The sequence below is a fragment of the Pan troglodytes genome, chromosome X (assembly GCF_028858775.2).
Source record: "Pan troglodytes isolate AG18354 chromosome X, NHGRI_mPanTro3-v2.0_pri, whole genome shotgun sequence".
NCBI classification, from domain to species: domain Eukaryota; kingdom Metazoa; phylum Chordata; class Mammalia; order Primates; family Hominidae; genus Pan; species Pan troglodytes.
The window spans coordinates 151,326,252-151,449,232 of record NC_072421.2 but is presented as its reverse complement, the minus strand read 5'-3'; the positions used below and the strand labels follow the sequence as shown (position 1 = coordinate 151,449,232).

Here is a 122,981-nt window from a genome sequence, read left to right as displayed (position 1 = left end):
GGTCCTCGCACTGCTGGATGAAGAGCCTGCCCCCACCCTGTCTCTGAGCCTGCATGGAAGCCCGCCTTCTTTTCGCCCTCCCTCCAGCCTCTGTGAAGTAAGGGTGGCCTCTCTGGTGATGTGTGCAGCCTCTTCCCTCTTCTAGGGCACATGGTGCTTTCGAGACGACCTCAAATGGAACCAGGCTGTTTCCCAAGCAGGTGCTGTCCTTGCTCTCCCCTGCCAACCACGTGCCCCACCCCCAGGCCCCAAGCCCTGGGTCAGGTCCTGCCATTTGCCCCAGGTCCTTACCTGGTGGCAATGTGCTCAGCCAGCCAGGACAGAACATCCAGCCCAGGTGCCCAGTTCCAGAAACATCTCAGTCATCACAGTCGTGGGCCGAATGCCAACCTCGAGGGCACTGAGCAGGTGCACATGGGTGGCCCATGCTGAGATGCCATTTGGCAGGGACAGGGCATCCTCTCTCCTCTGCCCTCACCTTTGGAGCTGATCACTTCTCCATTTAATTTGTGGGCTTAAAGCAGACCCTCCTTAGTACTTAAGGCTCCAGGGACAAGACTATGGAGTCTGGGATGAAGAGCCCCTGAGTTAAATGACATTACCTGTCTTCAGGAGTCCCCTTTACAGGCCGGGCGCGGGAGCTCATGCCTGTAATCCCAGCACTGGGAGGCCGAAGCGGGCGGATCACCTGAGGTCAGGAGTTAGAGACTAGCCCGGCCAACATGATGAAACCCCGTCTCTACTAAAAATACAAAAATTAGCCGGGCGTGGTGGTGGGTGCCTGTAATCCCAGCTACTCAGGCAGCTGAGGCAGGAGAATCGCTTGAACCCGGGAGGCAGAGGTTGCAGTGAGCCAAGATCACACCATTGCACTCCAGCCTGGGCAACAGAGCAAGACTCTGTCTCGAAAAAAGGAAGTCCCCTTTACAGACCAGATGCCTTCAGATGAAAGGAGGTGAGGCAGGCCTCTAAGTAACATAGTGACCGGCAGGAAGGACTGTCCCGGGAGTAGAGAGGGTGGCACGGAGTCCTCAGTGCCTCTCTGGCTGCGGCTAAGAATGACCCAGCATCCTGACCACAAACTAGAGAGTCTGGGCCTTGGGCTCGAGGGCTCAAAAACTGTTGCCTGCATGAGAAGCACGTGCCGCCTCCAGCACAGTGCCTGATGATACTGTCGGCAGATTGGTTCGCAAGGACCTGGGTGACGGGCAGGTGGGGACTGCTCAGACTGTAGCCACTAAGGGCATCTAAGCCACACCCTGGGTCTGAGGGGAGACCCACAAAGCAACTTTCTGTTGAGAGTTCAACTTTTGACATTTGTGTGTTTCCTCATCTGGATGCACACTGCCTGGTTCCACAGACGATCTGAGGTGATGTGGCTCTCACGTGACCTGCCTACAGTTAACAGTCACAGATGTCATGGGGATAATTGAGTGATTTCCCTATCAGTCTGCTGGGCACGTATTTAGTGTGACTCAGTCTCCCTGAATCCAGCCGCCTCTAAGGACACTCACTGGTACCCCACTGACTGGCCTGCCTCACTGCTGCCAGTCCACACCCACAGCTGACACCCCAAAGATACTCCAGACGATCGCTCTCTGTCCAACCATGAGCATGAGGGGCTTCTTGGTGTCATTTCCACTCCCCTTGCCAATATTTATTTGGAAACATTTCAAACTACAGAAAAGTTATGCAAATTACATCAGGAACACACACATCCCCTGTGCGGAGATCTCAGCACTCCACCCCTCCACACCGAAGCCCGCAGCTTCTCAGGAAAGGGCAGTCTTGTGTGATCAGTGCATATCATCACACGCAGGATGTCTGACACTGGCACCACGCTGCCATCTCAGAGTCCATTTCAATGCTGGGGGTCATCGGTTTTCAGCAGGTTCTTCCCTGGGTTCAACGCGTCTTCCCACCAGAGGGATGGAATCTTGGGTGAGTGTTGAAATGCGTCAGAAACAAAAACGCAAAGTGGAACTGGAGCACGTCACAGACCTTGGACCAGAAGTGGCCTGTGAGGCACTGGAAGAGACGCCACCGTGCGAGCTGATGGTCACACAGCTTGAGGACCACAAAGCCCAGGCAAGAGAGCACCCCCAAAGCTAAGTAGGTAGCCGAGGTGGTGCTGCCATAGTGCCTGTGGGTGCGCAGCGCCTGCCCCACAGCGGCCACCACGTGAGCACCCAGTGCGACCTCGAAGCCCTGGGGATGCAGCAGAGCGAGGCCATAACTGGCCAGGGAGACGCACTCAAGAGAGAGGAACAGCCAGGGCCGCCAGCCGCGGTCTAGGTAGAGGCACCAGGCCACGGGCCATGCAAAGATGGGCAGTGTGAGCCACTGGTCCAGCACCGCGGCACGGCGCCACTGCGTCCACAGGCGCAGCCACTGCACGGGGCCATAGAGCAGGGCCATGGCTGCGAACACGTCCTTCAGGTAGCGGGGACCCAGCCCCACTGCGCCGCCCCTGTGCAGCCACGACAGCCCCAGCAGCGTGTAGGCGATGTTCACGAGTGAGTTGAACGGCATGGCCAGGAAGGCAGGGAGGCCGGCCACTGGCGCCTCGGCATAGTGCTCATAGCCCACTTGCACGGAAACGCTGTCAAAAATGCCCGTGAACACAGCCACGGCACAGAGGCCACCGGCCACGGCCACGTGCACAAAGGCCTGCCTCCACTCTGGATTCATCTGGAACCGGCGGCGTGACCTGGGGCAGGGAGCTTCAGAGAGCAGCCTTCAATACGCAGCCTCTGTAGAACACTCTGGGCCTCCCGGCTGAGCCAGCAGAAAGAAGCCCCGTGATTTCCGAGGCAGATGCTGCGACCTTGCCCCGAAGGAAGGCAGGAGTCCTGCTGATTGGCTGGCGCCAGCGGAGGAACGTTCTGCCTTTTTCCTTTGTGGTTACAAAAGGAGTGTGGTTAGAAAACAAACCGTCCCCAGCACCGCCTCCATGTTCCTGACCCCCGGCCTCAGGAGCTACCAACCATCTTCACTGGAGAAGCAAATCAGAGTGAAACCGCTGCACACTGACTCTCTCAAGCCTCTAGAATCCTCTATCACCCCTTTCTCCTGGCACCTAGGAAAATCCTGCCCATCGTCCTAGTTTCCTTAAAGCCACTGCATCTACAGACAAGACCTGCCTAGCTCTGTCATTACAACTCAGAATGCGCCTTCCCATGTCAGTGTGTTATAAAAGTGGACGTCTCCAGCCCCAAAGCCCTTTTCACCAAATACCCAGCTGAACTAGAGACCATTAGATGGAGTCCGAGCTCTGGCCTCTGACACAAGGTGGGGGATGGAGGAGGAGGAGGATTCACCGTCTGCCACTCAAGCACCAGGCCGGGAGGCAAGGGGGTGACCCGCACGCTTCCCAGGCCAGCTTCCCTGGCTCACTCGCCTGCCCTCTCCTGAAGTGCCAAGCCCCAAATCACCTTCTTTCCTCAGGCCACCATAAAGCCTTCTGTCTCCTTCAGTCACAGAACCAGAGAGACAATTTAATTACCACTGACTGTCAACTGCTTTGGGGCCAGTGGTGCTGTAAGTGAGCCCTAGTAGCTGAGAAATACATTAATATGGAAGGGAGAAAAGCTTTAATGCTCTGAAAATGACTCCCATCATTAAAGCTCTTCTCCCTTCCATATTAATAAATTTCGCACTCAAGAGGGTGGGCGGGTAGGCGGGCTCAGGGAGAGAGAAGGGTGGGCTCCAGTTCCTGGTCAGCTGATGCCAGACTGTTCAAACCTTGGCTCTCCCACTTACTAACCATGTGATCTTGCACCTTAACTGTCTTGGGCCTCGGTTTGTGCACCTTTTTTTTTTTTTTTTTCTTTTTGAGACGGAGTCTCACTCTGTTGCCCAGGCTAGAGTGCAGTGGCACAATCTTGGCTCACTGCAACCTCCGCCTCCCATGTTCAAGCGATTCTCCTGCCTCAGCCTCCTGAGTAGCTGGGATGACAGGCATGAGCCACCACGCCTGCCCTATTTTATTGTTACCATGCCTGGCAAATTTTTAAATTTTTTTTGAAAGACAGGGTCTTGCTATGTTGCCCAGACTGGTCTCAAACTCCTAGGCTCAAGCGACCCTCTCACCTTGGCCTCCCAAAGTGCTGGGATTACAGGCGTGAGTTACTGCACCCAGCCAATATTTTTTTTTGTTGTTGTTTGTTTTTTTTTTTTTTGGTTTTCGTTTTTTTTGAGACAGGGTCTCGCTCTGTCACCCAGGCTGGAGTGCAGTGGCACAATCTCGGCTCACCACAGCCTACGTCTCCCAGGTTCAAGCAATTCTCCTGCCTCAGCCTCCCAAGTAGCTGGGATTATAGGCGCCTGCCACCACACCTGGCTAATTCTTGTATTTTTGGTAGAGATGGAGTTTCGCCATGTTGGCCAGGCTGGTCTCGAACTCCTGATCTCAGGTGATCTGGCCGTCTTGGCCTCCCAAAGTACTGGGATTACAGGCTTGAAACACCGCACCCGCCAACAGTTTATTTTTAAATGGCTCAATAATATTCCATCATGTATCTATACCACATTTTCTTTACATATCAATCCACTGATGGACACTTAGATTGCTTCCATATCTTAGCTATTATAAGTAGTACAAAGGCACGAAGAACCTACATTGGGGAAAGGATGGTCTCTTCAATAAATGGCACTGGGAAAATTGGATAAGTATGTGAAGAAGAATGAAAACTAGGCCCCTATCTCTCACCACACACAGTAATCAACTCAACATGGATTAAAGACTTAAAAGTAAGACCTGAAACTATAAAGCTACTAGAAGAGGCCAGCGCGGTGGCTCACACCTGTAATCCCAGCACACTGGGAGGTTGAGGCGGGCAGATCACTTAAGGTCAGGAGTTCTAGACCAGCCTGGCCAACACAGTGCAACCCCATCTCTACTAAAAATACAAAAAGTAGCCGGGCGTGGTGGCGCACGTCTGTAATCCCAGTTACTCAGGGGGCTGGGGCAGGAGAAATGCTTGAACCCAAGAGGAGGAGGTTGCAGTGAGCCAAGATCACACCACTGCACTCCAGCCTGGGCGACAGAGCAAGACTCTGTCTTTAAAAAAAAAAAAGGCTGGGTGTGGTGGCTCACACCTGTAATCCCAGCACACTGGGAGGCTGAGGCGGGCAGATCACCTGAGGTCAGGAGTTCCAGCCCAGCCTGTCCAACATGGTGAAACCCCATCTCTACTAAAAGTATAAAAATTAGCCAGGGTGGTGGCATGCGCCTGTAATCCCAGCTACTTGTGAGGGTGTGGCAGGAGAATCACTTGATCCCAGGAGGCTAAGGTTGCAGTGAGCCGAGATTGTGCCACTGCACTCCAGCCTGGGTTTCAGAGTGAGACTGTGTCTCAAAAAAAAAATAAATAAATAAATACAAATAATAAAATAAATAAAATAAAACTACTAGAAGAAAATGGGGAAATGCTCCAGGAAAGATTTTATGGCTAAGACCCCAAAATCACAGGCAACAAAAACAAAAACAGACAAATGGGAGTATATTAAAGTAAAAAGCTTTTGCACAGCACAGAAGCAATCAACAATGAAGAGACAATATAGGAGAAAATATTTGCAAATGATTCATGTGACAAGCACTGTTTATTTTTGAGGTGCAATGTCCATCTGCCCTACTGCAATTTAGGCCCCAAATGGGTGGGACAGGGTCTGATTCCTTGCTCTTCCTCAGATGCCCAGTGAAGCCCTGCTCCATTTCAATTCAATTATATTAAAGAACAAAGCCAGCACCTCTGCTCCCTTTTACCAGTCCTGTTTGCTATTTCACTTCTCAGGCAGGTCCTGGGGCCCACCGCATCCTCCTGGGCCTGATTCTCAGCCTTCTTGCCTTGGAGTTCCGTTGCTGAGGAGGGCCACCAGGCTTGGCATGTGGGTGCCCCATTGCCCTCTGAAGCATGGTGTTGCCACACAGGAACCACAGTCCTCACTATCACTCCATACGTCCTTGCTTCACACAAGCCTGCCATCTCAGCATGGGGCACCCGAACTCCTCCTGCCCCCTCCTCCCAGTCAAAAAAGCCTCTGGGTCCAGGGGTGTGCACACCGCAGCCCCAGCATCTTTGAGCAGCCCTGGATGGGATCATGTCTGCCCTGGCTTTCCACCCTTCCATGACCAGCTTCCCATTCCATGTCCTGGATCATGTCCCAAAGTCTTGGCCAGATTTAAGGTGCCATCCCCATCCAGCCCTGTGAGCTCCTCAGGCCCAGCTCTGTCCTGGAAGCCCTTTGCCCACTTCGCCTGGCCATTGCCCTTGACTCAGCTGTCATTTCCCCTCAGGCACTTCCCCGTTCAGCTCCTGACTCCAGCTGAGACACCAGCTGAGGCCCCGCCTGGCGTCTACAGGTCCTTCCCTGCACCCACCTAGGGCCCCATGGCACCCATGCTAGTCTGACCCTCCTGCCTGCCAGCAAGCAGGGCGGAGAGCTGGAACAAGAGTCAAACACTGTCAACTTGATCGAGGAAGAACTCCAGGAAGGGCATGGAAAGCAACTCCTCTTTCTGGCTGCAGGGGTTCAGTCTATCTGACCCGGGGTACGGGCTGACAGTGACAATGTAATCAAAGCACCTGTCCAAGACCCCCAGGAAAACCGAGCTGGTTACCTTATAGCCTAGCTTCCCTGTACCTTTGAATTGCCATGATCCTTATTATGTGACACTCAAATCTCGTCACAGCTTCCCCCAGCGCCTGGCATGAGAAGGCCAACACCTCAACAGCACTGGCCCCTGGGTCTGGGGTCTTTCAGGGAAGCCCTGGGAAGCCTGACAATCTCCTGGCTAAAGGCCCCAGACTCTCCCGCACGCGTTTAAACAGCAGGCACTGTCACCTCCAGGCCTTTAGCATTTATGGTTAGTTATGTCCCCCGCTCCGCATGACCTTTCTTGCTGTCTTTCTGTGGATAAAGGAATATCAATTAACATTAATTTAGCTTCTGGACTGATTCCAGGCAAGGCCCTTGGAAACCAGCAGCTGCTTTTGTGTGTGTGTGTGTGTGTGTGTGTGTGTTTGAGACAGGGTCTTGCTCTGTCGCCCAGGCTGGAGCAGTGGCGCGATCTCAGCTCACTGCAGCCCTGAACTCCCTGGCTCAAGCCATCCTCCCACCTCAGCGTCCCAAGTACCTGGGACCACAGGCGTGTGCCACCATGCCTCCGGGTCTCGCTATGTTGCCCCGGCTAGGCTCAAGCAATCCTCCCACCTCAGCCTTCCAAAGTGTTGGGATTACAGGCATGAGCCAACGCATCAGGCCTTAGTTTTCTCATTTACCATGGGTGGGGGACTTGGGGACATATGTGAGGTAACTAGCCAAGGTCACAAAGAGCAGGTGGTGGCACAGACAGGGAAGAATTCTTCTCTTTGTCCCTTCTCAAATGGATACTTCCAACTGCATGAACTAAAACACAGACGATTACAAAATACATGTAATATGTTGAGAGGCGACTTTAAAAATATTGTTGAAAATGTGTGAGAGGGTGACGTGTGCTTCTTTACTAACGCATTAAATTACAAGGTCTTCCAGCAGGACGCATAACTTCAGTAACTTCAAAGTAATAATTCTGCCCGCCGGTAGATCTGGTAGATCTTGTAATTTAACTGAACTTCTAGACGTTTACAACAAAAGCCATAGGCTCTGACAGGACCTGTCTGTCCGTTTCTACTGGCGACTGCCGCTCCCGGGCAGCAGCTTGGGTCCCCGCGCTGCGGCCTGCGCGTGGCAGGGCGGATGCCGCCGCCGCCGCGCCCGGGCGGCCTCCTAGAGGAGGCGAAACGTGGGGGCGAGGCCGGGACCCACCTCCCAGGGCTGCGGTGAGCACTTACAGTATTGGCGCGAAAAGGCCAGCGATCACCATACGGGTATTTCGCCTCACTCGCCTCGCTGGGGGAAATTCAAATCTCCGAAAAGGGAGGACCCGAGCAGCGCCGGTGCGCCTGCGCGCAGGGCGGGACTCGAAGCCTGGGAAGCGGGCGGGGCGAGGTGACGCGAGATGACGCGGACGCCTCCCGCGGTCGCCCGCCCGGCTCCTGCGCCACCGGCCCGACTGCGGGCCTCTCGGCAGTGGGGGCGGCCGAGCGCACGGCGGTCTGGGGCGCTCGGCCCGGCTCATTTTGCTGCGGCGCGGGCGGAGGCGGTGGCGCCCGAGGGCGGGACCCGCAGCCTGTGAGCCTGGGAGCGGGCGGAGGCTCCACCCCCGGGCGCCGGCGCTCGGCTGCGTCGCCTCCCACTCTCGCCCCGCCCCCGGCTCCCCCGCGGCGCGCCTCGGGCCGCCTCCTGCGGCTGCTGGGTGTGCAGGGCGCGAAAATGCTCGCTTCCCGGCCGCAGGCGCGGCTGCAGTGGCTGTTCGCCAACCCCGGCCACCCGCGTGCCGCTGTCCCCACTGCTGGTTAAAGGCAGTTCCTCGGGTGTGCGTCCCTTCAGCAACCCGAGAGACCGTTCCCAAGGGGGGCGGGGCCGAGCGCGTCGGAGGGGTTAGCAGTCTCATCCGGGCATTTCCGAGATGCCGCCGCCGCCATCTTTGTTTTGTGCTGAAAGTCGCTATTGACGCCCGCGGACGGCCGGGCGAGGGGAAGTGGCAAGATGGCGGCTCCCAGGGCGGAGGCGTGGAGGCTCGCCCGGTGGGGGGGCCGTGGGGCGGGGCGCGCCTGCGCCTGCGCCTGCGCCTGCACCTGACCTGAGCGCGGCTCGAGCTTTAGCCCAGCGCGCGGCCGCGCCGACCCCCACCCCCGCCGCGAGGCAGCGCAGGGGTCCTTTAAGAGGCTTGGGCCCAGGGGCGAAGCGGTGCGAGGGCGAGTGGGGGGAAGCGGTGACGTCACCCGGCTCCGCCTCCTCGCCCGACCGCCGGCGCCGCTGCCGCCATGTTTAGTTGTTACTTCTTCACACAAGATGGCGGCTCCCAGGGAGGAGGCATGAGCGCCCTGCCGTTACTGCTTCTTCTGCCGTACAGTTGCCGCTTCGGGGCCTAACTCTAGCTCTTTGAAGCGGCTCCTGTGGGAAGGAGTCATAAGGCGGGAAGTGAGGATCGGACACCGCCTTGAGTTTGGTGTGCAGTGGAAGAACTGACCCAGGACGAAGAGAATAGGGGGGAACGGGGAGCTAGTCTCAAGATGGCGGCTCCCACGGCGGCAGGCGCAGCCTGAGCAGCAGAGGCGGACTAAGGGGAGAGGCGCAAGACTTCACAAGCCGTACGGCGCGAGCCCCCAAACGGCCCTCGAGAGCTCGAGCTGGTTCCACCGGCCTCCGGCCTGCCTCCATTCGTTAGGTGTGTCGAGGCTGTTTCGGGAGCGGCGGCTGCACTAAGGCGCTGGGCGGGGAAGCGGGACGGTCTCAAGATGGCGGCTCCCACAATTGTGGTCTGAGCGCCGGCGGGGCTGCGACGACCGCGGCGCTTGTGGCTCCTTTCCACCCGCCCCGGAAGCCGGCCAGTGCTGGGGACTTGGGGGTGTGGGAACCGGGCCGGGGCTCCGCCATTTCCGGCGGGGGAGGGCTACGACTGAGGAAGGGAGGAGAGAGAGGCGGCTCAAGATGGCGGCTCCCAGGGCCTCCCGCCCGAGCTTGTAAGCGGGAGCGCCCGGACAAGTAGTCGGGGCGACGGGACTCAGCGGCCTCCAGCTTCTTGAGCCTAGGCGCTCGACAGTTTCGGGCGGCTCTTGCGGAGACGGGGTGAGCGAGAAGAAAGGGAAAAGCCAAAGGGAAGGAGGGCAGTTAAGATGGCGGCCTCCATGGAGTCGTCTACCGCTGTGTGAGAAACCGCTTCTCCGTGAGAGCTGCCTTAGACGAAAGGGGGTGTGTGAAAGGAATTGAGGGGCTCCCTTCCCGCTTGTTGACTTCTCCCCACCGTACCCTTTCCCGGAACTATGGCTTCGGCCGTGTCGCCCGCCAACTTGCCAGCGGTGCTTCTGCAGCCCCGCTGGAAGCGAGTGGTGGGCTGGTCGGGTCCGGTGCCACGGCCCCGCCACGGCCACCGCGCCGTGGCCATCAAGGAGCTCATCGTGGTGTTTGGCGGCGGCAACGAGGGAATAGTGGACGAACTGCACGTGTACAACACGGGTGAGTGCAAAGCCCGCTGGGTCTTCGGCTCTTTCCCTCCCTCCATCTCCTCCCTCTCCCTCCTCTTTCCTCCCTCCCTCCATCTGCTCCCTCCCTCTCCTCCCTCCCTCCATCTCCTCCCTCACCCTCTACCCTTCCCTCTCTCTCTCCCCTCCTCCCTTACCCGTCCTTCTCCCCTCTCCCCGTCCCCCTCCCCCTTCCCCCCTCCTCCCCCTCCCTCCCCACTGATCGGCTTGCCCCTCCCCTTTGCTGTGCGGGGCTTCAGTGCTTTTCTCTGATCTTCTCCCCGTTCCCTTGTCTCTCCCGTGTTTGAGGATTGGTTTTCGTTAGTTAAAAGAAAGCCCCTAGTCCGACTGGTGAGGGAGAGGGGCTGTCGCCAGCGGTGGTGACTTCAGACCCACACCGTTACCCAGCGGGCTGGGGCTGGGGCTGGGGCGGGCGGATGTGTCCCCTTGGCGCAGGCAGAACTCCCCTCCCTCCCTCCCTCCCTCCCTCCCTTCCTTCCTTCTCCTGCGCCTGCTCAGCTCTCCCTCATCTCGAGTGCCCATTCTGGAGAAATGACCATTTCTAGATTACAGATTCGTTCTCTGTCTCTCGAAAAAGGGAGGGAAGGGAAGCGCTCTTAGGACGCAGAGTTTAACATCCGCCGACCCGGGTAATGCCGGAGCCTTGGGGACCCCTAGGACGGGCCGGCGGCAGGGGTGCCTCTCCCTTTCCACATTTACTTCTGCAGCATTTCTTTCCAAGTCGCCCCTTCTCCTAATCTGGTGCCTTCTGGTTTACAAGCTGAATTCCAGTTACCCCTCAGCGGCCTGCGTAGTCGTGTGTCTCCCCGCTTCTGCGGATCCAGGGGGTTACCCCACCCGCTCTTCTGCCTCCCTGCAAAACCCAAAGCCCGTTAGTTGGGAAGGGGAGGAACCTCTCTCTTCAGGTATGGCTGATGCACCACGGCCTTCGTGGGGGCCGTTTGTTGTTGCTTCTGCCTAGTAGCCTTGCCTAGTCTCTAGGGCAGAAAGCCTGCTGCTGTCCACGACAGCTTTGTGACATCCTTTTTCTTGGTGGCTACTTGGCCCGTTTTGTGCCCCTAGCACAAGGGTCAGTTCCCAAGTTGCCTACTGACTGCCCGTTGGCCCACAGGACCCCGGCCTTGCCCAGAAGGCAGGGTCAGGGTGAGTTCGGTCCCATGCAAGAGCTGAAAGAGTCTGGGTGAGGGAAAAGCCCCCTGCAGGCGGCTGGGGGAGGGCCTTGGGATGCCCTAGTCCTGAGTGGCAGGCACGGCTCCCAGCACTAACCCCTTGCTCCGCGGCCGTTCTCTCCTGGGGGCTCTGGCGATCCCCTGGCCTCGGTGGTGGCCCTGCAGACAAACCCTCGCTGAGTGGGCTTTGTGTCCTGAGCGGTGAGAGGCTGCTGTTCTTTGACTGAGCTCCAGTGCCTCGATGCTCTGGGGGTGGGAAGGTGGAGCTGCCTGGAGGGAGAAAGTTGGTTTAGGGAGTTGGGAAGGCTGGAGCTGGGCTCTTGGGTGCCGCTTCCTTCCCCACCCCCCAAGGCAGAAAGTGCTGGTTTCTCCACATCTCGGAGATTATCGCCACCTACCACGTTGACTTTGAAAGGCTGGTGGGTTGTCTGTGACCGTTTTTCGTTCCAGGTCTCTCAGCACCTGTTGCCTCCAGGGAGCAGGGCCTTTCTCAGCAGCCCCCGGGCGGGGGCGCTTGGTGGTTGGTGGTGCCCTGCGCCAGCCCAGGCAGCTGCAGTAGCAGGAATTAGCTCAGTAAGCTAAGGCTTCTCCAGTGGTGGGGCTGTTTATAGAGGCACCGTCACCATGAGCAGCACCTTCTCCACTCTGTGGACCGACTTTCTTCTCATAAGGCCTGGAGCAGGCTCCCTGGCAGGGAAATGCAATTTTAGAAAGTAGGGCAGGGGCCTAATTACAGTCGGCTCCAGAGTCCACCACCACTGCTGCCTTGGCTTCCTGGGGCCTCTGCATATTCATTAGTTTATTAAAATGAATTGACCACTTTGGCATGAATTCATTACCAGTCTGCAAAGACAGGTTGTGCATTAGAGGGGTAGCCTGCCTTCCAAAGGGCTGCTTAAAATGAAGCTCTGGGATCCTCCAGGGTAGCAGTTTGGAAACTGTCATCGGCAATTCCTCAGACAAGAGAGCAGCTGGCAGACCTGACGCCCTCTTCCTCACCGGGGTTTCTGCCCCCTCCCGCCAGCCCGGCCTCGTCACCTTTGTCTTGTCTTCTTTTGTTGTGTTTGGGATGAGATCAGCGCATATTCTCACGCCTGTGCCCCTTGCACTTCTGCGGGATCAGTCCTCAAAAAGCCTTGTACCTTTGGAGAGAGCTGATCTGGAAGGGGTTCCCGTTGCTAGGATAAGAAAGCTTCAGGGGGTGTGTGCTTTGAGAGCTCTTAGGGTAGCTACTGTGCTTGTCCTTAGGGAATTTTAGTTCCATGTGGCAAGCCAAAGGATTCAGAGTGCTGCCAGGTGTGGGGGGTGGGGGAGCGAGAGCTTTGGCTACGGTGGCTCTGTAATGTCCATAGGTTCTTGGAGCTGGAGGGAGCCTTGGAAAATACCTAGTGGAACTACTTCCTTGTTTCTGCAGATGAGGAAATTGGGGTCCAAGAGGGGAAGTGACAGGTCCAGGGTCGCCCTCCCAGCTGGTGGCGGAGTTGGGCGGGAGTGCAAACCTTCATAGAGGCCGTTCTGCCACCTGTCTTTGGGGCCCATCACCTTTGAAATGCCTCCATTCTCTCCTCTGTCCCTGTATCTAATTGTTCATTGCGTTGGGCAGGCATCAAATGTGTCCCCTTCCACACCAAGCCCTCCTCTCCTCTTACTAGACTCTTGCAGTCACTTCCTGATTGGCCCTGCTAGTTTCATTTGTCGGGAAATCCTGTTCACCCTTCAAGGCCCGGCTGAAACGTCACCTCTTCTGAGAAGCCCTTTCCACTCCTGTCCTCCCCTCTCCAGCAGTCGCACTGCTCTGTGCTCCCAAGGGCCCGGCTTGGTCAGAGCTCTTCTAGGGTGTTTGTCTCATCGTGGGAGGGGGGCATGCAGCCTTCCTACCCCATTGGGAGTATGAGCACAAGATCGGCGTCCTCTGTGCCTCCCAGCACGTCGTATGCCACACAGGAAATGCTCTAATGTGACAGGTAGAACAGAGAGGAAGGCAGCTCGTTGAACTTGACCGGCCACCTCACTGCATGGGCACCAGTCTCTAGGTGGTGATGGGACAGTGGCAATCAGGGATGGAGCTTGCAGAGCATGAAGTGGTTGGGGGAGCTGATGAAACACAGAGAGGCCGGGGCACAGCCTTGCTCAGGAGAGGGGAGCTGGAGTGGTCTTCATCTAGTGCAGGGTCCTTTCCCCACCTTCCCCTCCCAGCTGAGAGCCAGCATTTCCAGGATGAGGGGCCCAAGGATTGGGTTACATGACACCCCCCAGATGATTCAGGGGTGACTGAGAGCAGCTGTCACATTGAAAAGCTGGGAGAAGGGAGGAGAGCTTGCTCGTGTGCTTTCAGGGGGCGGAACCAGGACTCGTGGGTGAGATGAGGAGCCGCAGGTTTGTCGTCACACCAGGAGCTGTGCTCCCTGACAGACCTCTCTTGATGGGGGTGGGGAGGGCCCCTGCCCTGCCTGGAGTGTTCTAGAATGAGATCAGCACCTCTTGGGTCCTGTAGAAGGATCTGGTGAGCGGGATCCCCAAAGATATCACAGGGCGCTTCTGGCCTGGCCCACCGGCTCACTGATCAGCGTGTGATAGGAAAGCTGCCCACTGACCCCATGTGCCATTTAGCTTTGTCCCAAACTCTGACCCGCAGCCCCATAGCTGTGGGCTTTGACCACGAGGGTGCTCAGGGGAGTGAGGGTGGCTGCCTGGACATGGGACCCTAGGGAAGGCACAGATCGGTTGCTTCAAGTCAGTGATGGGGCTCTTGTCTCTGTCTCTGTTTTACGCTGTGACCTCAGGTGTCGCTTGCCCTCCTGGGCTCTGCCCCTTTACCTACCGAGAGCAGTTGGCCCAGGCAGCCTTAGGTCTCGTTATGCGTTCACCCTGGTAGCTTGCATGGAGCTCCCTCCAGGGATTGGTCAAGACGGCTCTCCAGTGCGCAAGGCTGTTGGCCTTGGCAGCTCTTGCTTTTCTGGGGTGGTTTTTGCACTGGGAATGAGAAAGAGGCAGAGGGCCAGGATCCGAGCTTGCACATGCGGGCGGCACAGGTGTTGTCCCTCTGCTTTAGGGAAATGGCAGGGGAGCTCTAGTGCTCGGCATGTCCGAGGCCCAGTGACTCAGCTGAATGGCTGCAGAGACTGTCAGCCTGCTTGAAGCCTACCCGCAGAGTGGGTGCTGGAGAGCGGGGTGGGGGTGCTCTCGCCTCAGGAGGAGCGGTGGTGGTACAGTTGTGCTGTGGGGGGTTTTCTGGTTTTTTTGTTTGTTTGTTTGTTTTGAGGTTAGGTCTTGCTCTGTTGCCCAGGCCGGGATGCAGTGGTGCGGTCTCAGCTCACTGCAGCCTCAAACTCTGAGGGTCAGGCAGTCCTCCTGCCTCAGCCTCCTGAGTAGCTAGGACCACAAGTGTATGCCACCACACTGAGCCGGTGTTTTAAAATTATTTGTAGAGACGGGGTCTCCCTGTGCTACCCAGGCTGGGAGTTGTGCTTTGGATAAGGGCTAGCCTTGCACACGGTTCCGCATTGAGCCCTGGGGGTGACAGCGTGAGACTGGGTGGGACCAGAGTGCAGTGGGGCATGCATTCCCGACCATGGTCAGCCGCCTGGCCCTGGGTGCACACCTGAATATGGAAAAAAAACACTGTTTTTCCTCTTCTATGGTCTCACAACACTTTTGGCCATCAAACTGAATAGTCTGTATTATATCACAATATCACAGCATCCCTGTGTGGAAGCCTTCCCACCCCACAGGAATCCCCCCATGCCCTGTCACGTCCTGGGGGACCCATCTTGCGTCTTGAGTCATGTGGAGGGGCCTCAGTTCCTTCTGCCATCTGCTTGCCGAGATCTCACCCAGGCCAGCTCAGAGGCACGGAGTCGGGGTTGCACCTGGCCCCCAGTTTGGGGTTTCTGGAAAGAGTGTGGCGAATCCTCTGAGGGACCCCTCATAGGAGGAGTTTTTCGGGGAAGCCCTGGCCTGCCAGGTGTGAGGGGAGTCGAGTTTGAGGACATGAGGGAGGGGCCTGGTCCCAGCTGAAGGCTGGCTGTGCCATCCTGTGGAAGCAAAGCAGTGCCTAAGGTCTGATTTCCCTCTTTCTTGGTGGTCGCCTCACCCTCATGAGCTTTTGAGAAGCTTCTGTCACAGCTCTGCTGAGACTGCTGCCTCTGGCTTGCAAGAATGTTCTGGAGTACTATAGGTGTGGCAGCAGGGGCAGGGAGGGATGCTGGTGGACCATCACCTAGGAGACCAGAGGAAGTCCGGGAGGTCAGAGCAGAGGCCGGGTCTCATCCCCGTGGCTCTTCGTAGCCTGCAGCAGTCACTGTTTTGGCCACTTGAAAGTGCTGCTCTGGGCTCTGGCTGTCCTGACCCTGTGATGAAGGGACAAAAATGTGGGCTCCAGGGAGGAGGAGCACAGGCCCACCAAGAGGGTATTTCGGGGAGAAATTCATGTCTGATCACTGAGTGCTAGGGAAGGAAGGCAGTGGCTAGATTCCCAGTAGCTGATGAGGGATCTTGCACAGTAACTTCCCGCTCATTAAGATGACCTTGGCGAGAAGCAGGGTGGTCACAGGCTCTTTTGCACTGGCCTGAAGTCGAGGGGTTTGGAAGATGGCCCAGGTAGCGCAGCTGGAGTTGCTAGAGCGCCCGCAGGGATGGTGCTGGCTCAGCCCCTCTCACCAAGCTTGACGGCTGGCACATTTGGGGAATGAGAGGAATGGGGGCTCCCGGGTGTTCTGACTTCTGCCTCCTTCTGTTCCCCAGCAACCAACCAGTGGTTCATCCCAGCCGTGAGGGGGGACATTCCCCCTGGGTGTGCAGCCTATGGCTTCGTGTGTGACGGGACTCGCCTCCTGGTGTTTGGTGGGATGGTGGAGTATGGGAAATACAGCAATGACCTCTATGAACTCCAGGTAAAGCAGCCCCAGGTTCTCACTCTGCCTCCTTGGCCCCATGTGACCTGACGGTAGTGGCTTCAGGGTTGAGGCAAGCGGGAGGTGGAAGGGACGCTTGAGAGTCTGCCAAGGCCGCTCTGAACTTGGCCCACCTCAGAAGAAGGCAGCAAGGACCAACACCCAGGACCTTCTTGCTCCAGCAAGGCACCTCGCTCACCCCCGGCCATTTCCTCCTCCACCACAAGTTGCCCTGGGCCCCTAGTGGTGGCCTTCTCATCCCACGGTTCAGTCTCCAGGTCTTGATTTTGCAGGCGAGCCGGTGGGAGTGGAAGAGACTCAAAGCAAAGACGCCCAAAAACGGGCCCCCTCCGTGTCCTCGACTCGGGCACAGCTTCTCCCTTGTGGGCAACAAATGCTACCTGTTTGGGGGTCTGGCCAATGATAGCGAGGACCCAAAGAACAACATTCCAAGGTGAGGCTTGGTCCTTCTCTCTGGAACCCCCCGGGTGGGTGTGCTCTCACATGCACAGGGCTCCATGGTGTCCTAAAGAATGTGCGCAGCAGAGCCCCGTGGCCGGGTCCCTTTCTCGTGCTGGGTTGTAAATGAGAGAGCGGCACCGGATGCCCTCTCAGGAGCTTTCGGGCTCCAAAATCGCTACTGACCCTGAGCAGGCCTCGTGGGTGGAGGGCCAAGCTGGAGGTGGAAGCCACTTTGCCTTGGGCTGGCCCAGCTCTCGGAGTCGGCTTAGAGCTGCTCGCGTTCCTTCTTGGCCTCCGCTGCCTACAAGTTTCCTGATGGGTATTTTCCAAGGCCCGTGGCCAAGGACTCTCTGTCTGGAGGTAGTCCCAAGCCAGCGCCCCCTCTTGCTCTGCGGAGCCCTCATATAATACCCAGCTTTGTGTGCATGGCGGGGGCCTGCTGCTGGGTCTGGACTCGGGGCTGCTGTGCAGCCTCACCCACCCTGTGTCCCCTGTTCTAGTTGGACTCATCCTAGGGAGCTTCTGGCAGCCCCTTCCTCAAGAGCTAGGGCAGAAGAACTTCAGAGCTCCCACAGCCCTAGCCCCTTTGTGTTCTGGGGAGGCTGCCACTCACTGATAGCCATCCAGCGAAGCCTCTGGCGTGAGGAGTCAAGACTTGCCGTAACTGATCTTTCCTCGTCAGGTACCTGAATGACTTATATATCCTGGAATTACGGCCAGGCTCCGGAGTGGTAGCCTGGGACATTCCCATCACTTACGGGGTCCTACCACCACCCCGGGAGTCACATACTGCCGTGGTCTACACCGAAAAAGACAATAAGAAGTCCAAGCTGGTGATCTACGGCGGGATGAGTGGCTGCAGGCTGGGGGACCTGTGGACCCTAGATATTGGTGAGCAGGGTGGTAGCACCCCAGCAGCCATGGGACAAAGCGGGTCTGCCTCTTGGCTGGCCCTGTGGGTGGCGCTGTTGTATGGTGAGGTGGGGCTCTTAGGGAGCTGGAGCATACCACTTCGTGCTTTCCTCTTGTCATGGTGGGCCAGGGTGGGGAACCCTGGATCGTCCCTAGGTTTGGGGCTGTTATCTCTGCCCTGTGCTGGCTGAGTGGGCTGAATTGGTCTGCGGGCTTATAAGAGAATAAGACATTAAGGCTTTCTAGAATGGAATTCTCTGGATCCGGGTAGCATTAGTCCCTCTTGACTCGTCAGTGGTCAGACTGTGTGGAGTGCTGCATCCTGGTCTGACTGCTGTGGTACCACTGGATGCCGGTAAACCGTGAGGCCTTCGGGGACTGCTTGGGCCGGTCACCAGGTGGTGGTATCAGGAGTGGTTGGGAAAGATTACTAACTGTGGATCTCCGGAGGCCTCTTCAGCTGGGAGAGAGGAGATGGCGATGTTGTCCGATAGATCAGAGTCGGCACTCCAAAGAAGCAGTTTCCCGTGAGAGAATTTTCCAACAGTTTGCCAAAATGTCTGTAGCCTAAGGTGGTTATGGCGGTGAACGTATTTCATGGAGAGTTCGGGGTGTGCCCACCACTCCTCCCCCAGCACAGAGTGCAGTCCTGGCTCAGGGCAGGTGCTCAGGATGTACCTGAAGGAGTGCTATTGCTAGCCTGGTCAAAACCGCCTGGGTAACACAGGAATCTAGCTACCATGACAACAGTCAGAGGGCCTGCCGTAGGCTATAGGGAAGCCAGGGATGGAATTCTCTCACTGAGACAGATCCTACCTTCCTGAGCTAGCTTGAATCCAGGGAACGACCTGTGTGCAGTCTAGCTTGTGTAACCCTTTCCCCTCCGTCTCTCTGCAGACACCCTGACGTGGAATAAGCCCAGTCTCAGCGGAGTGGCGCCTCTTCCTCGCAGTCTCCACTCGGCAACCACCATCGGAAATAAGTAAGTGGCTGCTCACCTGCGTCTCTCTTCTCTAGACTGGCGTGGCCCCTCCCCCGAAGGGCTCTCACTCAGTTTTGTCCTGTCAGACCCTAAGGCCTGAGGATGCCTCTTTCTGGCTGGGCTGGCATTTGGCAGCCCTGTTTTTCCATTACGACCCTGGGGGACCAAGGAAAGACAGATTCAGGGGGGAGAGGGCCACACACAAGCTGAGTCTGAGACCCTCCCCGGGCCTGTGAGGCTCCGCCCCATCAGGTGCAGAGTGTTCTAGGTCCTCTGTGCAAGCACCTGGGTGTCTTTGTGGATGTCCAGGTCCTAAAGGGAACCTAGAAACTGCGGGCATGAAGGTGAGCTTTAGATGAGCTGAACGGCACTTTTATGTGGTAGAGGTGACACAGTTCTCCTGAGGGCTGAGCCACCAGGCAGGAGAGGGCCACGTCAGGAGGCTTCACGCATCCTTGGGGACTCTCCTGGGGAGAGCCAGAGGACTGAGCTCTAGAACTGGGGTAGCAGAGGTGGCCTCTAGCTTGGCACCAACTCTACAATCCTTTCCCACTCTTCCCTCCTCACTCCCAGAATGTACGTGTTTGGTGGCTGGGTGCCTCTCGTCATGGATGACGTCAAAGTGGCCACACACGAGAAGGAGTGGAAGTGTACCAACACGCTGGCTTGTCTCAACCTGGGTATGGCCTCCTCGGGCTCCGAGTGGCCTGTGGGAGGCTGCAGGAGGCTGGCCCTTCTCAGCCTAAGAGCTGTGTGGGGTGTGCGGGGAGCAAGCTGGGCCCCCGGCTCCCTTTGGAATCCACTGGAAGGATCCAGTGGGCAGAGCTCTCTGAAGCAATGTTCCGCCTCTGAGTTTTTTGAATGAGCTCTCCATCCAAATGGCCCAACATCCAAAAGTGCAAAAGCCTCTACGGTGCAGGGCCTCCTTCCCTCCTCCCGGTTCTGCTTCTCAGAGGCAGCCATGTGGGTGGTTTCCTGTCCACCCTGCAGGGGCTCTTCATATCTGAGCATTAGCCATAGGTCCCTTTAAAAACAAACAGTGGCAGCCTGGCGCATGCAGTGCCACACCTGGCCTTTCTCATCCGCCGTATCTTGGAGATCACTCCACGTCCCTGCCCCGCAGCAGCCTCCTTCGAGTTGCGGTTGTGCTGCTGTAACTTGTACAGGCGCCGCTCCGTGAGTATCCTTGCACCGTCTCCACCCGTGTGCAAGTGTATCCTAGGGGTGAAAACCTAGAAGTAGGGTTGCTGTCCAATGCGGCTGAACTGCCCTGCACAGAGGCTGTGCCCACGTAGGCGCCTCCGGTGGTGCCCTCACGGAATGGTCAGGCCACTCTTTGCCAAGCCTGATGGGTGGCCGAAGCTCCCCCTCCGGCTCACCTTGAGCCCCAGCTGCTGCGGGCCCGAAAATAAAAATGCCAGGCGCCGATGGTTGAAGTTTAGATTTCTTTTGCGTGAGAGTGTGTGTTTTTTCTTAAGATCGTTCTATCACGTTTTCCCTAAACCGCTTTCCCATTGCCGTCTCTTTCTGTGAGTTGTAGTGTTCTTTAACGGGCAAGGAGGTAAACCTCTGACTCTGTTTCTCATGGTTTTCTTAGTTGGCCGTTGGTGGTTTGTAATTTTATTTTTTGTGTTGCTTTTTGCCACAAAGGGTTTCTTTGTTTTGTTGTTTTTAATGTAATAATCCAATAACTTCTTGATTTTAATTCCCATCCTTGACAACAAAAGAACCAAGGGCAACCAGGGGTGGCGGGTTTCCTCCATCCTCCTTGCTGACCTCCCTTGTCTGCCCTCCCCCAGATACCATGGCCTGGGAGACCATCCTGATGGATACACTGGAGGACAACATCCCCCGTGCTCGGGCTGGCCACTGCGCAGTCGCCATCAACACCCGCCTGTACATTTGGAGTGGGCGTGACGGCTACCGCAAGGCCTGGAACAACCAGGTCTGCTGCAAGGACCTCTGGTACCTAGAGACAGGTAGGCCCGGCCCAGCCGACTCCCCTCCTCCCATAGCCTCCCGCCCCTTCTCACCAACTGCGTTCTCCCACAGAAAAGCCACCACCCCCAGCCCGAGTACAACTGGTACGCGCCAACACCAACTCCCTGGAGGTGAGCTGGGGGGCAGTGGCAACAGCCGACAGCTACCTTCTCCAGCTCCAGAAATATGACATTCCTGCCACGGCTGCTACTGCCACCTCCCCTACACCCAATCCGGTCCCATCTGTGCCTGCCAACCCTCCCAAGAGCCCTGCCCCAGCAGCAGCCGCACCTGCTGTGCAGCCGCTGACCCAAGTAGGCATCACGCTCCTGCCCCAGGCTGCCCCCGCACCCCCGACCACCACCACCATCCAGGTCTTGCCAACGGTGCCTGGCAGCTCCATTTCTGTGCCCACCGCAGCCAGGACTCAAGGTGAGCCAGGGGACCAGGGACGTTTGAAAGTAGGGGGCTAGTCTCCGGGGAGAGGCAGTGGCCAAGTAGGGGCTGCGAGACGGCAGCCTAGACAGCAGGCCAGCAGCCGGGAGCTTTGGGCTTGTCTCCAAGGGTTGTAGGGGGATGCTAAAGCCTGGCCCCACCTGTGGAAATGGTCACCCTCAGGGCACAGAGAAGAGCCAGACTCCCACACAAGCAGGCCAACAGAAGTGGCTCAGGGCTGCCTGCAAAGGGGCTGGGGACATCGTGCAGAAGGTGATGGCTGACGGCTGGCCCCTTCTCTCATCAGGTGTCCCTGCTGTTCTCAAAGTGACCGGTCCTCAGGCTACAACAGGAACTCCATTGGTCACCATGCGACCTGCCAGCCAGGCTGGGAAAGCCCCTGTCACCGTGACCTCCCTTCCCGCCGGAGTGCGGATGGTTGTGCCAACACAGAGTGCCCAGGGAACGGTGAGGAATGGTCACTGGGGCGGGTGGGATTTCCTGTTGATCCAGTGGATTAAGTTGCAAGTGTACTGAGGGGTTCACGTCCCTCTCGGGCTCTGGTACCACGCACCCCACACCTTTCCCTCCTGGAACGTGCAGATGGGGAGAAGGCTCCTGCGAGGTCATGGTGGGAATTAATAGGTTAATGCCTAGAAGGCCTAACCTGCTGCCTGATCCTAAGAGCATTTGCCACGTGGACTTTCTTGTCCTGCAGCCTGAGAGGAGGATCTAGCCAGCTGGGCTTGCCACAGGCCCATGAGAATCAACTGGACCTGACTCTGGTCTTTAGAAAGGATCCAGAGCTCCCAGCTGCCTCTTGCCACGGGGGTTGCCGTGCATGGTGGGTGGTGGGAGCCCTCTGTGTCTGGGGCCAGGAGAGCGGGGTCTGGCAGTAGAGAAAGCTGAGCCATGCTGGCGGGATGAGGCTCCCAAGAGCAGGGCAGCCCCTGGGCAGGTTCCGGTGAGGTCCACCAAGCAGGGAGGTGGGTGGCACCCGTGACCTGGCCTCACATGCCCGTGCCTGCTGCAGGTGATTGGCAGTAGCCCACAGATGAGTGGGATGGCCGCGCTGGCCGCTGCGGCCGCTGCCACCCAGAAGATCCCCCCTTCCTCGGCACCCACGGTGCTGAGTGTCCCAGCGGGTACCACCATCGTGAAGACCATGGCTGTGACACCTGGCACTACCACCCTCCCAGCCACTGTGAAGGTGGCCTCCTCGCCAGTCATGGTGAGCGTCTTCCGGGGCTTGTCACTGTGGTCAAACAAGCATAGTCATTCCCTCCGGGCTTTAGAGTTAGCCGTTGGACCGTGGGCTGCAGAATAAGCTGTCTCCATTAAGGGCGTCATGGCCTCAGGTGAGAGCTGCAGGCTTAGCCTCCTCCCTTGCCTGTTAAAGGAAGGGGGAACCAAGCTGTTCTTGGGCTTGGGAGCAGGAGGAGGAGGAAGGTGAGTGTTGAGGCAGGAGCTATGGGCCCACCGTGGACATCTTGGGTGGTTTCCCCATCTCTTTCTTTGCCTGGCCTGTCACTCGTCTCTGCCTCCTCCAGGTGAGCAACCCTGCCACTCGCATGCTGAAGACTGCAGCCGCCCAGGTGGGGACATCGGTTTCCTCCGCCACCAACACGTCTACCCGCCCTATCATCACAGTGCACAAGTCAGGCACTGTGACAGTGGCCCAGCAAGCCCAGGTGGTGACCACAGTTGTGGGCGGGGTCACCAAGACCATCACCCTGGTGAAGAGCCCCATCTCTGTCCCAGGAGGCAGTGCTCTGGTGAGTGATGGGTGCTGCCAGGCTACAGCCACTGCCAGTGGTGAATGGCCGCCCTGGGCCAGCTCCAGGAGAGTCTCAGCCAGGCCATGCCCTTGTTTGGTTTCCAGATCACTCCTTGCTCCATCCCTTCCTTTTTAGATTTCCAATCTGGGCAAAGTGATGTCGGTGGTCCAGACCAAACCAGTTCAGACTTCAGCAGTCACAGGCCAGGCGTCCACGGGTCCTGTGACTCAGATCATCCAGGTGAGCTCTCAGTCTTTGCACATACGCAAGAGTGGGGGCCTGGGTGCCAGGCCACAGGAAGAACTCATGTCCCTGCCCATGGAAGATCCCATGAGCACACATGGCTCAGCAAGTTCTGCTGCTCACTCCCCTCGCCCACAGCCTCCAGAACATTCCCTGAGCCGCCAAGGCTGCCGGCGGAGAGTAGCCAGACCACACTTCCCTTCCTGGCAGTGATGCCGGCTCATGCACCTGCTTCCCCCTTTCAGACCAAAGGGCCCCTGCCAGCGGGAACAATCCTGAAGCTGGTGACCTCAGCAGATGGCAAGCCCACCACCATCATCACTACCACGCAGGCCAGTGGGGCGGGGACCAAGCCCACCATCCTGGGCATCAGCAGCGTCTCCCCCAGTACCACCAAGCCCGGCACGACCACCATCATCAAAACCATCCCCATGTCGGCCATCATCACCCAGGCGGGCGCCACGGGTAGGGGCCTCCCCCGACATATGAGTGTCTGCAAGTCCTCACTGGAGGGGAAATGGAGTCCGGGTTATAAGGCGTGCTGTGTTTCTGTTTAGTTTACCCTTTTGTATCTTCTCCTTGCTGCCTTTTGTGTCTAAGGGTAGTGAGGAGATGGGCAGGGCTATGGCTGTGACTTGTGGATGTTCATTATAGTCTAGGGGCAGCAGGGGCAGCCCTCACAGAGCCTGTCTCCCCTGGGCCCCACTCTCCCATCCAGGTGTGACCAGCAGTCCTGGCATCAAGTCCCCCATCACCATCATCACCACCAAGGTGATGACTTCAGGAACTGGAGCACCTGCGAAAATCATCACTGCTGTCCCCAAAATTGCCACTGGCCACGGGCAGCAGGGAGTGACCCAGGTGAGGCACTCCCAGCCGTCTCTCAGCCCAGTGTCCTAGTGCAGTCCACCCCAGCACACCACGCAGGTCCTCCCGACGGGCCTGGGAGGGGCAGCATCGGTGGCATCTACCAGCCTGGTGGTGACGTTGGTGGCACTTTCCTCTGGTGTTCCAGGTGGTGCTTAAGGGGGCCCCGGGACAGCCAGGCACCATCCTCCGCACTGTGCCCATGGGGGGTGTTCGCCTGGTCACACCCGTCACCGTCTCCGCCGTCAAGCCAGCCGTCACCACGTTGGTTGTGAAAGGCACCACAGGTGTGTACCCGTAGGCCAGGTCCCCTGCCACCCCTAGATTATAATGAAGCAGGGCTGGCCTTCAATCCCCATGGCACAGCTGGGGGGCACAGCAGCTCCTCTCTCCCGAGCCTTCTATGCAAGCAGCTCCAGAGTGCCCCAGCCTGTGCAGGAGGAGCTGCTGGGAAGGAGACAGCAGCAGCCTTGGCCCAACTCTTGCCTCCTTTCCTTCAGGTGTCACGACCCTAGGCACAGTGACAGGCACCGTCTCCACCAGCCTTGCCGGGGCGGGGGGCCACAGCACTAGTGCTTCCCTGGCCACGCCCATCACCACCTTGGGCACCATTGCCACCCTCTCAAGCCAGGTGATCAACCCCACTGCCATCACTGTGTCGGCCGCACAGACCACGCTGACAGCGGCAGGCGGGCTCACAACCCCGACCATCACCATGCAGGTAGGGCAGGGCCTGAGGCCACGTGTGGGCGAGGGACCCCACACAAGTGGAAGCACGTGAGGCTCACGCCGTCCGTCCACAGGCCTTTCCTTCCTGGTGTCGCGCTGCTGCCGGGTGCAGCCATGGCAGGCCTTTCCTCACCTGGGGCATTTTCCCTGGTGTCACATGGTCCCTGTGTCATAGTCCGTGGTTTGGCTGTCATGGTTTGGCCATGCCTGGTGTTTGAACACCGGGTTCTTCCTCTCGCAGTGTTCTAGAGGACGCCGCAGCTCGTCTGCATGTGTGTGCAGTGTTCTGTTCATACATACTAAGGAAAACGGTGAAACGTTTGTTGTTGGCCTTTGAGCATTGAGGGGGATTTCCATTCTCTGACAAAGGACTTGACTTCAGCCAGCCTCCTGCCTTCCCCTTGCCCTGTCCTCACAGCCTCTTCCTCATCCCATTTGCCTTTGAGGCAAAGTGGTGCCTCTTCCCTGGCCTCTGAGCAAGTCGGTGTCTTGGGGGCAGGGGTGAGTGGGTCTTACGTCTGCCAGGGCCGTTGAGAAGTGGTCAGTGGTCCCAGCCTGTGTGGTGACAGTGCAGGACAGTGGGAGGGACAGGCAGACAGCCAGCTGCGGCACTAACTCTCTTCCTCGTGTGTCTCCCCAGCCCGTGTCCCAGCCCACCCAGGTAACTCTGATCACGGCACCTAGTGGGGTGGAGGCCCAGCCTGTGCATGACCTCCCTGTGTCCATTCTGGCCTCCCCGACTACGGAACAGCCCACCGCCACAGTTACCATCGCCGACTCGGGCCAGGGTGATGTGCAGCCTGGCACTGTCACCTTGGTGTGCTCCAACCCACCCTGTGAGACCCACGAGACTGGCACCACCAACACGGCCACCACCACTGTTGTGGCTAACCTTGGGGGACACCCCCAGCCCACCCAAGTGCAGTTCGTCTGTGACAGACAGGAGGCAGCTGCTTCTCTTGTGACCTCGACTGTGGGCCAGCAGAATGGTAGCGTGGTCCGAGTCTGTTCGAACCCGCCGTGCGAGACCCACGAGACGGGCACCACCAACACCGCCACCACCGCCACCTCCAACATGGCCGGGCAGCATGGCTGCTCAAACCCACCCTGCGAGACCCACGAGACGGGCACCACCAACACTGCCACTACAGCCATGTCGAGCGTCGGCGCCAACCACCAGCGAGATGCCCGTCGGGCCTGTGCAGCTGGCACCCCTGCCGTGATCCGGATCAGTGTGGCCACTGGGGCGCTGGAGGCAGCCCAGGGCTCTAAGCCCCAGTGCCAAACCCGCCAGACCAGCGCGACCAGCACCACCATGACTGTGATGGCCACCGGGGCCCCGTGCTCGGCCGGCCCACTCCTTGGGCCGAGCATGGCACGGGAGCCCGGGGGCCGCAGCCCTGCTTTTGTGCAGTTGGCCCCTCTGAGCAGCAAAGTCAGGCTGAGCAGCCCAAGCAGCAAGGACCTGCCCGCGGGGCGCCACAGCCATGCGGTCAACACCGCTGCCATGACCCGTTCCAGCGTGGGTGCTGGGGAGCCCCGCATGGCACCTGTGTGCGAGAGCCTCCAGGGTGGCTCGCCCAGCACCACAGTGACTGTGACAGCCCTGGAGGCACTGCTGTGCCCCTCGGCCACCGTGACCCAAGTCTGCTCCAACCCACCATGTGAGACCCACGAGACAGGCACCACCAACACCGCCACTACCTCGAATGCAGGCAGCGCCCAGAGGGTGTGCTCCAACCCGCCATGCGAGACCCACGAGACGGGCACCACCCACACGGCCACCACCGCCACTTCAAACGGGGGCACGGGCCAGCCCGAGGGTGGGCAGCAGCCCCCTGCTGGTCGCCCCTGTGAGACACACCAGACCACTTCCACTGGCACCACCATGTCGGTCAGCGTGGGTGCCCTGCTTCCCGACGCCACTTCTTCCCACAGGACTGTGGAGTCTGGCCTAGAGTTGGCGGCGGCACCCAGCGTCACCCCCCAGGCTGGCACCGCGCTGCTGGCTCCTTTCCCAACACAGAGGGTGTGCTCCAACCCCCCCTGTGAGACCCACGAGACGGGCACCACTCACACGGCCACCACTGTCACTTCCAACATGAGTTCAAACCAAGGTAAGTGAAGGTGGCCAGCCTGGCTTTCATGGTCTCCCAGCCCCCCAGGCTGAAAGGCCAAGACAACGATGGCGGGGGTCCGTCCAGAGTCCACCAGTCAGGCTCCTTGGCACCCAATTTACCAGTGGGGAGAGCTGGGGCATCCTGGCTGTACCTGAAGCAGACGGAGGTCTCCAGGAGCCTGTCCTGCCTTATCTGGCCCTCCCCTTGGTGGTAGAGGAAGCCTGTGGTGGTCAAGCCAAGTATAGGCCGGGGGGGCTCCTGCTGAGCAGCCGCCTGCCTGTCGCCCCCACAGACCCCCCACCTGCTGCCAGCGATCAGGGAGAGGTGGAGAGCACCCAGGGCGACAGCGTGAACATCACCAGCTCCAGTGCCATCACGACAACCGTGTCCTCCACACTGACGCGGGCTGTGACCACCGTGACGCAGTCCACACCGGTCCCGGGCCCCTCTGTGCCGGTAAGAGCCCAGGGGGCCGTGTTCTTCCCCGCCTTCCCGGCCTACGCCCGTGCAGTTCCACACTCAGACGCCAGATGTCGCTCTTGTACCAGGCATGAGGCCGCTCCTGGTCCCTTTTCCGGACCATAAAAGGGCAGCCTCGGTGCCTGCTGTGGCAGGAGGCAGGAGCCTCACCGTCCCCCGCATCTCTGGGGCGCTTTTATTTCTGTGACTGGTTCTCATCGCGTGTCACTTCACCGCAGCCTGTATAAGACATGGCGGGGGTCTGAGTGCCCATTTGTCCAGGCCAGGGTGACTGAGGACGGGTTAAACCTGACCGGGGGTCTCAAGGGCCTTTGTCCTCACGCTGGTCAGAGAACCACTGTCCCCTCCCTATTTAACATGGGCTGGAGCTGGCCCATCAAGAATGAAAACTTAGGCCCACAAGGAAAGGTGAAGGCTGGCTGGCTTCTCAGCCCCTGCTGCCTGGCTCTGGCCCCTCTCCTCCCCTCTGACAGGGGCTTCTCTCCCTTTCTAGAAGATCTCATCAATGACTGAGACTGCCCCAAGGGCTCTGACTACTGAAGTCCCCATCCCGGCCAAAATAACAGTGACCATAGCCAACACAGAAACTTCTGACATGCCCTTCTCTGCTGTTGACATCCTGCAGCCCCCAGAGGAACTCCAGGTGTCGCCAGGTCCTCGCCAGCAGCTGCCGCCACGGCAGCTTCTGCAGTCGGCTTCCACAGCCCTGATGGGGGAGTCCGCCGAGGTCCTGTCAGCCTCCCAGACCCCTGAGCTCCCGGCCGCCGTGGATCTGAGCAGCACAGGGGAGCCATCTTCGGGCCAGGAGTCTGCCAGCTCTGCGGTGGTGGCCACTGTGGTGGTCCAGCCACCCCCACCCACACAGTCCGAAGTAGACCAGTTATCACTTCCCCAAGAGCTAATGGCCGAGGCCCAAGCTGGCACCACCACCCTCATGGTAACGGGGCTCACCCCCGAGGAGCTGGCAGTGACGGCTGCTGCAGAAGCAGCTGCCCAGGCCGCAGCCACAGAGGAAGCCCAGGCCCTGGCCATCCAGGCGGTGCTCCAGGCTGCGCAGCAGGCCGTCATGGGTGAGTGCCAGTGCAACCCTGGGGAAGCCGGGCCCCTCGAGGGAGCAATAGGCCGCGGAGACAGTCTGGGAAGAGGAGCCCATTTCCCTCGAGGGTGGCATGAGCCAGATGTGATGGGGAGGACGAGCGCAGGGGACCCCAGGCAGGCCAAGTAGTAGAGACTGCCGTGTAGAACAGGCTGGCTGGGGTTAGCGCCTGGGAAACAGGCAGGGCCCCTCGGCCAGGGCTTAGCCTACAGTGGAGCACGGTAGGAGGTGGACGGGGTCTCTAAGACAGGCTTTGGGGGCCTCCGCCCGGGCTGCCCGCTTCTGGCCAGCCTTCCTAGTAAGTAGTGTTTCTCTCGACCCTGGAGCAGGCACCGGCGAGCCCATGGACACCTCCGAGGCAGCAGCAACCGTGACTCAGGCGGAGCTGGGGCACCTGTCGGCCGAGGGTCAGGAGGGCCAGGCCACCACCATACCCATTGTGCTGACACAGCAGGAGCTGGCTGCCCTGGTGCAGCAGCAGCAGCTGCAGGAGGCCCAGGCCCAGCAGCAGCATCACCACCTCCCCACTGAGGCCCTGGCCCCTGCCGACAGTCTCAACGACCCGGCCATTGAGAGCAATTGCCTCAATGAGCTGGCCGGCACGGTCCCCAGCACTGTGGCGCTGCTGCCCTCAACGGCCACTGAGAGTAAGCGACTGAGGGCGAATTGGTGCTGGGGTGGTGGGGGCACCCAGGGAGGTGAGGGCAGGACGGGAGGCTCGGTCCCACTTGGGAGCCAGGTTTCCCGAGTCTTTCCCGCTGACACCTTCTTTCTTCCTAGGCCTGGCTCCATCCAACACATTTGTGGCCCCCCAGCCGGTTGTGGTGGCCAGCCCAGCCAAGCTGCAGGCTGCAGCTACCCTGACCGAAGTGGCCAATGGCATCGAGTCCCTGGGTGTGGTGAGTCGGGTGTGTTGGGGCTCCTGAGTCCGTGGCCTGGGGGGCAGCACTGCCTCTAGGTGCTGAGGGCCTGATCTCGTCGCACCGATTCTGTCTTGCAGAAGCCAGACCTGCCGCCCCCACCCAGCAAAGCCCCCATGAAGAAGGAAAACCAGTGGTTTGATGTGGGAGTCATTAAGGGCACCAACGTAATGGTGACACACTATTTCCTGCCACCAGATGATGCTGTCCCATCAGACGTAAGTGTCCCCAGGTGCTGATGTCCTCAGGTGGGTGGGTCTTGGCTCCACCACCCTGAGCGGGGCTTACAGGAAACTCCTCCATCTTTGGGCCAAGCTGAGTAGCCAGGAAGCCTGAGGAAGGTGGGCAGAGACCATCCCCCCTGAAGCAGTAGAAAAGGAGAGCTTTGGTTCCTTCCCGCCAGTACCTGGCCACAGTCAGCCTCGCCACGTCCCTCCTTGCCGTGAGGGGCCAGCCACCGCTGACCTCTTTTCCCTCTGGCCCATAGTTACCATGGACCTGCAGTGTTCTGGGGTGGCCCAGAGCTGCCTTCTCCACAGTGGCGTTCATGCCACTCCTCTTTTCCTAGGATGATTTGGGCACCGTCCCTGACTATAACCAGCTGAAGAAGCAGGAGCTGCAGCCAGGCACAGCCTATAAGTTTCGTGTTGCCGGAATCAATGCCTGTGGCCGGGGGCCCTTCAGCGAAATCTCAGCCTTTAAGACGTGCCTGCCTGGTTTCCCAGGGGCCCCTTGTGCCATTAAAATCAGCAAAGTGAGTCTTGCTGTGGGGTGGCCGTCTGTCCCTGGTTGGTTCCTGCCTGCCTCAGCACATGAGGTGGCCGGGGGGGGCATAGGAGAGCTAGGTTTTGAGTCCCAGTTTGTCTTAGTCCTTCCACTTGGGGGAAGATCTCTTTGAAGCTCCTTGAACTACCACATGGAATATCTCTACTGTGTTAGAAAATGGCTTATGGGAACCATGATTAGTCAGTTCTGGAAGCTTCTAGCCTGTTCTGTTGACCTTCTGACCCCCTGGGTTCTAGAGTCCGGATGGTGCTCACCTCACCTGGGAGCCACCCTCTGTGACCTCCGGCAAGATTATCGAGTACTCCGTGTACCTGGCCATCCAGAGCTCACAGGCTGGGGGCGAGCTCAAGAGCTCCACCCCGGCCCAGCTGGCCTTCATGCGGGTGTACTGCGGGCCCAGCCCCTCCTGCCTGGTGCAGTCCTCCAGCCTTTCCAACGCCCACATCGACTACACCACCAAGCCCGCCATCATCTTCCGCATCGCCGCCCGCAATGAGAAGGGCTATGGCCCGGCCACACAAGTGAGGTGGCTGCAGGGTGAGTGTCCTTCGTGGGGCTCTTCAGGCACAGGGAAGGCCCAGGAAGCCGGGTGCAGCAGGAGGAACTGTCACCATCTGAGATTTTTTCCCATGTGCGGCGTCTCCCTGCTTCCTTTGGCGCGCACACAGCCCCCCACGGGGGTGGCCATCGAGTAGAGCAGGGGACCCAGCTCCGGGCCTGGGGGTGCAGGGGACGCCACCCCAGGATGTTTGAGGGGACAAGCAGTGAGAGGGCTGGCGGGAAAGTGTAGGTTTCCAGGCCCGAAAACAGCACGTCCCAGGTCCCTGGAGTGCAGCAGGTGAGGGATGGAGGCCGGCCTGCCTCCTGTCAGGTCATGCTCCTGCTCCAGCTCCCCTGGGGCTCTGGGACCTGGGAGGGCAGTGAGAGGTGGGAGCTGAGCTGAGTGGGTTTCTAACCTATGTCCAGAGGGGAGTGAGTGGTGTCGTGTTCTGGTCCCAAGGAGTGGCGTAAAAGGTGACCACCCATAGGGCAGGCGCCCCACCCTTGCCAGCTGCGGGTCATGCCATGTGGCACCAAGAGACTCTGCAGGCGGGCAGGGCGCATGTGTTCCTTGCTCTTGTTCTGTCACAGTGCTGCTCACGCATCTCTCCCGTTCCTTCCAGAAACCAGTAAAGACAGCTCTGGCACCAAGCCGGCCAACAAGCGGCCCATGTCCTCTCCAGAAATGTAAGCAGGAAGCCCCTCTCGGGAACCTTCTGAGACTAGGGGTGGAAATAGCTGGGTTCAGCCTCTTGTCAAATGACTGGGGGCCCCTAACCGGCCCTGCACCAGCAGGGCCTCCAGTGGTGCAGGGCCCACACTAACTTTCTCTTTCCTTTTTCTGCCTTCCAAGGAAATCTGCTCCAAAGAAATCTAAGGCCGATGGTCAGTGAGAGGAAGCTGACTAGCCCCTGGATTCTTCTCCAGACCCCCCTGCTTCAGGAACACCCGCCAGGGCCCACCCCTCCCACCCCGTCCCAGCATTCGCACTTCACCCTCGCGAGCCGCTGTTCACTCCTCTCCCCTTTCTCTTTCTCTCTGTTTTTAAAATAATCTAAAGAAAGCACATTTTACCATTGCTGTTGGGAGGAAGCAGAGGCAGATGGGAAAGCAGAGAGAGGAGCGCGCTTCCTTTGCTCCCCGCTGCCGCCCACCCTGGGGAGAGACTTTTGCGGGGAGGGAAGGCGGAGCTGAGGACAGCCAGCTCCGCCCTCCCAAGGCTGTGCGTTCCTGAGGGCCAGGTCGGGGGCGGGCATGGAGGGGAGGAAAGGCGTCCCTCTTGGCCCTCCCCAGAGTGGCTTTCCTGGCACCCTGGCCTGGGTGTCTGGTTCTGTTTTCTTTTCTTCCCCTTGTGTTTCCAGTCACCTAACTTCCCTTCCTCAGGCTCCCCCGGCCCACCCTGCTCAGTGACCCCACAGGAAGCTTACACATTTTCTCAGAGGCCTTTGTGCTCCCACCTCTTCTACCCTCCCCCTCTTCTTTCCCATTTTAAAAAAGAAAAGAAGGAAAAAGAAAAAAGGGGCAAGGAGCCCCGCGGCGGCCTGGGCAGCGCCTGTGCAGACCTCCCTGCAGGCCGCACTGCCAACTGCTGCATTTGTTGTGTTTTTTAGGTTGAAATTGGTGAAGTTCACACTTTCATTGTAATTTTAGCGTGTGGGGTTTTGTCCCTTTTTTGTTGTTGTTAGCTGTGTACAGAATGTGTAATCTTTTTTCTTTTCTCTTCTTTTTTTTGTTTTGTTTTGTTTTGTTTTTGTTTTTTTACTTTTTTCTTCTTGGCTAATTCTTGGCAGGGATCTTTCTGGAGGAAAAGCTGGGGCCAGCCAGGGCAGGAGAGGTGTGAAATCTGCCACGAGGGGCCTGCTGTTTGCCACCCAGCCCAACTTCCTGTTGCTGGCCCCTGCCCTCTGCCCTTTTGCCTGTCCTCAGGCCGCTGGAACAAAGGAAGGACAGCTCATTCCTCATGGGCGATCACTCCGCATCTATAGGGTCGAGCCTAGGGGAGCTTGAGGGAGGGCTGGGGCCTCCTTGTCCTGGATTTCCAGCTCTCCCCATGCCCCCTCCCTGAGCACCACCGGCACCGCCTCCCAAACAGGGCTGCTGCTTTCCGCAGCCACTGCTCCACCTCCCCCAAATCGTCATGGAAAGGGTGGAGAATGGAGGGGAACCAGGCGTCCTTGGAGGCAGCTTGGGAGGGTGACTGTGTAGTGTCACCCACAAGGGAGGCTAGGGCAATGGAGCAGGCCGCCAGCAGCAGCTGTGCAGCATGGAACTCAGGCCAGGCTCCGAGGCTGGGGGATCTGCTTGGAGTTTTCTGCCCCCCACCCCAAACTTCTGTCGAGGAGCAAGGCTTGCCAGCAAGTCAGAAGGATTTGAACCGAGCAGCCAATCTTTCCAGCCCTCCCCTACCGACCTCTGCCTGGAGACGCAGCAGCCTGTGTCCTCCAGGGCCTCTGGTTTGTTGTATTATAGTATATTTCGCTGTGGAAAATGTCACGTTTAGTCACCTTGGAGCCCACTCACCTGGTCCTGTTGTTTTACCCCATCCCTTCTCTCGCGCGCCTATTGATTTGTTTCTGAGGAGAGTACACCGTTCACTATTGTAGAGTAACCCCTGTGACTCAATATTACCATAGTGCGATGTCGTTTTGTGCTATTTTGAACAATTAAAAGACTTTTTTTGAAATAACCACTAGGTGTCTCACTGTGTCCCGGCATCCTCTCAGGAAGCCTGAGCGGGAAGGCTGAGACCTGCCCGAGGCTCACGGGAGCCCCCTGGAGGGAGACCTGAGCTCTGGTGAAAGTGTAGAAGGCCCCAGAGTGAGGCCTCTGCTGTGGCCTCCGGTCTTTGGACCAAGTCGGACCAGGTTCCAACAGGTTGCTTGGTAGCTGCCTTGCAGGGCAAGGGCCAAAGGGCCCCTTGGGCAGCTGCTGCTGACTTCCTGTGTCTGGGGGCCAGATCTCCCTCCCTCCCCTCCTGCACTAGAGGATAGGATGGGGCAAAGGCCTGGCAGGTCACCAGCGGCAGCCTCCTTGGGTGGGTTGGGGGGAGGTGGGCTGAGTCAAGTACACCATGGGTACTGCAGAGGTGGATCCCTTCCTCTGGCTTCCTCTTAAATGTGAGCCATGCCCCCAAGGGGAAGAAGCAAGAGCTTGTGATCCAGACTGACCACCTAGCAGCTGGGTCGGTAGGACAGCTGGGATCCCGTGGGCTGAATTTGTACCAGGAGGCCCAGAAAGCTCCGGGGCAAGGTGGCCGGAGCAGCACAGGCCTAGGCGGGTCTGAGGGGAGTGACACCCTGCTTCTGGGGCCTGGTGCTCCTGGCGCACCTGCATTCCCCGCCCCCTCCAAGCCCCTGCCGCCTGCCTTTGTTTCCCCTACACACCTCTACTGCCCAGCCTTCCTCTCAGAGCACCCAGGCACTCCGCTACCAGAAGCTCCTGGAGTAACCAAAGCCTCCGTGTCTCCACCTGTGGCATGGGTGTGTGTGCAAGGCCCTGTCGAATGCGACCTCTTCTGGGAAGCCTCTGTCATGTGGGGTCTGCTGTGTCATGTGGGGGTGGGGGGAAGCAGACTGGCCAGGGCTTGACACCAGGAGCCATGGCTCTGTCTTACCCACCGCGCCAACTGTGACCTGCCTTGGAGCCTAGCCTCGCAGAGGCCCAAGGAGAGGGGTGGGAAAGTCCTTCAGAGCAGAGCGGTAGGAGTCATGGCTGGGGCTGGTGGAGGCCAGGGGCCACATGGGGCTGGCCCCAGAACCGAGGGGCCTTTCGGATTTGCCATACCTTTGGCAAATGGCTTTGTGGGCGCTTCGCCTGGTGGGGCTGGTACAAGGCTTCTTCCTACCCCACTTCTGTAGCTGGCACTTGTGGGGCTACCCACCCTCCGCATTCCTTCAGCTCACTTGTCTCACCGCGGCTGCATCACACTCCACAAGGCAAGGGCCACATCAGTCATGCCTCTGGTGTTTATCTGAAAATACCAAGTTTCCGTCTGAGGGCACCACTCAGTCTGGGGAGGCAGGAGGGAGGCTGGACATGAACATGAACATGACAGGCCTGTGAGCAGGGCAGGTAGATACAGCCCGGCTGGGCACAAAGCTCATCCCCTGAGCATGAGCCGAGGCCGAGGGTGGGTGGGAGCACACAGAGGATGCCTCCCCAGCTGCCAGGGGCATCAGCCTCATTACCAAGCACCCCAAAGGGGAACTGTTTGGGGTTGGGTGGGTCAGCCTGCAGCAGGGACTGAGACAGCCACTGTGGCATCAAAGACCAGCAGTGCAGTACCACGCCCAGAGGCGGGAACCATTTTGTGCACTGTTGGCCTGGAAGGTAGGAACCACCTCAGCCCAGCTGCCTTGTAGCATCATCGGGTCAGTCATAGAGCTACAGACAGATCTGGGCAGCTGGAAAACAGGCCCAGAGAAGGGGGGTGTGGGCTCTTACCTGCAGTTACTGTCTGGCCTTAGAGCTGTGTCACTTGTGTAAAGAAGTCAGTGCCAAGGCCGAGCGCGGTGGCTCACACCTGTAATACCAACACTTTGGGAGGCCGAGGCAGGTGGATCACAAGGTCAGGAATTTGAGACCAGCCTGGCCAACATGGTGAAAAACCGTCTACTAAAAAAAAAAAAAAAAAAAAAAAAAATTAGCGCCAATGGCTGCCCATTACTGACTGTTGAGGTAGTTGATGACAAACTGATTCAAAAGAGAGGACTTGCTAGGCTGGGTGCGGTGGCTCACGCCTGTAATCCCAGCACTTTGGGAGGCTGACGCAGGAGGATCGCTTGAGCTTAGGAGTTCGAGACCAGCCTGGGCAACATTGCAAAACCCTGTCTCCACTAAAAATACAAAAATTAGCCAGGCATGGTGGCCCACACCTGTGGTCCCACCTACTCAGGAGGCTGAGGTGGGAGGATCGCTTGAGCCTGGCAGGTCAAGGCCGCAGTGAGCTGCCTGGGCGACAGGACACTGTCTCAAAAAACAAAGAAACAAACAAACAAACAACAACAAAAAAAACAGAACTTGCCTCCTGTCTACCCTGTGTGGTGACAGGTCAGAGGGACCTCTGCAATCAGGCCCACTAGCTGTTCCCTGTCCTGCTGCACCCCTGCCCCACAGGCTTGGTAGGGCCAAGGCCCTCAGCCGCCCTGCCGGGGCCCCTGGTGTAGGGCGGGGTGGGTGGCAGCCCCGTTCCCCCTTCCCCCTCATCCCAGACCTTCCGGCCATCCCAGCTTTTCCCACCAAGCAGGATCTTGAGACCAGAGCTCCCAGCAGGGGCCCTGGAGGGACTGGCCCATTCGAGTGGAGGGTCGCGGCAGGAACAAGTGCGGGGGCGGGGCCTCAAAGCCCCGCCCCCAGGCCCAGCGGAACCCTGAAGAGGAGGGGGTGGGTGAGCCGGGCGCGGCTGTGTCAGCTGAGTGACAGTCACGGGACCGCGACCAACTCTGTCTGGCTTCCTAGAGGAGCAGGAGGGATGAGCAAGGGTCTCCCAGCGCGACAGGCCAGTGGTGGGGTGCTTGGGGGGAGTGCTGTCTTGGAGGGTCCCGGGGATGGTGACGTCTGAAGCCCCGTGCAGACGTGGGGAGATCCCTGAGGGCTGGTTCCCGAGGCTGGGGGGGCCTAGGTCCCATGTGGGGGCTGCGCCTTCAAGCCCCATTTCCCCTAGGACATGGAGAAAGAGCGAGAGACTCTGCAGGCCTGGAAGGAGCGCGTGGGGCAGGAGCTGGACCGCGTGGTGGCTTTCTGGATGGAGCACTCCCACGACCAGGAGCACGGGTACTCGGCGTGCTTCTGGAGTCCTCAGCAGGGTTTTTGCCCTTCCTGAGGCCCCTTCTCACTCTCAGGCACCTCACAGATTTGCTGGCCCCAGAGGGGGCAGGAGGGGCTGGCAAGGCCCGTTCCAGACTTTGCTAACCCTGCCTTCCCACAGGGGCTTCTTCACGTGCCTTGGCCGCGAGGGGCGGGTGTATGATGACCTCAAGTATGTGTGGCTGCAGGGGAGGCAGGTATGGTGTTCCCAGCCTGGAAGCTCAGGCACACGGCCCATCGCCTCAAAGGTCTCCCCACCTCACCCCAGCCGGCCACTTAAGCCACTTTCCCTCCCGTACCCCGCAGGTATGGATGTATTGTCGCCTGTACCGCACTTTTGAGCGCTTCCGCCATGCTCAGCTTCTGGACGCAGCAAAAGCAGGTAGGTGCCCCCTTCCTGCCCATCTCCCAGTGACTCCGTCCATGTTTACTCAACAGGGCACATGTGCGGAGTTCCTAGAGGGGTCTAGAAGCAGCGAAGGACTTGGGGAGGCTCAAGGGTGGTGTGTGCGGGGCGTCCTGGCCTTACCCCTGGCATGCCAACCCCCCAACCTCCAGGTGGTGAGTTCTTGCTGCGGTATGCCCGGGTGGCACCTCCTGGCAAGAAGTGTGCCTTTGTGCTGACTCGGGACGGCCGCCCGGTCAAGGTGCAGCGAACCATCTTCAGTGAGTGTTTCTACACCATGGCCATGAACGAGCTGTGGAGGGCCACAGGGGAAGTGCGGTACCAGGTGTGTGAGAGGAGGGTGCCCCTGAAGACCCCACCCTGCGACCCTGCCATGGCCACCTGATGCATTCCCACTCACTACGCAAGTCCCCTCCCATGGACCCATCTGTGGGCCAAGTCCCCTTCACCTCTGAACGCTCCCCTACCCCCACAGGGGCGCAGACGGAGAGGGCCCTATCCACGCCCTGCCCCCAACTGGGAAAAGGCCCTTCCCTCCTCCCTGGGCTCCCTGTGCTGCCAGACCCTGACCCCACAGCCTGGAAGGGGCTGCACCCCCAGACTGGGAGCAGAGTGGGGCGGATCTGACTGGCCCCTACTGGACGCTGGGTGCCAGGTCCCAAGTAGGCCCTGGATGAAGGTGTCTCTGGGTTCAGGAGAGGAATTGGCTCTCCCACCCCAGGGCCGTGTCCAGGGGGATGGCACAGGATGTAGCCTCAGCCTGGGCCTCCCCTTGCCTCCTGCACCCCCAGACGGAAGCGGTGGAGATGATGGATCAGATCGTCCACTGGGTGCAGGAGGACGCGTCGGGACTGGGCCGGCCCCAGCTCCAGGGGGCCCCGGCTGCGGAGCCCATGGCGGTGCCCATGATGCTACTGAACCTGGTGGAGCAGCTCGGGGAGGCAGATGAGGAGCTGGCGGGCAAATACGCAGAGCTGGGGGACTGGTGCGCCCGGAGGATTCTGCAGCACGTGCAGGTGGGGGATGCCTGGGGAGCTGGGGTGGTGGGAGGCCTTCCACTCCCCCACTCCCCTGGGCACCCTGGGGCTCGACACACCTGGTGAGACAGAGATTCGGGGATGTCCCCACCTGGGGAAGGTGGAGGGCCTGAGGGCTGGAGGGAGGATGCGGAGCCCCAGGCAAGGCCTGACAGAAGGAGACCCCTCCTGCCCCACCCAAGTCCCTTCCAGGCCTCTGGGCCGTGAAACCCGCCCTGTCTGTCCCCATTCAATGTTTCACCCTCCCCTGCTGGAGAGGATCAGGCCAGAAGTGAGGATTACATCTTCCTAGGCCCGGGCTGGACGTGGTGGCTTATGCCTGTAATCCCAGCAGTTTGGGAGGCTGAGGCGGGCGGATCACTTGAGGTCAGGAGTTGGAGACCAGCCTGGCCAATATAGTGAAACCCCGTCTCTACTAAAAATACAAAAATTAGCTGGGCATGGTGGTGCATGCCTGTAATCCCAGCCTCTAGGGAGGCTGAGGCAGGAGAATCGCATGAACCCGGGAGGTGGAGATTGTAGTGAGTCGAGATTGCGGCCACTGCACTTTAGCCTGGGTGACAGAGCAAGACTCTGTCTAAAACAACAACAACAACAACAACAACAACTTGCTAGGCCCAAGGGAGGCTGAGGCAGGAGAATCGCATGAACCCGGGAGGTGGAGATTGTAGTGAGTCGAGATTGCGGCCACTGCACTTTAGCCTGGGTGACAGAGCAAGACTCTGTCTAAAACAACAACAACAACAACAACAACAACAACTTGCTAGGCCCAAGGGAGTGAATCAGCCCCTCCTTAAATGCCCCTCTGAGCCTGGCCCACCCAAGCCAGCAGGTCCAGGGGCTTGGGTAAGAGGGAGGGAGGAAGGGATTTCTGGAGCTGGGTCTTTCTAGTTGGGTGGCTGGGTGGGTGAAAGGGCTGGAGGCAACATTCCCTTCTGCTCCTTCCCGGTAGAGGGATGGACAAGCTGTGCTGGAGAATGTGTCAGAGGGTGGCAAGGAACTTCCTGGCTGCCTGGGGAGACAGCAGAACCCAGGTGAGGGGCGGGGTGGGCTGGGGGCCACCCAGGAGGAGGGGAGCGCTGAGCCTTGTGTTCTGGGCTTCAGATAGGGGAGTGCCTGGCGGGGGTGCCTTGAGGAGGCAGAGGAGCGAGGATGGGCTTCCCAAGGCTGGGGGTTTCTGCAGAGGAGCAGGCTTCCAGGGCCAGGGAGCTCAGAGCCTCGCTCATTGTTAGGGTGGGAGCAGAGAGGTGCCAGGGGCTTTTGCTCCCTCTGTTCCCTCTCTCAACCCCACCCCCCCACCCTTCCGTACTCCACCCCTCACCAGGCCACACGCTGGAAGCCGGCTGGTTTCTGCTCCGTCATTGCATTCGGAAAGGCGACCCCGAACTTCGAGCCCACGTGGTTGACAAGTTCCTATTGTTGCCCTTCCACTCCGGATGGGACCCTGACCACGGAGGCCTCTTTTACTTCCAGGATGCTGATAACTTCTGCCCCACCCAGGTGGGAGAGCGCCCAGGGCCATGTGTGACCCACGCTGTTCTAAGGCTTTCTGCCCAGGGAGGTGGTTGCTTCTCTAGAGGGTAACCTGGGGCTGGATTGGAACCTAGAGGCCTGCTCTCAGCTTCTGTGCCAGTGTTACAGGAAAGGGGTCGTGATCCAGACCCCAGAAGAGGGTTCTTGGATCTTGCCCAAGAAAGAATTCAGGGCGAGTCCGCAATGCAAAGTGAAAGCAAGTTTATTAAGAAAGTAAAGGAATAAAAGAATGGTTATTCCATAGGCAGAGCAGCCCTGAGGGCTGCTGGTTGCCTTTTTTTTTTTTTTTTTGAGGTGGAGTTTTGCTCCTGCTGCCCAGGCTGGAGTGCAATGGCGCCATCTCGGCTCACCACAACCTCTGCTTCCCGGGTTCAAGCGATTCTCCTGCCCTAGCCTCCCGAGTAGCTAGGATTACAGGCATGGGCCACCATGCCTGGCTAATTTTGTATTTTTAGTAGAGACGGGGTTTCTCCATGTTGGTCAGGCTGGTCTCGAACTCCCGACCTCAGGTGATCCGCCCGCCTCAGCCTCCCAAAGTGCTGGGATCACAGGCGTGAGCCACCGCGCCCGGCTGGTTGCCCATTTTTATGCTTATTTCTTGATGATATGCTAAACAAGGGGTGGATTATTCATGCCTCCCCTTTTTAGACCATATAGGGTAACTTCCTGACGTTGCCATGGCATTTGTAAACTGTTGGAAGTGAGGACGAGCAGAGGTCACTGTTGTCGCCACCTTGGTTTTGGTGGGTTTTGGCCGGCTCCTTTACTGCAACCTGTTTTATCAGCAAGGTCTTTATGACCTGTATTTTGTGCCGACCTCATATCTCATCCTGCGACTTAGAATGCCTCAGCCGTCTGGGAATGCAGCCCAGTAGGTCTCAGCCTCATTTGACCCAGCTCCTGTTTAAGATGGAGTTGCTCTGGTTCACACACCTCTGACACCATGTCATATGGAGGCCACCAGGGAGCTGGCGAAACGCTGATGCTCAGACATATATGCCATTCGTCTGGGGCCCTGGTGTCTATTCAAGAATCTACAGGTCAGGAAGCTGATATCACTGGGAGGGGTCCTTCAGAACTTCCAAAGATGTCCCGCAATTCACCTCCAGTAGCTTGGGCCAATGGAGACGCAGCCAGGTCTGGAAAGTTGCGGAGGGGAATTTCCTGCTGAGATGCCTGCCCCTGCTCTCCCCTCAGCTGGAGTGGGCCATGAAGCTCTGGTGGCCACACAGTGAAGCCATGATTGCCTTCCTCATGGGTTACAGTGACAGTGGGGACCCTGTGCTGCTGCGCCTCTTCTACCAAGTGGCTGAGTACACCTTCCGCCAGGTGAGAGCTGCCTCCTTGTCCCCTCTAGAGGCTGAATGGGGGAATGGGGGGAGTCTGGCCTGGCTGCGCTCTTGCCCCCTCGCTGAGCACAGTCGCTCAGCTGGTCTGAGAGTTTCCGGAGCCCCAGTGCTGTTTGTTCAGTCAACGAAGAAGCCTCTGCCCTCCTAGAGCTCGAATTTTGGTGGTGGGGGCGGGAGGAGCAGAGTGTAAGCAAGCAGACCTAGGTGGTGGTGAGAGTGACAGCTGTGGGAATAATACCACTGGAGAGGGTTGTGGGGGGGCTCTTTCCTATGGGGTGGCAGCAGGGAAGCACTGAGCAGGGGCCGAGTCAATCAGGGGTGTGTCTGAGGGACTGGGAGTCTGGGCAGGGTGGGGCATGTGGCACAGCATGGGGGCCTGGCAGCCCGGGAGGATAAAGGCAGAGTGGGCAAGGGACGGACTCCAGCTGCCTGGTCTGATTCCATTGTTACCTGGGTCCTGGGGCTTGGAGGGGAGGGTGTTATGGGGGAAGTCTGTAGGGAACAGGGCAGAAGCTGGGACAGCAGAGGAAGCTGTAGCTGTCATCCCAGCCAGTGAGGGCTGGCCCAGGTGGGAGCTGGGGACAGAGGGTTCACAGTCTGGTGGAGCAGCAGTGGGATTCCTGAGTCTCTAGTTCAGAGGGAGAGATCTGGACTCACCATGAATGTTTTCAGTATCACAAGAATGTAGATGCTGCCTGGCACAGTGGCTCATGTCTATCATCCTAGCACTTTGGCAGGCTGAGACGGGAGGATCGCTTGAACCGAGGACTTCAAAACCAGTCTGGGCAACATAACGAGACCTGGTCTCTACAAAAAATTTTAAAAAATTAGCTGGGTGTCATGCACACCTGTAGTCCTAGCTACTCAGGAGGCTGAGGCAGGAGGACTGCTTAAGCCCAGTTTGAGGCTGCAATGAGTTATGATCACACCACTGCACTCCAGCCTGGGCTGGGCAACAGAGCGAGACTATGTCTCAAAAAAAAGGCCGGGCACGGTGGCTCACGCCTGTAATCCCAGCACTTTGGGAGACTGAGGCAGGTGGATCACCTGAGGTCAGGAGTTCAAGACCAGCCTGGCCAACATGGTGAAACCCCATCTCTACTAAAAATACAAAAATTAGCCAAGCGTGGTGGTGGGTGCCTGTAATCCCAGCTACTTGGGAGGCAGAGGCAGGAGAATTGCTTGAACCCAGGAGGCAGAGGTTGCAGTGAGCCGAGATCGCACCATTGCACTCCAGCCTGGGGGACAAGAGCAAGACTTGGTCTCAAAAAAAAAAAAAAAAAAAAAAAGAGTACAGATGCTGCTGAGATCTATGAGGCAAAAAGGGAAATGGGGGCCCAGCAAAGGAGACAAGAATCAGTGGTGACGCAGGAAGAAAACCAAGCCAGGGGCTCCCTGAAGCCCAAGTGCTAGGAGCAGAGTGATAAGCTGTCTTGACTGCTGCCCAGGAGGCAACTCGAGCTGCTGAACACAGGAAAGGGCATGGCACCCAGTGGAAAGGGCATGGCACCCAGTGGAAAGGGCATGGCACCCAGTGGTGGCAAGGCCTGGGTGGTGAATGAATGAAGATTCATCATGCGTTTCTAAAGCCACGACTCCGACTCCACTGGTGAACCCTGGTACTGCGAGGACTATAGCAGGGGATCTTATTCTGGGGTCTGTGAGCTTCGAAACCGGGGGCGGAGAATCACATCTTTATTTGTACTAACCTCTAACTGAAACTAGCATTTGCTGCCATTATGAGTGGAGGCAATGAACCACATTGGTAATAGAAGTGCCTGGCTTTGTCACCGATAGAAATCCAGATGTGTTTATATTGCATTGCAGTTAGAGAGACATCTGCAAGTATCACATATATTCATCACTACTTCCAAAGCAGCAGGGTTGTTAGACCTGCAGCTATATCTTAATATTTAATGCATTCATAGAGTGTGTGTTAGGGGCCACCAGTTCTAACTCAAAAATGAAATTGAAGGAATACATTTTAATAAGATATAGATGACATTAAACAATTACGAAAGTTATAATCAACAGGTAAATCAGCTGGGCATGGTGGCTCATGCCTGTAATCTCAGCACTTTGGGAGACTGAGGCGGGTGGATCACCTGAGGTCAGGAGTTCTGGACCAGCCTGGCCAACATGGTGAAACCCCGTCTCTACTAAAAATACAAAAATTGGGCTGGTCGCGGTGGCTCACGCCTGTCATTCCAGCACTTTGAAAGGCCGAGGCAGGCGGATCACTTGAGGTCAGGAGTTCGAGAACAGCCTGGCTGACATGGTGAAACCCCCATCTCTATTAAAAATACAAAAAATTAGCCGGGTGTGGTGGCGGGTGCCTGTAATCCCAACTACTGGGGAGACTGAGGCAGGAGAATCACTTGAACCCGGGAAGCACTCCAGCCTGGGCAACAGGAGCAAAACTCCATAAAATAAATAAATAAATAAATAAATAAATAAATAAATAAATTAGCCGGGCTTGGTGGCCGGTGCCTGTAATCCCAGCTACTCAGGAGGCTGAAGCAGCAGAATCACTGGAACCTGGGAGGTGAAGGTTGCAGTGAGCTGGGATCACGCCACTGCACTCCATCCAGTCTGGGTGACAAGAGCGAAACTCCGTCTTAAAAAAACAAAAACCAAAAAACCAACCAACAAACAAAAAAACAGGTAAGTCATTATGCATCAACCAACATAACAGAATACAGAAGGCAAAAATCCAGACATTGAAGGAAATTCTTCTTTACCTTCCTGTGTCATGTCAAGCAGTCAAAAAATAAGTAAGGACTTGAACAATGTAACTCAAAAGATAGAATGAATACACACAGAACTAGTTTTTATTTATTTATTTATTTTGAGACAGGGTCTCTATCGCCCAGGCTGAGTGCAGTGGCACAATCATGGCTCAGTGCAGCCTCAACCTCCTGGGCTCAAGCGATCCTTCCACCTCAGCCACCCAGGTAGCTGGGACTACAGCTGTGTGCCATCACGCCCAGCTAATTCTTTAATTTTTTTTTTTGTATAGATGGGGTCTCACTATGTTTCCCAGCCTGGTCTTAAACTCCTGGCCTCAAGTGATCCTCCCGCCTCGGCCTCTCAAAGTGCTGGGATTATAGGCGTGAGCCACTGTGCCCAGCCCAGGACTAGTTTTACTTCCTACAAAGAAGAATACACCAACTCTTATGGGCCACCATTTAAAGAGACATTTTCATAGTGGACTTCAATGTAATTGATTCCATGATCCTTTTGAGAAGGGGCTGAACTGACAAGCCTCCCTGAGACAGGTGCCCCATGGAATGCTAGTGGAGAGAGAAGGAAAGAGAGTGGAATGGGCACTGGGCAGGGGCAGAGGGAGGGGGAGATGAGTTTGGGACCAATGGTGAGCCAGCACAGGAGTCAGATGAGATTGTGCATCTACTGGAAGACAGGCCTGTGAAGCCGGGAATGGGAGCTCCAAGGGAGTCACTTCTTAAGAGTTTCATGACAGGTCGTCGCCTCCATCAGGGTTCTTTGTTTCTTTTCTTTTCCCTTTTTTTTTTTTTTTTTTTTTGAGACAGAGTCTGGCTCTGTTGCCCAGGCTGGAGTGCAGTGGCGCGATCTTGGCTCACTGCAAGCTCCGCCTCCCGGGTTCACGCCATTCTCCTGCCTCAGCCTCCCGAGTAGCTGGGACTACAGGTGCCCGCCACCACTCCCGGCTAATTTTTTGTATTTTAGTAGAGACGGGATTTCACTGTGTTAGCCAGGATGGTCTCGATCTCCTGACCTTGTGATCCGCCCGCCTCGGCCTCCCAAAGTGCTGGGATTACAGGTGTGAGCCTTTGCACCCGGCCGGGTTCTTTGTTTCTTTGAATCAACGTAACCACGACTACAATCATGATAGAGAACTTTTTTGTTTGTTTGTTTGTTCGTTTGTTTGTTTGAGATGGAGTCTCGCTCTGTCACCCAGGCTGGAGCGCAATGGCGTGATCTCAGCTCACTGCAACCTCCGCCTCCTGTGTTCAAGCTATTTTCCCGCCTCAGCCTCCCGAGTATACTGCTGGGATTACAAGTGCGTGCCACCACGCCCGGCTAATTTTGTATTTTTAGTAGAGATGAGGTTTCACCATGTTGTCCAGGCTGATCTTGAACTCCTGACCTCAGGTTATCCGCCCGCCTCGGCCTCCGAAAGTGCTGGGATTACAGGCGCAAGCCACAGCGCCCGGCCCGATAGAGAACGTTTCTACACCCCAGGGCAGAGTTCTTTCATTCCATCTAGCAGTGTCTCATCCCCTTGCCCAGTCGGTTATATAGTTGTAGCCTGCCTGCTGCGCCCACCCCTGCTTTCATCTTTGTGGAGGACGCAGTGTCGCGGTTAAGATCGCTGGTTCTGGAGCCACGTCACCTGGGGTCAACCCAGGCTCTGACCCCTGGTAGCGATGCAGTGGCATCTGGGCGGGTCCTGCAGGCGCTAGCTGTCACTGTCTCTGTTATTCCAGTTTCGCGATCCCGAGTACGGGGAATGGTTTGGCTACCTGAGCCGAGAGGGCAAGGTGGCCCTCTCCATCAAGGGAGGTCCTTTCAAAGGTGAGTGGGGGAGAGGGCGGGGCCGCAGGGGTTGCGCCTCTCGGCTGCGCCCGGCCCGCACTACCTGCCCGCCTCTACCCGCAGGCTGCTTCCACGTGCCGCGGTGCCTAGCCATGTGCGAGGAGATGCTGGGCGCCCTGCTGAGCCGCCCCGCCCCCGCCCCCGCCCCCACCCCCGCCCCCACCCCCGCCCCCACCCCCGCCTGCCGAGGCGCGGAATAAAGGCTGAGTCCGCTCCACCTGCGGCTGTGCGCGCGTCTGTGGGCTCGCGGGAGGGGGGCTGCCGCGCCGAGGGAGGGGCCGGCTCCAGCTCCGGGGCAGCGCCCGCCCCGCCCCCAGGCCCGCCCCGCGCTGACCGGCTCCGCGCATTGGCCCGCCCCGTGCGCTGGCCTGTCCCGCGCATTGGCCAAGCGGCCGGGAGGACGGGCCCGGCGGCCGTGCACTTCCGGCCGGTGGCCGGCCCGGCGCGCACCGCCCCTTCCGCCGTCGCCCAGCGAGCCCAGCTCCGGTCCCAGCCCCGGCCGTCCCGGCGTCGCTTCGGAGCGCGGCGGCAGCTGACTGCGCCTTCACGATCCGCTGGGACCCGCGAGCCCCGCCGCCGTTATGAACATCCGCAATGCGAGGGTGAGCGCCCGGGGCGGGAGGCTGTCCGCGCCGCGTGGGCGCCGGGCCGGGTGGCTGCTGCGCATGCTCCCGAGGGCCCCGGCCGAGCCCGGCCCGGTGGCCCTGAGTGTGCCTGCGGCCGCTGGACCTATGGGGCTGGCCCAGCCCGCCGAAGAGGCCGGGGCGCGGGGCCGGGGCTGCGATTCCCTCCTGTTTGCGTGATGTCGGGCCTCCGTTGGGTGGGCTCCGGGGACCTCCGGGGCGCCCACTCCTGTTCCTGTGCTCCGGGCGTTGTGCAAAGTCAGATCGTCACAGTGCCTGCCCAGCCCCGAGGGAGGGGGGCCGAGCAGACCGACGGGGAGCAGGGTTCTCACCCGTGGTCACCGCCGCCTTAGACTGAGCGCGTTCCACTGCCCTCCTTCCCTGCAGCCAGAGGACCTAATGAACATGCAGCACTGCAACCTCCTCTGCCTGCCCGAGAACTACCAGATGAAATACTACTTCTACCATGGCCTTTCCTGGCCCCAGGTGGGCAGCTTCTGAATTTGGGCATGGGGGAAAGCAGGCCGAGGAAAATCCCATCTGGCCATCTTGGAGGGAGTGGACAAGTCTGTCAGAGCCCAGGGGGCTGTATGGTCGGTGGCGTCCCGGGTGTTTTCAGCTGGCAGACAGGGGCAAAGGAAAAGAAGGCGCCTGAAGGGGGCAGAGAATAGGGGCAGGATCCCCACTTTGCGTCTTCTTTCTGGGTATGGGCAGGGCACAGTGTGGCGAGGGGGAGACCAAGTCACTCAGCCCAGAGGTCATGAGCCATCACACAACTCGCCACTCGTCCAGTTTGTGTCCCTCTAAAGGGCTCTTCTAGCTCCGACATGAAGTTTTCTCACTCTGTTTTCCTCTCTGTCACCAGCTCTCTTACATTGCTGAGGACGAGAATGGGAAGATTGTGGGGTATGTCCTGGCCAAAATGTGAGTCACCAAGGAGGAAGACAGAAGCTACACGTGTCTGGTGGATGCCTCTGTGGGCTTTAAAAAAAATGAATAGGCTTCTTCTTTTCAGTACAGTTGAAAGTTTATAGAAAAATTGAACAGAAAGGACATGGAGTTCTTACAGCACCCCTCAGCATCCCCTCCCTGCCAGCTTCCTCTGTTAGTAGCATGTTGGATTTGTGTGGTCCACTTGTGACAAGTGATAAATGAATGTGATATGTTACTATTATTATTTTATTATTATTATTATTATTATTTGAGACGGAGTCTTGCCCTGTCGCCCAGGCTGGAGTGCAGTCGCGTGATCTTGGCTCACTGCAACCTCCACCCCCTGGGTTCAAGCGATTCTCCTGCCTCAGCCTCCTTAGTAGCTGGGATTACAGGCACGTGCCACCACACCTGGCTAATTTTTGCATATTTCAGTAGCAATGGGGTTTCACTACGTTGGCCAGGCTGGTCTCGAATTCCTGACCTCAGGTGTTTCCACCCACCTCTGTCTCCCAAAGTGCTAGGATTACAGGCGTGAGCCACTGCGCCTGGCCGATATATTATTATTAACTAAACCCATAGTTTACATTACTGCACTTCTCTTTGTGTTGTAAGCCCCATGCTTTTGACCAAATGACATGTGTCCACCTTCATATTATCGCAGGATAGTTTCCCTGTGTTCCACGCATTCATCCCTGCCTCTCCTTAACCCGTGGCAACCACTCATTTTTTACTGTCTGCATGGTTTTGCCTTTTCCAGGATGTCATAGAGTTGGAATCATACTATATACAGCTTTTTCAGGCTGGCTTTTTTTCACTTAGTAATACACATTTAAGCTTCTGCCTTGTCTTTGCGTGGGTTGACAGCTCATTTCTTTTTTTATTTTTTGAGACAGGGTCTCGCTCTGTTGCCCAGGCTGGAGTGCAGTGGCATGATCATGGCTCACTGCAGCCTCAACCTCCCAGGCTCAAGTGATCCTCTCATGTCTGCCTACCAAGTAGCTGGGACCACAGGCATGCGCCACCACATCCAGCTAATTTTTTGATTTTTTTTTTGTAGAGACAAAAAAAAGTGTTGTCCAGGCTGGTCTCGAACTCCTGGGCTCAAGCAGTCCTCTTGCCCCGGCCTGCCAAGTAGCTGGAACTATAGGCGTGTGCCCCACACCCGGCAGGCATGGGGTTTCAGGCAGCAGAGGGTGGCAGGATCGGCTGCTCTGATCCAAGAGGCTCCCGGCTCTCCCCCAGCTGGGGTCTTAGGGGGCTGTAGTGCATGTCCACTCTACAAATGGCAGGGGGGGTGGAGGTGGCTGTGCCTACGCTGAGCTCCTTTGTAGCCTCTCCTTTCTCCCTCTCCAGGGAAGAGGACCCAGATGATGTGCCCCATGGACATATCACCTCATTGGTATGTAAGGTCCACCCAGGCTCTCTGGTGGGGGTGGAAGTGGGGCTTAGTTGGGGCAGCCCTCAAGGTCCCAGTCCCTCACCCCATCTCTGCTCTTCTCCCACCAGGCTGTGAAGCGTTCCCACCGGCGCCTTGGTCTGGCTCAGAAACTGATGGACCAGGCCTCTCGAGCCATGATAGAGAACTTCAATGCCAAATACGTCTCCCTGCATGTCAGGAAGAGGTGGAAGCCGGGCTGAGGGAAGGGGGATTGAGGGGGAGAGATACTGCCTTGACGGGGGTCCTGGGGTACCTCAGCTTTTGGTGAAGATCCAGGAAGTGGGACTGGGGGGAAGGAGGGACCAGGAGGAGGGGCAAGACCTGGACGTGCTACCCCTCCCTGGCCAAATCCGTGCAGCTCAGCAGTGCCTTGTTCCCCTGCAGTAACCGGGCCGCCCTGCACCTCTATTCCAACACCCTCAACTTTCAGTAAGTAGATCTCGATTTTTCTAATGGGCTGGGGTTGATCCCAGGTCTGGCCCATCAGGGCACCTGAGACCGGCTGAGTTGCCTTCCAGGTCGGGGGTGGGCCGGCTGTGGGGAAGAGGCTGTGGACCCCAGCACTGCCAGGATACCTCCACATTCACTCGGCGGCTGATGGTTGAAAAGCCGGCATGGAGACAGCACCTGCCTGCTGAAACGTGCTCCGTGTGTTGTGATGGAGGAGCTCTGGCCCATGATGGCTGAGGCTGGCGAAGGGCACACGGGCTGTTTAGTAATGTTTGGGAATAGAGAGGTGTGGGTCCCTGGCGTGAGCAGATGCTGAGGAGCAGGACTCAAGCATGACCAAGCACCTAGAAGAATCCAAGAGAGAGCAGAATCAAGGAGAATGCACATTCAGGAAGGAAGGGCCAGTGGCCAGGCAGCCTAGTGGATGGGGGAGGTCTGCCTGAGGACCAGGAGGCCCCGTGTGCCTAGCACACTAGAGAGAACCTGGCAGTTGGCATGCCCAGTAGACAGTGGAAAAAAGTGCTTGCAAGTGAAGCTGGGGTGGGCTGCCTGTGGAGGGACACTAACTGCACTCAGCCCCTGTTTGGTAGGGGATGAAGAAGAGGGACTGTTGGGAAGGGCGGTGGCCTCTGGGCTGGATGCTGGCAAGAGGGATCTGTGACCCAGATGATGATGTCTGGTGGGAATTGCTTTATAGCTAAGTCAGCAATCCTCATGTCTTAGGCCTGGCAGGGCCAGCCTAGGCCATTGAGTCCAGCTCCCCTTCCAGGGACATGGCCACGCGAGTCTGCACACACACCTCCCCAGTGTAGTCACGGCCCCAGAGCTGCTCAGGCAGGGCCGTGCTGCCTAGGGATGACTCCCCTAAACAGGGCTCACCATCTTTCCTGGGTTCTGATGGCTGTTGTGAGGCAGCTCAGTAAGGGACAGGGCGCAGGGCAGGGAGGGAAGGGGAAGGCTGAATTCAGGGCTTCAGCTCACAAGAAACCACAGAAATGGATCCTTAGTATCCAGGCTAAGGACACAGAACGGGGGCAGGACGGGTGGGGCGGGCCGCTGTGTCCTGGAGCCTTTGCTGGAGAGAACAGAGGGCAGGTCACACTGGACTTGTTGTCTCAGGATGGAGCCTTCAGGGAGAAAACATGGCACCTTGCTCCAGTAGCCACGATACCAGGAGTGGAGGAGGGTGTCCCCGGGATACGGGTCTTCCTCCTTGCTCTCTACCCTCTGCCCCCAGGATCAGTGAAGTGGAGCCCAAATACTATGCAGATGGGGAGGATGCCTATGCCATGAAGCGGGACCTCACTCAGATGGCCGACGAGGTAAGCGCCTGCATGAAGCCAAGCAAGGCGAGCGGGGGCGGCACTCAGGAGCCCCGAGACAGTGGCTGCAGGCGAGACCGACTTTGGATGCCAGCTCTTGTGGCTACGTTGCCAGGAGTCACGACCTCAGTTTCCTAGGCTGGGCTTTAGAGGACGCCGTCTGCCTAGCAGCCTGGAGGGTGATGGGAGAGGCAGAGGGAGGAGGCTTTTAGAAGGGAAGTGGGGAGGTCTGGGGACCAGTGGGTGGCCTGCCTGCTCAAAGGTAGTTCTGAGTCAGGGTTCTGCCCAAGGCTCCTCGGGTGGCAGGGCTGGTCAAGGGGCAGCGCTCTGTCGTGGGGGCCTCCATGGTAGTCGGTAAGCCCAGGTAGCGGTGGACTGGGGCTCCAGCCAGGTGTCCCCACTTAGTCCCGCGTGTCCTGCCTAGCCCTGCTGCCTCACTATGCCCCTCTCCTCAGCCAGCGACAGGGCCAGGCTCCCTTTGTCTGGAAACTTAGGCCCTGTCTCTTTGCCCCCGCTTCTCCCTGGGTTCCTGGTGGCAGCTGAGGCGGCACCTGGAGCTGAAAGAGAAGGGCAGGCACGTGGTGCTGGGTGCCATCGAGAACAAGGTGGAGAGCAAAGGCAATTCACCTCCGAGCTCAGGAGAGGCCTGTCGCGAGGAGAAGGGCCTGGCTGCCGAGGATAGTGGTGGGGACAGCAAGGACCTCAGCGAGGTCAGCGAGACCACAGAGAGCACAGATGTCAAGGACAGCTCAGAGGCCTCCGACTCAGCCTCCTAGAGCCTGCCCCATCCCCTCCTCACCCCACGAGCTTTCACAATAAATTCGCTCCGTGGCACTGGGGAACTTCGTGTGTGAGCGTGCGCACATTTAGAGGGTGTGTTTCTCCAGGTCCTCTGGTGGGGATGTGAGCCTTGGCCTTTTGACCCAGAGCATCCTGCCAGGCCCGAGTACAAGGAAAGAGCTTTGGAGGTGGGACTCCCTAGTCTCATGACCTTCAGCAGCTGTGGCCCCGGGGAAGGAGGCCCTGGACTTATGGGAGAGACCCTGCCTTGGAGGTCTGCTTGGCCACGCTGAATGTGTTTTGTGGCACAAGCCTGGGCTGCTCAGGCTCAACGCTCAACAGCAGGGCTCCCACTCTTGGTGGCCTTCAGTTCTCTTCCCACCTTCACCTTCAGACTTTCTCTCCCTAATCACACCTGCTTCGGGCTACAGCAGCTCCGCAGCATACCCGTGGGCTCCAGATGTGGACATCCAACTGCTCATTGGGCTTATCTACAAATGTCCTGTCTGAGTAATGACCCAGCCAGATGCCCCATCAACAGTCCTTGAGTCCTCCCTCCCCTGCCACCCTAATGGTCAGTGAGTCCATGATACCTCTTGAGTCTACTCCCTAACCTGAGTTTGCATTTGAAAATAATTTATATTTAGTACAATTCCCCGCGTTTCCCCATTGACATTTTGTATTAGTTGGTGTATTTGTTATTGTTGATGCGCCAATACTGATAAGTTATTGTAAACTACAGCCCATGGTTTACACTAGGTTTCCTGTCTGTGTTGTACAGTTTCTATGGGGTTACACAAATGCATAAAGCCATGTATTCCCTCATTAACAATTTCATGCAAAATACAAAACTGGGCGGCTGTTGGGTGCGGTGGCTCATGCCTGTAATCACAGCACTTTGGGAGGCCAAGGTGGGCGGGATCACTTGAGCTCAGGAGTTGGAGACCAGCCTGGGCAGCATGGCGAAACCCCATCTCTACTAAAAATAGAAAACTTATCCGGGTGTGGTGGTGCATGCCTGTAATCCCAGCTACTAGGGAGGCTGAAGCAGGAGGATCGCTTGAGCCCGGGAGGTGGAGGTTGCTGTGGGCCCTGATCATGCCACCACACTCCAGGGACAGAGACCCGTCTCAAAAAAAAAAATATATATATATATATACATATACACATATATATCAAAATCCTGTTTTTCATGGAGTCACCCTAACCGTAACGCTCGTTTCTGTGTCTTTCCTCCTTTCCCTTCCCTCCCCTCCGGCTGCAAACCCATCACTTACTGTCCCTAGTCCCTGGGCGGGCCCTGTATACCTGAGCCCTCTCTGTCCTGCTACTGCAGGTGGCACACTGCTCCTCCGCCGGGTTGAAAACTCGCCACACAGGCCTGGAGCTCGGTTCTCTTTGGCTGGCGCCTCGCACGTGACCAGCAGGCAGCCGGCAGCTGTGGAAGCGGAGCCCAGAGCGCGGCAGGGTGGGGCCGGGGCCGGAAAGGCGCGTCTGCGCACGCCCAGAGCTCTCCGCTTCCCGGCTCGGGCGAGGCTGTGTTGATTGGCTTAAGACGTGGGCTTCCCTTTGTATGGGCCGGAGGCGGAGTCCTGTCCCGCCCCGCGCCTGGCGTCAGTGTCTTCCGGTTCGCAAGCCCGCGGCAAGCTTCGTTCCCAGGCTCTGATTGGTCCGGCGGCACTGGGCTCTGCGCGCAGGGTGCGGGGGAAGGGCGGGCTTGCGCACTGCGTCGGCCGCGCCCCGGCGCCGGTGGAAGGGAGGTGGCCCAGGCTCCCACGGCGCCCGCGGCGCCCTCCTTCCGCCCCGGCCCGGCCCGGCCCATGGGACCCGGCCCGCCCTCTGCCGTCCGTCCCCGGCGGGCCCGATGCCTGTCGGCCGCTGAGCCTCCGTCCCCATGCGGGCAGGTCCGCGCCTTCTGCGGGCTGCCTGGCTTTTGGATGCTTTGAAGGGGAACAATGGAGCGAAGGATAGAGCGAGCAGCAGGGGGCAGTTGCGTTCAGGGCCTTAAATGCCAAACAAGTGCCCTAAAAGCCAGGGCCCAACACTCAGGCCCTCAAGTACGGGCTGAATGGGGCATCCTAGGAATAGCTCTGGAGTGAAAAAAGGAGTGAAGAGAGCGTTTGAAGGCACCGACTGAGGCCTTTCCTGCCTGCCTGAGCCCTGTGGCTGGCTCTGCTGGGTGGAGGGACCTTTGGGGACCAGTCAGGGCTCGGATGGAGGGGCAAGATGTTTTGGGGCCAGCTAGTGAGAGGCGGGGCTCCCTGGTTCCCCTTGGCCTGAGGCAGCGGTGGGACGTGTGAGTCTCACGACCAGGAGCAGGTTGGAGTGTGGGTGCGGCTGTGCGCGCTGTGGGCAGGGGCGCAGGCTCTCTAGTCTCGCTGGAGGACTCGAACATCGGTACTTCCGAGACCAGCTGCTGGAAGTCCAGGTCCTGGGTCTGGCTAGCTCCAGGCCTTGAAGCCCCAGGTCCTGCAGACGCACACGACGACGTGTTCGAGAAGGGCCTTGGTACTGGGAGAAGGGGGCGGGGAGCTGAGGGAGTGTTTTTTTCCTTCTGGGCAAGAGAATTAATTGCTCACAGTTGAAAGGCAGGAAGTACCCGCACAGCCTCCCGTCCCAAGATCTGCAGGTCAAGGTCATGTGTGCCCGCATTTGCACAGAGCCTGACTCTGACATCCGTGCACACACACGCCTAGTACCCCTGCACTAGTGCCCCCACGCCCGCCTTCGGAACACACGCCTGGTGCCCAAGTGCCTTGCCTCTCTCCCCACATCTATACCCCAGGGATTTCCCTCCCACCAAATTGAAGCCAGTTGTCTGCTTGGCTTGTCAACCGCCTCCCGCCTCCCGCCTCCTGCCTTCCCGATTTCCCGGAGAAAAGCTGCTGCCCTGTGGTAGAGGGTGGAGGAAAGCCCCACCACCCCTGGATGAGGGAGGCCCCAAGACTTGCCCCCAGGGTAGCTAAGACCTCACTCCGAGGGGGCTGCCCCCCTTAGGCCTATGACGGGCAGGTGCAGCTGCAGGGGAAGGGAGGCAGAGCAGTCTCTTCCGGCAGCAGGAAGTGGTAACCGCCTATGGGGAAATTGTGGGGCTGAGCAGAAGGGGAACAGGAGCTGAACTCTCCTCCCCTACCAGGGGGGCCTGGAGGGAACGGCAGCCAGCTGCTGAGGTTCTGCTCTCTGGTGCTGACCTTCCTTCCCCCTCCCCTCTGAACTTCCCACCCCAGCTCTCAAGGCTCCCTGGGCCTCTCTGGGGGCTGACTTGGGAAGGGAGGACCCCATCCGATGTCTGGGGGAAGGAGGCAACCCAGGGGGAGTCCAGAGCCTGGGGCAGCAATGGTGTTCATGTCCACTGGTACTGTGGGCCAGCGGCCCCGCTGTGAATGGTACAGTCTGGCAGTGGTGACCAGGGACAGCCTTCTGGAGGTGGTGGGATGGCAGCCTGGGATGCCAGCTTACGTTGGGGCTCTCACACCTGCTCCGGCTGCTTGGCAGCGGGGCTTTGGGCACAAGGCAGCCTAGGTGCAGGCCCAATGGGAGGGGACGGCAAGGCCGGGGCACAGTGGGGCTGGAAGGGGCGCCCTGCCCCCCAGGAGCCCCTCGCGGGCAGTGCCAGCCCTGGGCCGCCCCGCCCCACCGGGAGCCGCGCTGGGGGCGGGGCTGGGCGGAGCCCGCGCAGGGTGCTGGCCGCAGCGCCCCCAAGTCCCGGCGCCGGGCCCGCTCACGGCCGCGTGGGAGCAGTGGGGTTCGACGGCGCGGCCGCGAGGCCGCCATGGCCGCTCACGGGAAGCTGCGGCGGGAGCGGGGGCTGCAGGCTGAGTATGAGACGCAAGTCAAAGGTGAGAGGGCGCCGGGCGCTCCCGGCCCGTTTCCTGCGGAGAACCCAAGGTCGTGAGGGAGCTCCAAGCGTCCCCGCGCTGGCCCAGGGCCCGATGCTCTCCCCAGCGACCTCTGGAGCGGGGGTGGAGGAGGGAGCCTGAGCCCCTTGCCTGCCTCCCCACGCCCATTTGGCCTCAACCGCCTGCCATTTTCCCTTCCTTCTTTCCTGTCTTCCTTCCTTTGGTCTCTGTCCTCCTTGGGTCTACCGCTTCTCACCCAAGGTTCAGTGGAGACACTGGTGGCCGCTGGTAAAAGGGAGCCAGATGCACCAACGTGCCCCTCAGAAAGCAGTATTTTAGCTACAGTGAAGTCAACCACCTTAATTGGGCTGGGGGGTGAGTAAGGGAGTCCGGGTGAGTGGATTGGTGGAGATCACCTGGCCGTAACCCCACTGCAGTCCCTGGAGCTTCAGCACCATTTGCCTCCCTTTAGCACTGAGGGGGAGCAGAGGCGAGGGCCACTGTCTCTGGGTCAAGCTGGCGCAGTGAGTCTTGGTTGAGAGATTTAACAGGGCTGGCTTCTCAGCCTTCTGAAATTGAACCTCTGGGTTCTGATAAACACCCATGTGCAAATCACATGCAAATCAGCTTTGCAAATTCTTAGCCAATAGCTTGTGCCCATCTTATTCAGGGCATGGTAACTCTTGCAAAGGAAAGAGGCAGCAGCTCAGTGCCAGCAGCTCGTCCATATCACTCTCAATCACTCCATTTTACCAATTACGGAAACAAGCTCAGAGAGGTGCAGTGACTTGCCCGTGGTCATACAGCACTGCAACTTCTAGGACGTAGAATGCAATGACCCTTGAAGTGCCTTTGAACCCAGAGATGTAGGTTCTAACATCATTATTCAGTGCAAGCAATTTATACCAAAGTATGCTCCAGTCCTCCTTTGGAAAAGGCAGCCTGTGTCCAGAGCCAGCTTGAGGTGACTACACAGGGTGAGCCAGCTTTCCAAGCCTCGCCATCATCTTGCTCAGATGGAGGTAATGATCTCCATCCTGCTTCCCCAAAATGCCATGAAGCTGAAAGACTTGGAAAACTTAAGTCAGCAAATATGGGTCAGTGATTTCACACTGAAAAGTTGGGGTTTCGAGCACGACTGTCTAAGGGTTCCTCACTTGCTCTGGGTCTGCATCCCACACCCTGGAAAAGCTTCCTACCATTCTACAAAACGGGGTCACTGTCTTGACACCCTAAATTCTCAAAGGTCAGCATAGCGGTGGTTTTGGAGACCATCTTTTCTTCTGTTTTGCTTGTCAGCAGAAGTGAGACCAAATGCCTTGCTCACAGGAAGTGCTGGTGGGGCCCGGGGCCCAGCTCTGTAATTCAGGCAGACATGGATTCCAGCTCTCCTTTTGCCAGATGTTTCCTATACATCTGTGCTGTCCCAGGCCCTGGGAGTATACTGCTGTACCAGAGAGAACCCCGACTCCAGCCCCTCCAGCCCTGGCTTTTTACCCAGAGTAAAAGCAATGATTCAATGAGGACTCCCCTGATTTCAAATGGCGTCAGTGGCCACCCCGCCCTCACATGGCTCACGGGTCTAGTGGGGGAGACATAGACTTTACATTATGATAATAAGCACTACAAAGGGAAAGTGCACGGTGCCAAGAAGGGGTCAGAAGAGGGCCAGCCCTAGTTTAGGGGGAGGTCAGGACAGGGTGTGCTGACGAGTTTGTCTGAACTGAGATCCGAAAGCTCTGCCAGGAAAGCCACCAATGCAATCAATTTGCAATTCACAAGTTGCCTGCTCAACACTAGCCGGTGTGCATGCCCGGATCTGGACTAGGACATGGCTTCCAGTCAGCTTTTGCTGCCGGCAGTGATGAAGAAAGGCAGCGGTTCCCTCTGCTGGTTCCTTCTGCACTGTTCAGTTGTCATAAGTCCCCAGGGATTGTATTCCTCTGGGGGAAGCAGGGCAGGGCAGGCTCCAGAGGGCCAGTGAGGCGAGCAGTTGTCTAACACCTTTCTTGGAATGAAATGAAATTTACTTTTATCAAAAAATGTTAAACTGGGCCAGGCGTGGTGGCTCACGTCTGTAATCCCAGCACTTTGGGAGGCCGAGGCGGGCGGATCACCTGAGGTCAGGAGTTCGAGACCCAGTCTGGCCAACATGATGAAACCCTGTCTCTACTAAAAATACAAAAATTAGCTGGGTGTGGTGGTGCGCCCCTGTAGTCCCAGCTACTCGGGAGGCTGAGGCGGGAGAATCGCTTGAACCCGGGAGGCGGAGGTTGCAGTGAGCCGAGATCGCGCCACTGTACTCCAGCCTGGGCAACATCCTCCGTCTCAAAACAAAAAATCAAAACAAAACGTTAAACTGATTCAGTGAGGACTCTCCTGATTTCAAATGGCATTAGCGCCCACCCCACCTGGCCTTGGAGCTGACGAGTTAACCACAGGAGGCCAGCCTCAGATAGGATGAAGACACTCTCCATCTGTCTCAGTTGGCATCGTGGGCTCTGCCCTGCTCTGTCGGGAGGTCCCGTGCCCCAGGCTTCCACTTACCCAGCTTGATCTGCCGGTGGGAAGAGCTCTCCTGTTCAGTAATTCAATTGGAAGGATCAGGCTCCTGGGTCCCTCACCTGGCTAGTCTGGTGGGGGCAGGGAGTGGAGGGACAGAGGGATGGGTGACGCATGCAGCCAGGGCTGGGGCACCTGGAGTCAAGGGGGCTGAGACTAGGAAGGGGACATTCTCCAATAGGAGATCAGGGGAGGAGGTAGGGATGCTGGGCAGGCCGAACCCACAGGGTCCCCATGCAACAGCCCCTGGGAAGTCACTGGCGGAACAGAAATCCAATGGGATTGAGCTCTTCTCAGCGGAGTCCTCCCTCGCTGCTGCTGGTCTGAATCCTGCCGTCTTTTGCCTGGACTAGCACGGTAGCTGCCACCTGGGCTCCACCTGGCAGTGTGAGGGGGCCCTGAAAACGAAGCTGGACCACATCACCCCACTACTGTGGCTCCTCTCTCACTCGGAGTCCAGCTGGGAGCTCTGCCCAGACCCCGGGCTCTGTGCCGTCTGTCCCTACTGGTCTCTCGGACTCCCCCTACTGCCCACGTACAGCCAGCTCCAGCCTTCTGCTCCAACGATGCGGCGTGTTCTTGAAAAAAGAGGTCCTCCCTGTCCCCACCCACCCCTGGCTCTGATCTTGCTTTGTGGGTTCATCTTCTCCGCACCCATCACTCCTGGGCATTCTGATATGTGTTCGTGCCCCATTCCAATCCCAGTTCCAAGAGGGCAGACACTTGGTCAAATCTCTTTGCCTCTGTATTTAAAACGTGCCTGCCACAGAATGGGTGCATAATCAACATTCTGCTGAATGAAGAAATCAATTCATGTCCCTCCCTGGGGATGTGGATGGAGATGAGTAGGTGGGCAGCCTGCTGGCCAGAAGCTGAGCTAGCATCTTATTTACTCGGGACGGGCACTCAGGAGATGGCAAAAGTGTCTTCCGCAGGTTGCTTAAACTTGCTGGACAGGCACTTCTTTGCTTCAGGCCTGTGTGGGGGAAGCAGCATTGCCAAATCAAGCCAGTGATAGGGTGTCAAAAGGCCGGCAGTATGGGGCCCTGGGTGTGACTCTCTCTGCAGGGTGGGGGAATGCACAGGTGGGGCGGGGGGTGATTGGGAGTGGGAAGTGGGGTCAGAAGACGGGGGCTAGCTCCCTGCCCCATTCTTTCACTTACAAGGCCGGATCAGCTCTCCCTGGCTCCCAGCCCTCACTGGACTGTCCTTTCCCCTGGGGCCTGAGGGCAGGCTTCCCCAGCCACTGAGACTGCGAGATCGCTGCAGGCTTGCCCTGAGCAGCACTGTGATCTGTGTGTTGTGTATCCGTGTGTTTGCAAGGGAGGCTGCCACCTCCCGGAGCCTGGGTACCGGGGGGAAAGGAAGTCGCAGGGGAAACCATTCAGAGGCTTTCCAGGAACGAGGGAGAGACAGGAAGCCAAACTGAAAGGTGCCTGGCTGGCGGTAGGGCGGCTCTCCCCTCTCTCTGGGACACCCTTCCCCTTCCCCCTCAACCGGGTGGCTCTGGCCATCTGTTGGCCTCAGCGCAGAGGTCGGCTGGACAGCTGAGGCCAGATCTGCCTGCAGGGGCCTAGCTTCTTTCCTCCCCTCTTAGCTCCTGCCCTCAGCCTAGGCTGGGTCCAAAGGAGCCCTCAGAGCGGACGGGACTGGGGTCTGTGTGCCTCTGCCTCTCCCATCCCACGCTGGCCTGGCTGACCCAGGCAGGGCGTGCTGGCCAGGCCTGAGCCATGGTTCCCCCCACAGAGATGCGCTGGCAGCTGAGCGAGCAGCTGCGCTGCCTGGAGCTGCAGGGCGAGCTGCGGCGGGAGTTGCTGCAGGAACTGGCAGAGTTCATGCGGCGCCGCGCTGAGGTGGAGCTGGAATACTCCCGGGGCCTGGAAAAGCTGGCCGAGCGCTTCTCCAGCCGTGGAGGCCGCCTGGGGAGCAGCCGGGAGCACCAAAGCTTCCGGTAGGTGATGTGCTGGCAGGGGGGCCACGGCAGGGCCCAAGCTCCGCTCCCAGGTCTCAGTGCCCCTCTACCCCCAGGAAGGAGCCGTCCCTCCTGTCGCCCTTGCACTGCTGGGCGGTGCTGCTGCAGCACACGCGGCAGCAGAGCCGGGAGAGCGCGGCCCTGAGTGAGGTGCTGGCCGGGCCCCTGGCCCAGCGCCTGAGTCACATTGCAGAGGACGTGGGGCGCCTGGTCAAGAAGGTGAGGCTCTCATCCTGGGCCACGGGAAGTGTTCGAGGCTTTGGGATCAGGAGGCACTGTGGCTGGGAGGGCACTGGAGGCCAGGTGGGGAGCAGGCAGAGCGAACCTGTGTGCCCCCCAGATGGGGCTTGAGCTGGGCAGAGCTTCCAGTGCCTGGCGGGGCCGCTCTGGGCAGTGCCGTGCTCACCCTTGCCTCTGCCTCTAGAGCAGGGATCTGGAGCAGCAGCTGCAGGATGAGCTCCTGGAGGTGGTCTCAGAGCTCCAGACGGTGAGGAAAGGGCTGGGGAGGGGCCTGCCCCAGTGGTCTAGGGAGAAATGCCACTCACAGTGGGGGAGGAACACCGCCAGACCATCACATCACCCCAAGCCAGGCTCAGGGAGAAGCACGCACCTAGGGGCAAAGGCCCTCTCTCCCTAGGCACAGGGCGTTAGGCTAAGTGCTCACATGGGATCGCCCAGCTCTGAGGTCCAAGTTCCAGAGGGGCAGGGGTAGAGGGCTGGGGGCTGGCCCAGCCGTGGCCTTCACCAGCACCACCTTGCTTTGGGTCTCCCTGCAGGCCAAGAAGACGTACCAGGCATATCACATGGAGAGCGTGAATGCCGAGGCCAAGCTCCGGGAGGCCGAGCGGCAGGAGGAGAAGCGGGCAGGCCGGAGTGTCCCCACCACCACCGCTGGTGCCACTGAGGCAGGGCCCCTCCGCAAGAGCTCCCTCAAGAAGGGAGGGAGGCTGGTGGAGAAGGTGGGCCTGGAGGGCACCTCAGACGCAGGCCTATGGGCCATGGGCCCTAACTAGGACCTGCTGTGCTGAGGGGGAAGTCAGGGCTGGGTGCAGGGGAGGGCAGGAGTGGCAGGACAGTGCCATCAGGTTCCAGGGATTCCATACGGAAGGCTCCCAGGGCCTGAGAGAGCGGGGAAAACAGTCGCCTGGCCCTGGACAGCCCCATGCAGCCTCTCCACGCTCCGAGCGGGGCCCCTGCAGCTCTGCTGTTCCGCCAGCCATTCCGTAAGGTTTCAGAGGGGGCAAGAAGACACTTAGGGTGGGTGATGGGGTGACACGCACGGAGAAAGGGCCTTCGAGGTGAGCCCAGTACAGAGAGTGGGGAGGCTGGGAAATGCCTGGATGGAGCCGCCAGGCTGTGCGTGGCTGACAGTCATGGTCTCTGGGACTCTGGGAGCAGAGGAGGGAGTTGGGCATCTCAGGTGTTCTTAGGGGAAATGACAGAGTTTGGCTGTGTTGGGGGAAGGTCTCCCTGGCTGCTGTGGTTAGCGTGCCAGCTTTAGCCAGGTGCGGTGACTCACGCCTGTAATCCTAGCACTTTGGGAGGCTGAGGTGGGTGGATCACGAAGTCAGGAGTTCAAGATCAGTGTGGCCAACATGGTGAAACCCCATCTCTACTAAAAATACAAAAATTAGCCGGGCATGATGGCGGGTGCCTGTCATCCCAGCTACTTGGGAGGCTGAGGCGGGAGAATCACTTGAACACAGGAGGCGGAGGTTGCAGTGATCTAAGATTGCGCCACTGTACTCCAGCCTGGGCGACAGAGCGAGACTCTGTCTCAAAAAAAAAAAAAAATAGAGTGCCAGTTTTAGAACCCAGGTGCCAGCAGGTTCTGTTTCATGGCTCCTGATGATCTGTCCCTACCCTTTGGGGTGCTCGTTCCCCCTCAGCTCTGGCCCCCGCAGAGGCCTGTGGCCGCTTCCAGCTGTGCACCTGTGTGCTGGCTCCAAGCTGGGTTTCTCGTGCACCCTCCATGGTGGGGTGCCATGTGCGCACCTTCCACTCATCAGGTATCTGTGAATAGTTCTGTGTCATCCCCCACTTCTGTGGGGAATGTTGTGGCTCGAACCAAGGCAAGTGGCGGGTGAACAGCCGGGGAATCAAGTCACCTCCTGGCACTGGGCTGAGCACACTGTGGACTGTGGCGTGGGGAAGGCAGCAGGACTTCTGGGCTTGACCAGTTCAGGTGTAGTTGTCCACAGTGGGAGGGGAGGCGATGGGCATTACATGAAAGGCTAGAGATAGGGGCTGGCCACGTGCGTGACCCTGGCACGCTTGCATTGTCTTGAGTAGCGGCAGGCCAAGTTCATGGAGCACAAACTCAAGTGCACAAAGGCGCGCAACGAGTACCTGCTTAGCCTGGCCAGTGTCAACGCTGCTGTCAGTAACTACTACCTGCATGACGTCTTGGACCTCATGGACGTGAGTCCTTGGTGGGCAGGTGGGAAAAGGTGCCTGGTGCCCCGGGGCTGGGAAGCTGTGGCTCCAGGACCTACCCAAGCATCTCCTTGTTTCCTCCTCAGTGCTGTGACACAGGGTTCCACCTGGCCCTGGGGCAGGTGCTCCGGAGCTACACGGCCGCTGAGAGCCGCACCCAAGCCTCCCAAGTGCAGGGCCTGGGCAGCCTGGAAGAAGCTGTGGAGGCCCTGGATCCTCCAGGGGACAAAGCCAAGGTTCTCGAGGTGCATGCTACCGTCTTCTGTCCCCCGCTGCGCTTTGACTACCACCCCCATGATGGGGATGAGGTGAGGGTCACCCCCTGCTGGGCTTGGCATTCTCTGGCCTTCACTGTAATGGTGGGCAGTGGAGTGGCATGACCCACACTTTGCTCAGGAATCCAAGTTCTCCATGGTCTCAGGCAGTGCGGCAGCTAGAGAAGTGTCCCACTTCCATTTGCAGCCTCACTCCAAGGGTGCACCCCCGCAATGGCCAAGGAGGGCAAGACACTAACTGTTCAAACCGTGCAGCAGGCAGCCGTGTAGCTGCCCATACATTGTTCTAGGCTGGTTTCTCTGTGTTTTTAAATTTCGTGACACAAACTTGGCAGTAAGATGGAATGGGGCTTCTTTATCCTTCTCTGTCGAGCTAGTTTTTCCTGCAGCAGTTTATCCTGATGGGCATTGTCAATGATCTGGGATTACATTGGGCCCCTTTCGGGCCGACTTGGAACTTTACGAAGAGTCCGGCATCACCAGGGCTTCCGATGGCGTCACAGCTGCTCCCTAACCCACCCCTCCCGTTCCCAGCTCCCACCCCCAGAAACAGCCACCCACCTCCCGGCGTCAAGCAGCCATTTTCCATTGGCCAATGATGACCCAGTGCCACCAGCATCTCTCACAGCCACCACACGCTTCCCTGCATCTTGTTCTTCCAGTGGGCTTATCCCAGAATTTTTGGCTAAATTAACATTCAATGTTTAAATCACCATGACAACAGGTACTGTTGGCAGCTGAGCCATGTACTGTATTAGGATCACATGTCCTTCCTTGGACAATTTTTCCTTTTCTTCTGGAATTTATAACTCTCTTGCCTCAGGAATGCTGCTTGCTAGAACATGCCCATTGCTAGGAGTTGATCGCTACCTCGTCCCAGCACTGTCCTCCACACCAGGCACCTGTGAGGTCAACCTTCTCCTCTGCACCCTCCCCCAGAGCCTTCCAGTCTGGAGTGCTTCACTTCTGCCCAGTGCTCTGTTTCCGGATTCCACGGCAGCAGCTTTCTTAGTTTGATACCCTTATTTTGGTGACGCCTTCACCAAGGGTTTCCTGACTTTGCACATCTGAAAATGTCTGTATTCTTTGTTTTGTTTTGTTCTGTTTTGTTTTTGAAACAGGGTCTCACTCTGTCCCCTCGGCTGGAGTGCAGGGGCTCACTGCAGATGCAACCTTCTGGTCCTCCCACCTCAGCTTCCCAAGTAGCTGGGACTACAGGCCTGCACTACAACGCCAGGCTAATTTTTCTATATTTTGTAGCAAGGGAGTTTCACCATGTTGCCCAGGCTGGTCTCAAACTCCTGGGCTCAAGCAATTGGCCTGCCTCGGCCTCCCAAAGTGCTGGGATTACAGGTGTGCCACTGTGCCCGGCCAACCCTTTATTCTTATTTCATGAATACAGTACTTCTTGAATCTTTCTGAAACTTTTATTTTTTTTTGAGATGGAGTTTCCCCCTTGTCGCCCAGGCTGGAGTGCAGTGGCACGATCTTGACCCACTGCAAACTTCGCCTCCTGGGTTCAAGTGATTCTCCTGCCTCAGCCTCCCAAGTAGCTGGAATTACAGGCACTTGCCACCACACCTGGCTAATTTTTTAATTTTTTAAATTTAATTTATTTTATTTATCTATTTTTTGAGACAGAGTCTTTCTCTGTCGCCCAGGCTAGAGTGCAGTGGCGCAATGTCGGCTCACTGCAACCTCTGCCTCCCAGGTTCAAGCAATTCTCCTGCCTCAGCCTCCCGAGTAGCTGGGACTACAGGTGCCCGCCACCACGCCTGGCTGATTTTTGTATTTTAAGTAGAGACAGGGTTTCACCATATTGTCCAGGCTGGTCTTGAACTCCTGACCTCAGGTGATCCACCCGCCTCGGCCTCCCAAAGTGCTGGGATTACAGGTGTGGGCCACCGTGCCCGACCCTTTTATTTTTATTTTTTAGTTGAGACAGGGTTTCACCATGTTGGCCAGGCTTGTCTCGAGCTCCTGACTTCAGGTGATCTGCTTGCCTCAGCCTCCCAAAGTGCTGGGATTACAGGCGTGAGCCACCATGCCCGGCCTGAAATGTTTTTTGTTTTCTCCTGTTCCTGCATTTGTTCTATTTTCTTGCTTTTGTTCGTGAGTCCAAAATCCCTGCTATATCCTTTCCAGAGAGCAAATAGTTAGTTTTCTGCTGATCGTGTCTGTTTGGTGATTCTTGGCCATCAGTTCATATTTAAGAAGAGGCCTGAACACATACCCCACAAATGTGGGTGTCTGTGGTGTTTCCTCCTGGCCCAGCCAGTTTCCCCAGTAGAAACTCTTCTGACCCTGTCTAGGGAGGAGAGGGGGTGAGAGGGCTGGGGGCTCACTCTGCTGTGTGGATTTCCTTGGAACTACCTGGTTTTAGTTCCACACCCTCCAGCCAAAGCCTAGCAGGAACAGCCCTATAATCTCCATTGCTGGAGGGAGCCCTGCTCCGTGGGGAGCCTGGGGCCTCTCAGTGAGAGGGTAGTGGAAAGGCCTTAGAGGACTTGGGCTTGCCTTAGGGGATCTGGGGGAGGGCCCAGGTAAGTGGGGCTTGGTCCTGGATTGGATGCCTTCTGGAAGCAGGGTAATTGTATGATTGGATGTCTTGATTAATCTTATCTAGAAAGAGACAGTGATGGAGGCTGAAGTGATGCAAGGAAGTCACAGTCACTTACATTAGCCAGGATGGAGGGATGATTTTGTGGCTCGGAAGAAGTTCTTGATTTTGTCCTCACTCATGCGTGATCGCAGAGTGGTCTTGTTTCTGTCTTCGCCCATCAAGGTCACACAGTGGCCTTGCCTGATGTTGATGCTCTGGGTCATTTCCGGTGTTCAGCAGGACAGCACTGAGGCCGGGCTGATAGGACCAGGCCAGCTTCCGATGGTGGGGCTGCTGTGTTCTCTCATCTTCCTCATCTGGGACCAGTGTCCCTGAGTCCAAAATCCCTGCTATAGCCTTTCCAGAGAGCAAATTGTTAGTTTTCTGCTGATCGTGTGAGTTTAGAGGAGGGATAAAATTTCAATGTTCCCCAGAGTATGCATACACTTATTTTTTCTCTAGAGAGAGGGTCTGGCTGTGTTGTCCAGGCTGGAGTACAGTGGTGTGATCATAGCTCACTGCAGCCTCCAACTCCTGGGCTCAAGCCATCCTCCTGCCTGAGCCTCCTCCTGAGTAGCTGGGACTATAGGTGCATGCCACCATGCGTGGCTAAGATTTGTACTTTAAAAACAATTATTTTTAATCTACTTATTTATTTATTTATTTTGAGACCAGGTTATGAGACAGGATAATTTTTGTATTTTTGGTAGAGTCAGGGTTTTACCATATTGCCAAGGCTGGTCTCAAACTCCTGGGCTCAAGTGATCCACCCGCCTCGGCCTCCCAAAGTGCTGGGATTGCAGGTGTGAGCCAGTCCAGCCTAGATGGACTTTTAAAAAAAGGTGTGGCAGAATACACATAGCATAAAACATACCACGTTCACCATTTTTAAGTGTGCGGCCCAGGGGCAGAAGCACATTCATGGTGCTGTGCAGCCATCACCACCATCCAGCCGCAGAACTTGTTCATCTTCCCAAACTGAAGCTCTGGCCCCGTTCAACCCCAACTCCCCACCCCCCAGCCCCTGGCACCCACCCTTCCACTGTCCGTCTCTACAGAGTTCACGGCTCTCCTTTGAGGCCCCTCACAGGAGTGGAATCCTACAGTGCGGGCCTTTCTGTGACTGGCTCCTTTCACTGAGTCCCATGTCCTCAAGGGTCAGTCATGTTGGAGCCCATCTCAAAATGGCCTTACTTTCTACTCTATGACTTGCGCCTTCATGCAGTCCTGTACGGCGGGGCTTGGTGGAGATGGAGAGCAGGGCACGTGTTTAGCCACAGCTGAATCCTCACTCTCAATTTTAACTGTAATGTCAATTTTCTAGATGTTTACATGCTTAAAAGAGTAATTCCTTCCTTTCTAAAGCGTTGGTTCCCACTCTGCCCATGAGGCAAGCTGCTCTCATCTTGCCACAGGGAAATTTATGTCTGCCCAGTTAGAGTGAGCAGTTTTTCTGTCCACTCCTTTCCCTAGAAGACGTGGGGCTGGGCTCTCCCTGTTCTGTCTCAGACCCCAGTCTTCCTTACCATTCTATTTCATTTTATTTTATTTTGAGATGGCGTCTCGCTCTGTCGCCCAGGCTGGAGTGCAATGGCTCCATCTTGGCTCACTGCAACCTCTGCCTCCCGGGTTCAAGCGATTCCCCTGCCTCAGCCTCCCAAGTAGCTGGGACTACAGGCGCATGCCACCGTGCCCAGTTAATTTTTTGTATTTTTAGCGGAGACAGGGTTTCACCATGTTGGCCAGGCTGGTCTCCAACTCCTGAGCTCAGATAATCCATCCGCCTCAGCCTCCCAAAGTGCTTGGATTAGAGGCGTGAGCCACTGCGCCGGGCCACCATTCTGTTTTAAATAAAGAGTTTTATTAAGGTACGATTCATATACCATAAAATTCACCACTGTAAAGTGTACAATTCGGTGGTTTTTAGTATATTCAGAGTTGTGCAGCCATCACCATGTAATTCCAGAACATTTTTGTCACCCCCTAAAGGAGCCATTAGCCACTACTCCCCGTTCCCCTCTCCAGCCCCACTGGCACCCCACTACTCCAGCTGGCACCCACTCTGCTTCCTGTCTCTATGGATTTGCCTGGCTGGACACTTTACATAAGTGGATTCATTCCTTCTCGTGGCTGAATCCTCTTCCATTCTGTGGGTAGACCGCGCTGAGTTTAGCCATCCGTCAGTCGGATGAGTGATGCCGCCATGAACCTCTGTGGACAAGTCTTGGTTTGGACGCGTGTGTTCACTTCTGCCATTCTTCAGCTGAGCGTCTGGGCTGGTGGTCCTGTGCCCGGCCGCCAGGCCACAAAAGGGTGCTTGCTTCCCTTATGCCCCGGGGATCTTGGCACCTACTGCCCAAGCCCAGCCCTTAGCCCCCTGGCCGCCGCCCTCTGCAGGTGGCTGAGATCTGCGTTGAAATGGAGCTGCGGGACGAGATTCTGCCCAGAGCCCAGAACATCCAGAGCCGCCTGGACCGACAGACCATTGAGACAGAGGAGGTCTGGGCAGCCCACCGGGGGTTAGAGGGAGACGAGGGCCTGGAGCCTGTACAGCCTGCTGTTGGAAGTGGCTGCCCTGCCTGCCCCCCTCCCTCTGGCCCCTTCCTTCTGACTTGGACTTCCTGTCTCCCTCCCTGTCCCCCACCTCTTACCACCCTGGTGTGGTCTCCTCTGCAGGTGAACAAGACTCTGAAGGCAACACTGCAGGCCCTGCTGGAGGTGGTGGCCTCGGATGACGGGGATGTGCTTGATTCCTTCCAGACCAGCCCCTCCACCGAGTCCCTCAAGTCCACCAGCTCAGACCCAGGCAGCCGGCAGGCGGGCCGGAGGCGCGGCCAGCAGCAGGAGACCGAAACCTTCTACCTCACGGTGGGGAGGGCTGGGCTGGTGGGCGGGACCCGTGGGGGCATTGCTGGGGCAGAGGGAGGGGCTCAAGCCAGGGCTAACACTTGGGGCTCTTCTTGGGGCTGCCCAGAAGCTCCAGGAGTATCTGAGTGGACGGAGCATCCTCGCCAAGCTGCAGGCCAAGCACGAGAAGCTGCAGGAGGCCCTTCAGCGAGGTGGGCCCAGTGCTGCCCCCTTCCCCGCCTCTCCCCTGCCCAGGACCCTATCTAGCCCACGGTCCTCCCCTCCCGCCTGTCCTTGGCTCTTATCCACACCTTTCTCTCTGGGATGCCTTGAACACCCCTGGCCTGAGAGGCAGACAAATGTTCTCCCACCCCACAGGTGACAAGGAGGAGCAGGAGGTGTCTTGGTGAGTCCTTCCTGAGGGGCTGGGGCCCTGCGACGGTCCGCCATCTCTTCTCTTCCTGGGGCCCAGCTCAGCTGCCCAATCCCCTGGGCCTCACTTTCCCAGTTTTTGCACTGGATTGTGGAATAACTTCAGAGAATTAGAGGCCTGCTTGGCTGGCCTGGGGGGTGGGGCACCCTATTCTCCACGCCTGGCCCCCTCAGAGCCAGCTCCCATTCACTGCAGGACCCAGTACACACAGAGAAAATTCCAGAAGAGCCGCCACCCCCGCCCCAGCTCCCAGTATAACCAGAGACTCTTTGGGGGAGACATGGAGAAGTTTATCCAGGTACTAGCTTTGCCCCACATGCCAGCCCACCTGTACATGTTGATCTTTCTTCAGCTCTGGGTCACCTCAGTGGCCGGAGCAGCTGCCTGATCCCAGGGTCCTCCACTCTCAATCAGTCATCAACTGTCCCTTTCTGGGTGGGCCTCTTCCAGGCCACTGTTGGGCTCCCCTATAGCCTCCGCTGATTGAAGGGAGCATCCTTAACTAGTAATGAGAACGTATAGAAAACCTGGGGCAGCGGCATTTTTAGGGGCGAGATATTGAGAGCTTCTCCCCTGCGACTTCTGGCCAGCATGGTACTGGGGGTCCTGGACAGTGAAATAAGGGGAAGCAAGAAAGATCAGAAAACTAATACTGAGATCAGAAAGCATCACAGGGGGCCAGGCACGGTGGCTCACACCTGTAATCCCAGCTCTTTGGGAGGCCGAGGTGGGCAGATCCCTTCAGCCCAGGTGTTCGAGACCAGCCTGGGCAACATGGTGAAACCCCGTCTCTACTGAAAATACAAAAATTAGCCAGGCATGGTGGCACGTGCCTGTAATCCCAGTGAAAGAAAGAAAGAGAGAGAGAGAGAGGGAAGGAAAGAAGGAAGGAAGGAAAAGAGAGAGAAAGAAAAGAAAAGAAGCAAGCAAGCATCAGAGAGGGCCAGGCATGGAGAATACCAGAAGATCAGAACTGATATCGTCATTTTCAGTGATGTGGTTATGCGTGTAGCATATTCAAAAGAATCAACAGATTCTTTAAACGAGCAGTTTGAGTTTCTTTCTTTCTTTTTTTTTTTTATTTGTTGAGACTGGTTCTTGCACTGTTGCCCAGGCTGGAGTGCAGTGGCACGATCTCAGCTCGCTGCAACCTTCACCTCCCACCTGCTGGGGTTCAAGCGATTCTCATGCCTCAGCCTCCCAAGTAGCTGTGTGCACCATCACACCTGGCTAATTTTTATATTTTTAGTAGAGGTGAGGTTTCACCATGTTGGTCAGGTTGGTCTCGAACTTCTGACCTCAGGTGATCCTCCTCCCTTGGCCTCCCAAAGTGCTGGGATTACAGGCATGAGCCACCACACCCAGCTTGAGTTTTGAAATGTTACTTGATTCAAGATTGGTGTACAGAATTCAATTGCATTTGTATATTCCAGCAACAATTTGCAAAGAAAACGTAAGGCACTGCCTAAAACCTCATCAAAAATATCAGACACCTAGGAGTGGATCTAACAAACGGTGTGCTAAGCCTCTGTGCCGACAATGATGATGTGTTCTTCAGAGAAAATAAAAGCACTCAGCCTGGTGCAGTGGCTCATGCCTGTAATCCCACCATTGGGGAGCTTGAGGCAGGAGTATCACTTGAGCCCCGGAAGCTGAGGCTGCAGTGAGCCGAGATCACGCCAGTGCACTTCAGCCTGGGTGACAGAGTGAGACCTTGTCTCAAAAAAAAAAAAAAAAAAAAGCAATTGAATGACAACACAGGGCATGCTGTGTCCATGGTGAAGTAAACACCCTCTGTCCCCAGAGCTCAGGCCAGCCTGTGCCCCTGGTGGTGGAGAGCTGCATTCGCTTCATCAACCTCAATGGTAAGCAGGACCCAGCCCCTCCCGATGTCCTGGCACCCAGCACCCAGTTCCCAGCACCTGGCATGGGAGGCCATCCTGGAGGGGCTGGGGAAGATGCTCAGTGGCCACCAGCTCCTTGTCCTCCCACAGGCCTGCAGCATGAAGGCATCTTCCGGGTATCGGGTGCCCAGCTCCGGGTCTCAGAGATCCGTGATGCCTTCGAGAGAGGTGGGGACGGGCAGGGCGGGCGGGGGTGGGGGCTCGGGCAGATGTCACCAGCTTCCTCCCCCTACCGCACCACTCGCCCATCTGCAGGGGAGGACCCACTGGTGGAGGGCTGCACTGCCCACGACCTGGACTCGGTGGCCGGGGTGCTGAAGCTCTACTTCCGGAGCCTGGAGCCCCCACTCTTCCCCCCAGACCTGTTCGGCGAGCTGCTGGCTTCTTCAGGTGAGGCTGGGGCCTGAGGCTGGCGGGGGTAGGGCACTTGCTAGGGCAGCCCCGCTCACGCGGCTCTCTCTGGGCGGCTTTGGCCACAGAGCTGGAGGCCACAGCGGAGAGGGTGGAGCACGTGAGCCGCCTGCTGTGGCGGCTGCCCGCGCCGGTGCTGGTGGTTCTGCGCTACCTCTTCACCTTCCTCAACCAGTGAGTGCTGCGGGGCGAGTGCTGGGGTGGGGGCCAGGGGTCGAGGGGACAGGGGGACTCGGGGTGCGGGCTCTCTGCTTGTGATGTGCGTGTCCCCCCAGCCTGGCCCAGTACAGCGATGAGAACATGATGGACCCCTACAACCTGGCCGTGTGCTTCGGGCCCACGCTGCTACCGGTGCCCGCTGGGCAGGACCCGGTGGCGCTGCAGGGCCGGGTGAACCAGCTGGTGCAGACGCTCATAGTGCAGCCCGATCGGGTCTTCCCGCCCCTGACCTCGCTGCCTGGCCCCGTCTACGAGAAGTGCATGGCACCACCTTCCGCCAGCTGCCTGGGGTACACCCTTGGTGCTGCCGAGGGGACTGGGGGGTCCACTGGAGAAGAGCCCCCCTCATCTGCCTCGCTCTGCCCTGAACCTCAGGGACGCCCAGCTGGAGAGCCTGGGGGCGGACAATGAGCCGGAGCTGGAAGCCGAGATGCCCGCACAGGAGGATGGTGAGGGCGATGGGCAGAGAGCCCCACCCTGTCCCCACCCTAGTGTCCACACCCCCTCCCACAGCTTGGACCCCCTCTCCTCTCCAGACCTGGAGGGGGTCGTGGAGGCTGTGGCCTGCTTTGCCTACACGGGCCGCACAGCCCAGGAGCTGAGCTTCCGGCGGGGGGACGTACTGCGGCTGCACGAGAGGGCCTCGAGCGACTGGTGGCGGGGGGAGCACAACGGCATGCGGGGCCTCATCCCCCACAAGTATATCACGCTGCCCGCCGGGTGAGTGAGCGGCGCCCTCGGGCCCCAGGGCTCCCGGAGTCTCCGCACCTCCCCTTCATCCACCCCTCCCCCGACCCCAAGTTAGATTCTGAAGGTCTGGGCTGGGCCAGAGAACAGAGCCTCTCTGACCACTCCTGGCTGGCGCGGAGGCTGCTGGCCCTGGACCCCGTGCAGGGGAGGAGCACTCGAAACAGGCCGGTCCTTCCCACCGCAGGACGGAGAAGCAGGTGGTGGGCGCAGGGCTGCAGACTGCAGGGGAGTCTGGGAGCAGTCCCGAGGGCCTCCTGGCATCAGAGCTGGTCCACCGGTGAGCAAGAAGACGGGGCTCAGGCGGCCCACACGTGTGCTGTTCTAGGCCAGAGGGGACTGGGGTCAGGCTTTGGCCCAGTGGGAGTGGGAGGAGTTGGCAGATGAGGACGTGACAGAATGACCCAGCTTGTGACAGGGAGAGGCTCTAGAGGAGCTTGGGGACCACTGGGCCAGCCTCCTTTCCTTGGCCACACCCCAGGATGGGAGGAGCCACTGCCCAGCTAGCTCAGGGACTTCCCAGGGCCCCCACCAGGCTCCCTGTCTGTCCTGCAGGCCAGAGCCATGCACCTCACCTGAGGCCATGGGACCCTCTGGACACAGACGACGCTGCTTGGTCCCAGCCTCCCCAGAGCAACACGTGGAGGTGGATAAGGTGAGAGTGGGTGTGTGGCAGGTGAGGGACATCTGTCCTGGGGGATCTCTGCCTCCCCTTGGAAGCCAAACTCCTCCCTCCTCGAGGTTCCAGTCCTTGCCCTCCCTGGCCTTAGCTCAAGGGAACCTGCCGCCAGACACACAGGCCCAAGGCAGAGCCTGTGGAGGGCAGGAAGGCAAAGATGTGAGGGCGGGTGGGGATGGAGAGGGACGGCTACGGAGGCAGGGATGAGAGGGACAGAAGACACCTGGCTTGCACGTTGGGATTCATGTTCAGCTTCAGAGCAGGGAGTGGCAGGGCTGAGTTAAGGCTGTTTACCTGGTAGAGGCAAGGGACTCCAGGGCAGATTCAAGGCTGGCATTTGTAGCTGGGCTAGGTAACAGGCGGTGCCATGGCAGGCGCTTGGCATGCCAGGGAGGATGAAAGGGACAGATGGCAGGGAGGCAGGAGGGGGTGGCTGGTTGGGGATTGGGGTGGGGCAGCAGCGGCTCTCGAAGGAGCAGAGCGAAGGCTCAAGATGTGGCCCTGGCAAGCGCACAACCTGGGGGACCCTGCTCCGTGCTCTGTACCATGGGCCCTGTGAACACTGTCGGGCTGAACGTGGAAGCCCGCGGGACAGTTGCTAAGCCCAAGGAGGAGAGAGCCCAAGAACATGCGGGTGTCCCAGGTGTGGCCAAGCCCCCAGGCCCAGGGAGCCCAGGGAGGGTCCGGTAGACACGGAGGAGCAGGAGCGGGAGCCAGGGACAGGGCAGCCAGGAGACGCCATGGGAGGACATTGACTGGGGAGTCCCCGCACGCTGGCGGTCCCTGAGGCCATGGGCAGGGGACTGTGATCTCTGCCAGGGAAAGAGTGGGGGCGAGAAGAGGGGGGTCCCCACTTCCGGGCTAAACCAAGGAATTGCTGTCCTCAGAGGAGACTGTGACAGAGACACCAAAAGGGACAGGAGGGATGCCAGGTGCAAAGTGGGGGAGAGTGACCTGGAGGCTGAGGGACTGGGGATGTTGGCTGAGGGCTTGCTTTGGGAGTGGGAGGAACTCAGGTGGGTCTTGGGCAGGGTCAGTGGGGGGAACTCACTGGTCACTCTCCCTTTCTTTCCCCTCCGCTAGGCTGTGGCACAGAACATGGACTCTGTGTTTAAGGAGCTCTTGGGAAAGACCTCTGTCCGCCAGGGCCTTGGGCCAGCATCTACCACCTCTCCCAGTCCTGGGCCCCGAAGCCCAAAGGCCCCGCCCAGCAGCCGCCTGGGCAGGAACAAAGGCTTCTCCCGGGGCCCTGGGGCCCCAGCCTCACCCTCAGCTTCCCACCCCCAGGGCCTAGACACGACCCCCAAGCCACACTGAGGTGCCGCTGCTGGAGATGCGTGCCCCCGGCGGCTACCCGCTGGACCGGCCACTCTCCCCAGCCCCCTTGCTTCTCTCCAGCCCTGTCCAGCAAGTGCAGGGTGCCTGCACTTCACCCTGTGCAGAGAGGTGGGATGGGGCCATGCACACAGGGATGCCCGCTCCACATCTTGCCTGCCCCTCAGCCCTGGCCCAGGCCCCTTTTGGAGGCAGCTGAGGAAGGATGCTGGGGAAAGCCCTCTTCTGCAGCTTTGTGGAAGGCTGATCAGTGGCTGCTGGGTGGCGGGTACCCTTGCTCAGATGCCTGGCAGGGCTGGGTGGTGATTCATAAAGACCTCGTGTTGATTCCCCGATGGGAGCCAGCTCTCTGTCTCGGGTGGGCAGGTGGGTGCTGGAGGTGAGAACAGCTTCCCCAGGGGTCCTGCAGCTTTGAAGACTTGGCTGCCTGTGCCATGGATTCCAGAGCTGTGCACGTGACTGTGGGTGTGTGTGGGGAGTCTGTGTATGTCTCTGTGCTGCCTCCACACCCACCGTTACCTGGATCCAAGGAGACCCCTTGCCATGTGGAAAATGAGCTCCAATTTTTATTAGGGAGAGAATGAGGAGAGAGGGATTAGAAAGGCGGAGACAGGAAGGTCCCCTGGCCCCAGCCTGGTCCTTCCTTTTCAGGCCCCTGGGACCGCTGTCTCACCTGGGGGCACCTGCTCCCTCTTTCCTGCCACTCCTCGGGCCTCTGCTGCAGCCCCTCCTACACCCAGCTCAGTGAGCTGACCTGTGGGGCCCCCACAGTCCTGGGGCCTGAAGCTCTCATACAGCTGGGGATGTGGAGACCCAGGCAGGGGCTGTGGCTTGTCTAGGGCCACACAGTGTCCCAGCCTCGGGGCCACAGGCTCTGGCCAATTCTCCATGGGTCCCCCTCCCAGTGGCCCCCAGGACCAGCCCCAGGAAGGCAGCTGAGCTTCTCAAAGCCTCTAGAGGCAAGACACCCAACAGCTCCTCACGATGAAGTGTCCTTGGCCAGGGAGGAGCTGGCGGTGGTGCAGGACTCATCTTGGGGACCCAGGCTGGGTGGGGTGCGTCCCCGGGCACAGCAGAGCAAGCTTCGCAGCTCTGAGGAGACACTGCTGCTGAAAGATGCATAGATCCAGGGGTTGGTGCAGCTGTTGAGGCTGGCCAGCAACATGAGCAGCACGAAGGGCGCCCCTGTGGAGGTGGAGGATCTAGGCTGGGTTCAGGATGGCTGGTGGGGCACAGGGGCACGCGGCCAAGCCCAAGTGGCCCCATCAGCCCTAGCCACGGCTACACCCACCTTCCAGAGGTGCCTCCGGGTCCCACGCGGCCCACAGCTGCACCAGGAAGAAGGGTGCCCAGCACAGCACATAGACGACCACAATCACTAGCGTCATCCTCACAGTCTTGGCCACAGCTGCTGACACGTGGGCTCCCTCACCGGGGCTGCCTGTCCGGCGTCCCCTGCGGCGCCCCCCAGGCCTCTCTGATGGCCCTGGCACCAGACTGGCATGAATCTCCCGGAAGATGAGCACCTGGCAGGCGGCGATACCCAGGGTAGGTGCCACGAACACCATCAGGGCAATCCAGGTGACATAGGTGCGACGGCCCCAGGGCTCCGCAAAGCAGGCCCAGCAGTCAGTGACCCCGCTGCCACTTTCCACGTTGCGCTGGGCGAAGATGAAGAGCTGGGGCAGGCTGAGAAGGAGCGAGAAGGCCCAAGCCACTAGCACTGGCCGGTTCCAGTGAGCCCCACTTCCATGGCGGTACGCCAGCATGGGACGGCAGATGGCACGGTGGCGGTCCAGCGTCATGGCCAGGATCATGTAGGAGGAGGCATACATGCCCACCATCTGCAGATACTTCACGGCCCGACACAGGGCATCTGGCCCACGGAAGCGGTCGGTGGCCTTCCAGGCCAGCTGGGGCAGCACTTGGAACAGAGCCACGGCCAGGTCGGCCAGGCACAAGTGGCCAATGAAGACGTGTATGGGTGCCCAGTGGCCCCGCCGGCCCCGCCGAGCTAGGGCCGCCAGCACCAGGCCATTGCTCAGGGCCACAGCCACAAAGACTATGGAGAGCAGCGCCAGCTCCGCCCGGGCTAGCAGCGGGTCCCGGGTGTCCAGTGGCCTCTCCTGGCTGCTGTTGCTGGGCAGGCTGGGCAGAGAGGGATGCCCAGGCACAGCTGGGCAGGGGTCGGGAAGAGGGCCTGGTTAGAGAGGGTGCTGTGCAGGGGGACTCAGGCCTGCCTCCCGTGCCCCCATCCGGACACCCACTTCCTGGCTCCTAGCAGAGGGGACTCCAGGAAAGCCATGTTATGAGGGATACACACCCCAGGTTCATGCAGTCCAGAAGGAAGGGCAGCCCCAGCCCCAGCCCCAGCCCCAGCCCCAGCCCTGGCGGGGAAGTGGGGCTGTGCTCCCCTCCCCACTCATTGGCAGCCTGGAGAGACACACCCAGAGGTGAGGGTGAAGGAGGTCTTTAGAAAGAGGGGCTTCCCTGAATCGTCAAACCCACTCTGCCCACCGGACTCATGGAAGGGCAAGCCTTACCGGAAGTGGTGGACGCCATGAGCATGGTGGGGCCGGGGCAGGTGTTCTGAGGGCCTGGAGGTGATGTGCGGACTCAGCCTCTGCCTGAGGAGCAAGTTCAATGGCCCAGGGTCTCTGGACTGGAGCCCTTATAGAGATGCCAGCATGGCAGGTGCCTGTTGGCGTGTGTGCACGTGTGCGGTGGCAGTATGGCCAGTCCTGGGCAGGGAAGATTGAGAGGGATGGTCAGACAGACGGATGCACAGAACCCAGGATCCCCCAGGCAGCCCATGAGTCCCGGGTTTGGGAGTGGGCACCCCACACAGACACGCAGAACTCCCCTGCCCCAACCGAGGCCGAGAGAGGCCACCATCCGAGGGCTGGGGACTGGGCAGGGGGGCGGGCAGGCGCAGCCCCTTACCTGGCTGGGCTCCTGGGCAGCTGGGCGGTGGCGTGAAGGTGGCTGGGTGCTCAGATCTGCTCTCCATCGGCTGCCCTGCCCTGGCCCAGCCCAGCCTCTGGGAGTGACCTGGCCAGGAGGGGACTTCCTCCCCCTCCCCCTTTCCCCCAGGCCTCCCCTGGCCTCCTGTTTCCCTTCCTTTCCCCAGGGCCTCCCTGGTCCCGGCCCAGGACTCCCTCCTCCCACTGCCATAGCCTCCACGCCCACCCTCACCCTACCACGCCCCCCTGGTTGGATTGTCTGGGTTGGCAGTGCTCTGGGAGGTCACTTAGTTCAGCATTCCCATTTTATAAGTGGGGAAACTGAGGCCAGAGAGCGGTGGGTCTGGCCCAGGACTGCGCTGCTTTTTCATGGGAGCTTCACGCCCCCTTCCCAAGTTGGGGTCCTCCTGCTCCTCGCTGGGCCCAGGCAAGGAAGGGGTGAAAACACTTTCGCTGGGCCCCTCCCAGGCCCACGCAGGCCCCTCCTCCTCCCCAGTTAGGGCCCAGTTGGCCGGAGATGAGGGACAGGAAAGGGAGGAGTGGGGCAGGGGCCAAGCCAGGCTTCATGAACCCCTGTGAGATCCAGGGACACCCCCACCCTCTTCCTCCTGCCCCACCTGCAACTACCTGTCCTAGGAAGAGGGGCTGGGGACCTCCGTGTGCTCACGGGCTCCCTCCCACCACACACAACCTCACATACATGATACAGCCACACAGCCACAAACACACGACACAGAGACGCTCGCTCATGTTCTTGAACATACCATGAGTATGGACGCACCTTCCCTGTACCTGAGCCCTCCTCCTCCCTCCCCCAACACCTCTCTCCCCCTGTCCCCACACCCCCTCCAGCCCCCATCCCAGTAGTTCTCTTTCCACTCCCCCCACACCCAGGCCTGGCTTGGCTCAGCCGAGGCCAGCCCAGCCCAGCCCAGCCCAAGGCAGCTGCTTTCTTCCTGTTTGTCTGTCTTCTCTGTTGCCCTGTGAAGCCAGAGACCAAAACAGCCTCACGGACCAGGCCCAAGTCCGGCCCGCGGCCAAGGCCTCCTCTTCCTGCCCAGAGAGCCTGGCAGCACCCTAGCCCCTCCCGGCCCTGTTAGGGTGGTGGGAACACAGGGTGGGCATTTTCCAGAGACAGCGCACACACCACAGCACATACATACATGCACACAGCCACACGCCACACACACATGCACCCACCACACACCCGTACGCCACACCACACACACACCAAGCCATGCACACATATATTACACACCACACACATGCACACATCACACACTCCCATACGCCACACACCCACACATGCACCCACCACACAGCCATACACACCACGCACCTGCACGCACCTGCACACCGTACCACACCACATACACACGCACAGCCAACACCACACACCCACACGCACACACCCGCAGCACACACAGGTGCACATCACACCCCGCATCTTTGCCATGTTTTTGCAGAGCCCCTTGGGGGCAGGCTGCAGAGTGCTGGCACCCCAGGCCTGACGCTTCAGCTGCATCTCCTCAGCGCATGCACGTCCTCATGCTGTCCCCAATAACCGCATGCTGTCACTAATCTAGGAGCATAGAAAAGGCCTTCCTAATGCCACCCAGATCAGTGGAATAGGAGATGGCTTCCCTCAACTGGCAGAGAATTTGGGGACCCCGGCTGGGGAATAGGAAAGCAAGGCTCCAGCCCCTGCTTGGCCCCTGCCCAGTAGTGTGACCTTGAACAGGCCACGCCAGCTCTTGGCACCTCAGCTTCCCCTTCTGTGCAATGGGACTTGATGATTGAGGGGGACTACGGTGGTAAGATGGGCAGGGGTGGGGACTGGCAAGGCCTTGGAAAAGCCTTTATTCCCTCCGTCTAAAGCCGGCTAGGGCGAGGAATCCATGCCAACCTTTTGGGGTGAGCAGGCAACCATCTCCTTATCAGTTTCTCTGCCTGAACGAGGCTGTGCAGTGCCGGATCTCAGCAGCAGGTTGGGACCTCCCCTAGCAATGTGGCCAGGCCCGTGGCAATCTCTGCCCCCCTGGACTCCTCGCTTCCTGTTGTTAAACTAGGGAAGAATCTGGAGGAAGGGCCCGCATGGTGGTCTTCTCTGGGATGCAAGAAGCCAGATCAGGATCCAGTGCCATTCTGCTCAGCCAGGACCCCGGGGAGGAACTGGGAGCCACATGGGCAGGCACTACATGGAACTGTGCCAGGAGAGAGGCCCTGGGCAGCCACCCCTCGGGGGCCAAGAAAGATGGGGCTGGGCAGCAGCTCCCATGGGAAGAAGGGCAGACTGTGCTGATTCACGCTAGGCCCACATGAGTCACTCAAGCCCCTGCCCTTGGGCGTTAACGGGCAGGGCATCTACCTGGGGGTGTGCCAGGCCCCCACTCCTGCCAGCGCAGCCCCCGTGTGCACACCTCCCACTGGTCCCTCTAAGACTTGCAGAAAGGGCTCTGTGAGTGCCAAGGTGTGGCTCCTGATCTTTCAGCCTAGTGTCTGGGCAGAAGAGGACAGGAGGCAGATTGGGGGGACACTGTTTGTCCCTCTCTATCTACCGGTTCCCCATGATCAGAACCTTCCATTCACCAAACTGCAAGTGCCGCTGGCCTAGCACTGTGGCTGCAGAGATGGAAGGACCTGGGCTCTGCCCCAGGAGCACATGGGCTTCTGCAGAGAAGAGTGGAGGCAGGGAGGCTGGTGGAAGCTGTGCCTCTCACCCAGGAGAGAAATGGTGCGACCCACTTAACACTGGGCAGCGGGGCTAGAGGGAGCAGGCAGGTGGAAAAGGCATTTAAAGGGCCCTGAAGGATTTGTAAGGGGTGGAAGACAAAGAGGAGGCAGCCAAGGACGAGGAGAAAGAGGCCCCCGATTGTGTGGGAGGGGTGCATGTGCAGATGGCGGAGCCTGTGGGCAGTGGGAAGGACGGAGCCAAGTGCCTGTCAACAGGAACGGCCCTCACAGGGACTGTGACCCGAAGGAGAATACCTAGAGCCCAGGAGATAGGGAGGAACAACGGGTTGGAGGATGGGATTGAAGGGGACAAAAACAAATTTAATAAAAACTCAAGTGTACTTGTGTGAATGTGCGCGTGTGAGGGTGTGCGTGTGTGAGGGTGTGTGAGAGGGTGTGTGTGAGAGGGTGGGCGTGTGAGTGTGCCTGTGTGAGGGTGTGCATGTGTGTGAGGGTGTGTGTGAGGGTGTGAGGGTGTGCGTGTGTGAGGGTGTGTGAGAGGGTGTGTGTGAGAGGGTGGGCGTGTGTGTGAGTGTGCCTGTGTGAGGGTGTGCATGTGTGTGAGGGTGTGTGTGAGGGTGTGTGTGAGTGTGCGTATGTGAGGGTGGGCGTGTGTGTGAGGGTGTGTGTGAGGGTGTGTGTGAGTGTGCGTATGTGAGGGTGGGCGTGTGTGTGAGGGTGTGTGTGGTGTGTGGTGTGTGAGGGTGTGCATGTGAGGGTGCGTGAGGGTGTGTGGTGTGTGTGTGTGGCGTGGGTGGTTGTGTGTGAGGGTGTGTGGTTGTGTGTGTGGCGTGGGGGGTTGTGTGAGGGTGTGCGGTGTGTGTGGCGTGGGTGGTTGTGTGTGAGGGTGTGTGGTGTGTGTGGCGTGGGTGGTTGTGTGTGAGGGTGTGTGGTGTGTGTGGCGTGGGTGGTTGTGTGTGAGGGTATGTGGTGTGTGTGTGGCGTAGGGGGTTGTGTGTGAGGGTGTGTGGTGTGTGAGGGTGTGTGCGTGTGTGAGGGTTGTGGTGTGTGAGGGTGTGTGCGTGTGTGAGGGTGTGGGTGTGTGAGGGTGTGCGCGTGTGAGGGTGTGCGTGTGTGAGGGTGTGTGCGTGTGAGGGTGTGTGCGTGTGAGGGTGTGTGGTGTGTGAGGGTGTGCGCGTGTGAGGGTGTGTGGTGTGTGAGGGTGTGTGCGTGTGTGAGGGTGTGTGGTGTGTGAGGGTGTGTGCGTGTGAGGGTGTGTGGTGTGTGAGGGTGTGCGCGTGTGAGGGTGTGCGTGTGTGAGGGTGTGTACGTGTGTGAGGGTGTGTGGTGTGTGAGGGTGTGTGCGTGTGAGGGTGTGTGCGTGTGTGAGGGTGTGTGCGTGTGCCAATGATGACAGGAAGACAGCCTGCGGATGATCATCTAATTGTGTCCATTCACCTAAGTGAATAATAACTGGGAAAGCTGGACAGAGCCTGTTTATAGCTGCGGAAAGGCAGCCCATGGAACTGGATAGATTAAGAGCCTCGCGGAGTGGAAGGGAGGGCCAGGGTCTGCAGCAGGTGCTGGGGTGAGGGGCGGGGGGTAGAAGGAGGGTGAGCGTTGAGGGCTTGAGGGCCGTACCCATAGATGGCCTCCAGGTCATCATGTGAGAGTCAGGCAGGAGGCGGCTCCCTGGCAAAACTGCAGAGATTTTTTTTTTTTTCTTTTTTAAAGGCAGTGGCCCCTCCCCCTTTCCTCCCCAGAGGCGGCCGACTGCAGTTGCTGTTAGTGGGCTGTTTGGGTAACTGCCTCGGGGTTTCCCAGTCTGACTTCCTCTTGCTCTCTCTGCCTGCACGTTCCTCCCCCAGATTATTGCAGCAGCTGCTCCGGGTGTCTTCAGTGCTCATGCACTCACCACCCTGGAATGGCCCCCCGCAGGCAATGATTTCTCTCCTCCAGAATGACTTTTTTTTTTTTTTCGGCTTTATTGAGGTATGATTAGCATACAGTAAAATTCATTAATTGTAATTGTGCTGTTCAATAAGATTTGACAAATGTATACAGTCGTGTAACCACAACCACAATCATGACATAGAATAAATATTTTCGACATTCCAGAAAGTTCCCTCGTGGCCTTTTGCAGTCAAGCTTCTTCCCCTACCTGAAAGCCTAGCAACCACTGATCTATCACTATAGATTTTCCTTTTCTAGAATTTTATATAAATAGAATCATAGAGTATGTAGTATTTTCAAAAATTAGCCGGGCGTGGTGGCGCACGCCTATAATCCCAGCTACTCAGAGGCTGAGGCTGGAGAATCGCTTGAACCCGGGAGGCGGAGGTTTCAGTGAGCCAAGATCTTGCCATTGCACTCCAGCCTGGGTGACACAGCAAGACTCCGTCTCAAAAAAAAATAATAATAAAAATAAATAAATAAATAAAAGAGTACATAGTATTTTGTGTAACTTCTTTTTTTATATATATATTTTTTGGTGGGGAGGAGGCATAGTCTCTCACTCTGTCACCCGGTATACTGAAAGCTTTTATCACAAGTGAGTATTGAATTTTTTTCTTTTTTTTCTTTTTTTTTTTTTGAGTTGGAGTTTCACTCTTGTTGCCCAGGCTGCAGTGCAATGGCGAGATCTTGGCTCACTGCAACCTTCGCCTCCCAGGTTCAAGAGATTCTCTTGCCTCAGCCTCCCAAGTAGCTGGGATTACAGGCAAGCGCCACCATGCCCAGCTAATTTTGTACTTTTAGTAGAGATGGGGTTTCTTCATGTTGGTCAGGCTGGTCTCGAATTCCCGACCTCAGGTGATCCACCTGCCTCGGCCTCCCAAAGTGCTGGGATTACAGGCATGAGCCACCACACCTGGCTAATTTTTGCATTTTGTGTAGAGACAGGTTTTTGCCATGTTGCCCAGGCTAGTCTCAAACTCCTGGGCTAAAGCAATCCACCCGCCTCCACCTCCCAAAGTGCTGGGAATAGCGCCATACCCAGCCTGAGTGTTTCAAAGAAGCAGATTTTGTTTTGATCCTTTATTATTTCTATTTCTTCTTATTCTTCTTCTTCTTTTTTTGACGAAGACTCACTCTGTCGTCCAGGCTGGAGTGTAGTGGCACAATCTTGGCTCACTGCAACCTCTGCCCCCGAGGTTCAAGCGATTCTCCTGCCACAACCTCCCAAGTAGCTGGGATTACAGGCGCCTGCCACCACGCCCAGCTGATTTTTGTCTTTTTAGTAGTGACGGGGTTTCACCCGTGTTGGTCAGGCTGGTCTCGAATTCCTGACCTCAGGTGATCCGCCCACCTCTGCCTCCCAAAGTGCTCGGATTACAGAAGTGAGCCACCGTGCCCAGCCCCATTTACTCCTCATTTGTTGTTATGCTTCGTGGTATTGTTTGGATTTTTTTTTTTTTCTAGTTTGTTTAGAGACAGGGTCTCACTCTGTCACCCAGGCAGGAGTGCAGAGGTGTGATGATAGCTCATTGCAGCTGCAAACTCCTGGGCTTAAGCAATCCTCCTGCCCCAGCCTCCCCAGTAGCTAGGATTATAGGTAGTTACCACCACACCTGGCTAATTTTTTTTTTTTTTTTCTGAAATGGAGTTTCGCTCTGTCTCCCAGGCTGGAGTGCAATGGCGTGATCTCAGCTCACCACAACCTCTGCCTCTGGGGTTCAAGGGATTCTACTGCCTCAGCCTCCTGAGTAGATGGGACTACAGGCGCATGCCATCATGCACGGCTAATTTTTTTTTTTTTTTGTATTTTTAGTAGAGAGAGGGTTTTACTATGTTGGCCAGGCTGGTCTCGAACTCCTGACCTCATGATCCATCCACCTTGGCCTCCCAAAGTGCTGGGATTACAGGCATGAGCCGCCGTGCCTGGTCCACCTGGCTAATTTTAAAATTTTTTGTAGAGGCCAGGCGCAGTGGCTCACGTCTGCAACTCTAGCACTCTGAGAGGCTGAGGCAGGTGCATCACTTGAGGTCAGGAGTTTGAGACCAGCCTGGCCAACTGGTGAAACCCCGTCTCCACTAAAAAAAAAAAAATTAGCCAGACATGGTGGCACACACCTGTAGTCCCAGCTACTTGGGAGGCTGAGGCAGGAGAACTACTTGATCCCAGGAGGCAGAGGTTGCAATGAGCCGAGATCGCACCACTGCACTCCAGCCTGGGCGACAGAGCAAGACTCTGACTCAAAAAAAAAAAAAAAAAAAAATTAACCAGGTGTGGTGGTGACTACCTGTAATCCTAGCTACTTGTAGAGATAGGGTCTCACTCTGTCGCCCAGGCTGGTCTTGAATTTCTGGCCTCAAGTGATCCTCCCACCTTGGCCTCCCAAAGCACTGAGATTATAGACGTGAGCCACTATGTAATGCCTACTTTTTAAAATTTTTTCTATTTTACTGATTTCTACTCTTTAACTTTATTATTCCCTCCCTTATGCTTATTCTGGATTTAATTAGCCCTTTCTTTTCTAGTTTCTTTTTTATTTTATTTTATTTTATTTATTTATTTATTTATTTATTGGAGACAAAGTCTCGCTTCGTTGCCAGGCTGGAGTGCAGTGGTGCGATCTTGGCTCACTGCAACTTCTGCCTCCCAGATTCAAGCAATTCTTCTGCCTCAGCCTGCTGAGTAGCTGGGATTACAGGTGCACACCACCACGCCCAGCTAATTTTTGTATTTTTTAGTAGAGATGGGGTTTCACCATGTTGGTCAGGATCATCTCGATCTCTTGACCTCATGATCCGCCTGCCTCGGCCTCCCAAAGTGCTGGGATTACAGGTATGAGCCACCGTGACCGGCTCTAGTTTCTTAAAGTAGAAATTTAAATACTTACTTTGGGACCTTTCTGCTTTTCTAATATAAGTAGTTCCTTTTCCTCTAATCAGTTGTTTTGTTGAATTCCCAAATTTTCATATTTTATTTTCATTTCTATTCAGTGAAAAATATGTTCTACCAATAATTTTACTTGTGGTTTCTTCTTTGGTTCTTGGGTTATTTGGAAGTAGATATTTTTTCATTTCAAAATATTTAGAAAATTCCTAGATGTCTTTTTGTTGTTGATTTCTAATTCAACATCATTTTGGTCAGAAATCGTACTTTGTATGATTTTGACCCTTTGTAATTTATTGAGGCTTGCTCGATTGCCCAGAAGTTGTCTGTGTTGGTTGGGGTTCCATCTGCACTTGAGAAGAATATGTGTTCTGCTGTTGTTGGATGTAGTGTTCCGTACATATCAATTGAGTCAATTAGGTTGATAGTGTTGTTCAAATCTATATTCTTATGATTTTTTTCCTATTTGTTTTATCATTTACTGAGAAAGGAATGTTAAAGTTGGCCAGTATGTTTGGAGATTTATCTGTATCTAGAACCCTTTAGTCCTATAAATTTTGTTTCATATATTTGGTAGATTAGGTGCTTATATATTTGAAATGGTTGTGTTTTCTTGATTATGTGTTCTTTTTTCATTATGACATGTCTCTCTTGATCTCTAGTAAACTCTTTGTCTTGAATTCTGCTCTACCTGATATTAGTATGATGCCATGGCAGCTTTCTTATGCTCAGTGTTTGCTTGGTATATCTTTTTCCATACTTTTACTCTCAACATGTCTGTGTCTTTATGCTTCAAATGTGCTTCTTGTAAATAACATATAGCTATTTTATCTAGCCCAACAGTCTCTGCCTTTTAACTGGTGTGTGTGGCAGATTGTGTTTTTCAAAGGTAGCCCCAACAATATCTCCCATCCCACATGCTCTCCTGGAACCTTGCCACTTCCCCATCAAGAGGTGGAATTTAACCCTCCCCCCTATAATCTGGGCAGGCTTGTGACTTTCTTGTACTCAAGATAATATGGTAAAAGTGGTGCTGATTGATTTCTGAGGCTAGTGCAGAAAAGGTGATGCAGCTTCTGCCTTGTTAACAGGGACACTCACTCTTCAAGCCTTTAGCCACCATGTAAGCATTCCAACTTCCCTGATGCTATAAGGAAGCCCAATTCAGCCATCATGGAAGGACCACACAAAATGGCTCTGAGGCCAGGCACAGTAACTCACACGTGTAATCCCAACACTTTGGGAGGCTGAGGTGGGCGGATCAAGAGGTCAGGAGACAGAGACCAGCCTGACCAACATGGTGAAACCCTGTCTCTACTGAAAAACACAAAAATTAGCTGGGTGTGCTGGCGTGCGCCTGTAATCCCAGCTACTCGGGAGGCTGAGGCAGGAGAATGGCTTGAACCCGGGAGGCAGAGATTGCAGTGAGCCGAGATCGTGCCACTGCACTCCAGCCTGGGGACAGGATGTGACTCTGTCTCAAAAAAAAAAAAAAAAAAAAAAGGGCCAGGCATGGTGGCTCACACCTGTAATCCCAGCACTTTGGGAGGCCGAGGTGGGCGGATCAGTTGAGGTCAGGAGTTGGAGACCAGTCTGGCCAACATGGTGAAATCCCATCTCCACTAAAAATACAAAAAATTAGCTGGGGCATGGTGCTATGTGCCTGTAGTTCCAGCTACTTGGGAGGCTGAGGCAGGAGAATCACTTGAACCCGGGAGGCGGAGGTTGCAGTGAGCTGAGACCCCGCCACTGCACTCCAGCCTGGGCAACAAAGTGAGACACCTTCTCAAAAAAAAAAAAAAAAAAAAAAAAGGCTCTGAGGCAATATGAAGAGGGCCACCATCTGACAGCCACCACATGAAAGACCTGGGCCAGGACTGCCCAGGTGAGCCCTTCCCAAATTCCTTTTTTTTTTTTTTTTTTAAGGCAGGGTCTCACTCTGTCAGCCAGGCTGGAGTGCAGTGGCATGATCACGGCTCACTGCAGCCTCGACCTCCCGGGCTCAAGGGATCCTCCCATGTCAGCCTCCTGAGTAGCTGGGACTATAGACATGTACCACCATACCCAGCTAATTGTTGTATTTTTATAGAGACAGGGTCTTTCCATGTTGCCCAGGCTGTTCTCAAACTCCTGGGCTCAAGCAATCCTCCCACTTCAGCCTCCCAAAGTACTGGGATTACAGGTGTGAGCCACCACACCTGGCCTATTTCTATTTTAAGAAGTAAATAATCATATATATTTATCCCTTCTGGGGTAAATATATGTAATAGAACAGTGGGGAAGATACACATAAAATTATGCCCAAAAAAGGGCATGACCCTTCTTGTCAGGCCATTAGTGTGTGCATGCGTGTGTGTGTATTAGAGGCTGGTGTGTAGTTAAGTGGAGTCTGGGGCTTCTTGTTGCTTTGCGTAGACTCAGTTTTCTGTATACTTCGAATGATTTCAGAGCAGCATCAGAACATTCTCTTTGGTGGGACTTGTGATCTGAGTGGCTGGGAGTTTCTTTGGTTCTCCTGCCTCACCCGTAGACTTCAGCAGATCCCTGAGCGCACATTCCCGGGTGCCTATTGTAGGTCTTTTGCCTCCACTCCAACCACAGTTCGCTTCTGGTTTGTACTCAGTGTAAGGCTTAGAATCAACCGGAAGGTTTGTTTCAGTTCTTCTGTCCTGCCTTAAGACTTCCTAGAGCCTGGGGATGAACTCTTCAGTCCTCCTGCCGTGCTTCAGTCACCAGTTACAGCTGCTCTGTACTCAGTGGAAGGTCAGGAGCCTCAGGGGGGTTCCTGTCAGTTCCCTTGTCCTGCATCCAGACTTCAGCAGCCTGAGCACATGTCTACCTCGGAGAGTATCTTTCGGCCCACCTGCTTTGCCTTCAAACTTTCTTGGTGAAGGCCCATGCAAAAGAGTTAGTGGGTGAATGTAAGCTCTCTTGAATGGGAGGCATTAGAGAGTCTATAGCCTCATGCCGTCGCACACTCAGCCTTTTAAAATGTGTTCAGAGTTTCTCTGTTTCTTTTGTACACAAGTCTGTGGCAGCCTCCTCTTCCTGCTGCTGCTGTGCCAAAAATCAAAGCAGCTATGGGGCTCTTTTCTCCTAGAAAGGGCTTTTCAAGATTTTGATTTTTTTTTCCCCCAACCTCAGCTTCCCGATAGCCTTAAAAGAAAAAAAATCCTATGATTTGTAGGTTATCCAGCTTCTTGTAGCTAGGATGGGAGTGATGTTGTCTTGCAACTTTCTGTATTTTGTTAGAAGAAAAATATCCATCTATTGAATTTTTCATGTATGCTTCCACAAAAAACTCTTGTTTGTTCGCTGAATGTTCCTTTTTTATAGCATCCTATTCTTGATTCATGGATATTTTTACATTCTATTATCTCCCTGAGTGAGTTAATAGCTTTAAAAATTCTTTTTTTAAAAATTTTTTTATGAGACAGATTCTCGCTCTGTCGCCCAGGCTGGAGTGCCATGGCACAATCTCAGCTCACCACAAGCCCCGCCTCCTGGGTTCAAGCAATTCTCCTGCCTCGGCTTTCTGAGTAGCTTGGATTACAGGCATGCGCCACCACGCCCAGCTAATTTTTGTATTTTTTAGTAGAGATGGGGTTTCACCATGTTGGTCAGGCTGGTCTCAAACTCCTGGCCTCGTGATCTGCCCCCCTCGGCCTCCCAAAATGCTGAGATTACAGGAGTGAGCCACTGTGCCCAGCCTAGTTTTAAAAATTATTACCTCTCATAGTCGTGTTTCCCAACAATTGTTTTCCTGTTTGTTTTGATTTTGATCTTTCCTGCTTTCATGCTAAATGTTTTCCTCAGGTGTCTGGTGATCCTTGGTTGTCTTCTCATATTTAAGAATGGGGCAGGCTGGGCATGGCAGCTCATGCCTGTAATCCCAACACTTTGGGAGGCCGAAGTGGGTGGATCACCTGAGGTCAAGAGACCAAGTCCATCCTGGCCAACATGGTGAAACCCTGTTTGTACTAAAAATACAAAAATTAGCTGGGCATGGTGGTACGCACCTGTAGTCCCAGCTACTTGGGAGCCTGAGGCAGGAGAATCGCTTGAATCCGGGAGGTGGAGATTGCAGTGAGCCGAGATTGTGCCACTGCACTCCAGCCTGGGCAACAAGAGCGAAACTCTGTCTCAAAAAAAAAAAAAAAAAAGAATGGGGCACTAATGAGCTGATTGAAAAGGAAGGACATGTCAACTATGAGCTTCATCATAGGATGATGTAGCTGGGCTGGTTTTATTGGAGAACCCCAATTTTACTACCTTTTCGTTCACCTTGGGATGGCCAAATACCCAGAGATAGATCTTTAGCCTGCTGCCTGAGGCTGGTTGTCAGCACTTGAGAAACAGAGTGGGCCAGGAGGGTCCAAAGTGGTCCAAATTCAGTAGGTAAATATTTATTTAACCCCCTCATTTTTAGTATGGTGCCATCTAAGCTGTTCCTGGTACTCCCCACTTGAAACACTCTTTGTTTCATCATCTCCAAAGAATAAACATTCTGTTCCGTTGGGATGGGGAAAAGCATGTGGAGATCTGACTGCCTCTTCAACAGACTTTTAATGGCACTTCCATACTCACCCCCATTTTCTGGCTCCTGTCTAGGATGTGTGTGGGTTCCGCAGTGAAATTCAGGTGGTGCTCAGCTTTCCCCATTGTCCCACTTTCCTGGGTCTGCTTCATCAGTTACTGTTCAGCTCCCATGATTTTGCTGCTGTTTTCTATTTTCCCATTATTTCTGTCCTTGGGAGTTTTTCTTTTTAAAAAGTCATTTACTGTCATTTTGGTGGGATTTCATGAGGAAGAGAAAGTGAATGTATGTGCTTAATCTGTCACTTTCTCCTTCCTTCCTTCCTTTTCTTTCTTTTCTTTCTTTCTTTCTGATGGAGTCTTGCTCTGTTGCCCAGGATGCAGTGTAGTGGCATGATCTCGGCTCACTGCAACCTCCGCCTCCTGGGTTCAACTGGTTTTCCTGCCTCAGTCTCCCGAGTAGCTGGGATTACAGGTGCCCCATCATGCCCGGCTAATTTTTTTTTTTTTTAACTTTTAGTAGAGACAGGGTTTCACCTTGTTGGACAGGCTGGTCTCGAACTCCTGACCTCAAGTGACCCGCCCGCCTTGGTCTCCCAAGGTGCTGGGATTACAGGCATCAGCCACTGCACCCAGCCGGTGCACTGCGTGGAAGGGAAGCAGGGCTGGCTAAGGGCATGTGACAGGATTGTGATATTCATGGGCAGCTTGTTTGGAGCCCATAAGTCCCTAGGGATACCAGTCTACACAGTAACATGATCACCTCCAGGCTGTGAGGAGGAGTGGTGAAGGCAAACAAGCAATTCTTTTCAAAGCATGGGGTTTCGTGGGCCTAGTATAAAGAAAAACAAGGGAATGCATGACTTCAGTGTGGTTAGATACGAGAGGTCGAGCAAGATGCCCACCAAGACATACTCCCTGCTGCAGCAGCACCACTAGCCAGTGACTTACCCATTGGTGGTGTCTTAGTCAGCTCCAGCTGCCATCACAAAATACCACAGACTGGGTGGCTTAAACAATGGAAATGTATCTTCTCACAATTCTGGAGGTTGGAAGTCCCAGATCAAGGTCTGGCAGGGTCCACTTCTGGTGAGGGCTGTCTTCCTGGTTTAGAGACAGCCACCTTCTCACTGTGTCCTCACATGGTAGGGGCAGTGGTGGAGGGGAGGGAACAGTGCTTTTCTTGTGTTCTTTTTCTTTCTCTCTTTCTTTTCTTTCTCTTTCTTTCTTTCTCTTTCTTTCTTTCTTCTTTCCTTCTCTCTCTTTCTTTCTTTTCTTTTGAGGCAGGGTCTTACTCTGTCACCCAGGTTGGAGTGCAGTGGTGCAATCTCGGCTCACTACAGCCTCCCCACCGAGGCTCAAGTGATTCTCCCACCTCAGCCTCCCGAGTAACGGACTACAGGCGTGTGTCACTATGCCTGGCTATTTTTTTGTATTTTTTGTAGAGATGGGGTTTCACCATGTGGCCCAGGCTAGTCTCAAACTCCTGGACTCAGGTGATCTGCCCACCTTGGTCTCCCAAAGTGCTGGGATTATAGGCATGAGCCATCATGTCCAGCCTCTCTGTTCTTCTTTATCTGCTCCATCTGGGAGTTAGGACTTCAACGTGCGAATTTTGGGGGTACACACACATTAAGTCCATAACAGATGGCCATACTGCCTATCACACAGCTTGAACCAAACTTGGCCTCAGCTGCCTGGACCAGGAGCCCGCACCTGGCCAAGACTAGCTAGTCCATAGGCTGGTTAGTTGCCTACGAAGTTACCTGGCATGAAGGCTCCACCAAAATGAGGATAATGAGTATTTGGGCCCATAAGTTTCTCTCTCTTGGAATTGAAACTGCAGTGAGATTAGAAGCCAAAAGACATGTGCAGAAAAAGCCATGGGTATTTGTCACAAAGCAGGAGAATGCCAGGAGAAGCAAAGACATGAAGAAAAGATGGACACAGAGGAGAGGGGACAGCAGCTGGTGGGTAGTGACAGGCACCGTGGGGGCTGCAGCACCATAATAGCAGTTCAGGGGTGGGAGTGTGGGGGTGTGGGTAAGTCCCTAGAGCTACTGAAAACCAGGCTTCCCAAAGCTCAGACGGCTGACTCTGCCTGGGTTCCTGTCCACATATCTGAGCTCACTGCCTTCCTCATTCCTACATGATAATAGGGCCCACCTCATGTGGCTAGTATGTTATCCCAGGCTGTGCATTGTGTAGGAGGAGGGAAGATGTATTAGTGATCTGTGGCTGCAAACCAAATCACCCCCAAATGCAGTAGTTCAAAATGACAGTAACCATTTATTATCTCATAATCTCTGTGGGTCAGGATTCAGGAGTGGCTTAGCTGGATTGTTCTAGCTCAAAGGCTCTTGTGAGGCTGCAGTGGGATTCTGGCCATGACTGCAGTCATGCAAAGGCTTGGCTGGGGCTGGAGGATCCTTTTCAAAATGGCGGAAGACCTTTGTTTCTCTCCATGTGAGCTCCTCCATAGGGCTGTTGAGTGTCCTCACGATGTGGCACCTGGCTTCACCCAACAGAGCAATCCGAGAGAGAGAGAGAGAGAGAGAGAGAAAACAAGGAGGAAGCAGCAGTGCCTGTGTGACCTAGTCCCCACAGCTGCAGCCATTGCTTCCGCTTTATTCTTTTCATCAGAAGTGAGCCAGGTGTGGTGGTGTGTGCCTGTGGTCCCAGCTCCTGAGGAGGCTGAGGCGGGAGGATCACTTGAGCCCAGAAGTTCGAGGCTGCAATGAGCTATGAACATGCCACAGCACTCCAGCCTGAGTGACAGAGCAGGACCTCAACTTCTAAAATAAAATTTAAAAAAGAAATGAGGCCGGGCACAGTGGCTCAAGCCTGAAATTCCAGCACTTTGGGAGGCTGAGGCGGGCGGATCACCTGAGGTCAGGAGTTCGAGACCAGCCTGGCCAACGTGATGAAACCTCGTATCTACTAAAAATACAAAAATTAGCTGGGCGTGCTGGTGGGGGCTTGTAATCTCAGCTACTTGGGGGGCTGAGGCAGGAGAATCGCTTGAACCCAGGAGGTGGAGGTTGCAGTGAGCCGAGATCACGCCACTGCATGCCAGCCTGGGCAACAGACTGAGACTCCATCTCAAAAAAAAAAAAAAAGGTGGTGGCTCACACACCTGTAATCCCAGCACTTTGGGAGGCCGAGGTAGGTGGATCACTTGAGGTCAGGAGTTCGAGACCAGACTGACCAACATGGTGAAACCCCATCTCTACTGAAAATACAAAAATTAGTTGGGCGTGGTGGCCCACGCCTGTAATCCCAGCTACTTGGGAGGCTGAGGCAGGAGAATTGCTTGAACCCAGGAGGTGGAGGTTGCAGCAAGCTGGGATCACACCATTGCACTCCAGCCTGGGCAACAGGAGCGAAACTCCATCTCAAAAAAAAAAAGTGAGCCACCAAGTCCAGCCTATACTCAAGAGGAGGAGAATTAAGCACTACCTCTTGAAGGCAGGAGTATCAAATAATTTATGGACCTACATTAAAACCACCAGAGCAGAGGTATTAGTTAACTTTAGACTTTATTACGAATGCATGTTAAAATAGGTAGAGGAACTACTAAAAAATTCATAGAGCACTTCTAAACAAACAGAGGGGAAAATAGAATGAGAAAACAAATCCAGTCCATCTAAAAGATGACCAAGAGCAGAGCATCTGCCTGGGCATATTGACAGCTCTCGGCACTCACTCCCACCTTGTGGGCTCTGCATGGCAGAGGCTGGAAATGTTCCAGACTCCAGAGCAGCTGGACTTTGGGAAGCAAATTTAGTTTTGCCAATTGGCAAATTGGCAAATTTGCCAATTGCCAAATTGGGTGTGCTCACATGAAGTTTGGATGACTGAAGGAAGGGAAGCCACACTTCTGCTGTGTGGGGCTGCGTTTCTGCTGGACATCAAAGAATTTCTGGGGTCTAACCTTCACTTCTTAGTTGTTGAGGGGCACTTGTGGCAGCAATGGCTTCCTGGTCCCAGCTTGCTGATCCTCAGGTCATGACTTTGGTGGTGTCTTTTTGAACTCAAAGGTTACACTGGCCGCCTCCCAATCCCCCATCTTGTGGATGGTGGCAGAGGTAGCAGCTCCCTTGAGGAGCCAGGTCTGCACTGGTGTTATCAACACCTAGCCCAGAGTCCACTCCTTTGGCCCATCCAATGGTCAGGTAAGCATCTAATCCCTTCTACAGAATCCCTTTCTGTTCATGATCACAGGAGGAATTTCTGCTTCCTACCCTGAACCTTTGAGAGGTGAAGCCAGCTAGACTTCCTGGATGACGTGGGGACTTGGAGAACTTTTCTGTCTAGCTAGAGGATTGTAAACACACCAATCAGCACTCTGTGTCTAGCTAAAGGATTGTAAATGCACCAATCAGCAGTCTGTAAAAACGCACCAGTTTTCTGTGTCTAGCTAGAGGATTGTAAATGGACCAATCAGCACTCTGTAAAATGGACCAATCAGCACTCTGTAAAATGGACTAATCAGCAGGACATGGGAGGGGACAAATAAGGGAATAAAAGCTGGCACCCCCCCCGCCCCTCACAAGCAACGGCAACCTGCTTGGGTCCTCTTCCATGCTGTGGAAGCTTTGTTCTTTCACTCTTCACAATACATCTTGCTGCTGCTCACACTTTGGGTCTGTGCCACCTTTAAGAGCTGTAACACTCACCGCGAAGGTCCGCGGCTTCATTCTTGAAGTCAGCGAGACCAAGAACCCACTGGAAGGAACCAACTCCAGACACACCTTCACTGATACAAAGTGGGGGTGAGGCCAGGTGCAGTGACTCACTCCTGTAATCCTAGCACTTTGTGAGGCCAAGGCAGTGGATCACCACTTGAGCCCAGGAGTTCAAGACCAGTCTGGACAACATAGTGAGACCTCACCTCTACCAAAAAAGAAAAAAAAAATTAATCAAGTGTGGTGGTGGCACATCTGTTGTCCCAGTACTTGGGAGGCTGTGGTGGGAGGATCACTTGAGCCCAGGAGGTCGAGGTTGCAGTGAGCCATGATCACACCACTGCACTCCAGCCTAGGGAACAGAGTGAGACCCTGTCTCAAAGTAATAACAACACTAATAAAAAATAATAAAGTGGAGGTGGGGGAGAGAGATGGGGAAAGCAGGACAAATAGAAAGCAAATACTCACCTGGCGTGACTACATCCAGAGATAGCAGCAGTCATCACCGTGTGACCAGCTGACCTGCACAGTTCAAAGACAAAGGCAGGTTCAACATCAATCTACCACTTGACTGAACAATCCACTCCTAAGCGGTTACCTTAGAGAAATGAAGACACACATTTACACAAGCTTGCATATAAATGTTTAGAGCTGCTCCATCATAATCACACAAAGCTGGAGACTACCCAAGTGTCCTTCAGTGAGTGAATGGCTGAACAAACCCTGATCCAACCAAACAATGGAATACTACTTGGCAATCAAAAGGAAATGTACTGCTCTCTCTCGCCCGCACGCTCTCTCTCTCTCTCTCTCACACACACACAAACACACACACCAACATGGATGAAGCTCAAAAAGTATGCTGCGTGAGTGTGAAAGAAGCCAGACAAAAGAATATATACTGTATGATTCCATTTATAATAAAATTTAGAAAAGACAGAAATCAGATCAGTGGTGGCCAAGGGCAGGGGGTGGTGGGAGTGGTTGGCTGCAAAGGGCATGTGGGAATTTGGAGAGGTGATGGGATGTTCTAGAGCATGGTTTTGGTGATGGTTACACAACATTCACCAAAACTCCTTGAACTGTAAACCTCAAAAGGATGAATTTTACTGTATGTAAATTATACTCCAATAAAGTTGATTTTTTTTTTTGAGACAGGGTCTCACTCTGTCACCCAGGCTGGAGTGTAGTGGTGTGATCATGGCTCACTGTAGCCTCAACCTCTTGGGCTCCAGCGATCCTCCCACCTCAGCCTCCTGAGTAGTTGGGACTACAGACATGCACCACCATGCCTAATTTAAAAATTTTTTTTGTAGAGACGTGGTCTCACTGTGTTGCCCAGGCAGGTCTCAAAGCTGATTTTTAAAAAGACAAGAATTGTTAGACAGAATCAAACCAAACCAAAACCCAACTATGTGCTGTTTCCAAGCGCTACACCTGAGATATGAAGACACAGAAAGATTGAAAGGAGAACAGAGAAAGACACGTCTGGCTGAGCCCACCCCGCCTGCCTGCTGGCACTTCCTTACTGCCCCACTGTCGTCTGTGGCTTCTGCGACTTCTGCATGCTCATCACAGGGTCAGAGTCTGGGGCTTCCCTTGTCCAGTCCACTGTGTCTATGAGGGCTGGGTCACAGGGAGCAGGGCTGTGAGAAGCACTTGACGTTGAAGGGAAAGAGACAGTCATCTGTCTACTTGGTGTCCCCCTAACCTCCAACAGCAAGCACATGGCAGTGGAGGGGTGGCTTGCCTCTTGTTCAGGGCCAGTCCCTCCTGCTTCTCCTGGGACTTGCTCTGCCCTTGGTCTTCTGTCACTCTTGCTCTTGCTCCCACTGGCTCCTCCACTTCATTACACGGAAGAGAGAATGGGCATCGTGGTCAAGCAGAAGGGAATTCAAGTCCGAGTTCTGCCATTTACCTTCTGGGCTATCTTGGGTGGGTCATTTGACCCCTCTGAACCTTGGTTTCCTCATCTGTGAAATGGGGGCACTGATAGTGCCAATTTCTTCCTGGTTGCATGACTGCCCCTCTCTGGACCTTGGGTACCTCACTGGGAGAGTGAGGATAATAACAGCACCATCATCTGGGGTGTGTGTGTGGATGCAATGAGCCAGCGGAGAGGAGACCTTCCTAACTGTGCCTGCTGGACCCAGCCCTTGAGCTCTGTGGGCTTTGGTTTTCTCATCTGTAACGTGGGGCGAATGCTTCAACAGACCTCCCCAGGTTGGTGTGCAATTTAAATGTGCAGGAAATGTAACGATGGCAGGTCCATGGCTGTGCTCAGGAAATGTGATGTCGTGTAATCCTAGTAATGAATTTTTTGTTACCATAAATGGACCCATCACTACACATTAGCAGGTGCGTATAAACGGGCTCTATTCCCTGCTTACTTCACCCTTGTCAAAGTCATCATCCTGATGGGCATCAAACCCTAGATTAGGTAAAGGATTTGCAGAAGTTGGGGCTTGAAGAAAAGGCTGGGAACATAGGGAGTGAGTGGAGGCAGCAACTGGAAAGGAGAGAGGCCTATCAGAGTTCAGATCAGCAAAGGCAGGAAGCTGACCACAGCTCAGTGCCTCATGGAAAATACGCCCTCTTGGCCCAGCTCATGAGCCTGCTGGCCTCGTGACCCAGGCGGGCTCAGTTTCCTCTGCTGTCACCTGAAGATGCCCTGCAAGTGCCCCCACTCTGGAAGCAGTCTCCCTAGCCGTCCGTCTTCACTCAGGTGCCTAGTCTTGTCCATTCTCCTCCTAAAGGCCGGGCAAACATGGCATCCAGACCCTCTCTGAGCACAGATGGGTCCACCCCAAGCTTCCCATTCCAGGGGAACTGAAGCTGGCACTATGGGGGTGGGGCATCCAAGCCAGGATGCCAGGGCTGCTCCCATGTGGGCCCTCCAGGGCCCCACACCACTTGGGGAGTCTTGTGAGACTGAGTTGAGGGCCCCTGGAATGCTTCACTGGGCAACAGGCATGCCCATAAAAATACCGTGGCCACCAGATCTGCAATCTGCCATCGGGGCCCTAGGCCTTCCTAGCCCTGAGGCTGCAGCCAGCTCGCCGGCTCCGGAATTCTTACCCCCTCCATTTTGCTTCCTCGCCTGTGAGGTCATGGCCTTGAGCCTAGGAGGGGGCACTGGGGAGGAGCTCCTTCCTTCTCGATCCCGTGCAGGGCTGCGGGGGAGAGTGGGAGAGAGTGGAGTCTGCGGGAAAGGTCGAATGGGGCCAATCCCGAGGACAAAGAGATAAGACACCAGAGAGCTGGAGGAAAATCTGGGAGTTGGGGGTGGCAGTTCGAGGGATACCCTCTCCCAGACCCTGTCGCCCCTGGGCTCGCCTCCTACCCTGCCGCCCACCTGGGCTCTGGGGTGCGCAGGAGCCGGTGCTCCGCGGCGCCTCCCCAACACGCTGAGGACGAAGCCCCCGCACCCCTCCCAACAGGACCCTGACTGGGCCCTCAGGATCGGGGGGCATTCGGGAGAGGTCCCGGGAGTCCTGCCCTGTGTGTGTGTGTTGGGGGGGCGTTGCGTGCAGGTGCCCATCGCTGGCCGGCGCCGTCGAGGGCCAGGCCGAGGCTAAGGGAGCATCCCCTTCCTTGCCGGACTCCTCTCTCCACCGCCCGGCCCCAGGCCTCTGGGAGCACTCTCGCCCCGCGATTCCCGCTCCGAGCTTTCACAGCGGGCTCCCTTGCGCTGGGGCTGAGGACACTCTCCGGTCGGAGGCTCCCGGTCTGCGGGGAAGGGGGTCTGGCGGGACCCGTCGGCTGGGGTCCCGCTGAGCTCCCGGAGTGGGCTGCCCGGGGGCCCCCAGCCCAAGCCGCGCTCGGCTGGCACCAGGGGCTAGGGTGCGGCGGGGCGGGGCGGGGCGGGCGGCCGGGGAGGTGATCTCACTCCTCCCTCCCTCTCCTCCCCGGCGCTCCCCTCCCCCGCCCCTGCGCGCACGCCCGCCCCGCCCCGCCACAGCCGCTGCTGCCGCAGCATCGGCATCGCAGACGCGCTCGGGCGGCGGGTCCGAGGCCGGCGTGCGCGGAGGCTGGGCGGGCAGCCCGAGCGGTGGCCGCAGCGCAGGTAAGGCGGGCTGGCCTCCCCGTGCGCCCGGGCCGCGGCCGCGATCCCCGGCGACCCCACCCCGCTCTGCCCGGGGTGCACGGACCAGGGAGTGCCGCCCGGCCCGGTCCGGCCCGCGGTAACCGGCGTTGCTGCCGGAGCCCCACCCATGCCGGGCGTCGGGCTCCGGGCACCGCGGGCCGTAGCGGGGCGGGGGAGGGATACCGGGTGCCCGAGCCCGACAGGTGAGGGGTACGTGGGCGGCGCCCCAGATGCTGGCCTGGGCGGGAGAACAGGGCGGGGGGCGTCAGGCAGGGTCTGTGTGGGCAGGCGGGGGCTGAAGTTGGCGGGTCCCCGTGCGTGTGTGCGTGTCTGAGAAAGGAAGCCAGATCGGGTCGAGCGCTCCCCCACAGGCCGCCGTGGGGTGTGGCCCTGGGCGTGGCTGCCCCTCATCCCCAGCCGAGAGCTCAGTTTGGTTGAAAACCCCGGCTGACAGCGTGGTGAGGGGTAGATTGGGATAAGCCGCCCCTGCAATGGGGGGAGGGGAGTGAACGGGACTGGGCGCTGCCTGCCCCTCCGCCCCAAGGTTGGGGGGGGCTTTGTTCTCCTCCTTCTTCTTTCCAAATCCCAGCCTGGGCTCCTCCGGGCTCACCCGAAAACCTGCCGCAGAGCCAGGGGCTCCTCCCCGGAGGCGTAGGGCGCCTCTGGAGCCCGTTTCCACAGGCTCTGTGGCCAGTCAGGGCTGGAGTGGGTGAGGTCGGTTCGGGCACCCACTGCTGTGCCTCCCGTGCATGGGTGTCCATCAGGTAGGGTCCATCAGGTAGGGGTGAGGGAAGGTGGGCCTCACTGGCTCAGGCGGTCCCTGCGCACTGCAGGTCTTTTGCCCACTGCCACGTCTTCCTATCTCTGTGCGGTTATGGGAGGGGTCAGCGATTCCTATTCCCTTCATTCCAGGTCAGACTTCTGGGGCCTCTTGGTTGGCAGGGATTGCAAAGAACAAGCACTACAATCCATTGCCCCCTACAATCCATTGCCCCCGACAGGGTATCTGGACCCCCCACCTATCACTGTCCCTCTCAGGAAGGCAGGCCTAGAGCCATCTGCCCCCTTCCCCAGAAGGAGTGGGGGCCTGGCACCCCCCAGGTAGATACCCTGCCCCTGTTAACCCCACCCTGAGGGCAGGGGCATCGGGGCAGCCCAGTGCCATCTCTGCTGACTCACGTGGCCCTGACATAAATCAGTGCAGTCCGCCCTTCTTCCCCTGGGGGCTGCTGCCCAGCATCATCTTTCTGGGGCGGGGGCCTCCCCAGGGCCTCTCCCCTCCCGTCAGCTCCTTGCTGCAGGTGGTGGGACTTGGCCCAGCCTGGCCTCTCCCCTGGCACAGCTCCCATGCAGTGCCCACATGTGCACACCTGAGGGCTCCAGAGCCTTTGAGGACTTGGCTGTCTTGGCCACATGGGAAGTTTGGGGCAGGGTTGGGCCTGGGACCTTCCCACCTCCTTGGCTCCTGGTCATTTCTCTCTGCTGCATCTGAGTCTCTCTCCATATGTATTGATGTTTGTGTGTGTATGATCCCGAAAGTAATACATCTTATTGTAGGACACTTGAAATATACAGAAAAGAACAAAAGAAATTAAGAATCGCTAGTGATCTGATCACCAAGAGGGAAACACGTTCAGCACGCCCCAGCCTCCCTGGTTTGCTACACCGCACTCCTAAAAGGCTCCTCCCCAAGTTCCCAGCTGCCAGCCCCCTGCTGAGCATCAGGAGGACAATCAGCGCTTCAAGGTGGCGGGGTCCCCTGCCCTGCAGCCAGTGAAGAGCTTCCCTACCCAGGCGCTCAGCATCCCAGCGATGGGCAGTCGTGTACTGGGCAGCTGCTCATGGCCAGTGCTCCTTTGGGCCGGGCTCTGGGCTGCCCATGGAAGAGCCAGTGACAAACTGGACCAGCATTGTCCCTGTCTTCGTGGGGTGTCACTTGTTTTCTTTTTTCTTGATGATTATCTGAAGGGAAAAGGGAGGCGAAGAGTGAGGAAGGGCCTGGCCTGAGGGCTCCTACAGTGAGCAGGGTGCCCAGATTGTGCCCCCAGTCGGCCTCTCCCAGGTCCAAGCCCTTTCCACCACTGGAACTACAGCTGGCGCCTTCCTTGGCATGCACCTGGCCAGGACTGGCAGGTGAGGGTCGAGGAGACAGGCCTGTGTGCCCTACCTTGATCACCAAGTTCCCTTTCAAAGCTCGAAATGGCTGCACTGACTGCTTTTCTGGGTGTGAGGGTGATGCGGCCTCGCAGAGTGGCCCAGGCTCCAGGAGGGCACGTTCATGGGAGAACCTGGGGTAGTGGTGGGTCCTGTGAGGAGGTCTGCCAGGATGGGGATCCCAGCCAAGACCCTGGTCTGCCAGGCCTCCCTCTGTGGGCATGAGTGGGGGCCCTGCCTCCCTCCCCCGTGGTTCAGACAGTGGGGGAGGCGGGGGGTCTGGATGCCCTTCTAGGGTCCCCAGCAGGGTGCTCATTGCCCTGTCCTCTGCCCCTGCGATGGGCTGGGGCTGGGTCCCTGGGTGGGGCCATCTGGAATGGGCCTGCAGCATCCCTGCCCCTGCAGTCGCTGTCTTACTTGCTCTGATCTGGCCCATCTCGGACACCTCCTTCTCCTGCTTCCCCCGCCCCCCTGCTCTCTCCTCTGCAGCCTCCCACGTCTCCCTGTGCCCCACCCCCAGGGCCATCACCTTCCCCCTCCTTCTAGGCAGAAGCCTGCTGCTGCCGGGGATGGGGTGCACCACTCCCCGTCTCCTCCCTCTGCCTCTGCCTGCCTGGCCCTCCCTTCCCTCTTCCCCCTTCCCGTCAGGGCTCTGCTCCATCTCTCTGCTTACCCTTTTGTCTGTCTTCCACCGCTCTGCTCCTCTCCTTGTCCCCCCCAGCTGCCCCTGCCTCACCCTTGAGGGCCCTGAGGTTGTGCCCTGTCCAGCAGCCACTCAGCACCCTTCTGCTGGACTCTACGCCTTGCGGTTGGGCCCAGACCCCCCATGGGGGCCTTGTCTGAGTGGAAGGCTGTATGGGGGGTGCCTGGTGAGCAGCAGCCAGACGAGCACTGGGGGAGGTAGCCCGCCCAGCTTGCCTCTTCCCCAGATATCAACAGGGTCTTTGTGGCTTCCTGAAGGCTGTGGCTGGAAAAAGAGGGAGGAGCTGGGGAGGGTCTGGCCGCTGTTCTTTCTAGAAGCTTTTCTTTGTCCAGTGGCCCCCAGCCCAGGCCCCCGTGTTCTTCCCAGGTTGGAAAGCTGCAGAGGGAGTGCCCAGCCACTGTCAGTCAGCAGCTCCTGCTCATCTCTGGCCCTTAGACCCAGCAGGGGCAGCTGCGAGGGCCAGGGGTTGGGTGGGGCAGGAGGGTGGCAGCGTCCTGGGCTCCATGCACTTGGCCAAAGAGGACTTCTGAACCCGTCCATCCCAGTGCGGGTCTGAGAGTGGAACTTGAGGGAAAGGGACTGAGTCCTGGGAGCCCCTCTGCCCCCTGCCCTCCAGCCAGGCAGTCTTCCTATCTGCATGTATGGGGTTTGTGTCTCTGCTTGTGTGTGTGTATTTGTGTGTGTGTAACTTCCAGTATTCCTGTTTGTCTGGGTGGGGTCATATATTTGGTTGCATGTGTGTGTGTGTTCATGAACCAGCATGCACACACATATTGTCATGAGGCCACGTGGGTCTCCTCAGATGCCCCAACAGGGCCTGTGCTGGGAAGGGGTGGGGCTGAGGGTGGCTGCTGCAGTGGCTGGAAGCAGCGCTGCATGATATGGGGACAGAGCCTCTGGCCAACCCAGGCTGTGCTTCAGTGGAGGGGGGTTCCCTGTGGCCCTGTCTCCCAGCCATCTGCGTCTGTGTTCATGACTTAGGAATGCCCAAGCCCTGGGGATCACAGAGGCCCCATTGTCCGCCCCCGGGCTTCCTGTGTCCCCCTCTGCCCTTTAACCCCTCGGGAGTGGGGCCCCTGGAGGGGGCCCGTGGGGCCTGGCAGTGTCTGAGCTGTTTCCAGGCACCCCCACCCCGCCCCCCGCAAACCAACACAGGCTAGGTATCCCAGGACTGGTGTGGGCTAGGACCTCTCCCTGCCCCAGGCTGGGCTCCTTCCCTGCTCTCCTTTTCAGGCCACAGCCCCAGGAACTGGATGCACTCTGTTCCTTCTGGCCTGGCCCCTGAAGCCCCCTCTAGTGCTAGGGTCATCCTAGCTCCCTGAGGAGGCCTGGGGCCTGAGAGGAGCCCTAGTTTTGCTGCCACCTCATTTCTCTCGCCTTCTAGGGGTCTCGGAGGCTGAAGCCTTGCCGCCTGCTGGGCATCAGTATCTCCTTCGACACAAGAATGGGGCCACTGCTGTCCCTAAATGCTGATTGGAGAGGGGCCTCTTTGGGAGGGGTTCTGGAGCCTCTGGTTGCAAGAAAGGTATCAGAACAAGTCCAGATTCCAGACAGCAGAAGAGGGGACCAAGAAACCAGCCTGTCCCCAAGCCCAAAAGGGAAAGTAGTTGGCCTTCTCTTGGACTGAGTACCTGGATGGGGGACTTGGGGGTTTGTTTGGTGTCGGGCTTCAGCTCTGTGCTGAGACGTGATGTTGATCACATCCTACTTCCGCGTGGCCTCCATCCCAAGATGTCACTCCCTGCCCCCGACATTTGCCTGCCATCTGCCTGGCAAGTAAGCCCTCCCCACGGGGCAGGATGGCTTGGAGGCCATCCTCGCCCAGGCCCCTGGTTCCCTGGGAAGCCTAGCAGGCACACATGTTGGGATGCCAGAGCCTCTGAGAGGCAGCTTAGGGAGCCACCACGCCCTCTAAAACCCCACCCCTGCTGAGACCCAGTGCCAGTTCTGTGATCTTGGACACAGTTTCCAGTTTTCTGAGCCTCCGTGTCCTCATCTGTAAAATGGGGATGATGATAGCACCTCCCTCCCTGAGGCAAATCTGGGGAGGAGATGAGTGGATGTGAGTGGAAGTGCTCATGAGGCTTTCTGGTACGTGGTAAGTCCACGCTGTAAGTTGATTTAATAGAACAGACCACAGAGGCATGTGATTGTGGGGATGGAGTGGGGCTCCTCCCTCCCTTCCCCAGTAGTCAAGACCGTCCTCCCTGAACCCCACAAAGGGTTAACCTCTGTCTCTTTTCCCCATCTTTTAAGGAGAATGGTCCATTACAGGTGAGCTGTAGTTGCCTTGGAGACTGAAGCCTCAGGCGAGATGAGGGGGCTGAGGGCTCACTCTCTCCTAAGGGTACCCTCTTAGGGAGGGGTGAGGTTGAGAGTGCAGGGTCTAAGCAGCAGTCATAAAGGACTTCTGGGCCCCCAGGTACCTGTGGGGGCTCCCTGGAGCAGCCCCCTTTATGTGCTGTCTACATAACACATAACAAGGCTTTCCTCTGGCTTCCCCCACCTCTGGGACTTGGGCTGCATCACCATAGAAACCCGCCAGCAACGGCCTGGGGAGCGGGGCGGGGAGGGCCAGCGGGAGCCTTAAAGGGACACAGTGCACAGGGTGTAGGTGACACCCACACCATCGTATACACACCAACAGGCACAAAAGCCCCCCAGGCTCCCAGGCCTGCAAGCACATGGGCCCAGCACCACACTCTGACCCTTTCATGTGCCCTGTGCTGAGCCCCCAGCCCCACCCCCACTCTGGCCCACTGAGTCACCAGGCACCATGTCCCCAGGAGACAAGGGCAGGAGAAGCCGGAGATTCTCTGCTGTGCTGTTGAAGGGCTCTCTTGTTGCTTCTCCTTTGAGAGGAACTCCAGGCAGAACCTGAGAACTGACAGGCAGGTGTGCAGGGCACATGTGCAGGGCACCGCTGGAGGTTCCCTTCTCAAGGTGTGTGGTGGTGGTGGTGATGGGGTGTGTGTGTGTGTTTTCAGGGAGGAGGCAGTCACTCCAGGTCTAGCCAGGCTCCACAACCTCCCAGGTCCCTCCCTGGCAAGCTGCTTCCCATCAGACCAAAGCAGGCACTTTGGAGCAGAGGACAGAGGACTCCCTGAGGGACCTGCGGGTGTAGTGGGAGGCCAGGTGGGGTGGGATGGGGCAAGGCTCTTCTGGGGCTGAACCCCTCCCTGTAGGCTGCTGGGCGTGACCCTTGCCTCCCTGGCCCTTTCCCACCGGGGAGGATGGGTTTGGGACCGGACTTACTCAGGAATGGCCCCATCTTCAACTGCCCCAGCACAGCGGCCACTGTCCACTCAGTGCATGGTCACGCAGGCTCACTCTTGGCCTAACACATGTGCGTCTCCTCCAGCCAGGTGACCACTTACTCCCAGCCAGCAGCAATATTGGAAGGCTTCCCTGGGATTTTCTGGGTGCTTCCCCCTCTCCCCGTTCCTACCCGCAGCAGGAATCCCCCGACCCCCACCTGTTCCCTGGCATGGCATGGGTCAGCCAGCAGTGTGCCATTCATCCTGTCTCACGGCCATCCCTTGCTCAGTGCCACAAGTGGGCAGGGCCTTGATGCTCTGTTGCGTGGGGCTTTGTAGGCCCCTCCGGCCCCAGCTCACAGCTGCTCCACCCTCTGTCTGTCTCTCTACCCTGCTCCCAGGCCAGCATGACGTCCACGCCGGGAAGCCCCTCCACTGACCCAGGCCCATCTTCCCTCCTCCCCGCCCCTTGCCTGGCACAGCCCCCAGGGACAAGGACGCTGTGCAGGCGGCCTGCGCGCACGCGCACGTGCACACGCCCACCCCCACCCCTCACTCTTCTCGCTCTTTCTGCCATTTCTCAGCGGCGCACTCTGCAGCTGCCTCTCACCCTTTGTGCTCCGGTTTCCTCTTCTCTCTCTTTCTCTGCTGCCTGGGTCTCCGTTTCGGAATTTCCCCACCCCCCTAACCATCTCCATCGTGGTTAGCGCCGTCTTCCTACGTCTGTCTTTGTCTCCTGCTCCCCCCTGCCTCTTCTCACTCTGTCTGTCACCCTTGGCAGACCCGGCCTTGGCTCCATCTGTGGAACACTCCCCCCTCCCCGCTCCTTTGCCCTTAGTGGTGCTGGTGGGGGGTAGAGGGCCTGCTGAGCTGACAACCCTAGCTGCTTGCTCTGTAATTGCCTGAGGAATGGTGAGAGATCAGAGACCCAGCAGCAGTGGGAGGAGAGGAGGGAGCGCCCCCTCCCAGCTGTTATACCTCGCAACCTTCTGGCTGCTTCCTGCCTGTCTCCGACTGCCCAGGGCGGTGGCAAGCTAGGTGGCAAATACTGGGAGACCAAAAAAGAAGTTGGATATGAGCCTGTGGGGAGATGGGATGGGGCAGGGAGCGGGGACCAGGGGTTTGGGGATATTGTATTTCCCCTGAGTGTACATGCCAAACACCATTCCAGGATTCTAGATTTGGAGGACAAATAGAGGAACTTGCGTGGCAGAAATCATCGACCTCCAGAGCACCCAAAAGCCTCTGACATGCAGGAGGGTCCTTCTTTGAGCTTTTCCTTGCTCCGGTTTCCTCCCCTCCCCCTCATAAGACCAGTGCTCAGAGCTCCCAAGGCTGCTGTTTGATCATCTGCTCTCTGATCCGAGTCTCCTACTGCTCCTACAGGCCTTGAAGTTGAGGCCAGTGCTGCCTGGGGCCTCCCCTGATCCACTGGCTTTGTAGGGAGAGGCTGGGGTGGAACAGATCCACTGTTGCTCTTCCCTTCTGGGCCCAGGTCCAGCTCTTGCAGGCTGGGAATCACTCTTCTTACCCTCCAAGTCATCTCTTGGCCTCCAGGCCATGCACGCTGACCCACCCTGCTGCTTCTCCACCACCCTCTGCAGCAAGCTCTTGCCCAGAGTCCCCACGGGATCTGCCGCATTCACAGCTCTTCTTGGGTCACTCTGTTACACAAAACTGACAAGGCCCAGAGCCTTAGCACAGCATGGCTGACTTCTCTACCATCCTTTCGGTGTTCCTGCTGAGGCTCGGTGCCCGCTTTGATAAGGTCCTGGCTGGGCAGAGGGAGGATGCACAGTATGGATTTAATGAAGGCGTCTAGTCTGGGACTTCAGCCTCCAAGCTCTGTCACCTAACAACACCCTTTCTTGCCTTGCCTGCACTTTAACCACTTCCTGTTTGGAATTGAAGTGGTCTGGCCACTTGGGAGTCTGTTTCCTCTTCTTGTCATTGTCAGAGGAGCCCCCTCTTTCAGACCCTTAGTCTTTGGCTCCCCTTACTTGTAGGTGAATATGGACATGGCCGGTGTGGCTTGGGTTTGGGGTGGACACATGCAGCAGTTGAGCTCTGAAGACTCAGACAAAGACCTAGAAATTGGGACTTTGAGACACACAAGAAGTGTTAGAAACACTGTCACGGAAAATGTCCCAGAGCTTGTCCTGACCCCTGTCCTGACCCTAACCTGGAGCATCTGGAAGGGAGGAGGCCTCAGTGGCCTCTCTTGACCCCCAGGGGGCTGAGGAGCAGCAGGGGGTTGTTTTCCTCCTTCCTCTCTTCTCCCACACCAGTTCTCAAGGGAAGGCTTCCTTCCCCATTCTTTCTCTCTTTTTTTTGAGATGGAGTTTCGCTCTTGTTGCCCAGGCTGGAGTGCAATGGTGCGATCTTGGCTCACTGCAACTTCCGCCTCCTGGGTTCAAGAGATTCTCCTGCCTCAGCCTCCCAAGTAGCTGGGATTACAGGAATGCACCACCACACCAGGCTAACTTTTTTTTTTTTTTTTTGAGACAGAGTCTTGCCCTGTCACCCAGGCTGAAGTGCAATGGTGCGATCTTGGCTCACTGCAACTTCCGCCTCCTGGGTTCAAGAGATTCTCCTGCCTCAGCCTCCCAAGTAGCTGGGATTACAGGAATGCACCACCACACCAGGCTAACTTTTTTTTTTTTTTTGAGACAGAGTCTTGCTCTGTCACCCAGGCTGAAGTGCAATGGCGCAATCTCCGCTCACCGCAACCTCTGCCTCCTGGGTTCAAGTGATTCTCCTGCCTCAGCCTCCTGAGTAGCTGGGATTACAGGCATGAGCCACCACGCCTGGCTATTTTTTTTTTTTTTTTGTATTTTTAGTAGAGACAGGATTTCACCATGTTGGCCAGCTGGTCTCAAACTGCTGACCTCATGATCCGCCTGCCTCAGCCTCCCAAAATGCTGGGATTACAGGCGTGAGCCACCACGCCCAGCCCTAATTTTGTATTTTTACTAGAGACAGGGTTTCACCATGTTGGCCTGGCTGGTTTTGAACTCCTCACTTCAGGTGATCCACCCACCTCGGCCTCCCAAAGTGCTGGGATTACAGGCATGAGCCACTGTGCCTGGCCTTTTATTTTTATTTTTATTTATTTTTTTAGACAGAGTCTCACTCCATCACCCAGGCTGGGGGGCAGTGGCACGATCTTGGCTCACTGCAACCTCCGCCTCTCAAGTGATTCTCATGCCTCAGCCTCCCAAGTAGCTGGCATTACAGGCGCCCACCACCAAGGCTAATTTTTTTTCTTTTTGTATTTTTAGTAGAGACGGGGTTCCGCCATGTTGGCCAAGCTGGTCTCAAACTCCCGACCTCAAGAGATCCACCCACCTCAGCCTCCCAAACTACTGGGATTACAGGCGTGAGCCACCACGCCTGGCCCTTTCCCCATTCTTTCTTCATTTTCCTGAAACTATTTTGTGAAATGCTGCCATCTTGGGCCCCTTTCCTCCCTTCTCTATCCCACTTCCCAATCCCCCCATTAGCTTTTTAGGTCTGTACAGCACCCAGGCATCAGTTGGCTCTGAAAGCTATAGCAATGTGACTGCAAGAAGAATTCTTCTCTACATATGTGTGCACACAGAGATAATAGATACAGGGATTCATCCCCACAGATACATAAAGACATACAAGAAGACACACGTAGCTAGCAGACTTGTGTGTTGATTCCCTCAGGCACACACACTAACACACCCACTCATGAGTGCAACCCCTCCCAGAGAAGACACACCACAGAAATACCAGCTCACATACAGCTCACTCCCTGCTTGCAGATCCACAACCACACACATGCCCACGGACACCTGCTCACAGGCACATGCAGACACATACGGGGATGGTGTGCACACAGCGGCCTGTGCCATGCACAGGGGAGCTGATGGGGCAACAAGTTGGTGCTGGGAAGGCAGCTGGCAGGAAAGGTGCAGACAGAGAGTAGAGAGGGAATAAAAGGCAACCTAGAGGCCCAGCCAGGGCTATCTCTTCCAGATTTCTCCCTCCAAGGTGGGGAGGGGTGCGGATGGGGAGGGGAGGGGTGCGGATGGGGAGGGGAGGGCTGGAGAAGCCGGCCAGCTGGGGCGGGGCTGAGGGCGGGGCCAAGAGCCCGGGCTTACCCAGATGTTAGTCACTAACGTCCTTCCGTTCTCTCGTCTCTCTTCCCCCACCCTTCCCTTCCCTTCTCCCCTCTCCCAGTGCCCCCACTCCCAACTCCCGCCCCAAGCCGCCCACCAGCCCCCTTCCCCTCCGGCCGGAACCTGAACCGAGCCCGGCTGGCTGTGCTGCGCGGTGCCGCCGGGAAAGATGGTCGTGGCGCTGCGGTACGTGTGGCCTCTCCTCCTCTGCAGCCCCTGCCTGCTTATCCAGATCCCCGAGGAATGTGAGTAGCTGAAGGGAGCCTGGGCGCCTACCTTCGCCGCTATGTTGGGCCCCTCTTTATCTTCTACCTCCTCACCTTCTCCCTGTTCCGGACCCTGACTCCTCTCCCTGGCCTTTCCTGGGCACAGGGTGGGCAGGAGATAGCCAGGACGTTGGGTACCCCCGGAGAGAAGGGCAGGGTAGAAGGTGCGGGGCGTGTCAGGACCATGGACAGGGACAGGCGCGGCCGCCGGGGCGATTTCAGCACCAGGGACAGCGAACCTGGAGCAGGGCCCCGAGGTCTTGGGCCTCCTCCATGCTCTCCTTAGCCCGCCCCATCTCTGCCCGCCCCACTCCGACTCCTCCGCTTCCATCCCGCAACACAGGGGTGTGGCAGCAGGAGAATGGGGCCGTCCCCAGCCCTCAGCTGGCTTGTGCAAAGGCCTGTGTTCAAGTCTTGTCCCCATTTCTCTTTCCCCTCCTGGGCCCTTGGTCACCCTGTCTCTGAACTGAGACAGGAAAAGGTGGCTTGAAAAACCCTGGTCACAGCCCAGCAGCCTTCTGGACCCTTTTTTGTGTGTAGTTATTTGGTGGGGGTGGGGGCAGGGCTGCTGGAGCATGTGTCTATGGTTGTAACATTTGTTGGGGGCACAAGCAGGTGAGTGGATGTTGGGGAGTGTGGCCGTAGGGTTGTGATTAAGCATGGATACACTGTGTATGTCTGTGTGTTCTTGTGATTGACTGAGCGTAGATATTCGTCAATGTGATTTTGACTTCCTTACATGGGTAACTGTGTGAGTCACTCTGTTACTTACTGGCCAGGCTTGTGGAGGTCAGGAGGTATTTGACCATGACATTTGATTGCATTGGGTCATGTGTATGTGTGAGTGGGGCTGAATGTAAGTACACACTTGCGTGTGGGGGGGTGTTACCGTGATGGTGTTTTCTCCTGTAAGTAGCTGTCAGGCCGTGTGAGGGGCATGTCACAGGGTATCATGTGTGAGGGCATTTGTGTCTCTTGAGCTACCAGGCTCCAGTCCCTTCCCAGCCTCACCTTGACACCTTTGTCTCTGGGCCTGGACAAGGAGGAGGCCAGTGTCACTGAGAGATGAGTTGGCGGATAGGGGTTGGGAAGACTGTCTGTGCCAGCAGTGGGACAGGGGCTGCGAGAGAGAGGCTGGGGAGGCACCTGGCGTTGGGAGGCAGTGAGGGCTTGGAGGAGGTAAAGGGGCTGGCCCCTTAGACACATACATGGAGGGCCAGGGCCAGGCAGACTCCCTTGGTACAGATGCACATGGACACATGCACACAGGTGCATGAAGACAAGGCAGGTGCAAGGATGAAGGAGCAGAGCCGCTGAGAGGCCACACAGGTGGAAACACACACCAGTGAGGCTTTTAGACCCAGAGGACACAGAGGTGGATACACAATATAACACTGTACAGTGGAATGCAAGCCGTGCATTCTCTACAGAAAGATGGGAGTGGGGAGAGAGAACTAGGCCAAAAGGCCATGGCAGCTCCAAGGCTGCCCTGGTCACTGACCAGCACTTGTTCTTGACCCTGATACGACACAGTGGGCAGTGGCAGGCAGCCGGCCCTCCCTGTTGGAACCTGTCTTCCATCTCTCCCTCCCCAGCCACTCCAGCCCCCTTTGTCTCTTTTCCTGCTTCCTCCACCTAGTTGGCTTTCTGCATCCTGTCATCCCTGTCACCATCTCCCTCCCCAGCTCAGGGCCCTCTGCAGTGTCCCCAGGGAGCCCCCTCCTCCCTCCCTGGACCTTCACACTGAGGTCTTCTGCAGAGACAAAGCTTTCAGAGGCAGCCTGCTGCTCCCTCCCTCCCTCTTCTCCCTTCCTCGAGGCCGCCCTGGCCAGTGCTCTGCAGAGTCCTGGGGCTGGGACAGCAGCTCTGGCCTCTGCCCCAGAGAGCTTGGTGGCTGTCTGGGAGGAAGGAGGGAGAAGAGGAGGGCTGGCGCCAACCCCGCAGGCTATGGAAACTCAGAGGCAGCAGGGCCTTTGGGATAGTTTTCAGGGGGAGGGGGCAGCAGGGCTCTGAAGGCTGGGCCCTGGTAATTGAAAACACTCAGCTGTGCTAATTGGATTAGGAGGGAAGCAGGCTGGAGCAGGGGACGGTGCCTTCCAAGGCATCCTGAATGGGTGGGGTCAGTTCTGCAGGCCCTGCCAGGCCCTGCCAGGGGGCTGCAAGGACACTCCTTGTTAAAGGCAAGAATTTCTCTCTCCCTGTCTGCTAGAGCTGGAGGCACGGCCTGGCTGCCTCTGGGCTACATGCCCTGTGTGTCTATCCAGTGGAGCTCCTCTCCCTGGGTATCTCTCTGTCCCATCTCCCTGGGCTTGACCTGCCACTGCTCCAGCCCAGCGTGTGCCCCCTTGTTGCCACTGCCAGGGCCTCCTCTCCTGCCATTCCCTCTCCACGGGGGGGCTGCAGGAGCTTACTATGTCCCCTGCCATCTGCCCCACTCTGGGGCTGCCTGTCAGTATTTCTCTCCATTCCCTCCCTTGCTGCCTGCCTGGATTTCTCAGATGAAGGACACCATGGTAAGTTGGGGAGGGGTGAGAGTGTTTCCCAGAAGGCCAAGGAGAAGGGTAAGGAGGCCCTCAGCTGAGCCTGCACCCCCGCCCTCCTGAGTGCCGGGGCCCTGCTCGGCTCTCCCTGAGCACCATGTGCTTCTCTCACCTGTGTGGGGCTGGCTTTGTCCTGTCTCTGCCCCAGCCTGGGTACTCTGTCACCCTCACTGTTCCTCTCTGCCATTCTCTCTGGTCCCTTCTCCCCTGTCTGGAGTTTGTCCTTCTTGGTTTCTGTGTCTTGGCTTTTGTTGCCCCCGCTTCTTTCTGTCATACCCTTTTTGTCTTTCTCAGGCATCTCTTTGTAACTTACGTGGCTGTCCCCTCTGTCCCTGCCTCTCTTTACATTTTTGCATGTGTCCCTTTCTCTCTCTCCCTCTTTTCATGTCCCACAAGCCTCTTTTGTTCTTCCCCTCCATTCGTCCCCCTGTGGCCATGGGGCCTCCAGGGGCTCTGGACCCTGCTTCCCTCACGATGGGACAGGTGCTGAGGCTATGACACCAGCCAGGCAGCACCCTCACCACCGCTCTCTCCACCCTGTGTTCAGTGATGGAGCCACCTGTCATCACGGAACAGTCTCCACGGCGCCTGGTTGTCTTCCCCACAGATGACATCAGCCTCAAGTGTGAGGCCAGTGGCAAGCCCGAAGTGCAGTGAGTGATCTCTGCCGTCTCAGCCCCTGTTGCCTGCCACTGACCCCGGCCTTGTGCCTCTCTGGACTGCCTAACTTCTAAGCCCAGAAGCCCCAAACCTTGCTAATCACCCCAAGTCCTCGCCATCTCCCAGTCCATCCCCTGTGGGCCCTGGCTGCTTGCACCTGTCCCTCCAGCCTGTTCCAGCCCCCATTGGGTTCCAGGGCCTCAGGCCTCTGGGCCTTTTTCCGCCCACAGGTTCCGCTGGACGAGGGATGGTGTCCACTTCAAACCCAAGGAAGAGCTGGGTGTGACCGTGTACCAGTCGCCCCACTCTGGCTCCTTCACCATCACGGGCAACAACAGCAACTTTGCCCAGAGGTTCCAGGGCATCTACCGCTGCTTTGCCAGCAATAAGCTGGGCACCGCCATGTCCCATGAGATCCGGCTCATGGCCGAGGGTGCGAGGCGCTGCAGGGACCAGGGAGGGCAGGTCCCGGAGTTCGTGTGGGATTGTGGGCTGGAAGCTGCTGTCAGCCAGTTGTCTCGTGGCGAGGGGCCTGGGTGTCCTGCCAGCCCTCCACCCCACCCCAGCTTCTCCCCTGGCCCATCTTGTTTCTTGTGCAGTCTCCTCCTTTGCCCTGTCTCTGTCTCCATTGCACTTCCGGTCATCTCATGCCCTTTCACTCCCTCAGGCTTTCCTGGTGCCTGCCTCATGGCTGAGCAGGAAGGTGGCGGGGGGAGGGGGGTGCGGGCTGGTGGGGGGAGTGACTGATTCTGGGCAGACCTGCCTGAGTCACTGCAGTCATCTCTGTCTACACCTGCACTCCTTAGCAGGGCCTCTCTTCTCTGGCTTTTCCACTTGGCTCTCCATCTCCTCCCCTCCACCTCCGACTTGGTCTCTCTTGCTCCACGGCTCTGTCTTGATCTGTGTCTCCTTTTCCCTGGGGTTTTCCCTTCACATTCCATCCTCCCTGAGCTTTCTGCTTCCTGAGCGCTCTCCTCTCCCCTCCCCACCCCTCCAGTTACCTTGGGAACCGTTGCCATGGTTTCTGTGTCAGGATGATGGAAGGGTCTGTGACTCCTGCATCCCTCCACAGCTCCCCTCCCCCATCACTGCACCTCAGCCTCAGCCTCCCCCCACCCGTCCTTTCCTAGGGTGGGCAGGGAGAGCTGAGAACCGTGGAAGGTTAACCCTTCCTGGCCTCCTGGCGTCCTGCTCACCCTGGCCTCCCTAAGTGCTAGTCTCTGCTATGAGCCCAGAAGGTATCCAGAGTGTCTGCCTCCTTTTCTGTGAAGTTTCTACTGGCCTGACCCTCTCGCCCCCTCGTCCATCCCTGGTGTAGCCCACCACCCCCCTGCCCCCACCTCCCTTCTCCTGCCTAGCACCATCTGGACCAGGAGGAGAGTGTCAGCCCGTCTGTCCCTTCTAGGTGCCCCCAAGTGGCCAAAGGAGACAGTGAAGCCCGTGGAGGTGGAGGAAGGGGAGTCAGTGGTTCTGCCTTGCAACCCTCCCCCAAGTGCAGAGCCTCTCCGGATCTACTGGATGAACAGCAGTGGGTGCCGGCGAGCGGCTGCCTCGTGGGGTCGGGGTGTTAGCGGGGGTGTCTTACTGGACGGGGTCATGACTTCGGCCTCCTTGCCCCCTGCAGAGATCTTGCACATCAAGCAGGACGAGCGGGTGACGATGGGCCAGAACGGCAACCTCTACTTTGCCAATGTGCTCACCTCCGACAACCACTCAGACTACATCTGCCACGCCCACTTCCCAGGCACCAGGACCATCATTCAGAAGGAACCCATTGACCTCCGGGTCAAGGCCAGTGAGTCTCAGAGGCTCTGCACTCTCTCCCTGACTCCTTTCACCCTCAGGCATGGCCCTTCCCACCATAGGTCCATCTGACAACTCCAGGCTTCCTCAAGAACAGCTTGGCTCCCACCTCTACCCAGCCCAGACCCCTTCCCAGGCGTCGAGAGCAGAGACAGGACACTCTCCTTAATGGAGGAAGACACAGAGGCCCCGGGGGCTGGCTGGAGTGTCGAGTCCCTCAGCCTTGCAATTCTGGGGTGGAGGGAAGAGTGGGCAGCCCACCCACCCACTTTCTCCTGGCAGCCAACAGCATGATTGACAGGAAGCCGCGCCTGCTGTTCCCCACCAACTCCAGCAGCCACCTGGTGGCCTTGCAGGGGCAGCCATTGGTCCTGGAGTGCATCGCCGAGGGCTTGTGAGTCTGGGAACCCAGGGCAGGGCAGGGCAGGGCAGGGCAGGGTGGCGGAGCCCTAGCGGGGAGCTCAGACCACCGCGGGGTATAGGGGGCTGGGGTGATTGGCGTTGTCCTTTCTCCCTTCTGCTCTCTTCCCTTTGCCTCCCGGGCAGTCCCACGCCCACCATCAAATGGCTGCGCCCCAGTGGCCCCATGCCAGCCGACCGTGTCACCTACCAGAACCACAACAAGACCCTGCAGCTGCTGAAAGTGGGCGAGGAGGATGATGGCGAGTACCGCTGCCTGGCCGAGAACTCACTGGGCAGTGCCCGGCATGCGTACTATGTCACCGTGGAGGGTATGGACCTCCTGGGACAGTGGCCTGTGATGCCCACTGTCATGGGGGAGGGGAGGGTCTGTGCCGGGTCAAGAGCCAGCTGCTGGCTGCGGGCTCAGGGCGGCTCTCCCCTTCCTCCCAGCTGCCCCGTACTGGCTGCACAAGCCCCAGAGCCATCTATATGGGCCAGGAGAGACTGCCCGCCTGGACTGCCAAGTCCAGGGCAGGCCCCAACCAGAGGTCACCTGGAGAATCAACGGGATCCCTGTGGAGGGTGAGCAGGGCCTCAGGCAGGAGTGGGGAGTGTGGCGAGCCCTGGGGGCTGTGGGGGAGAGGAAGAGGAGGGTGAGGAAGGGCCTCAACGCAGCTCAATGCCGGGCTGCGGCCCATGGGCCCACCTGCTGCATGCACAGAGCTGGCCAAAGACCAGAAGTACCGGATTCAGCGTGGCGCCCTGATCCTGAGCAACGTGCAGCCCAGTGACACAATGGTGACCCAATGTGAGGCCCGCAACCGGCACGGGCTCTTGCTGGCCAATGCCTACATCTACGTTGTCCGTGAGTGCCCTCCCTTCCTTACCTCCTAACTCCCAGTCTGTCCCTGCAGCCCACTGGGCCAGGCCACCAGAGTGGCTCAGCTGGCAGCTGATGTGTCCTCGGCCTACCAGGCTGGCGCCGACCTTTCTCCTTGCTGACACCCTTCGCCCCATCTCACTCAGCCTCACGATAGCCGAGGGAGATGTAAGAGGGGAAAGGTCTTATCACTGTGACTGAGCGGACCGCTGTGCCACAGGATGGGACCAAGGCCAGCCCAGGTGGCACCTCTCCTGGAACTTCAGGGAAGGCTGGGGACTAGGCCAGGAAGGCTTTTGGGGCGAGGTGACTGTCAGTTAAGCCTGGAATAACGTAAAAGTTGGGTGGCTGCGACCAGAGGCGCATCTGAGGCAGAGGGCAGTGTCTGAAGGCAGAGAGAGACGCAGCCTGGCGGGGGTCTCAGCTGGGAGCAGGGAAGCAAGATTTGCAGGGCTCTTGGGGGCCCGAGGAAGCCGTGCAGAGGGTCCCTGGCTCCTGGCCCAGCTGTGGCCCCAAGTCCTGCCCTGTCTCCTGAGACTCTTCCTCCCCTAGAGCTGCCAGCCAAGATCCTGACTGCGGACAATCAGACGTACATGGCTGTCCAGGGCAGCACTGCCTACCTTCTGTGCAAGGCCTTCGGAGCGCCTGTGCCCAGTGTTCAGTGGTGAGTGTCTCGTCCTGGTAGTGGTGAGTGTCGTGTCCCAGTGGCCAGGGAGCCAGGGAGGGCAGGGAGCCCAGGCCAGCCAGTCAGAGCCAGGCCCGCCCTGCTCCCTCCAGGCTGGACGAGGATGGGACAACAGTGCTTCAGGACGAACGCTTCTTCCCCTATGCCAATGGGACCCTGGGCATTCGAGACCTCCAGGCCAATGACACCGGACGCTACTTCTGCCTGGCTGCCAATGACCAAAACAATGTTACCATCGTGGCTAACCTGAAGGTTAAAGGTCAGGCGACCCTTGCCACGTGGCTGGCAGTGCCTCTGGGAGGGAGGGTCTGGGCCTCTGGAGGACAACAGAGTGACTTCCCCACGCACGCATTACCCTCAGATGCAACTCAGATCACTCAGGGGCCCCGCAGCGCAATCGAGAAGAAAGGTTCCAGGGTGACCTTCACGTGCCAGGCCTCCTTTGACCCCTCCTTGCAGCCCAGCATCACCTGGCGTGGGGACGGTCGAGACCTCCAGGAGCTTGGGGACAGTGACAAGTGAGGACAGTGACGGTGAAAGGGGGCAGAGTGGGAAAAGCTGGAAGTCCAGACCTCTTGGCCTCGTCCTTGCTTTGATGGGGAAGGCTCTGACAGGAGCGGGGGAAGGAGACAGGAGGGAGGGATGGGAGGGGAGAAGAGCCCAGATGGCAGGAAAGACAGACACGGCTCCTCCGCAGGTACTTCATAGAGGATGGGCGCCTGGTCATCCACAGCCTGGACTACAGCGACCAGGGCAACTACAGCTGCGTGGCCAGTACCGAACTGGATGTGGTGGAGAGTAGGGCACAGCTCTTGGTGGTGGGTAAGTCCTAGGGTGGAAGCCTCCACTCCAGAAGGCCGGGGCTCACATACCTGGGCCCTTTCAAGCACCGACCCTCCCCACCCTCAGGGAGCCCTGGGCCGGTGCCACGGCTGGTGCTGTCCGACCTGCACCTGCTGACGCAGAGCCAGGTGCGCGTGTCCTGGAGTCCTGCAGAAGACCACAATGCCCCCATTGAGAGTAAGAGGCTTGAGCTCAGTGCCACCCCATCGTCACTTCTGCCAGCCCTGGCCCCTCCTGGGGTCCTCCCTCCTCCTGGAGCCTTCCTGGGGGGACACGGTTTGGGGGGACTCACGGTTCCTCATGGGAATCTGGAGATGCCAGTTGGCCTGGGTACTCAGGGACCCAGACTGTACCCAACCCCTCCACAGCCCTTCCCCCAAAGCCACATGCTGATCACTCCATTGTCGGTTCATTTCTTGGCAGAATATGACATTGAATTTGAGGACAAGGAAATGGCGCCTGAAAAATGGTACAGTCTGGGCAAGGTTCCAGGGAACCAGACCTCTACCACCCTCAAGCTGTCGCCCTATGTCCACTACACCTTTAGGGTTACTGCCATAAACAAATATGGCCCCGGGGAGCCCAGCCCGGTCTCTGAGACTGTGGTCACACCTGAGGCAGGTGAGTCAGGGTGGCACCCACTCCCATGCCACCTGGAAGGGGCTCCGGGCTGTGAAGGGAGGGCTTAGAGAGGTGCCATGCCCAAGTTCCTCTGCTTCCAAATTTCCAGGGGGAGCGCGAGGGGGCTGGACTCCCTTGGTGCCAGAATGAGCCATTTGTTCCTTGGCCCTCGGTCCTCGTGGCTCTCCAAAAGAGGCTGCAGCACTGATGTGTTAATACTTTCCTTTCCAGCCCCAGAGAAGAACCCTATGGATGTGAAGGGGGAAGGAAATGAGACCACCAATATGGTCATCACGTGGAAGGTGAGAGTCCCTGGGCTGAGCTGCCTGGGGGACATGAGGCCATGACCTGGGTGTCTGTTGCTCCCCCTTGGCTATGCAAAGGAAGGGGCTGATGTCTGGGGATGCTGGTTTGTGCTGGGGGGCGGGCCAAAGAATGCTGGTGTTCTTGGCCAACCAACTCCTCTTCTGCTGGCCTCCTCCAGCCGCTCCGGTGGATGGACTGGAACGCCCCCCAGGTTCAGTACCGCGTGCAATGGCGCCCTCAGGGGACACGAGGGCCCTGGCAGGAGCAGATTGTCAGCGACCCCTTCCTGGTGGTGTCCAACACGTCCACCTTCGTGCCCTATGAGATCAAAGTCCAGGCCGTCAACAGCCAGGGCAAGGGACCAGAGCCCCAGGTCACTATCGGCTACTCTGGAGAGGACTGTGAGTATCCGGCAGGGCCCCTCGCCCACGGTTGAGCTCGCCTGCTTCCACCCCAGCCCATGTCCACACCTCTCAGCACTGGTGTGCGCCTTTCCTAAGGATGAGGATATTCTCTTACATAACCAGAGCGACGTTATGAAATTCCCCACACTTCACATTTCTATAATTGGCAGCGGTATTCCAGTTATATCAGCCAATGCTGCTTCTTTCATTTCCTTGAATCTGGAACATGACCAGATGGTAACTTGAAGTACCTGGTCAAGTTTTTTTTCTGGTTTCTCCTTTTTTTCTTTTCTTTTCTTTTTTTTTTTTTTTTTTTTTTGAGACGGAGTCTTGCTCTGTCATCCAGGCTGGAGTGCAGTGGAGCGGTCTTGGCTCACTGCAACCTCTGCCTCCCGGGTTCAAGCGATTCTCCTGCCTCAGCCTCCTGATTAGCTGGGATTACAGGCACTTGCCACCACACCCAACTAATTTTCGTATTTAGTAGAGATGCGGTTGCACCATGTTGATCAGGTTGGTCTCGAACTCCTGACCTCAAATGTTCCACCCGCCTCTGTCTCCCAAAGTGTTGGGAGTACGGGTGTGAACCATCATGCCCAGCCATGGTTTCTCCTTTGTATAAGCTACTATTTTCACCTTTGCAACTAATAAGCAGTCCAGGAAGAGATCTTGAGACCATGCAAACACACCTCTCCTCCTCAAACTGTACCTCATAAAATATCCGAATTCGTCTTCTCTGTGTGTAGGGGCTTGGGCCTGGCCTCAGGGCTGGGGTGAGAGCCTATGGCTCTATCCAAGTCACTGGTGGTTTCCAGACCCCCAGGCAATCCCTGAGCTGGAAGGCATTGAAATCCTCAACTCAAGTGCCGTGCTGGTCAAGTGGCGGCCGGTGGACCTGGCCCAGGTCAAGGGCCACCTCCGCGGATACAATGTAAGGGTTGAAGGCATGGGGGCCCAGGAGGGTGATCACTGAGGTAAAGCGACAGGATGGTGAGGGGGCTTTGCCACCTGCCAGCCGCTCTCCTGGAAGACTTGGGTTGAGAGGAGGGTCCCCATCAAGGGTGGTGGGGGTGTGCGCTGGGGGCCCTGCTGGGTGCCTTCTGCCCCTGCGAGGTCTCCTGTTCGCTTGTGCAGGTAACGTACTGGAGGGAGGGCAGTCAGAGGAAGCACAGCAAGAGACATATCCACAAAGACCATGTGGTGGTGCCCGCCAACACCACCAGTGTCATCCTCAGTGGCTTGCGGCCCTATAGCTCCTACCACCTGGAGGTGCAGGCCTTTAACGGGCGAGGATCGGGGCCCGCCAGCGAGTTCACCTTCAGCACCCCAGAGGGAGGTGAGTCCTGCACCCCACGCCTCATCCCCTGCCCTCCTCCCCAGACCTGGGCGAGGACCTACCTGCCACTCGGTTCTGTGCCCTGCAGTGCCTGGCCACCCCGAGGCGTTGCACCTGGAGTGCCAGTCGAACACCAGCCTGCTGCTGCGCTGGCAGCCCCCACTCAGCCACAACGGCGTGCTCACCGGCTACGTGCTCTCCTACCACCCCCGTGCGTGCGCCACCCCAGCAAGGAAGGGAGGTGGAGGGGCCACGGGGAGGGGGCAGAGCTGCAGCCACAGCCAACCCCCGTCTGTCCCCACAGTGGATGAGGGGGGCAAGGGGCAACTGTCCTTCAACCTTCGGGACCCCGAACTTCGGACACACAACCTGACCGATCTCAGCCCCCACCTGCGGTACCGCTTCCAGCTTCAGGCCACCACCAAAGAGGGCCCTGGTGAAGCCATCGTACGGGAAGGAGGCACTATGGCCTTGTCTGGTAAGCTGGAGGAATGACCTGCCAACAGGGAGGCCCCGGCCAGCCGGGTCCAGGAGGGAGGGCCTTAGACTTCCTGGCAGCTGCCACACTCTCCTCACTCCCCTGCATCCCCCCAGGGATCTCAGATTTTGGCAACATCTCAGCCACAGCGGGTGAAAACTACAGTGTCGTCTCCTGGGTCCCCAAGGAGGGCCAGTGCAACTTCAGGTTCCATATCTTGTTCAAAGCCTTGGGAGGTAAGCGTGAAAGGGGGCCTTGGGGTGTGGTGGGGAAGGGGGCTCTGGGCCAGAGGGGTTGCCTGGCACTCCGACTCACCCCTGCTGCCACCCTCTCTCCCTCGCAGAAGAGAAGGGTGGGGCTTCCCTCTCGCCACAGTATGTCAGCTACAACCAGAGCTCCTACACGCAGTGGGACCTGCAGCCTGACACTGACTACGAGATCCACTTGTTTAAGGAGAGGATGTTCCGGCACCAAATGGCTGTGAAGACCAATGGCACAGGTGAGGTGCCGGGGGCCCGCCATCACCTGCCAGGGAAGCATGGGGGCTGCACAATTCATGTCCTTCTGTCCCCTGAATGGCCACTACTGCCCAGGCTCCCTCCACGGCTCCTGTCTGCTTCTCCTCCCAGAATCTGGGTGTCCCCGAATCAGCCCCCTTTCATACCCTTTCCGCAGATGCCCTTTTCCCTATCTCCCTGTCCCTGTCACTCCTTAGCCCCCCAGAGGGTCCCAACTTTAAGAGCATACTTCAGGGCCTCAGGTCGGGTTCTGGCTTGGGCGGCAGCACGGGGGGCTGGTGTCTCACCCTCAGGCCGCGTGAGGCTCCCTCCTGCTGGCTTCGCCACTGAGGGCTGGTTCATCGGCTTTGTGAGTGCCATCATCCTCCTGCTCCTCGTCCTGCTCATCCTCTGCTTCATCAAGCGCAGCAAGGGCGGCAAATACTCAGGTAGCCTCTGAGCCCCACGTGACGGGGGTGGAGCCGAGGGCAGAGAGGAACACCTCGCCCCTTCCACCCTTCTGCAAGGCCTCCTGGATTCCCCGAGCTCCCCACAAGATGACAGGCGCATGGTGGGGGCAGGCAGGGGGATCATCCTCCCAGGCCGGGGTTGGGGCAACAGGCAAGTGGTGGCTGGACCGCAGCGGGTGAGCGGTTTCTTTCAAGGCCTCTTGCCTCTGGGCGCTGTTGAGACAGAGTGCTGCGGGTGCGGGGCGTAGAGGGGCCTGGAGCCCCGGGTCAGGCTGGGGCGGGAGAAGAAGCTGTCCCTCTCTGTGTCTCCAGTGAAGGATAAGGAGGACACCCAGGTGGACTCTGAGGCCCGACCGATGAAAGATGAGACCTTCGGCGAGTACAGGTGAGCCGGGGCAGGAGTGGGTGCTGGCACTCAGCTCCACCCTGGCCTTCACATCTCACCCCCTCTCTCTCTTCTCTGTGCTGCCGGGTGACTTCAGGTCCCTGGAGAGGTAAGGCAGGGGCGGTGGGAAGGGGCCAACAGCAAGGTCTCCCTATAGACAATGTGCGCCTGGTGTGCCATTGTCCCCTGGCTGCCGGGGCTCTGACAGGACTCTCACTTCCCAGCCCCCAGGCCCGGCAGCTCCTCATTTCAGGGAGAGGCCAACACGCCCCAGCCCCTCCTCTCCACACAGATACCTTCACTGCTCCCCTCTCCCCAAGGGAGGCCCCAGACAGCTTCCCAGACAGGAACCAGGCCCCATAATCCCCTGGCCGAGTGCACATTTTCTCCCTCACAGTCCCCAGGATCTGGGGAATGCCCAAAGATGACAGCCCCAGACCTGCCTGCCAGGGTGGCCAGAGCTGCTCTTTCTGAGCGCATTCTAAACAAATGGAAGGCAGGCGGGCGTCTGCCTCACCCCCAGCCAGGCTCCTGCAAGGGCTCGGCAGTGCTCTCACTCGCACCTGCCCTGTGCCTCTGCAGTGACAACGAGGAGAAGGCCTTTGGCAGCAGCCAGCCATCGCTCAACGGGGACATCAAGCCCCTGGGCAGTGACGACAGCCTGGCCGATTATGGGGGCAGCGTGGATGTTCAGTTCAACGAGGATGGTTCGTTCATTGGCCAGTACAGTGGCAAGAAGGAGAAGGAGGCGGCAGGGGGCAATGACAGCTCAGGGGCCACCTCCCCCATCAACCCTGCCGTGGCCCTAGAATAGTGGAGTCCAGGACAGGAGATGCTGTGCCCCTGGCCTTGGGATGCAGGCCCCTCCCTCTCCAGCAGGCCCATGGGAGGCTGGAGTTGGGGCAGAGGAGAACTTGCTGCCTCGGATCCCCTTCCTACCACCCGGTCCCCACTTTATTGCCAAAACCCAGCTGCACCCCTTCCTGGGCACACGCTGCTCTGCCCCAGCTTGGGCAGATCTCCCACATGCCAGGGGCCTTTGGGTGCTGTTTTGCCAGCCCATTTGGGCAGAGAGGCTGTGGTTTGGGGGAGAAGAAGTAGGGGTGGCCCGAAAGGGTCTCCGAAATGCTGTCTTTCTTGCTCCCTGACTGGGGGCAGACATGGTGGGGTCTCCTCAGGACCAGGGTTTGCACCTTCCCCCTTCCCCAGCCACTCCCCAGCCAGCCTGGCTGGGACTGGGAACAGAAGTCGGTGTCCCCACCATCTGCTGTCTTTTCTTTGCCATCTCTGCTCCAACCGGGATGGGAGCCGGGCAAACTGGCCGCGGGGGCAGGGGAGGCCATCTGGAGAGCCCAGAGTCCCCCCACTCCCAGCATCACACTCTGGCAGCACCGCCTCTTCCCGCCGCCCAGCCCTCCCCATGGCCGGCTTTCAGGAGCTCCATACACACGCTGCCTTCGGTACCCACCAGACAACATCCAAGTGGCCTCCGTCACTACCTGGCTGCGGGGCGGGCACACCTCCTCCCACTGCCCACTGGCCGGCCTCTTCCAGCCGCCCCCACCCCCCAGGACCCCTTAGCAGCCCTGCCCTCCCTATCGTCTGAACGGTTGTCTTCCTCAGCCTCCTCCCGCCCCCACCTTGGGAATGTAAATACACCGTGACTTTGAAAGTTTGTACCCCTGTCCTTCCCTTTACGCCACTAGTGTGTAGGCAGATGTCTGAGTCCCTAGGTGGTTTCTAGGATTGATAGCAATTAGCTTTGATGAACCCATCCCAGGAAAAATAAAAACAGACAAAAAAAAAGGAAAGATTGGTTCTCCCAGCACTGCTGCGCCCCTGCTCAGCAGCCACAGCCTCCCTGTATGCCTGTGCTTGGTCTACTGATAAGCCCTCTACAAAAAAACAAAAGTATATATATATATGTACATAATATCAGAATTATAACAGGCAAATAAAACCTGAAAATCAAGAGCACCTTTTGTCATTTCGCGGAACACTTACTTCCCCTGTCCACGTCACACTGTGGGAGGTGCTAGGAGCGACCTGCCAGGCGGGCCCGGGTGTGGCCCAGCCACACAGTGCTGATGCTTCCCTGCCCCTTCCCAGAGCCCGGGCCTTCCACCCACCCTGCCAGGCCTGGCTGTTGGCTCCCTTGGGTGTTGCTGTCACATTGTTGCTGGGACTCAGGATCCTCGCCTCTGCTGGCCTCCTGAGACCAAGCTTAGCTGTCACCATGGCCGGGCCCTTCACTGCTCAAACATGAGAGTAGAGTGTGGCCAGCGGCAGGAGCCTCTTCCCCTGTCTCAAGGGACACAGCTCCATGGCTCAGTGGAAGACTCATGATGTGCCCCGGTGGCATCGTTCTCTCTGGGGTACCCAGCCCTCTAAACCAGTACAAAGCACCTTATTTATTTATTTTTTGAGACAGGGTCTCACTCTGTCTCCCAGGCTGAAGTGCAGTGGCGTGATCAGGAGCAGGTGAGACCATCTACAGCCATAGATGGCAGGACAGGGCTTACCTCTGTAGCTGGGGATTGGCTGCCTGGAAGCACAAAGGCATTCTCTGTGGTGATGCAAATGTTCTTTAGTTTGGTCCGAGTCGTGGTTGCATGTGTGGATAGGCAGGTAAAAAAATCAGGTTGCAGCGACCTGAGATTGTACCAGTGCACTCCAGCCTGGGCGACAGAGCGAGACAAAGAAAGAAAAAGAAAGAAAGAAGGAAAGAAAGAGAGAGAGAGAGAGACAGAGAGAGAGAGAGGGAGGGAGGGAGGGAAAGAGAGAAAGAAAGAAAGAGAGAGAGAGACAGAGAGAGAGAGAGGGAGGGAGGGAGGGAAAGAGAAAGAAAGAAAGAAGAAAGAAAGAGAAAGACAAAGAAAGCAAGAAAGCAAGCAAGAAAGAAAGAAAGGAAGGGAGGGAGGGAGAGAAAGAAAAAGAAAGAAAGAAAAGGAAAGAAAGAGAAAGAAAGAAAGAAAAAAGAAAGAAAGAAAGAAAGAAAACCCAGCACAGGTGAGCCCTCCACTTCCCGGGCTCAAGAAATCCTCTGGCTTCAGCCTCTCAAGTAGCTAGGACCACTGGAGCACGCCACCACGCCTGGCTAATCTTTAAATTATTGTTGTAGAGATGGAGTCTCCCTATGTTGCTCAGGCTGGTTTCGAACCCCTGGGCTCAAGCAATTCTCCCACCTCGGCCTCCCGATAGTGCTGGCATTACAGGCGTGAGCCACCACACCCAGCCCAGGACTAAGCACCTTAGATTTATGACCACAAGCCTCAAGTGGACCCAGGCAGAGCCAGCCTTCCTTGGGAATTCTAGAGTTTCCTCCCTGGTTCTCCAAGGCCTCACACCTTCCCCTCAGCCCCCAG

The 122,981-nt window shown here is 57.4% G+C and overlaps 8 protein-coding genes and 1 long non-coding RNA gene across 39 annotated transcripts; 5 read left to right on the top strand and 4 right to left on the bottom strand.

Annotated features, from left to right (window-relative positions):
- Positions 1–1,595: 1,595 nt before the first annotated feature.
- Positions 1,596–8,208, bottom strand: TMEM187 (transmembrane protein 187). Its single transcript, XM_054676317.2, has 2 exons — positions 7,836–8,208; positions 1,596–2,896 (listed from the first exon to the last, which is right to left on the bottom strand). The coding sequence occupies exon 2, from the start codon at positions 2,689–2,691 to the stop codon at positions 1,906–1,908; it is 786 nt and encodes a 261-aa protein (XP_054532292.1). The 5' UTR covers positions 2,692–2,896; positions 7,836–8,208; the 3' UTR covers positions 1,596–1,905.
- A 370-nt stretch (positions 8,209–8,578) lies between these two features.
- On the top strand, positions 8,579–33,165 carry HCFC1 (host cell factor C1). 11 transcript variants are annotated; one of them, XM_016947618.4, is made up of 26 exons: positions 8,579–10,062; positions 16,001–16,149; positions 16,443–16,603; positions 17,294–17,502; positions 18,421–18,505; positions 19,079–19,185; positions 20,305–20,484; positions 20,558–20,917; positions 21,228–21,388; positions 21,954–22,151; positions 22,471–22,695; positions 22,834–22,938; positions 23,187–23,406; positions 23,660–23,802; positions 23,957–24,095; positions 24,309–24,529; positions 25,178–26,654; positions 26,950–27,113; positions 27,763–28,207; positions 28,563–28,880; positions 29,014–29,132; positions 29,234–29,371; positions 29,722–29,907; positions 30,176–30,476; positions 31,103–31,166; positions 31,333–33,165. In XM_016947618.4, exons 1-26 carry the CDS (start codon positions 9,870–9,872, stop codon positions 31,370–31,372), a joined length of 6,108 nt encoding a protein of 2,035 aa, XP_016803107.1. In that variant the 5' UTR covers positions 8,579–9,869; the 3' UTR covers positions 31,373–33,165. The 11 variants fall into 11 exon arrangements, with proteins under 11 accessions (XP_016803107.1, XP_063660783.1, XP_063660779.1 ...); XM_063804709.1 differs by having other exon boundaries at positions 8,666–10,062; positions 29,014–29,141; XM_054676306.2 differs by having other exon boundaries at positions 8,666–10,062; positions 28,560–28,880.
- Positions 10,635–11,961, bottom strand: LOC134809344 (uncharacterized). The gene is made up of 3 exons (XR_010154829.1): positions 11,656–11,961; positions 11,355–11,527; positions 10,635–10,941 (listed from the first exon to the last, which is right to left on the bottom strand). It is a non-coding gene; the product is annotated as an uncharacterized LOC134809344 (long non-coding RNA).
- Positions 33,166–35,855: 2,690 nt separating the features above from the next.
- RENBP (renin binding protein) lies at positions 35,856–45,476 on the top strand. 3 transcript variants are annotated; one of them, XM_003317775.6, is made up of 11 exons: positions 35,856–35,976; positions 36,142–36,251; positions 36,406–36,481; positions 36,591–36,666; positions 36,843–37,015; positions 37,482–37,706; positions 38,680–38,761; positions 39,052–39,227; positions 40,458–40,589; positions 45,079–45,166; positions 45,251–45,470. In XM_003317775.6, exons 1-11 carry the CDS (start codon positions 35,950–35,952, stop codon positions 45,385–45,387), a joined length of 1,302 nt encoding a protein of 433 aa, XP_003317823.2. In that variant the 5' UTR covers positions 35,856–35,949; the 3' UTR covers positions 45,388–45,470. The 3 variants fall into 3 exon arrangements, with proteins under 3 accessions (XP_003317823.2, XP_054532289.1, XP_063660800.1); XM_054676314.2 differs by lacking the exons at positions 45,079–45,166; positions 45,251–45,470 and adding an exon at positions 44,550–44,760; XM_063804730.1 differs by lacking the exons at positions 38,680–38,761; positions 39,052–39,227 and having other exon boundaries at positions 45,251–45,476.
- Positions 45,477–45,595: 119 nt separating this feature from the next.
- Positions 45,596–51,597, top strand: NAA10 (N-alpha-acetyltransferase 10, NatA catalytic subunit). Of its 2 annotated transcripts, none has more exons than XM_003317776.7 (8): positions 45,596–45,789; positions 46,198–46,296; positions 46,676–46,734; positions 48,100–48,145; positions 48,253–48,368; positions 48,569–48,613; positions 49,872–49,956; positions 50,496–50,798. In XM_003317776.7, exons 1-8 carry the CDS (start codon positions 45,769–45,771, stop codon positions 50,730–50,732), a joined length of 708 nt encoding a protein of 235 aa, XP_003317824.1. In that variant the 5' UTR covers positions 45,596–45,768; the 3' UTR covers positions 50,733–50,798. The 2 variants fall into 2 exon arrangements, with proteins under 2 accessions (XP_003317824.1, XP_016800056.1); XM_016944567.3 differs by lacking the exon at positions 50,496–50,798 and adding an exon at positions 50,844–51,597 and having other exon boundaries at positions 45,605–45,789.
- A 2,195-nt stretch (positions 51,598–53,792) lies between these two features.
- ARHGAP4 (Rho GTPase activating protein 4) lies at positions 53,793–73,330 on the top strand. 11 transcript variants are annotated; one of them, XM_003317774.7, is made up of 23 exons: positions 54,387–54,575; positions 58,884–59,088; positions 59,166–59,328; positions 59,534–59,596; positions 59,886–60,068; positions 60,999–61,118; positions 61,402–61,530; positions 61,632–61,853; positions 66,820–66,921; positions 67,099–67,290; positions 67,397–67,481; positions 67,648–67,675; positions 67,898–68,000; positions 69,507–69,567; positions 69,697–69,774; positions 69,862–69,996; positions 70,086–70,191; positions 70,293–70,526; positions 70,612–70,685; positions 70,773–70,956; positions 71,171–71,263; positions 71,539–71,638; positions 72,746–73,330. In XM_003317774.7, the coding sequence occupies exons 1-23, from the start codon at positions 54,509–54,511 to the stop codon at positions 72,977–72,979; spliced, it is 2,961 nt and encodes a 986-aa protein (XP_003317822.1). In that variant the 5' UTR covers positions 54,387–54,508; the 3' UTR covers positions 72,980–73,330. The 11 variants fall into 11 exon arrangements, 10 of the variants coding, with proteins under 10 accessions (XP_009438099.1, XP_063660787.1, XP_063660786.1 ...); XR_010154828.1 differs by having other exon boundaries at positions 54,388–54,575; positions 71,042–71,263; XM_009439824.5 differs by lacking the exons at positions 54,387–54,575; positions 60,999–61,118 and adding an exon at positions 53,793–54,122.
- Positions 73,331–73,541: 211 nt separating this feature from the next.
- AVPR2 (arginine vasopressin receptor 2) lies at positions 73,542–76,039 on the bottom strand. 2 transcript variants are annotated; one of them, XM_001145732.6, is made up of 4 exons: positions 75,941–76,039; positions 75,541–75,738; positions 74,289–75,173; positions 73,542–74,182 (listed from the first exon to the last, which is right to left on the bottom strand). In XM_001145732.6, the coding sequence occupies exons 2-4, from the start codon at positions 75,563–75,565 to the stop codon at positions 73,977–73,979; spliced, it is 1,116 nt and encodes a 371-aa protein (XP_001145732.2). In that variant the 5' UTR covers positions 75,566–75,738; positions 75,941–76,039; the 3' UTR covers positions 73,542–73,976. The 2 variants fall into 2 exon arrangements, with proteins under 2 accessions (XP_001145732.2, XP_009438102.1); XM_009439827.4 differs by lacking the exon at positions 75,941–76,039 and having other exon boundaries at positions 73,700–74,199; positions 75,541–75,667.
- Positions 76,040–94,219: 18,180 nt separating this feature from the next.
- On the bottom strand, positions 94,220–98,772 carry LOC101057533 (putative lung carcinoma-associated protein 10). The gene is given in 9 exon segments (XM_016944563.3): positions 94,220–94,320; positions 95,773–95,867; positions 96,846–96,853; positions 96,855–96,946; positions 96,949–97,003; positions 97,005–97,019; positions 97,392–97,465; positions 98,572–98,590; positions 98,592–98,772. Coding segments are annotated over 9 exon segments (492 nt in total). The 5' UTR covers positions 98,625–98,772.
- L1CAM (L1 cell adhesion molecule) lies at positions 96,641–121,588 on the top strand. 7 transcript variants are annotated; one of them, XM_009439817.4, is made up of 29 exons: positions 96,642–96,760; positions 107,105–107,288; positions 109,808–109,822; positions 110,397–110,502; positions 110,740–110,942; positions 111,915–112,037; positions 112,134–112,304; positions 112,595–112,706; positions 112,859–113,043; positions 113,165–113,296; positions 113,436–113,579; positions 114,147–114,258; positions 114,372–114,538; positions 114,641–114,797; positions 114,977–115,101; positions 115,189–115,299; positions 115,546–115,743; positions 115,975–116,045; positions 116,228–116,450; positions 117,266–117,381; positions 117,585–117,786; positions 117,875–117,997; positions 118,091–118,264; positions 118,381–118,500; positions 118,608–118,763; positions 119,076–119,210; positions 119,544–119,616; positions 119,714–119,725; positions 120,199–121,588. In XM_009439817.4, exons 2-29 carry the CDS (start codon positions 107,213–107,215, stop codon positions 120,428–120,430), a joined length of 3,774 nt encoding a protein of 1,257 aa, XP_009438092.2. In that variant the 5' UTR covers positions 96,642–96,760; positions 107,105–107,212; the 3' UTR covers positions 120,431–121,588. The 7 variants fall into 7 exon arrangements, with proteins under 7 accessions (XP_009438095.2, XP_009438096.2, XP_009438092.2 ...); XM_054676182.2 differs by having other exon boundaries at positions 109,763–109,822; XM_009439820.4 differs by lacking the exon at positions 109,808–109,822 and having other exon boundaries at positions 96,641–96,760.
- The last annotated feature ends 1,393 nt before the right edge of the window (positions 121,589–122,981 follow it).

Bases quoted from the DNA above. Each gene is read 5' to 3' on its own strand.
- HCFC1 (XM_063804707.1), top strand. From the start codon at position 9,870: ATGGCTTCGGCCGTGTCGCCCGCCAACTTGCCAGCGGTGCTTCTGCAG. The intron at 16,150-16,442 runs GTAAAGCAGCCC...TTGATTTTGCAG, and splicing joins ATGACCTCTATGAACTCCAG to GCGAGCCGGTGGGAGTGGAA. The intron at 19,186-20,304 runs GTATGGCCTCCT...GCCCTCCCCCAG, and splicing joins GCTGGCTTGTCTCAACCTGG to ATACCATGGCCTGGGAGACC.
- AVPR2 (XM_009439827.4), bottom strand. From the start codon at position 75,565: ATGCTCATGGCGTCCACCACTTCCG. The intron at 75,174-75,540 runs GTAAGGCTTGCC...ACCCCTGCCCAG, and splicing joins CATGGCGTCCACCACTTCCG to CTGTGCCTGGGCATCCCTCT. The intron at 74,200-74,288 runs GTGGGTGTAGCC...AACCCAGCCTAG, and splicing joins CCCGGAGGCACCTCTGGAAG to ATCCTCCACCTCCACAGGGG.
- RENBP (XM_003317775.6), top strand. From the start codon at position 35,950: ATGAGCAAGGGTCTCCCAGCGCGACAG. The intron at 39,228-40,457 runs GTGGGAGAGCGC...CTCTCCCCTCAG, and splicing joins ATAACTTCTGCCCCACCCAG to CTGGAGTGGGCCATGAAGCT. The intron at 45,167-45,250 runs GTGAGTGGGGGA...CTCTACCCGCAG, and splicing joins CAAGGGAGGTCCTTTCAAAG to GCTGCTTCCACGTGCCGCGG.
- ARHGAP4 (XM_003317774.7), top strand. From the start codon at position 54,509: ATGGCCGCTCACGGGAAGCTGCGGCGGGAGCGGGGGCTGCAGGCTGAG. The intron at 67,291-67,396 runs GTGGGGAGGGCT...GGGGCTGCCCAG, and splicing joins CCGAAACCTTCTACCTCACG to AAGCTCCAGGAGTATCTGAG. The intron at 67,482-67,647 runs GTGGGCCCAGTG...CCCACCCCACAG, and splicing joins GCAGGAGGCCCTTCAGCGAG to GTGACAAGGAGGAGCAGGAG.
- L1CAM (XM_054676182.2), top strand. From the start codon at position 107,213: ATGGTCGTGGCGCTGCGGTACGTGTGGCCTCTCCTCCTCTGCAGCCCC. The intron at 113,580-114,146 runs GTGAGTGCCCTC...TTCCTCCCCTAG, and splicing joins TGCCTACATCTACGTTGTCC to AGCTGCCAGCCAAGATCCTG. The intron at 114,798-114,976 runs GTGAGGACAGTG...GCTCCTCCGCAG, and splicing joins GAGCTTGGGGACAGTGACAA to GTACTTCATAGAGGATGGGC.
- NAA10 (XM_003317776.7), top strand. From the start codon at position 45,769: ATGAACATCCGCAATGCGAGG. The intron at 46,735-48,099 runs GTGAGTCACCAA...CTCCCTCTCCAG, and splicing joins GGGTATGTCCTGGCCAAAAT to GGAAGAGGACCCAGATGATG. The intron at 48,369-48,568 runs GTGGAAGCCGGG...GTTCCCCTGCAG, and splicing joins TCCCTGCATGTCAGGAAGAG to TAACCGGGCCGCCCTGCACC.
- TMEM187 (XM_054676317.2), bottom strand. From the start codon at position 2,691: ATGAATCCAGAGTGGAGGCAGGCCTTTGTGCACGTGGCCGTGGCCGGT.